The 122,546-nt window shown below is 46.6% G+C and overlaps 2 protein-coding genes and 1 non-coding gene across 4 annotated transcripts; 1 reads left to right on the forward strand and 2 right to left on the reverse strand.

Annotated features, from left to right (window-relative positions):
• Window positions 1–13,223: 13,223 nt before the first annotated feature.
• Trnay-gua (transfer RNA tyrosine (anticodon GUA)) lies at window positions 13,224–13,315 on the reverse strand. Its single transcript is given in 2 exon segments — window positions 13,224–13,259; window positions 13,279–13,315. It is a non-coding gene; the product is annotated as a tRNA-Tyr (tRNA).
• Window positions 13,316–19,760: 6,445 nt separating this feature from the next.
• Window positions 19,761–45,989, reverse strand: LOC119395819 (uncharacterized). The gene is made up of 6 exons (XM_037662822.2): window positions 45,676–45,989; window positions 41,393–41,734; window positions 37,459–37,557; window positions 34,657–34,804; window positions 31,322–31,567; window positions 19,761–21,015 (listed from the first exon to the last, which is right to left on the reverse strand). The coding sequence occupies exons 2-6, from the start codon at window positions 41,719–41,721 to the stop codon at window positions 20,650–20,652; spliced, it is 1,188 nt and encodes a 395-aa protein (XP_037518750.1). The 5' UTR covers window positions 41,722–41,734; window positions 45,676–45,989; the 3' UTR covers window positions 19,761–20,649.
• A 102-nt stretch (window positions 45,990–46,091) lies between these two features.
• LOC119395820 (elongation factor Ts, mitochondrial) lies at window positions 46,092–118,142 on the forward strand. Of its 2 annotated transcripts, XM_049416780.1 has the most exons (11): window positions 46,092–46,294; window positions 48,186–48,339; window positions 59,781–59,909; window positions 62,727–62,849; window positions 63,752–63,962; window positions 69,342–69,634; window positions 80,448–80,741; window positions 85,308–85,601; window positions 98,706–98,999; window positions 108,331–108,624; window positions 117,993–118,142. In XM_049416780.1, the coding sequence occupies exons 2-11, from the start codon at window positions 48,187–48,189 to the stop codon at window positions 118,125–118,127; spliced, it is 2,220 nt and encodes a 739-aa protein (XP_049272737.1). In that variant the 5' UTR covers window positions 46,092–46,294; window position 48,186; the 3' UTR covers window positions 118,128–118,142. The 2 variants fall into 2 exon arrangements, with proteins under 2 accessions (XP_049272737.1, XP_037518752.1); XM_037662824.2 differs by lacking the exons at window positions 80,448–80,741; window positions 85,308–85,601; window positions 98,706–98,999; window positions 108,331–108,624; window positions 117,993–118,142 and adding an exon at window positions 70,849–72,173.
• Window positions 118,143–122,546: the final 4,404 nt, after the last annotated feature.

Genomic DNA, 122,546 nt, shown 5'->3' on the forward strand with positions numbered 1-122,546 from the left:
GCTCTTTTCATAACTGCACTTAACTTTATGGCTTTGGTTTCATCGCTCTCTTCCGAGTGAGAAGTCAACATTGACTTTAGATCATTTTTAAATTTATTATAATTTACAAAGACTCGTACATGAGAATATGGTGGAATTGTCAGGCAAGAAATCTCAAAACTTAACGGAAGGTGGTCACTGTTTGTGGTACATTCCAGCGCTGCCCAGGAAGAGCTAGAAATAGCCGAATTTGCACAGGATCGATTGCAAATAAATGTAGCAGTTCTAGCGTTGACGCACGTTAGATTATAGTCTATTGCCCACTCCCACAAGCGTTTTCTACATTGATCAGTTCTAAAACCCCAACACGTGTGATGTGAGTTAAAATCTCCTACTAAAATTTTTTTCCTTGCAACATGATCCACCAAGAGAACGCCTTTTAGTCATTGGTGGAATGATGATTGTTCAAGCCATATCTAAACGTTGTATGTCTTGTAGCAGGAAAACATAAGTTAACTAAGGAGAAAGGAAGGCAACCTGGTAATGTAATGTCTACTGCAAAGAACTCACATTCAGATGACATATGTTTGTACGAAATTTTGGCTTTCAGACTGATTCTGTTAATAATAAAGAATGCTAAAACACCACCTCTCGATGGACGGTCTAGTCAAAAAGATCGGTAACTGTTTAAATGAAACGAATTATGTACAGATAGCCATGTATCTCGTAACGCAATAATATCTGGGCTAAAAGGCCTACGACTTCTTCATTTTTGGTGGACCAGTGCTGAGTAGTGGGGCTTGCCATACTTCAGGGGCACATGCGGTTTTGCAGGCCTACGACTTCATTTTAGTGGACCAGTGCTGAGCAGTGGGACTGGCCCCATTTCAGTGCAACATGCTGTTTTGCAGCCCTACGACTTCTTCATTTTTAGTGGACCAGTGCTGAGTAGTGGGACTGGCCCCATTTCAGTGAAACATGCTGTTTTGCAGGCCTACGACTTCTTCATTTTTAGTGGACCAGTGGTGAGCAGTGAGGCATGCCCATTTACTGTGATACATACGTCGTAGGGCTGCAAAACCGCATGTACAATTTCTTCAGTTAAGTGTAAGGCTATTTTTGAAAGCGGAGTAATGAGCAGTCATGATCTAATAAGTGAATATCTGCGACATCACAAAAATAAATGTGCGTGCAATATTTTCTGATTATCCGCAGAATTGAAATAGGGGCGATATCGTCAGACCAGCTCTGTGTAAGTATAAGTTTATTGGGGGGGGGGGGGGGGGGGGGGGGGGACACGGCATCGAAATCTGGTGATCGTAACTTCAGATTGTCTCGATTGGCTCCAATGAGACTTCCATGGGACGTTAAGATGTTTTTATTCCCTCCACGTTGTTATTGGTTCCATCCTATCAGTGTGAATTGCCAATTTTCTGTATCTGATTGCGGTGCAATATTCTACCACTGGAAGAACCTGGATTAGTGGGAGATCTAGCGATGCGCGCGCTAAAGCAGCGGCCATTTCATTTAATTTTAAGCCACAGTGACCTGGGACCCACACTAATTTTAGGTGCTTCAGCTGAGACGGAACTAAAGATCGAAACATCTTGAGAGCGCGGGAGTTATGTGAAGCTGTAAGAGCTGTGCACACGGAGAGCGAATCAGTTATTATGACCGCCCTCATCTCGTCTGTCGGGAGTTTTCGCAGTGCCATGTTGACGGCCATTAGCTCAGCTTCGAAAACCGGAGTAAAATCGGGTAACCTCACACCGAATGACCAGCCAAGCGACTGGGAGACAATTCCTACGCCTGCCCGTTCTTCGTTCACGGAAGCATCAGTGGCTATTATGTTTTGTGTTTGTGCATGTATCAAAAAATCCTCTAACCTGTTCTCTAAGAATTTGTGGGATTGAAATTTACATTTTGGAGGAAAAATGTCATCGTAATGTATCATAAGAAACTTATTAGAGCTATTGGTTACAATTATGTCTCTGATGTTGACATTTATAATTTCCAGTTTCTTTTGTACGAAGATTATCTGTTGTGTGTGAAATCGTGGACAATGAGCGAGAAAGAAGAAATCTGGGTCACTGATAAAAACATATTCCGCTCTTCTTATCGGCAAGCTATAATATTTTAGAAATGTCTGTACTGTTAAAACGCGGAATCGACAGAGCAGTGAAGGCAGACGCGCTTCCTGTACATAACAGTATAACTGCTGCAAACCTAGGGAGCCGCATACACAAGCGCAGAGCTTCCCGCTCCAAGATAATCAACGGCTTAGTTTTGTAAGCTGGTCCGCCCGAGAACACACATCCAAATTCTAATATTGGACGCATACACATTTTATATCCCGTTAAAATGTTGTCCCTACGTACACCAAATTTGCGATTGCTCCTTCTGCGCAACGAGCCCAAAGCCATTTGCGCCTTAGCTGCTATATGTGCTCGGTATGTGGACTCCAGTTAAGTTTTTCATTGTATAAAACACCCAAATATTTTAGAGAGTCTACTTGCGGAATAGGTTCCTGTTAATATGCAATAGAAACCTGCTATAGGAAACACCAGGAGAGCACTCTTGTTTACATTTAGTGCCATTGAGATCGACCGAAGCCATATTTCCAGCATACGTACATTTGTAATTTTTGTTGTATAACGTAAATAGCACTGTCGGCTGCAAAAAATGCTATATCGTCTGCATACACATCGACATAGATATCCTGACAGGTTGGTATTGAACTCATTAGTATATTGAATAAAAGTGGAGATAGAGCCGCTCCTTGGGGAACTCCGCGACTCTGTTTGTATTTAGATGAAAAGCACGCATCCTTGACACAATATAATTCCCTTAATTTTAAAAATTCTCATAACCACACCGTCAAATATTGTGGAAAATTTAAGATCTGTAGCCTGTTAAGTGAAATGGAATTCTCTATGCTGTCGTATGCTTTAGCAGTGTCAAGTGTCACAAGTGCAGCGTATTGTCTTCTTTTTCTAGCAAGTTGTATACGGCTCTCTAAGTCTGCATGTGCACACCAGATTGAACAATCGGATCTAAAGCCAATTTGCTGCGGTTTTCATATTGACTTATGTTCCATCCAAATAGTTATTCTGCCATGCAGGACCCTCCCTGTGAGTTTGACCATGCAGGCCTACGACTTCTTCATTTTTAGTGGACCAGCACTGAGTAGTGGGACTGGCCCCATTTCAGTGGAACATGCAGTTTTGCAGGCCTACGACTTCTTCATTTTCAGTGGACCAGTCCTGAGTACTTGGGCAGGGGCGTAGCCAGAAAATTTTTTCGGAGGGGGGGGGGGGTTCAACCATGCTTTATGTATGTTCGTGCGTGCGTCTGTATGTGTGCGTGTACATATACGCAAGCAAAATTGAAAATGCCCCCACCTCCCCGAAGGGAATCGTGAGGAAATGCGAATGCATTTCTTGCGCCGAGAGTACACGGCGCAGTAATTTTAATGGCGTAAATTAATGACGAGACGAGGATTTGTACCGTAACCATTTATTTGCACATTCATCAGCGCCTGTTTGTGTTGTCATTGTACCTGACGGCCATAATCTCAGCCTTGTGGTCGCCGTTGGCGTTTCACAGCGGCGTCTCGAGCACACATTTCAAGAGGCGCCCAGCCAGCGGACGGGAGAGTGGGGCACAGGGAGGAGAGAGAGCGAACGGCGAGAGAAGGAGCGGCGAAGCACTGCACCAAATGCCACCTAGAAGAGCGGTGCGGAGCCGGCGCGCGCCCGCGCAAACCGCGGTGAGGAGGCGGAGCGCGCGCAGTCACGTGGGCTGTGACGTCGCTGCGCCGTTGCTACAGACGCTCCTCTCCTTTCCTCGCGCCGTTGCTATGGGACGGCGGATTCAGGGTCGCTTATAAAGTGCATTCGCACTTAAAATTACGGGGGGAGGGGGCTGAACCCCCCAAACCCTTGGCTACGCCCCTGTAGTTGGGCTTGCCCCATTTCAGTGGCACACACGGTTTTTGCAGGCCTACGACTTCTTCATTTTTAGTGGACCAGTGCCGAGTAGCTGGGCTTGCCCAATTTCGGTGGCACAAATGGTTTTGTCGGCCGATGATTTCATTTTTAGTGGACCAGTGGTGAGCAGTTGGGTTTGCCCAATTTCGGTGGCACTGTCGGCCGATGATTTCATTTTTAGTGGACCAGTGGTGAGCAGTGAGGCGTGCCCAATAACTATGATACATACGCTTTAGAAGTTCTTGCTCGCATAGAACGAACGTATTCTGGTTTTGCCTAGCCATATACTGCTCTGCTGTAAAAATGAAATGGTAAGGTTGGCCAGCGGTATCCATCCGTTGTACTAATCTAATTTTATCACTCGGGATCTCGTTGACGTCTGCTTGAAGATCGACGATACGTAGAGCAGGTGGTCGAAAAAAACGGGGGATGGCGCTCCTGCCAAGAAATTTCATGTTTAAACATTTCTTTCAGCGTTTCGTTTATTGGAATTCGCACGACGTAAGGGATGCTATCACAATCAACGTCACGTAACAAATACACGATCGCCACTCTGCTGCAACTCTGTTCCAAGAGAGCTCGATTAATACATTCATAAGGTGAGTGGATGCACTGTTCGAGTGATGCGCGACATCGCCACTGCTATTTTACCTGGTGCGAATTTATTACTGCAGACACGGCAGTTTACTGTCGGTTCACATGGCGATCCATCGGGGTTGACGCGATGGATCGCCATCGCGTCAACCCCGACGCGTCAATCTTTTTTTTCTTCGTCTCTTTGCCTGAAGCATCGGCGGCAGGTAACCGAAAAGGTTGCCCCTTTGGAGGCCTTCCGTTGACATTACTGCAGCCTTCAGCAGCCCATCACAGTGGCATCGCAAGACAGAAAAAGAAACAACAGAGGCAATGATTCCGCCACCAAATGCACAACGCGGCCAACACAAGGCAATGATCAACGTGGAGGCGGGAGAAGGTCATGTTCGTGCGCTCCCTGTGGCAGACGCAATGAAAAATGTTGCCGGTACTCGCCGCTATTCGCGCTGTGAAAATACTTCAGGTGTGCATGCACAGAAAGCGCCCATAAAGAGGTTAGTTAGTAGGCACAGCACACGTGGTTTAGATGATGTTTGCTGAAAGAGTGGTGTGTTATTTATTTATTTATTTATTTATTTATTTATTTATTTATTTATTTATTTATTTATTTATTTATTTAAAAATACCCTACACGCCTCCGTTGAGGCATTGTGTAAGGGGGCAGTACAAAAAAGTGGACTTCCGTAGTAGTTACATAACACAGCAAAGTTCATGAACAGCGGTCATGTAGCAGATAACATAATAAGAAGAGCAGAACAAAATAATTAAATAGTTCGTCAGCAATTGTAACAAAAAAAATCAACGACACTAGCACAGCTAAAACATATAATAAGGAAATATTAATCTAATCGAGCACAATTGAAATCTTACAGTAGTAGGATTCGAATAGAAATACATGACTGATCCCTCTGTCATAGGAATCGGTATAACACGAAAGTGAAACGTGTCTTCACAGAGGTAGTTGAGCGTTTGTTGTGCATTCTTTCGCCGCAAGCGCGAAGGAATGAATGCTACAGCATCAAATTGTAATGTTACGCGAAGAACGGCAAGCCGCTGAAAACTTGCAATGCGCTGCTCAAGCGGAAAGGACACGCGGAACGAACATACACAGGATGAGTGCGAACTGTCACAGTTGTAACTTATTTCTGTGTGAGCAGCACGCTCCTTTCGCAAAAGCGGCCGCTGCAGTGAGCGAGGTGACCTTCGTGCTCTCAACGGAAACTTGCACGCAGAGCGCAAGGCGTACAAACCAGGAGCGTAGCCAAAAATTTTTTTCGGGGGGGGGGGGGGCGGGGTCAACCATATTTTATGTATGTTCGTGCGTGCGTTTGTATGTGCGTGTGTCACACAATGCAAAACTGAAACATTCGGGGGGGGGGGGGTTTGATCCCCCACCCCCCCTGGCTACACCCCTGGTACAAACCACCGAGATCACGAGATAAGCGCCCGCACGAGCGACCACGCCCTGTCGAGGCGCGCGCTAATCCGCGTGGGGACGACTTTTAAAGCACGCTCTTCTAGAGTTGCTGTATATGCTACCTTTAGGTAGCATATATACAGTAACTCTACGCTCTTCGAGCCCTTCGCGCCATCTCGCTAGTGATAACGAAAACACGCTGTACCGCCGATCTCTGAGTACCGCCACCGGCAAATGGTGTACATAAATAGCTCGCCGTTAGCATAGCAGAGAACATGCCGTCTGTGGCGGAGTCGTTTCGCGCTGCGCGCTGGCAATCGAGAGGTCGTAAGTTCGACTCCCGGTGTCGGAACTTTTCCCTTATAGTTTTTTCTTTGCGATCTGTTAGTCTATATTTTACAACGTCATATCCGTGACGGAAATGCGTCAGTGGAGCCGTGGTGGACCCCGGCATAAAACACTTTCGTGTTAAAAAAAGAAAAAAAAAGACAAGCGACACTACGGTGCTATAGCTAAAAGCCGACTTCTTCTGTCTCTCATTCCCATTAGTAGCCATTGTTTACCTCCAAGGTGAGATTTCTCCTGTGCGTGATTAAACAATAAAAATTTTGTTCAAAACGCCGTTGATTGATGAAATAAACCAACGAAAGACGCCAGATGTTTTCTAAAAGCAAAACGAAAGAACGCCAGATGTTTCTAAAGCAAAACGAAAAGACGCCAGCTGCTTAACGAAAGACGCCAGATGTTTTCTAAAGCAATGGTTTTCTAAACAATGAAAATCCACTGCGTACATGTAAAATTAAAGTGAGCTGCAAGTCGTCATAACTCATCGAACCTTTAGTATAAACGCGCCCGATCTCACGTCGGTGATGATGTACTGGGCAGAATTAACGGCAGGTTCACGGTTTACCGATAAACCTCCGCAGCTTCGCCCACTCACCATCATTCACTCCGTGGATATGCTGTGATTTTTATCAACGGAGCAGTTCTAGAGTTGGGCCTGACGACAGATGAGTGTCCGCGTCGCATGTCACGCTCCGGTTCTCAGATACAGTCATAGATAGCGTAACTGCCTTCATGGACGAAGCAGTAGCCGCACAGTGAAACGGGTAATAGGCTGCTCGAGCGTCAATAGGGTCTAAAGTCTATAGGGCAAAGGCGAATGTGGCAGTTTCCACATCCTCCTCTGCTACAGTAACTTTACAAAGAAGTTAGTTACAAAAAAGTTACAGCCTTTCTGCAGAAATTCTACAGACCATGAGGCACCCAGGCAGGCAGCAGATACGTAAATACAAGTGACAGATTTTCTGTGACCCCTGTCACCTCCCAGTAGGCAATTGGTACGCTCTTTCTGCAGAAACTTTGCAGAGCCTCTGTAGCCACAGGATGCAGCATGCATTCAAAATGTCTGCCGAGTGTCTACACAATATCTGCATCATTTCTGCAGAATGTCTGCAGACATTCGTCGCCGATAATAAAAAATAACGGCTACCTTTAGTACCACGAGTCAAGGAACCTCCAGTTACATCAGCATCGAGGGGTGGAATACTGCACCTACACCTACTAACACACCCACACAAATGTGTACTCGAACAATGCAAAGTAAAATGCCACATGTACACAGCGCTCGCGCTATACAACCAGTCACCGGCCACCCGGTATATATAGGCTTGGAATCTTAACCTTCCGTTTAGTGCCGGTGAGAAATTTCCTATTCTGTGAAATTTAAGAACTACACGTTCACAGAATACGTGTGAATTCATGGTGGGCGTCTAGATAGACATAAAACACACAGATCTGTTAATGTTCCCTCGCCGAATATGGGACGCCTTTTCAATTAGCGAATTCCAAGTACTGGCTCGCAGTCTGTCGTATGGAGCATCGGAAAAACTGCACCTTTTCTGCAGGAATTCTACAGACCATGAGTCACCCGATTGAGGAATACGTGAAGACAAGCGACAGACCTTCTGTCACCATCTGTCACCTCCCAGTAAGCAATTCGTACATCCTCAAGTTCTGGGTAGTCACAGGATGTCTGCAGACAATCTGCGGGCTATGGCGACTGGTGTGGCACGCGTGAGTGACTGAAAGGTCAAACCTATCATTCAAACTGTGATTATAAACTACGTAGTGGTTAAAAAATATATATCTTTTTTTATGTATGGGGCCTCCGAAAAGCAGCAGCATTTCTGCAGAAATTCTACACACCTTGAGTCACTCAGGTTGCCGAGAACATGAATAGACAAGTGACAGACTTCGTCAGCCCCTGTGAGGATGATATATATATATATATATATATATATATATATATATATATATATATATATATATATATATATATATATATATATATATATATATATATGTCTATATATATATATATATATATATATATATATATATATATATATATATATATATATGCGCACGCACACATATATGTAGCATTTACACATTGTACGTAAGTTACAAAGATAATTGTCTGTGTAACTTACGTTCTACCTGCAGTCTAGAGAATGTCTGCAGACAATCTGTAGACAAGGTCTTCAGGAAGGTCGCGTGTACAGGAAGGTGACTGGCGGGTGACTCATAAATGACAGAAAGGTCGAGCCAATTTTTGTAAGCGAGAGGCTGCCACACGTCTTTTCCCGCGCATGTCTACTCTACAAATAACTTTATCACGGGCATGACCACAGAAAACCACAAAACATCACAGATAATCACATAAAATCAAGAGGAAAACACAGGAGAACCGCTGTTTCTGCAGATTTCACACTGTGTACAACTGGGGCATTTTCTGAGTATTGTATGTTTTAAGGCATAATAATATTTTCTAAGAAGAAAAACAATCGTTTCGAAATACTACTGGCCCAGCTTTCAATATTTCTGAGAATGGGCTGTCTAGGCCACACTTTTTGATGCAGCGATTTATTTATTTATTTATTTATTTATTTATTTATTTATTTATTTATTTATTCATTCATTTATTTGTTAGTTTATTTATTTGTTTATTTATTTATTAGTTTATCTGCACACACAAATACACAGGGACACAGAGGAAAGAGGGAGAGAGTAGGCTGACGACTGTCACCTAGAGGGGCACAACGCCTGCCTACTCTTCCTAGAGGAGAGAAGAGAGGGAACGAAGAAAAATTGGACCATCTCCCAGAAGAGAACGCTGATGGGATGCGAAGCAGCAGCGTTGCGCACGGGTGGCGTCACGGGTTGAACGGCGCTAACGCGGGTGCTGCGGTGAGCGCTGGAAGATTCGTTTGAAGCGAAACTCGGTGTAGCGTTTACTGGTGTAAATGTTTGTTTGAAACGCAGACACAGGAGGCGAGCGGGCGTTGGAGCCGGCAGCTGCGGCGCTCCGGCGGGTGAGGGAGAGAGTGACGTACGCGCGCACCTGCGAGGGAAGCGTGCGACGGGTGCGTGACGTCAACGCCCAGATGCGGCGTGACCTACTTGGCATCGCTCCAACACCTGCACCGAGGGAAGCGCGTTGCCTCGCGTTTGTGCGGACGGACGGACAACGTTACACAGGCTAGACAAAGAGCTGCTACGCATCTAATAGGAGGTTAAAGTGAGTTCGCCGAAAGCGCTCGCCGGTGAGTGTGCTCTGCGGCATGTGTCTCTCTCTAACCGTGCCTCTGCGAGTGAGCGCGATTGATACACCAGTGGCGGCATGCTTTCGCTCGAGATGCCCAAAGTTAGTCCGCTTGATAAGAGTATAATGCTGTCGGAGAATACAAACCCGATAGAAATTTAACTAAAGCTTGCCTGTGAGCACTTGAGTCACCGCATCAGTGAGGCTCTAGTGATCAATGTCGTTTTAAGGATGGTAATAATCCATGGTCCTCTCGAAATGTCACTAGAAGTTTGCCATCCCTGTCTGTCGCTTTCGGTGATGCAAAGAAGTGTTCGCTTATTTTGCATATGACTTGAGTCTTAATTCCTTCGTCGCTGCTGCTGATCCAAAGAACACTTTTATTTTCCAGAAAGGTGGCGATAAGAACAGTGCTTAACAGACACGGCTCAGCGTGGCAGCGCTCTGCGGAGCGCCAGTGCATACGGCGTGGCCGCGCATCGAAACGAAGCGGCGCAGGCGCACACGAACGCGCCGCTCTTGCGTACTACACACAACGTACATATTACGTACTACATACAACCAAGCAAGACCGGCGCCTGGCTACTACGGTGCGGCGCGCGCGAGTGATAAAGAAGGTATCTCCCGTGCGTCCGTGTGCGCATGCGCCGCTACGCTTCAATACACGGCCGCGTCGGCTGCACTGGCGCTCTGCGGAGCGCAGCAAACGCAGCCACGCTGAGCCGCGTTCGCCCTAACAGTGGACGACACTGTACATAGCCTCTTTCCTGTTCAAGGAATAAAGCTGCTCCCGGTCTGTCGTTTTATCTTATCTTTCCAGATAGAAAATAGAACCGCAATAGCAAACGTAAAGCAGAAAGCTACGTTTATTATTAAATACGAAGCATTTCTCAGCGAACCCCATGGGCACTATGAGCTTTTCTATCTACGTATCTATCTAGCCACCTACGTCTGGGTGCTTTCGTGATCGCCTCCTTAGCTTGGTGTAGACCAAAACTGGCATGAGAGGGTAAGAGGGTTTGACGAATATGACTGTCTGGTCACGACATGAATAACGTTAAAATCCTGTCACGTACATCGTCAAACCCTTTCCTCCGGACACGTGTGGCAGATACCCGTATACCACGGGCCACGGTAAGCGGGTATGCACCACAGGTGAGTGACAGTTTATATCTTCCCAGGAAGGGCGAGAAAAGACATTGGTAATTTAAATGCGAGAGCGTAAAGAAAAACCGACATCGGCAGGGCTGAGCCGATGGATGGAGAGAATCCCAGCAGGAATCGAACCCAAGCCTTCTGCGGGGCAGTCAGGTATTCTACCGCAGAGCCACGACACGTCTTGAAACTGCTTTCGAAAAAGACCCAATGCAGGCTCATAGGGACACTAAAGAGCAAGGCGATTTTCCTCGTATTAGTAAACTACTCTTTCACGATACCAAAAACACCACGCTTGCTGCGAGAAGACGCTTAGTAAACGAGAAATCGCGCAAAAAGAAAATGTGGATGGCGACGCCACCTTGAAGTTTCCGCACCATTCACCGTGACGTCACATATTTTGACGGCGCCTACTAAGGCCTACGTAGTTTCTTAACGGTAAAAGTGAAGTACACTGTCCTCTGAGAGGGCCATAGACTTAACATACCAAGTTTCAGGAAATTTTGTTGAGCCAATGGCGCCAAATTCCATAAATACACTTTGAAATCTGTGACGTCACGCGTGGATATTTTGGCGCGAAATCAAGAAATGAAACTGTGAACTTCATTTTCTCCTTTATGATAGTGAAATTAACCTATGATAGTGAAATTAACGACATTATAGTTCTCTGAGCACAATTTATCAATATAAAGCGATTCATTGTTTCTCTTCAGTGTCCCTTTAATGTCGGTGCAACGTCAATCGTGGTTGCAGTGCTGGCTATCTAATTTCATAACAAAGCAACAAACATTGCATACGCTATACTATATAATACAGGTGTCATGCCGGGTTAACGTCAATTCTGGTTCCAATGTTGGCTCCGCTTTTATATAAGTCCAAGGAACATTGCATTTGTATTCCTATGATTCAGCAAGCTATATTCAAGCGTTTCTCCACCCCGGAGAAATACGCTAACGAAAGTTACGTATGCATGTTCGCATCATCCACCATAAAGTGCACTTCGTTGCGATAATATCGACGACTGCGCCCTAAGGTAAGTGCTGACGTCACCTCGGACCATAAGTTACTGCCATTACCTAGTCGACGTGCGTGGTAAAGCCACGATGTGCACACAACTAATACGCTTACAAAAACACGTCGATGCACCTCGCAACGTTTGGCTCAAAGCCGAAAATGCAGCATAGACAACTACTCGCTCATTGCTTCGCATGTAACCGATTCCCACAGGGCGTGCGATCTGCCGAATTTTTAATTTAGGCAGGTGTATTTGCAAGGATACTGTGCGCTAAAAGTATTATGTTTCATTATCTTAAAAGTGTGTGCGTGCTTACGTGCGCTCGTGTATGTGAGTGTGCGCGCACATGCGTGTGTGTGTGCGTGTGTTTGTATATATACGTGGGTGTGCATGTGCTTGTGTGTGTGCAGTCTATACGTGGCCGTGTGTGCGTGTGTATGTGTGCGTGCGTGTTTGTGTGTACATATACGTGTGCGTGCATGTGCGTGTTTGTGCGTATGTGCGTTGTACATGTGTGCGAGCGTGCGTGCGTGAGTGTATACATTGTGTGTGTGTGTGTGTGTGTGTGTGTGTGTGTGTGTGTGTGTGTGTGTGTGTGTGTGTGTGTGTGTGTGTGTGTGTGTGTGCGCGTGCGTGCGTGCGTGCGTGCGCGCGCGCAAAAACATGTTTAGTCGTAACTTGTTTGATAAGTGAGTACACAGGCGAAGTGCGCGTGCGATAGCTGTAGTTTTCACACATCAGCTTATTTCCTCGCTCTGTTTCCCAATATATAACTTTTCGAGCGCGTCCTACGGTTAAAAGTAGCGGGCTTATTATGATTACGAATTTCAGGTTTCCTAGTGAGCACAATTAACAATCACAGCCTTGCGATCCACTGCAACACGGAGAATAAAGCCTATGTATAGCTTTTCGTAACAGAAATCAACCGTCCGTCCGATGTATATGCACAACAATGCACGTAGTAAATGTGGGTGAAAGAACTATTACACTATCAGGGCTGTAACTAAGGGTGTGTGTGGGGGGGGAGGGGGGGGGGGTTCTGACACCCCCCAAATTTTTTTGATGCTTTAACTTTTCGGGTGGCACTAAAATGCTTTTACGCCTTCACAGCGACCACTAGTTGGCAAAGTTAGCCGTTATACACACGAACACCTCCCGAAAGAAATTCCTGGGTTTCAACACAGCGAGGAACAGAACAGCTCAAAATATGCCCGAACTATCCTCGGTATATATATGAGCTCGAAGGCGCGGATTTGATTTCCGTCCACGGCGGTCCCATTTCAGCGGGGTGAAATGCGAAACTAATCCGGAGTCGTCCACATACTAAAGCTAACCCTCAAAGATCGGTTAACTTTAAAATGTTTATTGTAATTGTCATATTGATTATCGATTCAGGCCGTCTGCAAGCTTTGAAGACAAAATTCCGACATGCTAGCACCATAAAAGCAAGAATGAAAAAAAAAATCATCCGTCGAGCCGGATTCGAACCAGCGACCTATGGATGTCCGCATCGGCCCAACCTCTACAGTCCACCGCTCTACCAACTGAGCTATCGACGGAACGGGGACGAGTGCGTGGCCAGAGCGACTGGACGGCGGCCGCGCACCGCGTGACCCACTTAGCTTCCACGTGACATGTGCCTCGTGCCAAACTGGTTCGGCCTTCGAGAGTCTGTTTTTATGAGCAGCCGCTCCCGCCGTTATGATGTGATATAAACGCTGGCATATGAATCGGCTAGAACAACCGCACCAAGGCGGTTTACCACTGCTTTTATTACGAACATCTTCCCTATGGTATTTATGCAGATGAACACTGAGACGTTGGCAATTGATGATGATATCATCAGGACATTGACTATACAGTGCGAGTACCATGGCAATGAGAAATTCTTGAACATGCGCCTGAGAGGTTCATTTTACCACCGGAAGGCCATGGGCCGATAGCGATGGCACTGTGTTGGTCAACTACATGCAGTTCTTCAGTGACGAAAGCCAGCACTGTGCGTTACGGTAGGTAAGGATAGTAAAGTGGGGGCCGGAAAGATGCGGAGGAAATTTTAACAGCGCAGCTGTTTAATTGGCAAAACTACGTTAATGTGGGACAATCGTTGTGCCACATTACCTGGTTGAGCGGGGAGGAGCCACGTTGAGAGAGGGGTAGCCTACCAAAGCTATGCCAAGGCAAGCAAATCCAAGAAAGGAGCAAAGTATATACATAGCTTGCATTGACGTCACCATGGCCGCCATCTTGGGGGACCAGCGGGTTGAGAGACGCTCCGTGAGCTTTTGTTCGAACGCGTCGAGCAAGAAACGGTGACGGCTCGCCATCAGATTAGTGCCGGTGCACCCAAGCATCTTTCACACAAAAACCCCCGCGTTCCTTTGTGTTCCCCCTTGGCGCGGCTGGCGAACAAAAGAAAGCGGGGAGAGCACGAAAGAGCGCGTGTACCGAACACCTGGGTGTCCTCCTCTGCACTGACACACTCTAATGAGATAAAAAAAGTCACGGTGGCCGCCATGTTGGGGGATCAAGCGCAAAGAACCTGTCTCTGACGTCACGTGCAAGGCATGTATACTATAGCAAGGTGGGTAGGAAAGGGAAGTGAGGCTGAGGAGGAGTGATATGAAGGTGAGGAGAAGATAGGGTAAAGCATAGCCATGGATGTATATTGTAAAGTATAGCAAATGGGGACGGAATTAATGGGAAGTGAGGGTGGAGTGTTGTCAGGCTGAGGAGGAAGGAAAGGTGGAGGGGAGCGGATAAAGCACAGCATATATCCTTGCACAGTATAGTGTAGCAAGAGGGTGGGAAAGGGAAGTGAGGCTGAGGAGGAGGGGAAAGGGTAACTCATAGCATAGCCATGTATAGTACAGCGAGGGTCGGGGAATGGATGGGGATGAGGAGTGAAAGGAAGAGGGAGGGTATAACATAGTATAGCGGAGGCAAATTGGAGGTTGGAGACATGCAGATGGTCAAAAGGAGGAGAGGTTCCTTGAGTGTTAAACCATGCCCATGTTCGCCTAGCTTTTTGCATCGCTTTGCGTTTCGTCGCAGAGGATGCTGTACTTAACTTTACGATTTGTTAAGTCAGTTAAAGCCACGCATAAATTGTATAGCTACACGAGATCGGATCCAAAATAGTTAGCTTATACATTGTACAACATTACAACTTGTTGCTATCGCATTCATTGCTGTGCTCTTGCGGCGAAACTGTGATTGTTTTTTTAACATTACATTACTTACCGTGCTTGAGTAATCGTTCTCTTATCCATTTCATCATCAACATTTCGAGGCAAGAATCAGAAAAAGTTCAAAACCATTTCTGACTGCGAGAAAGTTCATTTCCAATAAATTTTACAATCCGCTCTGCACTTGACACTTTCACAGTGTACAACAGTGTACAATCTATTAAGGATAATGTTTATCGCTAAAATCACTAAATTAACAAAAAGAATAAGCGCCTTTCTAACAAAGGGAATGGTTTCTACAGATCACTTAAAACAACTAAGAGTCAAAGATGGGAAGCCTACAAGGGCCCTGCATATTACTATACATAGCATGCGCTTAACCAAGCTAAAGGCATTTTCAAGAACACATTGCCACCCATGCTAACTACTGCTACGAAAAAATGTTGATGTACTATTAACCCACAAGAATACATTTAAACCTTGTAGATCGATAGCACAGATAAAGTCATTCCCCCTGCCGATATAGTGCGTTCACTTTAAACGAGGTTTTCAAGTTCTACTTTTGCAAACGCACTCATGAAACGCGTCTAACTATATATGCAATCTTACGACTGCACCACAATGCACCATTTAATAACCCACCAGCGTAGCAAAGGTAATCATATTTGGTGCCCCTGGCGATCATTTGTAAGTGCAATAAAATCATGTTCTTTCGATTACGCTTTGCACCTCAACCAATGTTCCGCAGCGCGAAACGGGCCTTTAAAAACGGGCAATTTTCAGCCAATATTTGTTGTACACATGAGATATTAGAAAGCGCGCCCATGGCCAGCATTTTTTAAATTCGTAATGTCATCCATTGCTCCGAAATCGGATCAGTTTCGTTTTGGCCGAGAGCCGTCGCTTTGATGGGAGCCGCCATATGTTTTTCCAAGGAAAAGCTTTTGGGGCATGCTTTGGGGCTCCCACTGAATTCGAGAAATAGCGTCCCCAATGCAAAACCCAAACAATGTTTGGGTCTCGCCCATGCACAGTGGCTTCGACACTATTTCTTTGGGGCTCCTATTCCATTCTCCCTAGTAGTGGGTCTAACTGAAGTGCGTGCACACCTATGCCGGTGGACGTTAACGACTACAGGATGTCTTGACCAGGAAAACTATATTAGACCTTTCAACTATCTGTTCGAGACAATCTGTAAATGTGAAACATGTTATTTTGTGTTCCATGGGTGTCCACAATAGTATTCATTCTTCCCATAACAATATTAGAGCGCTTTCGATTCCTTTTATTTTTCTTCTCGCTCCCCCATATCTCTCTGTCTCTCCCATCTTTCCACTCCCCTTCCCTTTCCCCCGGCGTAGGGTAGCCAACTGGACCGCTGTCTGGTTAACCTCCCTTCCTTCTTCCTTTTGTGTTCCTTCCTTCCTTCATTTGTCCGCAGACTTCTAAGCGTTAGCATTTTACCCGATTGCGGTAGCCACAAGGAGGAATTAATGAATGAAATAAATTTCTAATTTTCCGAAACAGTGTTCCTCTAGCGTCCCCAATGCAAATCCCTAGGTGAAAGGGTCCCTAGGTGAAAGGGTCCCTCAAAACCCTAGGTGGGAGGGTCCCTCATTTCAGGAATCCAAAATGTTGGAACGGCCTGAACAGGTGTTGTCATCTTAATTTTTCTGTAGCAACTAATGACACACTTATCACGGCTGCAAGCCTCGTTTGCACGAGTGCGCGAAGGTTAATTATTTGGAGACATTTTATAGCGCCAAGTCACAGTTTCACGTAGCACCGAAATAGGCTGGATGCAGCGGGTTCTGCTGTTAAAACACAGCTGGCCATGTACAGGGTCCAACAAATTTAAGGTGAGCATCGCATTGGTATCCAAGCTGGTAAAACTATAAGCTGATTCTTTTAAAAGTGACCTATTTAACTGAGCTGCACTTTTCTTTCAAATTATCTACTCTTAATGTGGTTAGCGGCAAAAGACCCAGGGAGGATTAAAATTTAGTAGCCCATCCCGTTTCTTTATTTGTTATGCCATAAAAAAAACAATACATTAGAAATAACGAAAACCATCACATTCTGCAAAATTCTATACAAGAGGTACTGCATACAGTAGAAGTCAGAACCGTCCGACATTTCGGGTGGTCATTTCAACACCTGCTGTAGGGCAAGTGTTTTATAACCTTTACAAATCTTTGCTAATAGCGTTTGGTACGCTGCATGGCAATCAGTTTTTAACGTTTTTGTAAGCACAAGCCATCCCTCCTTGCATAGCATTTAATGGTTCTCGTTAGTTCTTATCTATCCTTGTTCTTCGGCGCTGAACATTAAAAAATGGGACGGGACATTAATTTTTCGTCCTTCCTGATTGTTCTGCCACATTCAGGATGCAAAGCTTGCATGCTGCCAGTCAGCATGCACAAACCAGGAAAATGGTGGCACACGATGCAGACATTCTACACATGCAAACAAAAGCAAACGCGCCTACTGACTGACTAGCAAACAATTCAGCAACTGGCAAGTGCTGATACAGTCATGAATAGTTAAAAGGAAAAGGCTGAAAGTCCAGAAGAGAGAAAAAAGTGTACAAAGAATGCTCACATGCAAGCGGATCAAACGAACTATTGACTACTACTCCGGGGCTCTTTTCACCGGGTGAAGTAAAAAAGAAAAAGCATTGCAATTCGCCTGTGGAAACAAAAACAGCACCAAGAATGCATAACAATAATGCAACAGCGCTGGACACAGGTAAATTTCAAGGTACATTCGAAGATCCGCGATTTTCCCGCTTGGCTGACTCTGTCTTGATGATGAGTTCTTCAATCTCGATTTCTGACATATAAGACAATATATCCCTCAATAAAACAGATTACACCTTTCTTCGTGCTAGCTGGGCAATCACACTTGCACTTTATATCACCACAACGGCGACTGATGCAATAAAAAATAATTATTGCACTACACAGCTGTTATTGTTTGCAGGCAAAAAACCCATAATGACAATACAATGGCAGCTTTATTCAATAAATAAGAGTTGTAGTCAAATTTATATTCCAATGGCAGCAGCACTTGATATCCAGGGATGCTGGCAAAAGGAATAGCTGCTAGCTCTCGCCCTAAGTGTCAACCTCTTGCTGCACGTTCTTCCGGTTCCATCAGCGTTTTTGAGATATGCAGAATGGAAAGCCCATCTGGCATACTATCATTTCATTAATTAATTGTATACAAAGCATTAACCTCTTCTGGCTAGTTCCATTACATTTGTTTGTGAAACAGAGGTATTGTCAGTCATGGTTGAGGTACACGCGTCTTGCCGCTGAAATGAGAGGATACATTACTGATCTGATCCTGCAATCATTGTTTTTAACAGCGAAGCCGTTCTTGGTCGAGCCTTTCGTGTCCGGGATCCATGGTAACGATTCTGGGCATCATAAACGGGTGTGTGTCACAGACATTGGGTAAATCCCACTACTCACCGCTGGTCCACAAAAATGAAGGCGACAGTTAGCCCAACAAACAGGCATGTGCCACAGAAATCTGTGTGGCCTATCAGAAAATTATCATAATCATAAACGCGTATGTGCCACAGGAAGTGGGTAAAGCCCACTACACACAACTTCCACTAAACAGGAAGAAGGCAACAGTTAGCCCAACAAATTGGCGTGCACGTTACCACTGTCACACCACTCTCACGTGATACTCTGTGGTTATAAAATGTGGCGGCTATACTACCACCTATACTACCAAAGAGTGTTTCATAAAGAGCAGCGATACAATATATCTGAAAGACTTGCAAAACATAGAAATGTGTTAGCCTGACGAAGGGAATGCCACCAGCTTTGCTGTTTCATCGGTGTCCGCGATGCGGAGCTGGTTGAACTTTTTTTTTTTCAGGTGTCATATGGGCCTACTACTCCCAATTTGTTCCATAACACCAAATTTTGCATTGAACTGCATACACCACAAAATGTTACCTTAGCGCAAAATCTCAGTGCCAGGGATCCAGCACCATAGCCGGCCAAGTGAAGCACGTGTCGCACTTTTATTTGTGCTACCTTCATAACACAACATTCACTAAACTGGAATTTGAGGCAGTTATCAGTGCACAACCTGTACACCGTTTGCCGTAGTCCTTATACAAATGGCGCTGAAAGACCACTAAGGCCACATGTACAATATTGTCGTGACAACATCTGTTCCACTGTATTGGCATGATGGCAAGTGGCGCAAAAAGAAAACTTTCCATCCCATAAATGTAACAACTAACCCAGCAAAGCACCTCGCTCCGTTGGATCACTGTTCTGCAAGACTGACTCATCACGTCTTCAAAAGCTTCTACGCCCATTCTGATTCGGCATTAGGACTAGACATTGATGATAGACGTCAACAAAGAAACACAAGGCAGAATTATTCCCCGGTCTTAAAAAAACTTCTAGATCACCTTACAGGAATCACTGCGCAACTTTTTGCCGTCAACAAACAAACAACATTTCTTAGTTTTCGTGGACAAAATGACAACACCAAAGGCCGAGCTCCTGAGGTACGGCTGCCTCTCCGAGAAATAAAGAAGCGATAAATAAGGCAAAGAAACAAACATGCTAAACTATTTGATCATTCCTAGGATGATTGCTTAACAAATACTACACTCAAACCTCATTATAACAAAGTCACATCTGCCAAGAAAATACCTTCATTATATCCGAAAATTCGTTATAAACATTTATTTGTAACAATGTATCTATAACAAGACTATTCATTTACTTCGTTATAACCAATAATTCGTTATATCCGAGTTCGTTATATCGAGGTTTGAATGTAAATGAGGGACAAATAAATCTAGAGTCCATATTCCATCAATAAGTATGTGAGTGTGGGTGATGATGCTACAAGACAGCACAGTCCATTATTGCAGTGGCAGTACCAACAGGCATAACCTCAGTCAAGCGTGTGTCATTAGTGCCTGGCTTCCATAACACATTACCTTTGCCTGCAAAGTGTGTCATGCACTGCAGCTGTGCAGTGCATGACAAGAGGCCACCTATACATACGTTCACAGGGTACAAATTCCATTGGTGTCTAGTTAAACCTAGATAATCACAAAGCCTGCTCACAAAGCTGGACTGGAATGTTAAATGCACTCACAAAGCTGGCCAGGATTGTAAATGGAACAAGCTGGCACACTTCCTTCTAACGCTGTGTACTTAAGAATACGGGAACAGAGAGACTGCGACAATGAATGGTGCACAAAGTTAAAGCCGGTTTTTTCGTGTTGTGTTATATAAAGGTCACATAGCACTTCTGCATTATGATTACTTGACTTTTCTTGTTTTTTTTTGGCATTTCACTCTCCCTTTCTTTGTCCATGTAGTACTTAGCATTTACATGATATCTCACACAATATGAATAGACTGTCCATAAATTTGCACACCTGTTCCTGTCTTTTTAAGTGCACAGCACAATAACAAATTACTATATGAAATGCCACCAACTAGTGCAATGTATTGCTCTTCTAACACCAGCACGAGCTCACACCACGCACCACACCACATCACACCACAACACGAGCTCACACCACACAAAAGCTATAAAGTTCAGTCGCTTCCTTTGTTTAGGACTTCTGGTGCTAGTCATGTCCAGGAGCACAGCACATGTCACAACGGCAACACATCGTGCTGAAAACACCGGCCTCGTGGAACGCAGCTGGATCAGTTCTTCCAGGCACGGAACGCCTCCAGAGGTCGCAGCTCGGTCTTCTTGCGAGAGGTCGAGGTGTTGCCAGTGGCAGCGGCAGAGGAGGTTGATGGACCTGCCACAGCAGAAGGGACGTTTTTGTCACACCTGCGACGGGAGGCATTCTGGGCTAGGTGCTCCCGGATCATGGCCCACGGACCTTGGATGACGGCCGTGGACATCTGGAGCGGGTTCCACGAGGAGCGCAGGCCGTCCTTGCGCTCTTTCATGCTGGGGAAGTTGAGGTAGCGCCGGGCATTGTCCTCGGACGGTGCAGCTTGGCATTGCTCGTCATCCTGGCCCTGGCCAGCGGGCTTTGAGTAGCCGTCAGCAGGCTGTGCCTGCACAGTGTAACAGCGTTCGCTGCCTTTGATGTAGAGGATAGGTATTGACAATGCAGCGTGCGGTACTACATATGGCAGGACCATAGTTATTGTAGTGTTTCTACATGATGATGATGTTGTATTTCTCTTTTTGTTTCATTTATTCTTGTTGAACGTCACGTGCGCGGTCCGGACGCTTTCCCGGAAAAGCGTCTGGAACTCCTCGTCTGCCGGCATCGAACCGTGAGACCGCGCCCCACCTCCGCCAACAGAGCCTCGGCGGGGCAACCTTTGACCGCGGTGTTGACGGAAGAAGTGCAGTGCGTCGCTCCGCGTGTGTTGTGCTTGTGAGGGGGGGTGTGCGGTTACGTCGGCAGGAGGGGACGGACTGCGTGCCTGCGTGCACGAAGAGACGCTCATAAGATCTTGTAGAGAGCGGACGTGTGTCCAAACGCTAAGATGTTTCTTACTCTTTCTTTGTTTTATCTCTAAGAATATAAGTTTTTTTCAATTCTAACCAAATTTGAGTTTTGTCTTTCTTCAATCGTTCACATGGTGCCGAAACCCGGGATAGAGGGACAGAAACATCGAAGCCGACAGCGGACTTGAACTTTCCGACCGCTTGGACTCAGTGAGTTGGTCACCCACTGGTGCATCAATGGATCGACGCTTGGAAAAGCTGCTGGCAAAACGGCGTGTACGGCGTGGCCACAACTCTCGCATCATCGACGAGGCGGAGCCTGCGCTGCGAGACGGGACATCCAGCCAGGTGTCCACTTTGATACTGCGCCTGGAAACCAGTAACGAGGAGCTGCGCAAGATCAACGACAAGCTGGAGCCGCTGATCCTCGAGGAAGAGTTCGAGGCGGAGTACAACGAGGCTGTAAGTTGCGACGACGCAGCCACAGCCATGATCGGCCGTCTTCAAGCAAGGCTCAGCGCCCTGAATATCAACAACGGAGCACCCGAGACTGCACCGCGATCGAGTAATGATCAACGGGAAGCTGTTCTCAGAGTCGACGGCGTGAAGTTACCCAAGCTACGCTTGGAGACTTTCGACGGTGAGTTGGCCAACTGGATGCCCTTTTGGGAACAATTTCAGCAATCCGTTCATAATAACCCGCGCCTTTCAACTACTGAGAAATTTCAGTACCTTCGCTCGTTGTTGCAGGGATCAGCCTTAGTGGCGATAAAGGGCCTTAACGCCACAGAAGCTTGCTACGAAGACGCCCTTGAAATATTACAACGACGTTTCGGCGACAGAAGGCAAATTGAACAAAATCATCTCGCTAAGCTTCGAGCCTTACCCGCCGTTTCATCATCGAGTGACCTGCGTGGACTTCGGAAGCTATATGACCACGTTCAGGGGCATATACGCGGGCTTCGCAGCCTGGGAGTGAATGCGGCTACGTACTCGACTATGATGAGCGACATCATATTAACATCGCTGCCGCACGATCTTGTTGTTGACTACAACAGACAAGTTTGCCGTTCTAAAGGACCTTCACAGCGAGCCAGCAATGAAGTAGACGGCGAAGTTGAAGTACCCACACGGGCAGACAGCACAAGGGCTGATGACCAGCTGAAAAATGTGCTTGAGTTCCTCCTAACCGAGGTAGAGAGCAGGGAGAGGAGTGTTAATGCCGACCGTGCGCCGAAAAGGGCAGTGCAAGAAAAGCAAGAAAGAAGTCCGAGGAGGCCGACCGCTGCGGTTCTTCACACTAAAACAGCAACCAAGACGAAGTGCTGTTTTTGTGGCTCGTCAGAGCACTGCACGGAACTCTGTCCTGATCCTCTTGATATCAAAGAAAAAAAGAACAGATTAATGGCTGACATGAGATGCTTCCGCTGCACTGTACGAGGTCATCGCGTTCAAGACTGTCGAAAAAGAGTGAACTGCACTATCTGCGGAGGGCGACATGTGTTTTCTATGTGCAACGCCAGATCGGCCGGAGCTCCGAAGCAACAACCTCCATCTATCGCTACGACCAACGTTTACGCCTCTGCCACAGATTCCAAAGATTCCGACGTGCTCTTGCAGACCTTTCGAGCATGGGCCATTGGCGGAAACAAAGGCGGTTATATAAGAGGAGTGATAGACGGAGGCAGCCAGAGAACTTTCATCAGGGAAGATGTCTCCAAAACGCTCCAGCTCCGGGAGTCGGGATTCACCACTCTCAATATCTCAACATTCGGCGAGCACCAGAGCACCGAACAAAGCTGTCGTGTTGTGGAAGTTCGATTGAAAGCGCAGTACAGTGGGCAGGAATTCGTCATCGAAGCAGTCGAGGTCCCCTTCATCTGCAAAGATATTCTGCACACACCAACGGAGCATCATTTCATGAAGGCCATCGAGGCAGAAAGAGGACCTATCGCTGACAAGCTGCTGCTTCCCGGCATGCCAGCCATTCCAGGAGTAAGCCTTTTGATTGGATCAGACCACATGTGGAAATTTATGAAGAATGAGGTTGAGCACTGCAAAGATTCTACAGGTCTAGTGGCAATCAACACTGCATTTGGGTGGACCTTCCAAGGCCCGGTAAGCCCAACCAGTTCATTATTTGTTGCAGTGAACACATGTGTTTTAAGAATAGAGACACGCATGCCAGACCACTTAGACTCTCTCCTGCAAAACTTCTGGGAACTTGATGCTTTAGGCATAAAAGAGGAGCACAACTCGAGCCTGCATGACCAAGCTGTACAAGACCAATTTGAGAGTGCAATTGCATTGTCTGAGGGCCGCTATCAGGTAGCACTGCCGTGGAAAGAATCTGCTGGTGGAGCTCACAGTAATATAGATTTAGCTAAGAAGCGGCTTCAGAGCTTGACTACACGGCTCAGACGCGACGGAGAACTGCTAGAGAAATACGACTCCGTTATGCGAGAGTACCTGAGAGAAGGTCATGCCGAGCGTGTGCAACCTCTCCAGTCAGAAGACACTGGACACGTTTAACATGCCCCATCAAGCAGTAATACGCGAGGAATCCACTACCACGAAACTAAGAGTTGTTTTTGACTGCTCATCGCATTTGCCAGGACAGCTTTCACTCAACGACCAGCTAGAGAAGGGACCACAACTTATTGCAGATTTGGCTCGAATTTTGCTTTGCTTTCGTCTTCATGTTGTGGCACTAACCGCTGACATAGAGAAGGCATTTTTGCAAATTCTTGTGCAGCCAAGAGACAGGGACGCGCTCAGGTTTCTCTGGTACGAAGAAACACCGAATGATGCTCATTCACTTCCCAAGGTAGAAGAGTGGCGAATGACAAGAGTGCCCTTCGGAACATCTGCAAGCCCTTACCTACTCAATGCAACGATACTTTATCACCTCGAGAAACAAAAAGACGAGCGTAAACACATTTCAGAGGTCCTCAAGAAGTCTTTCTACGTTGACGATTTGATAACTGGAGCTGAGTCAGTGTGTCAAGCTGTAGAAATGTACAGAGTTGCAAAGGCAATCATGGCAGATGCAGGTATGAAGTTGCACAAATGGGCAACAAATTCAGCAGAACTACGAAACTCGTTCGATAGCGACGACATCGCAGATGATCCTGACGCGATTCATAACGTTCTCGGTTTGCGTTGGAAACCAGGAAGTGATCTTCTGTCTATTCCTACAGAAAGTGTCCTGAGAGCCGTCAGAGGTAGTCCGAGCAGCAAGAGAGCAGTACTCCAAGCGGCTGCGAGGATTTTTGATCCCCTTGGACTTGTCAGCCCGTTCGTCGTCAGAGCAAAAATACTCTTTCAGCGTTTGTGGGAAAGAGCGTTAGACTGGGATTCCCCACTTCCAGATGACTTAAAGAAAGAATGGAAGAAGTGGTGTGATGAACTTCTGGACTTCCAGCAGCTTACCTTCAAGAGGTGCATTGTGGAGCCTAACGAGATTGCTAGCTTTGAGCTGCACGTTTTCTGCGACGCGAGTCCGGAAGCGTATGGAGCTTGTGCGTACCTGCGAGCGAAGGGCAGCGATGACCGATTTAGCAATGAGCTAATTTGTGCTAAATCAAGGGTAGCACCCTTAAAGCACCTTTCGTTGCCTAGACTCGAGCTGATGGCAGCCGTCGTAGGAGCTCGTCTCGCAAGCTACGTCTGCAAGCAAATAGCATTGAGCATGACAGTTCATTTCTGGACGGATTCCACAATTGCACTTCACTGGATTCAGAGTCACGCTACGAAGTGGAAAGCGTTTGTGCAAAATCGTGTATCCGAAATTCAGAGTTTGAGTGCCCCTCAGCAGTGGAGACATTGCCCTGGTAGCGCAAATCCTGCAGATTGCCTCACACGAGGCATGTCAGCCCAGGCATTATCAGAATCCACACTTTGGTGGCATGGCCCACCTTGGCTTCGCGGCAACTGCGATAAGTGGCCCTGTGCAACACAAAAGAAGGTTGCGCAAGAGACTGAATTAGAAGAAGAAAAAAGGAAAGATAAAACGGTGCTGCAGTTGTCTTCGGCTACTAAGAGAGAGCCAATCATAGACGTAAGGAAGTATAGCCGGTTGAAGAAGCTTCTCCGTGTCACTGCTTGGGCCTTCCGATTCCTTAGAAAGACGAGAAGAGAAGTTCTTGATGGTGATCTCACGGCCGAAGAGCTCGACCAAGCAAGGACTTACTGGGTTAAGGCTGCCCAAGAAGAAACTTACGGCACAGAAAGGCAAGGCCTAATGGAAAAGAGAGCCGTAGGTCAACAGTCGGATATATCCATGTTGAGCCCTTTCTTGGATAACGCCGGACTTCTCCGTGTTGGTGGACGATTACAGCATTCTAAAGAGGAAGAAACTGTCAGGCATCCCATATTACTACCTCCTGCACACGAGTTCACTAAACTCGTTGTGAGAGAATGTCACCTGAATGTGTTGCATGGTGGTGTCCAGGACACTATGACACAGATCCGAGAGAGTTACTGGATACCGCGATCACGTCAGGTTGTAAAGCAAGTCATTCGAACTTGCAATGGCTGCATAAGGGAGAGACTGAGAGCAGCTAAAGCACCGACTGCACCGCTTCCTGCGGATAGAACCTCGCCAGGCAGTTGTTTTGAGGCTGTTGGCATTGATTTTGCCGGCCCACTGTTCACAAGGGGGAAACGCAGTGAAGAAAAGGCATACATAGCGCTGTTCACCTGCGCGGTTACTCGTGCTGTTCATTTGGAGCTTGTATCGGATCTCTCCGCAGAAAAATTCCTGCTGGCCTTTCGACGTTTTACGTCGCGTCGTGGTTTGCCGTCAGTCATCTACACGGATAACGCCCTAACGTTTAAGAAGACATCGAAAGACCTTTTTTACTTGTTCAATTCAATGAAGAAAGGAGACTTCACCAGCTACTGTGCAGATCACCAGATACAGTGGAAGTACATTGTTGAGCGAGCAGCATGGTGGGGGGGCTTTTGGGAGCGTTTAGTTAAGAGCGTCAAAGTATGTCTTCGGCGCGTATTGGGAAACGCACATCTGAGCTTTGAAGAGTTGATGACAATGCTCAACGAAATTGAAGCTGTCATTAATTCACGCCCCCTAACATTCCTGCACGTATCGCCAGACGAAGGCACGCCCTTGACACCGGCGCACTTTCTCACTGGCAAAAGATTGCTCGCGCTTCCTGACGGTCAACCGAGTGCTCCGTCCACTGCTTCAGCCAAGGAAATGATAAGAAGATGGAAGCATTGCCAGAGAACAATTGACCATTTCTGGCGTCGGTGGAGGAACAAATATTTACTTCAACTAAGATCGGCGCATCATTCCGCAGGCAAAGAAAACAACGCACTCAAGAAAGGAGATTTGGTCTTGATTCATGACGAGAAGCTTCCTCGGCTTCTTTGGAAAAAAGCCGTTATTCACGAGGTGCTCCCCAGTCGGGACAGGCAAGTGCGAGCTTGCACTGTGCGTCTGCCAGACGGTAAAATTCTTCGCCGGCCTGTGCAACTGTTGTACCCAGTAGAACTCAGCAACTAAAGAAAAAATGAGCTTGCTCATTTTTGGGGGGCAGTGTGTTGTATTTCTCTTTTTGTTTCATTTATTCTTGTTGAACGTCACGTGCGCGGTCCGGACGCTTTCCCGGAAAAGCGTCTGGAACTCCTCGTCTGCCGGCATCGAACCGTGAGACCGCGCCCCACCTCCGCCAACAGAGCCTCGGCGGGGCAACCTTTGACCGCGGTGTTGACGGAAGAAGTGCAGTGCGTCGCTCCGCGTGTGTTGTGCTTGTGAGGGGGGGTGTGCGGTTACGTCGGCAGGAGGGGACGGACTGCGTGCCTGCGTGCACGAAGAGACGCTCATAAGATCTTGTAGAGAGCGGACGTGTGTCCAAACGCTAAGATGTTTCTTACTCTTTCTTCGTTTTATCTCTAAGAATATAAGTTTTTTCAATTCTAACCAAATTTGAGTTTTGTCTTTCTTCAATCGTTCACAGATGAAATGTCATTATGCTAAAAAAATCTGAATGTAGGGTGCCAATGTATGGTAATACAGTAGAACCTCGTTAATATGTTCCTGTACCATATGATTTCTCGATGTGACCGGGAACTCAAGAAGCGACCTAATACCGCTACGCTTCTTTACCACCTGCTAATATGTTCCTGGAAAACACAATTATTCAGCACCAGTGAGTCATATAATACATTTTAAGGCCACTGCGTCTCATGTGCAGCAGAGAAGTCGTGAAATGTGCGCAGTCGAGAGCAGTGGCCACCCACCATGGCAGCTTTCCTGCAATCCTCGGCCGCCCGTGACAAGAGCAAACACTGGCGTACTCTCTTCCCACACTATAAATCCACTGTGCTGGCATTCACAGCTGTTGCCACCAACCAGATCGTGAGAAGAGCAATTTTGACAGATGTGTGTAGTGATGCAGCTGGAAGCTTACTGCAACGTAAAAATTGGCGACAACTAAAACACACCAGCATTTGCTTCCACCTTTTTCAATGAAAATGATTGTAGGGCGCAGTACATGTACTTTCAGAAATGAAAGCAGTCCATAGACGTTGCTTATTGGTGGGACATGAGCCTTGGGAGTCCAAAAACACGAGGGAAAAATATCAACTTTTCAAAACCGTTGTTTTCAACACGTGCAATGCCAAATACAATTCAGTCGAAGACACACTAGAAGTGTCTGAAAAAAATTTTGGCAGCACTGTATGGTCGCTCATTGATGTCGTCACCAACCATCATGAACTATGCTGGCTGTCGTCATTGAAGGATCCCTCAGGCCGTCTCGCCCGCTGGGCACTTCACCTGCAAGACTACGACATCCACGTGCTGTACCGCAACAGACACCAGCATGCCGACGCCGACGCCCTCTCGCGCTCCCCCTTGCCTGACAACAATGCCTCCTGCTCAGTATCTCACATTGCTGTTTCTTCCATCGACCTTCACACCATCGCTACCGAGCAGCGCAAGCATAAACGGATCGTCTCGCTGATAGACTTGCTCATTGATCCATCGGCAACACCATCCACTCGCGCGCTGCGTCGTCAAGCTCACCATTTCACCATTCGAGACGACCTACTGCACCGACACAATTACAACGCCGCCAGCCGCCAGTGGCTACTTGTGATACCCCGAAGTCTGCGTTCTGAAATATGCGAGTCCTTCCACTCTGATCCACAATGCACGCACTCTGGGGTATCCAAAACTTACCACCGCATTCGGCAACGATATTTCTGGCGAGGGATGTACCGCTACGTGCAGAAGTTCGTCCACTCCTGCCTCGATTGCCAATGCCGAAAACCTTCCACGCACGTGTCGCCAGTCGGTCTACAACCATTACCTCGCCCTAACCGTCCGTTTGGGCGCGTGGGCATCGATTTGTATGGACCACTTCCTCTGACGTCAGCTGATAACCGCTGGGCCATCATCGCTGTTGACCATCTAACGCGATACGCCGAAACCGCCGCCATCCCAGCGGCTACAGCGTGCGATGTTGCCTCCTTCCTGCTACACCGAATCATGCTGCATCATGGTCCACCCAGGAACTTCTCAGCGATCAAGGCCGTGTCTTCTTGTCGGAAGTCATCGAAGCCATTCTCAAAGAGTGCCATGCTGTTCACCGCAAAACTACTGCTTACCACCCCCAGACGAATGGCCCAACCGAATGCTTTGAACGCACGCTCGGCGACATGCTCTCAATATATGTCGCTGCTGATCACACAAATTGAGATGCCATTCTGCCCTTCATCACCTGCGCCTATAATACCGCCCCTCAAAGCCCTACTGGTTTCTCACCCTTCTTCCTATTGTACGGAAGGCACCCGTTGCACACCATTGACACGATACTACCCTACAAGCCGGATCCATCTGACTGTGCGCCTATTTCTGACACAGCCAGGCTTGCTGAAGAGTGTCGCGAGCTTGCAAAGACCTTTACAACGCACGAACAAGAGCGGCACCACCACTTCTGAATCCACGTTCCTCCTTGGAGCGCTCGTATGGCTCTCGGTCCCTACCACTGCAACTGGCCTCTCTTCAAAACTACTGCCGAAATACGAAGGCCCCTACCAGGTCATTGAGTGCACATCCCCGGTCAACTACCTGATCGAACCCATTGAGCCTTCTTCGGACATGCGCCGTCGAGGGCGCGACACAGTCAACGTGGAGCGCCTCAAGGCCTACTATGACCCACTCATAGTGACGAGCTGTTAGGTCAACGCACGGCTCCCTTTTCGTACCCAGGGTAATTGTAGCAAAGCCTTGGTACTGTTTAACGGTTGTGCTCTCCAGCGGCTTCTAGTGGGTCGCCCTCTTCTGAACGCCGCTCGCACTCAGTCCATGCTTTTGCCTTGACTGTCGCCACTGCGCATTGTCGCTCAGTGCCGTCCAACAAACAGCGCAGATGGTGAGGCAGAAGCGTATAACTGCACAAACACAGCTGTGTTCATGGAAGCACTCCTTGTCTTCCCCGCTACCGAGTACAGCCACCTTGATTTCATTCAAGAGAACAATGCTTCACCTTCCCGTTCCCACCCTCGCTGGTCCTATGACCAACAAGAAAACTGGCAAAGATACTACAAGTAAGAAAGTCCAGCACGACAACTAGTGTACTGCCACTGCCATTGTAATTCTTGCCAGCCTGCTCCTAAAATACTGTTGATCTTGCCGTTTGTGATCTTAGAACTCAGAAAGATTGAAATGCTGATGCACAACCGGAGGGCAGAGCACAAGCATCCTCTGGTTTTTATGGCGAGACAAGAGGATACGGTTATTGCAAGGTTCAGATGAGCCAGTGATTAGATTGTGCAAGTGATTACGTCAGGTCTGACTGAAGAAGTCATCAACGCATCGCATAATGTAACCTCATACCGCATGGGCGCGCGACCGTGCGCTAGCGAATGTACGTGTGGTTTGGCCCGGTAATTGCTGTCCAGTCGACATGCAGGTCCCGTCAAGTGGCCATCCTCGGAATCGTGGATGGGCACTTGACGCATCGGCAGCGGACCCCCCAGCCAAGCTCATCGCACAGCAACCACTCGGAGCAGTATGTCGGCGCCCCAAAACGCAAGACCAAGCACGCTGCACACTGATTTATTTATTTGCATTTGTTGTATTTGTATTCCGTTGTATTTATTTTCCGTTATTATAAACCGTTGTACTTATTTTCCATTTATCATAAGCCATTATATTTATTTTCCGGAGGTTCGAATAGAATTAGATTGAATAGTAAAGTTCCGGTGCGAATCGAATCGAATAGCAAACACAATTCGAAAAATATTCGAAAGTTCGAATATTCGCAAACCCCTAGTATTTTCTCTACAATGTAATGAAATGCACATGGCCCTAAAGTGAATACTACTGAAAATTTTGCATAATTGATCCTAGTTGACTAATTAAGCACAATATAAAATGTACCCTCACGAGTACCACGTGATGGCAAACTGTATGTCATTAGTTTCATTCAGCTGCAGTTAACCACTTTTTCTAAAAGTCCTTGGTCCTTGTTGCGTGAAACAACCTGTGTAGGTTTTCTTGTGCGTGACCTGCTTTGAGACATGGTGTACTTTAAATTCTGAAGCAGGGGACAGCACGCACGGTTTCCACTTCCGGCGCTGCCAGCTTTGTGACGGCTTGTGCTCACAGTCATCGAGTGGACCAAGAGCCAAGAGTGATTTTTTCACCAAAAGTCGCTACTTTTTCTCCATCCGTGGTCCCTGAATTTCATGCCTGGCCTCTAAGTATGCTGCCGTATCATCGATTTCCTGCCAGTGACCAAGCACAGTACGCAGAGGTGTGACTGAACGAGTCAACCTCGTGATAGGCTGTTGGTCCGACTGGTTTTGGTACCTCTGCATGTTCTACATCAGCACACAAAGAAACTGAAAGATGGGTGACACAGGACTCACGGCAGCCCAGAGGAGAGCCTGGTGTAAGGCCTCCTTTGCAGCGGCTAAGTCGAGTGTATTGATCATGTTGCCTAGGGTCCACAGCAGACGACGCAGCAGCCAGAGCTCGCAGTCTCCCAGGGCGGCTGGCACGTGGTTCTCCATCAACTCGCGGATCACCTGGTAGAGGTCCTCAAACTGGGGCAGCTCCCCAGTGGAGTCCTCCGCGGGCTCCGGAAACGGCTGCCGCTCACATGCGGCTACCACCTGTGTGTGCAACAGTCAGCAGAGAGGAAAAGCGACATGAGCCCAATCAAGTCTTTCTCACGGTGCCACGGAGCATGCGCCCTTCCCCTGGGGGGAAAGTCGCGAAATGCTGTGGGTTGGTCTCCGATCTTGAACGCTCTTGTTCTGGCAAGCCCGGTTGTGCCAGATCACCCCACGAAGCTCCGCCCCCTAACAAAATGGCAGAGGGCAGCACGGGAAAACGAACAAGGTTATTGAACCCCATTGTAAGAGGCACCAATCTAAGAGACAATGTGGTATAAGAGACACCAGTGTGCCTCCGTCGAAATAGGGGTTGATTGGAAAATGTGAATAAGGTACCCTGCTTATAAGGGACCCCTAATATAAGGGACAAGAACTGCTCCCCGGTGCATGTCTCTTATAAAGGGGTTCGATTGTAATGCACTACCATTGCAATGTAGTTGATGATACACACCACGCCAGTGCATAGTGCAGTCACTGGAAAGTGTCTTTCACCTCCCAACACCGAGAGACAGCTTAGGGACAGAATAACTTCTCAGGTTGGTTTTCCACACAAACTGGTTTGCAACAAATTTGAAAAGCTCATTTTCAAGCGAAGCTTGTATTAATTGAACTGTGAAGTTGGTGATGGTGGTTTTCCAAACAACTCTCCTAACCCACAGCTGGGGCACGCCAAAGAAATAATAAACAAAACTAAATAAATTTTCATTCCAGGGCTGGGGTTTGAACCCGGGTCCCCCTGGTCCGTAAGCGAGTGCCTCAACCACTAGGCCACTCGCCCATGCTTGCCCAATGTGAACTGAACTGAAGCATATGAAAGCATTCTACAGACGCAGAAAACGATCGGGGAGCAGTACACTTGCTGTGGGCGCTTCCTTGAAATATTTTGTGTTGGTGGACTAAAAGCGATCTGTTGGACAACGCGTAATTTTGACATCAGGTATTGCACATTTCAGAAAAACTTCGACTTCGAGAAAATTGAATTCCTAACCCGTGTTTCCATGATTGCACAATGGTTCTTTCGTTGGGCCGTTCTACAGGCTGACAAACGCTGGAAAGAACATGAAAAATGCAATGCCGATTCAGCCCGAAAACAGCATACCGGGGATGGCCGCTACCTATAATAAAGCTGAACGCTTACATTAGGAGCGAGTATTCTGCAATTAGAAATAAAGAGAGAGGAAAAGAAACAAACAAAAGCAGTAGGCCTGGCACTCCCACGCTAAACTTCGCTTGCCCCAATTTCCCCAACAGAGGAAGGAATCCTGAATTTTTTGTTTTCAAGTGCGCAGTTAGAGATAGTGAAAGCATTGTCTCGACATGTTGGGACAAAGTATTCGTCTCACCAGATTTGTTATGGGAAAAACCACTTTGTTATATATAAACACAATGATTTTCAAAGGATTTCATTCTGGTGTTTCACGTGCCGAAATCTTAATGTAATTATATATAGTATAGGTAGTGTAGCAGGAAAATCTGGAGTAATTTTGACCACTTCGTCTTCTATGACACAGCAATAGTCATAATAATACACATTAATACTGAACACACAGTGATACCTCATTAACTGAAAGTTGTAGAAACAGGAAAATTTTTCGAGATAAGCCGATTTTCAAGACAGGCAACGTTGCAGGAACTGCAGTGGAAAGTCAAGTTTTTTTTTCTAAAAAATGTACTACTGACTACCTTTTCACTAAGAGCTTCTAGACCAGCTCTTCATAAAGGTTTTAAAGACAAAAACATACCAAAGATAACCAGCAAATGTGTTTTGTGGCATTGCTGTTTTATTTCAGTGCAGAAAAACTGCATAAAGCTGGTCTGCTTCACAGCAGGAAATGGATAAAAAAAAACGCCAGGCCTGCACGGAAAGCGCAGCACAGTCACAGCGAAAGCTGGAAGAGCAGCATTTCTAGAGCCCGTTGTAAACTCTCTTCGGGCTACTAATACAAGTACACTAGCAAGGCACCCACTACGCTATAAATCACAATATTTGTGAAGTTGGGAGGTACCTACAACACCATTATTCATCATTGTGCGCAGAAGCGAGGTTCCAGCTACACACATGTAAGGCATTATGTGCACTTTGTTTACGTGACGACTGATGACGATGAAGAATTGGGGCTCAGCCCTTGTAATGGGTTGGAAGTTTTAAACGGCTCACCAGTTGCGTAATTCGCATTATGTGATGCCCAGTCGCTATTTCACTCTGCCACTATGCAATACTATAACATACGTTGACGTGAGAAAGAGAGACAGAGAGAGGAGGGAAGAACTTTATTGAGACCCTGAGGAAATGGATGATGGGCTTATGGGCTTCCTTGGCAACCAATGCAAGTGCAGTTGCGAGGAACCCACTACGCTATAACTCATCATAATTTCTGTGAAGTAGGGAAACAGCCACTATGCCATTTTTCGTCATTCAACGTAGAGCTGTGGTACCCGCTAAAAACATGTAAGCCATTATGCGCGCTTTGTTGGTGTTGTGCCTGATGACGATGAAGAATTATTGCAGAGCCCCTTGTAATGGGTTGGAAGCATCTAACAGCCCACTCGTTGCGCAATTCGCATTGTGTGACGCCTGGTTACAGAATTCGCGTTGTGTGGTGCGTGGTTGTCATTTCACTCTTCTACCACACTAAATTACACATGTTAATGTGGTTCCTTCTGGACATGAAGCCTGAAGCCTGTATAGCGTCTTCTTGCAAGGCAATTCCAAGCAACGGCATGGCTCTGAGGTACAACACTGGGCTCTCACGCAGAGGGCCCAGGTTCGAACCCCGTTGCATCCTGGAATTTTTTTTCTTATTTCGAGCGATAGTGGTTACGGACAGCGGCGGCGCACAACTACGGCGCCAAAAACGGCCGTTGAAATGATCTCATAACAGCTTTCGCTGTAAAAGCACATGCCCGGGCTGCTTCACACATCGCATAAGCCAATCATCCCCACAGCTGCACTCAATCTTATTTCACAGCAAGCAAGAGGTATGTGTCGCTGACAAGGACTTGTGAGCCTCTCTACTACACATGCGTAGAGCCAAATCTCTCAAATAATGACAACAATATAGGACAGGCACAGCTCATAATCTCACCTGTGGGAGCAATTTTGAGCGGTCGTAGCGACGCCGTATCACATTCAGAGCTCTCCGCAAGACACGTGTTGAGTATGCTGCCCTGCTGCCAGCTGGGCCCTGAATCACGACACGATCCTTCAAGCGCCGCCGTTCCAGCAGGAAGTGGCTGCAAGAGCATCACAAGGGCTTCAACAATGCTTCCTCTCTACCTGGAGCACTCACAGATGCAGAAGATAATGGCTCATTCAGAAATATCCACAATGTGTAACACTCCAAGTGATCACCCACACTATTTCGCCCCCACATTGTGGTTTCAGCTCACAGCTACAATGGCTGCATCCCTATGCGAGCTGAGTGCAAGAACATTTGAAGGGCCCCTAAACCACCCAGAGGTCAAATTTTAGTTGTGTGACATTTATGCGCGAGTCTACAACGAACACGTAGCCATGAGAATTTTTCGAAACGGTGCCATAATAGCGGAATTACACGCGTTTGATGATCAAAACGCTGCCATCGCTCGTTTCACTCTTTCCTTCGCTACCCTCCACTCGTCTGCTGTTCTCCTCTCTCAAAGCCACTTTGCCCTCCTCACCGAGTGCTCCTCCCAATCTCACGTGACACACCGTCATCGGTGACGTGCTCTTCGAAACAGCGGACACTTCTGGTTGCCATGACTCCGTGAACTCCGTGCTTCTTGGCTAACCGATGTTGTTGCCGTGCTGGCCCGTGCTCATACGAATTGTGCCGGTATAGACCCTGTGTTGCGCGCACGCCTTCAAATGATCGCCAACATGATGGACCCGTACAGTGACACGTGTCGCGTCTTTTTGTTGTTCCAGTTGGCGCTTTTGCAGCCAAGCACCGATGCGTGAAAGCCATCGTAAAACACCGTCAGATTCAGTCCGCACAGCTTATCACACCGCGATGCGTGACTGTGCTGGTACGCTAGCGATTTGGCAGTTGCGTTACGGGCCGCAGTTGCCAATTCGCACGAGTGCACACACGGGCAGCACGACTAACATGACGAAGAACGGCAAGGAGTTCGGGCAGCTGCTTGCAGACTAACCGGAAGTCGTAAGTTCTTGTTCGACCAGTCGCAGCATCGCCTGCATACCGCATCACAGATTCAACACGCTGACGTCACACACATCACTAGGCAGACCAGAAGGGCCCGGAGAGAAGAAATTGTCAACAAATTGTCAACATCAACCCAATGATCTTCTTGAAAGGACCCCACTTCTGCCACCCTCTGCCAGTGGTGCTTACGTTTTAATCACTTAGGTACACTGCTCTGCCCTTGAGCTGAGAATTCGCTCACAAAGTTGGTCAGCAACTCCAGTAGTGGCAGCTTAAGTTTTAGTTTATCATAACTCATCCTTTCTTGCTGAGCTGTATTTGAAGTTTTAAAGATTATTCTTTTTTTTTTGAGTAACGCTATTAAAAAGCAAAAACCCTTCACGGGACGAGATGAACACAGGAACCATGCTAAGTCCCAAATTAATTTTAATGGAGGTAATGCACCTCACATAAAAGCTGTACATTGCACCATCTTGAAATCATGTCATGAAAACAATCACATACAGCAGTTTTTCAAGGAACCAACTAGCCCAGGAACACATTTTGTTAGCCCTTTCCCCCCTGTTGACGAGTATAGTTGACGAGATTTTGTACCAAAATGACCAATCACGGCAATACTCGTCATCAACAAAAATTGGCCCAACATAAAACCATTACCAATGACGACTATACTCATCATACTTGTATTTTTTTACTCTAGATGACCACACTTGTCTACGTTGTGCCATTTGTGTCTCTCGGCTCTCATTTTAATGGCATCTTTCATTGTATTGCCACGCAGTGAAGCCATCTTAGAGCTATCCTTTTACGCAAGTTACTGAAATAAAGGAACCCCATTGAATTGAAATAACAGTACCGTTTAATTCAGAAAAAAAAAAAAGCTCTACAAACTGAGCGAAAAATATTTCTGCTAAATTTAGTACAATTTTCTTCGTTTTTCACGATAACGAAAGGGTTAAGCTGCTTTTTATTCCTCCATTTCCAAAACAGGGATATGATGAAAGCGCAACAAACAGAACTGCTCGTTTCATATCGTCGATTTCCACTGACACATTTCCCTAAAAAACGAGCAATTACACTAAACACTTCAAAATTTCCCTAACGAAACCAGCTTTTCCCCGTTTCCCCAGGTTACTACAGGCATTTTGATTTTCCTGCTTGGTGCAATACTCTTGGATAACTGAGCTTCTACATGCCTGTGTGGGTGTGAGTGGTCTACGGAGTTTTAGGCCTAATAGACCTGAAAAACCACAAGCCTTTGTGCTGAAAGAAAAGAGCCTCACCATCTACGGTAATCTATCTTTACATTGTCGGAAGTGTAAATTCATGCCGAATTTCAATGAATGCGCAGTTTTGTACAGGCACAGAAATGAAGAAACACGTCTAATGGTTGAGACCTGGCATATCGATAATAGTGGTAGCGCATGCATGAACCAACCATCGATTAACTTGCATAAAAAATAAATCAAGCGCCTGAACAGTTATCTCTGATGTAGACCCCCCCTGTGTGTTGGATTGATAGGTTTCACCTCTTGCCTGGTCATGTGCAGATAAGTTTTTGTGCCTTCTCTCTTTTCCGCCACTGTGCGCCTCTTGTTTTTAGTAGGAATTTGTGGTGTCTTGGCTTCTTTCTCGAGTCCGTGTTTGCACGCTCTTTCTTTTAACATGAGCACATACCAACTAGCTGGGCTCTCTGTCATTCTAAACACTATTTTCTTGGATATACGTGGCCATGGAGCTCACCTGACAGCAGCAACACTTCGCGTGCGGACAGCCTGGGCCAGTTTGCTGACGTCGCTGCTTCCGTGTTCCTTCAGTGCAGCCAGCAGGCGTTTACGTTCACTGCGAAGTAAGCCAGGCACAAGTGAAACCGGTTTGCAAGTCATGAGCATAAGGAGGTGTACAGAATGCATTCAAGAACTCATAACTGCCACCAGGGGAGCTTTTCCGTAAAATTTCCCTAAACTGCCCATTTCAGTGCGTGATCCCTTGATGATTTGACAAAATTTAAGATCCGGCGGTGACAACTGGTGTTGGTACTCCGGCTGTCAAGCTAAACCCAGTCAGTTCATGCAAAAATAGACTCCCCTTTTAAAAGGGTAGTGACATGAAAATTTTCCATTGCGATTTTCTTGCATCGAATGAAAGGCCAAGCCCTCAATAACGATATATTAAATGTTGGGGTTTTACGTCCCAAAACCACAATATAATTATGAGGGACACCGTAGTGGAGGGCTTCGGAAATTTCGACCTCCCGGGGTTCTTTGCCGTGCACCTAAATCTAAGCATACGGGCCTCTAGCATTTTGCTTCTATCGAAATGCAGCCGTAACCTTCGACCCACAACCTTTGACTTTCGACCCACAACCTTCAGGTCAGCAGTCAAGCACTATAACCACTAGACCATAACCACTTGAGGGCTTAGGCGGGTGCCCAAGCCCTTAAAAGCTAAAAAATGTGCTGGTATGTGTGACTGTCCCCTGAAAAATTGATTACAACATGTCTTTAAAGGCTGGTTTGGTTTCCTACTGTACCCTGAAGTCACAACACGGTATGAGCTTTTTGTCACGTGCTTGCGCATGATATCCTGACGTTATTACAGCCGCTCTGCGTTGGTGACACACAAGTGGTTGTTTTGTATTTTTTGGTAGCTGACATCATCGCAACCAGCCATGCTGGTGTGTGAAGTCACCACACAATTGATACTGTAGCCTGAGAAGATGCAAGTGTCAATGTCAGGAGGCGTGCCAAGGGAAACTTGACTTTAAGATCAAGATAAAATATCAGCTTTTACTGAGCTTCACGTTTGCTCAGAGCAGTCTCTGTGGAAGGAAGGTTTGTAGGGCGGAGTAAACTCAGCTTCGAAAATTGGTGTCAGTACCCTTTAAAGGAACACTGAACAAAACTTCTGCCACAGAGACTTTCAGCCCATTTGAAAGTTGGGGCACTGAAATTCGACAGTACAACCGTGTTTTCAGGCAGAAACTAGCGGAAAACACTGAATTTAATGAGTTTTTCACAAACTGCCGCGTCTAGTGCCCGGATCGTGAACTAGAAAAGTTGATGTTTAAAGGGACTGACAACCGATTTTTATGGTACCTGTTTTCCTTAAGGGGGGACGTGGCACTTAGGGAATGAAAATCAATCAAAAAATCTAGTTTTCGCTGGCCATCTCTTCACGCTCCTGACATCATTGTGAACCTGGTTACCAATCCACCTTTTGCATGTCTGTGTGGCGCCCTCTCTCGGGGCACTACGAGAAACAAACCGTACGGCGTCGCGGCGCGCGTCTGCTACCACCGCCATACCCTAGCCATAGAGTGACCACCGCCACCGCTGCTGCATAGCACAAATCGTCACTGCGGCACATGAGCGGAGAGCTTCGCCTCGAGTGTTGTGCAAAGGCATGGAGCCCCCTGGGAGTGTTTACATACCCGGCGGCTACTTTTCGGTGGCCAACGGATGGACGACAAGGCCAGCATCAATGAAAATGCCGAGCAAGAAACAGTTGGATGCCTTTATGGCGGCAAGTGGTTCCCGTTGCTCCCGGCAGACCACTAAAGGACAAAAATTCCGCGACGAGGGGTACGTGCGCAACCTCATGTTTAATGAGTTGTCTACCATGTCCACGTACGGACTCCTCCTAAACTCATCGGTGTATACGAACAGTGATGGCACGAAATCAGGGTGCCTGGGAGAGTTGGACAGCGAACCTGCAAAATCCGGGAACATCGCACTACGGTGACTGGAAAAAAAACGGCCGCACGTTGTAACTTCGCTAAGATAAGCAAAATGCCGCAAGATTTATAAATCGGTGCGCGGCAGTCATGTCAACATACGCGAATCATTTTTACTGAACAGCGAATGTGCTTTGACAACAGAAATGAAGCGCTGACCGCCCGTGAACGACAGGCCACGACACTACACCCTTCGGCATTCATTATGTTCTAGAAGCAGTATTTACGGCGACTCCTTTACGCCAAAGTAAACAACAGCGTAGTTACGCTGAGACCGAAGCGATTAAGGCGCACTTAGTCATACTTCGCTGTTGTCGACGTTCTAAACCAAATGCTGAAAACATATCGTACAAAAAAAAAAAGCCGTAGCGCGACTTTCGTCGCTACTGAACTGCTGTGTGACGACACGGACACAACGCGGACACATGTTCTTGTCGTACGCCATCTAAGTAACAACATTTCTTGAACGAAGTGATTTTCGCACAGTCTTGCCGAGTCCGAAGGCTGCCACGGACTGCTGTCTTCATTTTGGCGCTTCACAGCCCTGATCCACGCTTCACGGCGCTGACGATCGCGTTTCACCGATGGGAAGCGGAAAAAATTAATGTTGCTGCCGGGCACGCCTCGGGAAGTGCATCCATAAGCGGCACATGTTGACGGCATCGTGCTAATAGAACCAGATATATCGGTAAATATATTTCAACCACCTGCACAAGTCAACACTTCTGTCACCGCTAAAGCCGCGGCGGAAAGGGAGGCGGCGGCGTCTGCGACGGCGCCGTACAGACCATTTCCCAGAGTCGCCGCCAGGAAGCGGCGCATGCGCTGTAGAGGCATGCAAAAGGCGGATTTTAATAGCTGCATACCGTCGTCTTCTATCCACATCTTACTTTAAGAAACCAAAACCATGCATCCTGCCTTTTAAATTGAGGGCAAACGGCAAACAATTTTTCATGCTCCTCCTGTAATGGAGGAGCAATATCTTTTGTTTTGTCTGGGTTATCATTGCGATTTCTGTTTCGCTTCTAAGATAAATAGATGCGATGTGTCGTAAGGCAAATTTTGTTATAGTACTTTCCTAAGAAAATGTTCTAAATCAAGGTTTTGTTTTGAGTATTAATTGGGGCGTTTTTTAAATTGGGTGCAACAGCCCACAGCTCTGCTTGGAAATGGCCTAAAGCAATGATTTATACTTTACGACACACTACAAACATTCTCAATGTATTCTGTGGATTGTGCATTGGTGTGCAGGTTGTGGTTAATTAGCTAATTAGGCCTTAAACAAAGAAGTGGGTGTTTGTGATATCCTGGAAACTACTTGTCATAGGAAAAAATCAATTGCAAATTTGAAATCAGCACACAAACATTCTTAAACTCTGCAAGTTCCATCAAAATCGATCAAGAATTTTTAAAAAATGTGTTAAAGTGCCACGTCTCCCCTTAATGCAACAGAAAGCTTACCGGTGAGAGTGTCTAACTACGGAATGGTAACGTGGAAAATGCTTCAAGGCTCTTCCGCTAGCCTGTGCTACATACCAGTTTTTTGTGACTTTTAAATGCAATTTCAAAAGATAAGTCCTACTCAGATCGCCAAAAGGATGCTCGAATCTGTCCCCATAATTCACGGCTTTTTCATTTCCACCAGGACGTAATCACACGTTCTTGCCAGCTGTCGTTCCCTTTAACTTGCCAGAAACAGGCACACCAACCACACCAGCGCCATTGCCCATGTCTTTCAACACACTCCGCTCCCACAGCGGTCCCTAGAACCAGTACGAACGGCACTGGCCGGACAGGGGACAATAAGAGAATATAAAGATTCAGTGCTACATCACGATATTTTCTCGTCACTCATTGTGCAAGTGCATTTAAGTGTGTTTAGGCTGTTCCAACTAGCCCAAATCAGCACTTCCTTATCAAGCCTCACGGCTGTCCACTCACGGCACTGTCCATGACTTCTCGTCGGCCTTGTATCCCGCGCTGTTGTACCGGACGGTGGCCTTCAGGTCCCGGCCACGGCTCGAACGCAGCACAGGCATGGCGGGTCGGTTCTTGCTTTTCTTCTTGCGCGGCTTGGGCTGGGGTGGTGGTGGTGGCTCACTACCAGATGGACCGGCAGCATCATCAGGAGCCGTCGACTTGGGCTCCTCCGGCAGCACAAAAGACATGTCGAGCAGGTCGGCCGGAAGATCAAAGACCAGGTCATCCACGTTGTCTGCTTGCACCGTGGCCGACGACGTGCTGGGCATGTTGCTATCTTGCTCCGCCATTACTTCGCCTGATCTGCAAAAGTGCGCAAGCCACACAGCATCGCCACACTGCTCCATTTTTATCTTTTTAAAAGGTGGTAGCTCGTAAAAATATCACGTGTGACGTGACACCAGCAGGCAAAAAAAAAAAAAAAGAAGTGTTCCACACTCACCGTCATGGCTATGAGCGGTGCTAAATACCACTCCCAGATTTAAATGCACAGATGTGCTCAACAAAGTGTATCGAAGGACAACTGCCGCCACAGCTCAATTGGTAGTGTATCGGACGCGTTATTTGAAGGTTGCAGGTTCGGTCCCTGCCAGCGGCAAGTTTTTTTTTTTTGTCCACTGTAATTTCTCCACATTTATGTCATAACTACTGCAAATAACGCCTTCAATATTTTCCTTGGGTTGATTGCCTGTCAGTTCTCGTCAAGGTTGTGTCTAAAAGAGAAAAATGAGCCCTTAAATTGCCCTTGTTTCATTCATTCTGCCCTCTAAGTGACAGTGCCAACCACTAGCACAGAGAAATGAGAGATATTGAACAATGGCTAGGCTGAAATTTCACCGCTCGCTTTATTCTCGTAAATTTAACACTAGTCCAGAAATTTACTTAAGGCACCAAATTTCTAAACAAACTAGACAGGCACGTGCCTACACCCTTGAACATAACTTTGCATGTACTAATCTTTACATGTAATCTTTTTTTCTTTCCCTCAGACCACCAATGAATGGAACGTGTTACCATAGAAAGCATTTTGTGATGAAGACAGTCATGATCTTGGAAACTACGTATTGCTTTACTAAAGACCATACAAAACATGCTATTGTGATTGTCTAACATTCCACATAAATGTATTTGCCAAGTTATTCATTACAGTAGCATATTTCCACGCTCTAGTGGCGGTGAAAGGGGAGAATGAAGACACATTAATTTTCCTCTCGCAACACAAGGCCTATATGACTATATTTATTCTTTATGTGCTCATTGCTTCCATTTTTTTTATTTCAATTAATTTTACCCATTTAAGCTTTGTTACGTCCCTCAGCTTGGTCTTTCAACCGCAGTATGTTGTAAATAAATAAAATAAATAAATCTAGCTCGAGTTGAGACCAGTGAGTCGAACCAACACATGATCTCTTCTAGTGTACACTCGGCGTGCACGTTTCCGTAAAGACAATGGGTGCAACAGTAAGGTGCAGCAGCCACACTCACATATTTAAATGACAGTGATTGCACCTGTTGCAACGTAATTGGCTGAAGCTGCGTGGACGTATTGAGAGAAAATGTGCGCAGAGTGGTTGGCAAGGCACCTGAACAAACTTAAGTGTGATTGAAATGTACCACAAACGAAGGACGACTGGAGTCCATTGAGCGTGGCCACGTGACGTGTTGGGCCCTACTATTTAAGGAAGAAGGAAGTGAAGCGCACAGATTCACTGGATACTGGTTTGTAAAGTCTGGCTGCTTGCATGATGTGATGCCCCCTTTACCTACTGATAAACTGCCTTGTGTCAGCAGACACCCTAACCTACCTCGGCTCATCACACCACCGAATCCTCTGCGATCCTCAACAGCTTCGAGGTGAGGGGCCTGTTCGTGCCAAGGAGCTTCGCCAGGGGTGAAATTATGGTGGGGAAATTACGAATGAACCGTCTGAAGTATAAGCACAGTCCAATGTGATGCGTTACAGTCGACGTCCAGCCCAAAGAAGGTTGCCCCATGCCGAGAAAAGAGCGAAATTCTTCCAAGAAAACTGAGAACACTGTTCCGCTCTAAGGGCTCCAACAATGGAGGAACCAAATACATTGCTGGGCAGCGGGGCTGATGTAGAAATAGCACTGAGATTAGGGCAGCTGGCATGGTAATACTTTGAACGTCGTCGATGGGTCCCAAGCACTGAGATTAGGGCAGCTTGCATGGTAATACTTTGAACGTCGTCGATTGGTCTCACGGTGCCAATACATTCCCCTGTTAGCAGCATGACAGGAAATGAAAAAGGGTTGCAAATGGAAATTGCACTAGTGTCCTTTGCAATGCCCACATTTGCGAAAGGTAGCAACAGGCCCTTCCACATGAGAAAAAGGCCAGACGGCAAAAGTATTGCAACGGTATCCAAGAAGCCACTGCAGTACATGGGCACGACCGTGAATGTGTTGGGAGGAACGTGGGTGTCAGCTTTGACAATCAGTTTCCTGGAATGCGATGGAGTGTCGATGGATGTCAAATCGAAGAGCGGCGAGAGTTCTATTGTGGCCCGTACGCAAATCGATAACGGCATTGTGGTGCGAAAGAAAGTTCCAGCTGAGGATGACATCGTGAGAACGGGAATAAATGATGACAAATTTGATGGTGTCCACAACGTCCACAATGTCAACACGAGCAGAACAAGATGCTAAGAGGTGCATATGCTGAGCACTGGCTGTGCGGAGAGACAGTCTGGAAAGGGCATCGTGACTTTCTGAAGTGAGCAGCGAAAATTTGGTGTCCATAACACATATGACGGCTCCTGTGTCCATGAGTGCAGATGCGCGGACACCATCGACAAACACTTCAACAAAATTGGACGGTCTGCGATGAGGACTTTTACATTTCGACAATAACTGTGACTGTTTGTTTTCCTCTTTCCGAGTGACAGGGCAAGGCCGCATCAGCGATAATGATCGACGGCGCTGGAGATGAGGAACGGTAGGTGGTATGTCGGTGAGATAGCAGAAGCTGGGTCGTAATGCAGACGGGTCGGACGGCTTGTCACGAATGATGTGGGCTAGGCGGTTGCACGCGATTACAGTAACGTGCGACATGACCAGCACAGCCGCAGGCAAAGCATATAGGCTGGTTGTCCGAAGTGCGCCACCGGTTTGCTGTAGCGGGTCTTATCCACGTCGGAGGATGGGCCTCATGGAACGCCTGGTGGCAGGGCTGCATAGCGGGCTGCACACGGGACCTAGCCACAACCTCTGCATAACTGAGAGGTGCACTAGGAGAAAGTGGGCGAGGCCTGGTGATGACTTCGGTGAAGCTGAGTGGTGCTGCCGCTTGGACTTGTTGGTATGCTGGAACAGCTTGAGTGTAAATCAATGGCACTGGCGTAGGAAGGAAGGTGTAGGCTTCAATATATCTAGTGAATGATTCCCTCGGGTGCTGCTCGCGTTCCTGCAAGCGCAATTCATTGTGTGAGCACCTTGCGTACAGCACGGCGACCAAACACAGCAACTATTGAGGCCTTAAACATGGTCCATGTCGGTATTTCCATCTCGTGATTGTTGTACCAGAGGCTGGCCACACCAGTGAGGCAAAAGAGCATGTGGCTCAGTTTTGTGACATCGTCCCATTTGTTGAGAACGCTTACTCACTCGTATGTCGACAGCCAGTCCTCCACGTCAAACTGCACAAACACCCAACTTACTTGCATTCGCTAATCCTGGGCAATCACCGGTTGATTGAGGTATTTAAATTACAAGTTTAATCCTGACAGCCCATAGTAACGAAGATAACGTGTGCCAGCGGGTTTTCCTAACTTGCTCGAAAAAAGATGACGCCGCTAGACAACGTAACTGCGCGTCTCTTATAGATACTATGAGCAAGCCCCGCACGTACTCTACTACTGGAAGATTGTTACGATGCATCATCAATACTAATTGATCTACTCACCAGTATTTTTTACCGATTTCTTTTTCACGCTACAATAAAATGAACTGCTGATAGAACGCCATGGCGCGTCTGTATCCGGCTATTCCGAAATTCTAGTTTTATTTGTAATACAGCAGCTGAGCACGGTGACAATGTCGTGCGCGCGCAGCGTTGCTGCACATTCGTTTTTTCGTGCAATGAATACGCGCGAGTGCACAGTGCGCACTCGTACTTCGCGCGCTGCGCAAGCAGCCAGCCGCATCCCGGTTTCACACCGAAACGCTGGTTAAACGTTTCCACAGAAAGCATTGCATTGATTAAACAGGAACACTTTCACTTACCTCAGTCCGCAGTTATCGGTTGCCACGACCAATGCCTCCCAGTACGGCGTTACCAACTAAGTTTTCAAGGAGTTTCCGTCGGCTTCAAACGCTGTGAGCCCACCTTGTGCACTTCGTGAGTGATCCTATCACTGGAGGCTGGAGGGATGCGTTGCGTACCACTACTAGATTTTTTAAATAAACGAGACACGTGTTGCTCAGACACCGCGGCACAGAGCTTAATCGCGGAATCACACGAGCAACAAATGCGAAGAAAAGCGGCACTTGCTCCCTCCACAAGAGCTCGCGTTCATGCGTTCATGCTCTTGTTGATGCTGTATGCTGTCTGTTGTAACGTGCTCTATGCTTTTCGTGCCACGCCACGCCACCGCCATCGTGATCACTTCGATGCGCATGGCGATGCGTAGCCTGAATAACGTTAGAGGGAGTGGTTCTCCCCTACTTTCTGGCCTTGCCGCGCCTGTGACCACATGCGTTTTCGATACATCATCGTTTCGCTTCGTGGTGCACCTTACCGTTCCCGTGCCAAGTGCGACTGCGCTGCGTGCTCCATCGCGTAACGAAACCGAGGGCGTCGGCGCTGTAGATCCGAACGTCTTGGCACGGCATAAAAACGCAGGTGAGGACGCATGTGTGAAGCACGTTTCGCTCTCTGGGCTTTCGGCGAAGGCTTTGCGGCGTATCGAAGTTTTCTAGCGTGAACGGATTCAAAGTACTCGCTCACGTCAGTGGGTGTCAAGCGTGCGCTGTCCGACTCGGTTTTTGCGTACCGCGAAATTCCGCTTTCGTGACTACGGAGATCCGGCCGCATACATAATCAGGGAACGGGGCAGCTCCGTACATCGAACGAGCTTTCAGAAAATTTCTCTTCGAGACACCTAAAGTTTGTGGACGGGCATTGGAAGCTAAGCGAACTGCTAGTAAACGCTGCCCACTTTCGCTTTTTATTTGTGTAGGGAGAGCCGTGATCAGCAGCCGGCTGAAAAGAAAGTTTTAACCTTAGTTAGCTAAACTGAATTTTGATCGCCTTATGACATGCACTGCTTCACTTTGAAGCTTTAAATCTCGACCGAATCGTGCGGACCGCCTGGGCTGTCGCCCTTGTCTAATCACAGAGGACATATGCCCTTACATATGCTTTTATTTTCTTAACTGCCCTTTTATGGTGACCGGGCATACCTTTTTCTCGCGTTGCCCGTGCGCACAGCGGTGTGTTCATAGCATTGAAGTACTTCCTGACTACTAGTTCAAAAGAAGCCGGTAACGTTGCATAGGTGCTCAGCTTAGAGAGTACGTTTGTGTTCTGCATTTGAAATACTGGTGTGGAGATGGAGGTGATTATTGTATCTGAAACTAGGTGCTGCAGCTTTAATGGTGGCAACCTATTGCACAACAAGTCAAGTTTGTGTGTGTAGATTGGGATAAAGAACTGCGAAAGACACTGTATGAAGGCAGGGAACAGCCAGAGCGGTTGTATTGTTCTGTTGGCCTGTCGCTGACAGTTCTATATTCCAGTCGTGAATCACCATCCGGTCTACAACCATACTCTCCTGAGTGTGCAAGGAGAAGCAAGTCTTTCTGCGGGTCTGACAGGTTTACACATTTACTGTGTACACCTGCTCAGTGAGCACAACGCACACTAGAGCTAGTGGCCATGCAGAGAAGCCTCCATTGCAATAATGCAGTAGTACCAACCCGGGAATGTACCGTACTTTAGCAGCCTACTTATAATGCTCAGTGATAGCATGATCGAAGTTGCCATGTTGGCTGTATGCATCCCAATCACACGGGGTGCTATGCTGTGTTCCAGTGGTCTACAGACAACCTTGTTAAAACAGCATAGCATTACAAGACCATTGTGAGGTGCAAAAGCATGTCACAAGGCTGTCATAGATGAAAGTTGCATGAAGACCAGCTCGGTGAACAAGAGTGGTCAATTGTGAGCTCGTTGGTTTCCCTTGACAAGTTTAAAACAATGAAGTACTATGTCACTCTTGCATTTCATTTCATTCTGCTGTTTGAAATGGTATGCATCAAACAGCTGGGCATTTCTGGGGTGCAGACATCTGCACCTTTGTCCAGAACACTTGTGCACTGCATTGCAAAAAGGTGAACTGATATTACAGGGGCCATGAGGTTCGATATACAGGCATGAATGAATGTCATGCGGCTGCCCCTGTTCGCAGAAATTGCCTCTCATCTTGAACAGCATAAAAAGGGCTGCTGCGGCGCAAAAAGTATGTCCCCTTCCTAAGCATTTAGCATGTATCGTTTTTTCTCATCATCAATTTGTGAACATCATTGCTCGATGCATTATGACAAAATCCACATTTCGTATATGGAAGGTGCAAAAGAACCTTACTATATTCTTTATTCTGTAGTCGCATAAACGTTGTCTCCAATGCTGGCACGCTAAGTTTGGTTGTTGGAAACTGAATAAAATTAACATTGCCATCGCTAGCGATCCCGTAATGCTTGATTCTTACATGCGTGTGGTGTGCTGGTCTCAGCATGTTTGCCCAGGTGCTGACGCGATGCCTAATGACATGTGCCTCGCTCCGAGCTGTGGAGAAGGCGGCCCTGATGGAACTGCGCAAGAAGACGGGCTACACCTTCTCCAACTGCAAGAAGGCACTCGAGGCCACTGACAATGACATGAAAAAGGTGATCAGAAGAGAGCTTAAGTTCCAAAAAAAAATAAAAGTAGATGGTTTGGCCCCTTGCACTTAGCTGGTCACCCCAATGGGGAAGAATGAACTCGCTTGAATAAAGCCAGCAAAAGTACGGGACACGAGGAAGAAGGCAGACACACACAATGCTGGAACTAACAACTGTGACTTTATTGAAGGGAAGCATTCAACCAGGAATCCTCATAACGCATGTTCAGTATCACCTACCACGTCGCCCGGTGAAAGAAAGAATACACAATCGTCTTTCTTGCCATCTTCACAAAATACTAAATTCCTTCTGAAGGAGGCAAATCGATGGTGTGCTTATACAGTTACTCTGACGTCCTTAAATTTACCCATGAACTTCCATGCAATCATTGTGTCAGGTTTTTAGGGCTTCAGTTAACCTTCCGTGTTGATGGCCATCTGCATTGGTGTTTTATGCTTAGAAGTAAGAAAGCACTTTTGCCTTTTGGGTCTGCTTATTCAAAGATCATTGAAAAATATTGTACTTTCAGCTCACTGCAAACCTGCTAGCCTATGCTCACGTGCGACTCATGGAAGGACTAACAATCTAGTATGCACCATAAAACACGAGCATTAGCATTGTTTCACTAAATGTGCCACATGTGCGATGTACAACATTCCGTTGACCTGTGATAAGGTATATATCGGCCAAACCAACCGATGCATCAATGCTAGGCTGCGTGAGCATTACGCTTCTTTGAACTGCAATGATTGTGCTAATGAGGCCCGTCACTGCCGTGTATGTGGTTGCCACCTACTTTTCAGTAATGTCAGTTATCTGGGAAAAGGGAAGGGCAAAGAGGAACGTGAAATTGTTGAGGCAGACTACATTAGGAAAAGAGGAAATAACTGTATAAGCACACCATCGACTGGCCCCCTTGAAAAGGAATTTAGTATTCTGCGACAATTGCAAGTGAGATGATTGTGTATACTTTCTTTCACCGGGTGACGTGGTAGGCGATACTGATGTACTGCACATGCATTGTGAGGTTTCCTGGTTGAATAATAGAACGCGTTGCTGGGCGAGTTGGTGCATTGTCTACAAATAAAAGCAGAGCGCGAAAAAGACGGGACACAAGAGACAAGAAGACGGGACGGGCGCTCACTACCAACTGATTTTATTACGAAAGAATTGGGGGAAAATATAGAGAGCGTACGTCACAAGCGCGCCTGCGCACACATCACAAAGCTAATCATCAGAACATCTACTGCATACTGCGGCAAAGCAATTGAAATTCCCGCTCCCGCAAGCACACTGACGTCTGGCTGACGCAATCTGCGCCCTTCTTTTTCATATAAAACGCCTCCAACAGTTCGCGTGCAACCGTTTCTCTGCTTCGTCCCAGTACCTTCAAACGAGCAAACAAAGGCACACAGCCACACACTGCACAGTGCGCAGGAAGGTGCGCGCCCTTATCATTTGTGAGTGTCAACTCATGCTCACGGGCCCGTTGATTGACACACCTGCCCGTTTGGCCGATGTAGGATTTGCCACAGCTCAGAGGCAATTCATATACCTTCGCGCACCTTCCTGCGCACTGTGCAGTGTGTGGCTGTGTGCCTTTGTTTGCTCGTTTGAAGGTACTGGGACGAAGCAGAGAAACGGTTGCACGCGAACTGTTGGAGGCGTTCTATATGAAAAAGAAGGGCGCAGATTGCGTCAGCCAGACGTCAGTGTGCTTGCGGGAGCGGGAATTTCAATTGCTTTGCCGCAGTATGCAGTAGATGTTCTGATGATTAGCTTTGTGATGTGTGCGCAGGCGCGCTTGTGACGTACGCTCTCTATATTTTCCCCCAATTCTTTCGTAATAAAATCAGGTGGTAGTGAGCGCCCGTTCCGTCTTCTTGTCTCTTGTGTCCCGTCTTTTTCGCGCTCTGCTTTTATTTGTTCCTGGTTGAATGTTTCCCTTCAATAAAGTCACAGTTGTTAGTTCCAGCATTGTGTGCGTCTGCCTTCTTTCCCGGGTCCTGTGCATTTGCTGGCTTTTCTTCAAGTAACGTGAACCAACTGGCTCAGATACGAACTCTGCAAAAATGAAGTCGGTGGTTGAGCAATGACTCGTCAGATTGGGAGAAGCCATGACAAAGGGGAAAAACACAGAAATAACCTATAAAGGCACACAAAAAAAAAGGAAAAACTTGAAAAGGAAGCCTTTTCCTTTTTTGGTTGATGCTTTTCTGCGTTCCTCCTCTTCATGGAGGAAAAAAAAGGAAAATAAGACTAATAACTTCAGCATGGTCACTGAGCACATTTACTCACTTATTATTCTGATGCTACGCTTGCCATGTAACATGTATCTTGTGCAAGAAATATAAGCAAGGCGGAGTGTCTGTCATGATGGATTAGGCATACGCCTGTCAAGAAAAAACAATTCCTCATATGTCCAATTCGAATGACATTTCAGGGCTCACCATAGCGTCAAGACAAAAAAAGACGCACATTGTGGTTCACACGTTGATCATGTAAGGTGCAGAAAGCTCACAAGCAAACTGTGCTCCAAGATCTCTGTGCGATCTCTATAAGTGTGCAAGTTTTACGAAGAACTAAGCGCACACACATTAGGGCTGTTGATAACAAGCCTGTTGCACTAGTACACAGCTAGTGTGCACTAGTGTTCACAGATGCAAGCAGCGTGTTCTTTCTTCTATCATGTCTGAGGTAGGCAGTTGTTTGCTAACCTAGTAGGTGGTACAGCTCAGACAGCATTGTAGAGAGCTCGCACAGTTGATTATGCAGAAAGAGCCTCATCCTATTGTTTACGGTAGTCCTCACACCTGTACACAAAGTGTGACTGCTCTATTAGTTTTATGCAGACTGCCATGCCACTGCACTTTGGCAGAGATTCTCAGGAACTTTGCCAGGTGATTTTGTTTTTTACAAGCAGCACTGGGAATACCTCAGGTGGGGCACTTCAGTGAAAGAAAGCTGACTTTTCTTTTTACTCCCATAAAGTGCTTGGTCTGGAGGCCAATAATTGCTTGTCCTACTGGGAACAGAGTTCTAATATAGATATGCTAAAGTATTGAAGTATAACTGCTTCCTGTCTTCTGCTGGTGTAACAGAACTGTTGCAGAACACAGCTCCATTTTTGCTCTTCTTTGGCCAGTGGAAATTGCAGTACCAGCTGTATGAGTGCAAGAGGACAGAACGCGAGAGGAATGTAGTCACTTCCAACTCGAAGTGCCAGTTTTACCACTGTCGCGCACAGCACCTTCCAGTGAGATCGAGGCTGAATGAGTTTCAGTTTAATCTTCGCCACAATAGATACTTTTGTGCAAGCTAAAGAAGGAGAGCTAATCACAATCGAGGAAGCCAATCCTGATCAAGTGTTTTTTTTTTTTTTCCCCCACCATCTGAAGCCCCCCATGTCACTGCGGGTATTGGAAAGGCTGAGTTATGAAAGCAGTTGACAGGGAAACAAAATGTGTGTGAGTGCTTGCTCAGAATAATGCTTTGTGGGAGGCAATGATACATCGTGTATCAGTGCACAACTCTTTGAAACTGTAAACAAACAGTGTGTCAAGCCTACTAACGTCTATGTATACAGGGTGTCCCAGCTATCACGCAGCACGATTAAAAAAAAGAGGAACGGCGTTACACGAAGCAAACCTACTGCATATTGCTCCTAGTACACTGGAGTAGCCACTGCTATTTTTTTCGTTAATGAGGTTTATTTAATTAGTCATAATTATATTTTTAACTCGAGAACTACTCACCTAATTGTCAAAATGTCTATGAGGCGTATGTAGGCATGTTCGAATGGCATCTAACTGCGCTACTTTCAACAACCTGCTAATTGCGCATTCATTTTTTCCGCTTGATCAAGAATGCCCGCGAAATATGAAAAGTGCACGTGACTAGACTGTTGCGCGCGTCGGGAACCAGCGCCCTCAAACAGGCTTCCTATGAGGTAGACAGTATCAAGGAAAAAATGCAGAAAGAAAAAAAAACGCATCGCCCTATCTGCCACTCCCCGGCCTAACAAATGCACCGCTTGGTTTTACAGAGTAAGGCCGTAATCAGAACACCTGCCGCGCTATCAATGACAACAGTCGGCTGTGAGATATGGATGATTGCGACGCACTATCGAACAGAATGAATCCCAGCGAAATTGCACCCATATCGTTGGCACCCGATCTGTACCCTTGCCCAACTGCGGAACGCTGCCTCTCGCAACGGACAACAGGCAAAGCGGTTATTTGAGGGCGCTGGTTTCCTTTGCGGGTGGGAGCGTAGTCACGTGCTATTTTTCATATTTCGCAGGCTTTCTTTATCAGCCAGAAAAAATTAGCACGTAATTAGTACGTTGTTAAAAATTGCGCAGTTAGATGTCCTTTGAACATGCCTACATACGCCTCACTGACATTCTGATAATTAGGTGAGTACTTGCCGAGTTACAAATATAGTTATGACTAATTAATTAAACCTCATTAACGAAAAAAATAGCAATGGCTACTCCAGTGTACTAGGAGCAATATGCAGTACGTTTGCTTCGCGTAACGCCGTTCCTCTTTTTTAAAATCGTGCTGCGTGATAGCTGGGACACCCTGTATATATCAAACATTGCCGTCCGAAACCTGTACCAGTAAAAAATTTATTTGTAGATTCTAGAATGACGTGATGGCACCAAATAAAGCGGCTTACAGTAGTTGAAGCTCCTAACAATACTGAAAACGACTGTGCCAGTGGAGTTGTGTTAAATGTTACAAAATGTCTGCATTGGGCTTATACTGTGTGAAAATGAATGTATAACCACACGGAAAAGCGGTGTGAGCTTTGCAGTAGCTTCTCTTTAAACCAAGCATGAAGTGACTTTAAATATCTACTTGCCTTGGTAGATGAGAAGTGCACTGGATGAATCTGAACGTGATGATCTGATGACGTTCGAACTATTCAGCTTACCAGAAAATTTATCTTAAGAAAGGCTATTTAAAGGCAACCTACTCTGTTATCTAGCTGAGTAAACCTTTTCCATATGTGCACATTCTGACTGTAGTGCCTGTCATTTTCTTATTATCGTAATTTCATCAGTTGTCTGAACAGGGCAGGAATGTTTTGAGGTGCGTACTACCACCAGGTGTGCCATTTCTCACTGTATGAAACATGAATGCTTTGGGCGAGATAACGCAGGCAATAGTGTAGTGTATGTGCATAGTTGTCATTGCTTCTAAAAGCAGTGTTACTTTTCCCACACTGCTGATAACAAGGTTCAATACCAAGCAAGGGTCACTGCACGCAGCATCCTTTTATATTTGTAAAAATTGTCGATGGGCTCTTGAGTTCGCACGCATAGGTAGTTCACCGTAATGGATCACTTGAATCTCCCATGGTCCAGTGTGCTACGCAGACACCTTGTTAGGATGGGGTTTCATACCTGGGCTTGCGAAAGGAGCAGGCAGATGATACGTGGTACTTTTTAAAGAGACAATGGAAATTTACAGCAGTTCCTAAGGCAGAAAGCGGACAGTCATTGCATTCTCCCAGTACTAACATACAGGACAGAAGATTGGACATAAGCGTCAATAAGAGACAGGAATACAGCAGTTGGATCTAGACTGCGGTAGGCCATGTAATGTGTGGGACAGATAACCGATGGTGGTTTAGAGCAGAAAGGGATTGGGAAATGCAACCAAGGATGGCAATTGGTTACATGAATTGGTGAAACTAAGAAACTTGCAGTCGTAATATTAAACCAGCTCCCACAGGACTGTGCGAATAGGAGGTCATTCGGACAGGCCTTTGCCCTACAGTGGGAATAAAATAGCATGAGGATGATAATGTATCAACCTATAGTGCTGAGAAACAAAAATATATCATGTCGGAGTTTCCCTGTGAAACATTTGTTAGCCACGTTTAAGAACATAAAAGATGTGCACATTTGCCACTGCCTTCATTTTCTCAAGTGTGTGAGTGTTTCATGTGTTTCTGCATTGTTCTTCTTTTCTTACTTTCTTTCATCTCCCGTCGTCTATTACAACTGTAGTGGCACACCATGAGGCAGTCCTCACCAGTAAAAATTGCCCTCATGTGACTTCCTTTATGAGAAGTAGAGTGCAAAGAGGTTGTGTGACTTTAGTGCTTCACTTATACCCTTCTTTTTTGCTTATGCTTTGATTGATGCATTTAGTCATACTCTGTTATTGAGGGTGGCTGTATAGTGTTACCCTGAATTAACACGTTCACTGCGTCGTGGGTCACCGGTGGGTCACTGCCTGTGCTCCACCTATGCGGCTGCGAAGTTACATGCATTTCTCTGCTTGCGGATATGATAACTTTATGACACTTGAATCCAGAGGTATGATTTTTGTTGCATGAAGGTACACACGCCCCGAAGAATACTTCTGTGATGTTAAAGGCTGTGACCCACCGGTGATACACAACGCTCTTAATAAAAATCTTTTTCTGCTGTGTGCTGCATGACCCACGCACAGCAGCTCTCAATCTTGTGCTGCGATCTGAAGTTCGAAATTGCAACTAATATATATTGCATATTGCATTGGACGTGAGGTAGCGCGATTGCTTCCAAGGAGCCAATAAATCTACCCAATAAATATTTCTATCACGAAAACTGGCTTCATGTGTTTTCTTGTGGTAAGCACTTTGTATTTAAACGTATATTCACGTGAAGAAGGCAGAAAACAGCTTTGCATCTTTCAAATAAACGCGCCAAACACGCACTGCAAAGGTGGCAGCGCCATCCTGCTGGAGCAAAAGAAACAGCCATAGCCGCGTGTCTCACCAGTGGGTCACGACGCACCTGGGGGATATACCCGATGGCCCAGTGGTGGGTCACTCCTCACCTAAAACCAGACCGAAAAAAAGCGTGCCGCAGTGAATGTGTTAAGTGAACTCGTCACGCTTTTAGCTTTGGATGCTGTGATGTAGAGATATCACTGTTAGCGACAGCAAAGTGTGTCTTGACAATGCGCCAAGTTATGCGCTAAAAAAAATCTCACATGCCTGCTTTTCAGCTGACATGCATGAAATGCTGGCATGTTTCAATCACACGGCACACTTACTAAGCTTTGACAGAATACACTGAAAGCTTGTTAATTAGGAAAATCGGATAATTAGGATGTGTTCCCTAGTCCTGGCCAGCATATACGTTATTCGGACGATCTCCTGAGTGCGCCGAGCGCGAAGCGCCCTAAATGTGTGACGCAAAAAAATGAAAACAGCGTTCGTGGAGCCAATACGGCCGCCTGCCTTCAGAAAAGCATGGTCACCATCCGCAATCGCGTTGTTGTTATGTAGTAAGGTATGGGTTCAGAGCATGTTTCGATTGAAACACGAGAGTCTTCAGCCGTATTCACATTATGAACAAATTCGCATATTACGAAAATTGCGGTTTTTGCGCTGCTCTTATGCAAAATAATGACTGGATTTACGTATTCCTCAAGAAAGTGAAAGTGCGTTGATGTAATAGACATTTATTTATTGTTTTCTTGATACTTTCGATAATTCGGATAATTCGTACAGTTGTCCTGGTCCCATGACATTCGAATTAACGAGCTTTCGCTGTACACAGTCCTGCTTTCACTGCTGAACTTTTGTACTGTGGCTGTTTGGCATCTTTGATCCTTTCTACTACAGAATATGCAATGGCTGCTTGAGTTGACAAACTTCTGTTTGACTGGCCGCTCACCATCTCTTTGCACTAGTGATGCAGAACTATCGGTAAATTGACTATCGATAGTATCGATAGTTTATTTGAAACTATCGATAGTGTAAACAAACTATCGACAGTACTACTATCGATAAACTATCGATAGTAGAATAGGTAGTACCATCGGTAATATTACTAGAGATACTACTGCCACGCGTGTTTATTGCTTTGTTTTGATGTATTCGGGTTTCACCCACAGACTGTTAGCTGTTTTTGACGCAGACCGCGCCGCAATGTTTTAGAAGCTTCGCGATTGTTTGACATTTTAAAATTACGCGCCGGACGCGAATATTCAAGTTTATTCGAGAGCTTACGCGAGCACCAACGATAACGCTGGAAGATTTGATGACTGATGTATAAAAGACGAAGCGTTCCACCGGTTATCAGATTACTCGACGGCCGGCGACTGTTCTCGCCGCAGTCAGTGCGCAGCGTGTATCGCTGCTTTTCTGAGTATTGATTTTCTGGGCACAAGTTCGACCAAAAAAAGAGCTTCGTATTTCTCAGTCTTGCTGCAGAATTCTTCACTGTCACAACCACGTGACAAACTATCCATAGTGGTGCGAATAACGATGGTGTTGCTGGCTGGCCAAATTGCCAAAATATTCGCGATAGCCTACTATCAGCTTCGCCTAATTTATGAGGAAATTTTTATAGAGAGAAATTATTTGCGCAGTGAAAATGGCGGCATATGTCCATCAATAAATAATATTTAAAAGCAACCAGTTACATCTTACAGTTAACAAACTTAGTTCTTGATAATTTTTTTTTTTATTTTGAAATACTCAAATGCAATATAAAACTCAAGCCGCACAGTTCTACCCCATGTAACGGCTTCCTTTCCGCTACAGCCTACTCCTCCGGCTCCACTACGTACAAAGCGGGCGGGGAACCAAATTTACTAGATGCGAAGCAGCTTTTGCTCGGGGCTGTGTCCGTAGGTCCGTAGTTCCATTGGCGACCGTCCGCTTTCTACCACCTAGCATAGCCATCTGAGCGCGCGCTTGCCCCAAGGAGAAGTCTTCCTCCTCTTGTTCTTCGACCGTCTTGACAATGATACGTGCAGAGCACTTTAGGGGCCTGGGTTGCCGTATGCTGTCCTAGCTTGGCGTAACGCAGACAAAACCACGTGTGCTGGCACGCGCTAGCGCGTTCAGGCCTGTGTAAGGGGCTATGTAAGACGCTGTGGCCTCTCCTCCTTACACTCTCTCAGCAATCATGTGATAGTGTCGGGGAATGAGATTCTGCGATGAACCCGCGTGGCGTACTTCAACAAGAGTTCGGGACGAGTAACAGCAACTACAGTGATTTCATGGTGTGCTGCACTTGCAAGGACGCGTTAACATCGGGCAAGGTGTCCGTGATGAACGGAACTTTAAGTCGACCCATGCGCTGCTACGCATCCCCACATGGTTCCCTTTAGTGGGAGATGATGTAATTTTTTTCTGCAATGAGTTCGCGCTGTTGATTTTAAACTATCAATAGTACTTACTATCGATAGCACTATCGATAGTATCTTTAACTATCGATAGTTCGATAGTGGCTCAACTATCGATACTATCGATAGTACCATTGATAGTTCTGCATCACTACTTTGCACACTCTGTAATGAAATGGAAATACTAGCAGAGCACATGCTGCACCATGAGCTGTACCTCAAAAATTGGAGTGCTAATTCTACGCAGGAAGTATTTGAGACATTCTTTTTTTTTTCTTTACATTTCATTTTGGGCAAGGGTGATAACATGGTCTTGCTCAAGGTTATGCAGAAATTGTATGAGCATGGTATGGGCAAGAACCTGATTGATTAAGTTTTATGTCATGTGTGTTGCTGATATACAGGTTACACTTCATAAAACTCAGTACAACTTGCCAGCTTTTTTCATTAAGACAGAACACTTGTAATTCATAAATCATAATCTAGGAACAGCTTTTCAGTAAAATCTGCTATCATTTTATTTACGGTTGTTTTTTTAGCCAGGGGGACCAACAGCATCATATCCTAGCTGAAACAAGTAGCAGTTGTAACTTGACACACCAGAACTGTGTTACAAAACGTGAAGGTCGGGTGCTTATTGCTGAATCTGAAGCGGAACTGATAGCATTTGTTTGAAGAAGACAGGCAGCTGAAGTCGGATAGATAAATGATAGGGAGACAAAAAGGCCCAAAGTACTAAGTGTTGATATTTTGACACCTGTGCTTTTGTTTTTTGATAACTGCTGAGTAAAGGGGAAGTTGGTTGCTCAATATGCATCTGTGCAATGTTTTAGTAAACTGTTTTAGAAGTGAGTGGCACCACAGATATTACCCAGACTGCTACCTCATTGCTTGTTGCTCATCATCATCAAAATCTCCTCCAAAGTCATTCTGAAGTTGGTACCAATGTCTGTGCCATTTGGGAAATTATTTTGTGAGGGATACCCTTTGTTTTTGTGTGTATAGTTGGGAGAAGAGGGGGGGGGGTCACACGTAAATACAATATTATTTCTTCTAATTCCTTGCGTATCATATACCGTATTTACTCGAATCTAAGCCGATGTTTTTTTCGAAAAAACGATGTGCTAAAGTGGGGGAGTCGGCTTAGATTCGAGTACAATGAATAGGTATTTTTACTTTTTTGGCCTTGCGAATTTCGGGGGTCGGCTTAGAATCGGGGCCGGCCTAGATTCGAGTAAATACGGTATGTGAACTGTTGTATAGTATGTGGGAGTAGGCACAAATGTTCCATGTGTGTGGAGTAGTAAGGAGTAGGTCTCTTTAGGTTGTATATGTGAGTACCTTGTTAGCATTTATTGATGTTCACATGTCTTTTTGTGTTGCGAAGTTTCAAGCCTTAGCTCATGTTTATGTTACACCCAACTGATGTGGCACTGCCAAATAGACTGTCAGTATGACCCAAAGAGTGCCTGAATGACTCCATTAGTAGCAGACCCGGCTCCGTCATACTTGGCACAACACTATTTGTCACAACACTTCTCTCCGCTCTTGCTCGCTTACCTACCCCTCTTAAATCCTGCACATCCATTCCTCTCAGTGATGAAGAAAAATTTGCAGTGGCTTAGCTCGGCTATGCCAGGATATACGTAGCGTTAGCAAAGGTCCAGCTGATTATTCTTAGCTTTCCAGATTGTCTAGGATTATTAGCCTTCTTCTGTTCATTCTTCGTACGCTGAACCGCTAATTGCCGGGCAACTACTTCGGGATCCGATGAGATAAGCTTCTCGGCTCCTCTGCGCCGTTGAGCAGCATTTGTGCTCTCCTCCTCCATGGCATTACCCACCTGCAAACGCCAGTCAGAGGCGCTATCAAGCGGCTCCAGCACAGTGTCAGACGGCAACTGCATAGCGAAGGCGCATAGCTGCGCGCGCGCCGGAGCCAGTGTGCCTGCCATGGCTACGACATCACTTCTCTCGAATGCGCAGACCAGCAGCGGTGAGTCGCGCGCGGCAGTGGCGGAGAGCGCGTGAGATGCCAGCTACGGTGAGCCAGCTGTGTGACATCACTGATCCTCGCGCATGCGCAGCACGGCTCATGAGGATTTACGCGAAATCGGCTCCGGCTAGGCCAGTGTAGCTAACGCTACGAAATCGCCTACACATTTTCTCAGAATCTTGCTCGTGAAACAGTGCATAATATAGCCATTGCTGCAAAAACATGCATGTGTTTGATGGCTATTTTGTGCCTTTGTATTCTTTGTGGTCATAGCAAACACAGTGAAATGACTGTTGGGGGGTGACGCAGGCAGAGAAGTGGCTCGCCGATGAAGCCAAGAAGCACGGATGGGCCAAGTCGGCACAGATGCAAGGTCGCCAGACCAAGCAGGGTCTCATAGCCATCAATGTGGACGGGCCCTTTGCAGCCTTGGCCGAGGTAAGCTCCAACTCCACTAGAATTGACCATCATATCAACATAATCATACTGGCAGATTTTTAAACCGAGAAGTTTATGATACAGTTTTCTAATTGCTATGCCTCAGTGTTAACAAGAAATGCTCCAGAAAACAAAATCATGACAGCAAATACAGAAAACACCTTGCTTACTCCATACCTGCCAAGTCTCCCGGATTACCCGGGAGACTCCCGGATTTTGAACATTTCTCCCGGTTGTACGGGTCATAGGAAAATCTCCCGGAAACGGCTGTTGTTTGATGTCGTGACGTGAGGTGGGACGTTTCGCATACAGATGCGCTACACGCAATTTAAAAATTGATCCTAAATGTGTTATAGGTTATATCAGCCGTTAATATTTCGTAGATGATGCGTTTGTGTACACACAAATCTATCCCACAAGTTATCTCGCCTTCAAAATTTTGTGTCAGTACTGCTTTAAGTGGAGAGGCGATAGCACTTAAAAGGGTAGCCATTACCGATGTCTGTCGAGATAGCGCGTTCGCCAGCGGTCGCGACCGTCCCCGTCTCAACGGTGCCCCTTATGGTCCCTTGCCCGACGAAATAACTGGTAAGCAAGCGACGACAGGCCTCGCACGCGGAGCGATGTTATCGCATGTGCCTACAGTGTTCTACTGTACATATGCCCTTCGCGCGACGGTGACGGCCGGGTCGTTTCATCTCTGCTTCAACCGCGTTCGTCCCTAGTGCTAGCGCGCTTTTACTCGCACGTGAAACACACGATGCGTAAGCGATGTTAATGGTTTGGACTCTGTACACATCAGCGATGACCGCAAAATCCCGCTGACAGTGTCCATATAATTTCTATCGCAGTACTCCCCCCCCCCCCCCCCCCCCACCACGGTCGGCATACTTTATACCCCCCCCCCCCCCCCCCGGAGATCTCCCGGATTCCGTTTCTCCAAACTTGGCAGGTATGTTACTCTGCCTAAGCCATTGCCTGTTTTGATCCCGGTCATGGCGGCAGCAGTTCGATGAAGGCGAAATGCTAGAGGCAGATGTACTGTGCTATGTGCACGCTAAAGAACCCCAGTTGGTCTAAATTATTTGGAGCCTTCCACTACGGCATCTCTGTTAGCCTGAGTCACTTTGGGACGTTACAATTAACCAGCCATTATCTGTAAGATTCTGTTGAAGTTCGTACAATACTACATTGGCCGAACTGGCTAATGTTTGAATGAACAGCTGAGAGGACATACATACTCACTAGAAGGTGCTGTTGCCAGTCATCTAACCCTACGATGCAAAAAAGTATGGTTGTCAGCGTATCATTGACAAGTGTAGTCTTAGAAAGATGTAAAGAGCCAAGAGCACATATTTTGTTCATTCACATGGAAACTGCTGCATTGGTACACCTCTTGTTTGCCTACATAGCTGTGAGATCAGCCATATTTGTTAAAAACATGACAGCCTATGCTATGACAACGCATGTGACGTGATGATTTCAGTGGTGGTTCTATCTGTGCGCAGATAACTCGTCTTTTGTTCGTCTTCTACGCTGAACCGATGTTTCGTGTATATTGCATTCCCCACAATAAACTAGTGATTGCTAGTTCGGCGCCTGAAGTGCTGTTTGTTTTCATCCGAATGATGGAACAACCAACCCAGTTTGGCACACACGCGTCATTTATTTTAGCATTTAGGTGTCATGCCTAGCATCATTGTGCTTGAGTGGTAATAAAATTCAGTGCAGTTTCTTGTGCTGAAAGAACGCATGAAAATGCCACCCCCTTTTAACCCTTTAAGGTTCGAACTTCTTTGAAAAACGTTTTCCCAGTTGGTCAGATTACTTTATTGCAAACTTTGCTGTGCATCTCAACTCAAAGGTAACTCGGCAAACAAGGAGAGTGAGAATACCTCGTGAGCGTCGGCAATAAGCAAACTAAGAGCAGCGCCAATAAAGATGGAAATCAACTTCTGCCGGCCCTGCAAGGGAATACTGATAAAGATAAAAATCAAGTTTCACACCCCCCTGTTGCGATCCTGCAGTGGAACTGAAACCACAAGAGGACGTTGCCCAGACCGCGCGACATGCTGAAGCTTCAAATAAGTTCCGTTTGTCTCCACAAGAAAGTAGCATAGTCAAATTTCAAATGCTTCTTGTAAGTTCTCGGAGGGGGCAGCACCTCCCACTGAGCATGCACTGTCATTATGGTGTGAAATTTCAAACGGAAGGTCAGAACTGTATCAGTGTGGCAAAGACCTTGTGGGGCGGAAAACTGCCGCCTTACATGTCCGGCGAAAACCCTCGAAAGCGTTAAAGGGACAGTAAAGTGAAACAATGAATCGGTTTAGATTGATTAATTGTACTCTGACAGTTTTAATGTCGTTAATTTCACCATCATTTATTTATTAATAGAGGAGAAAATCAATGTTAAAGTCTCATGTTTAAATTTAGTGCGTAATGTGATAGACTTTGAAGTGTATTTTTTGTATTTTCGCGACATTGGCTCAGTGAAATTTCCTGAAATTTCATACGTTAAGTCTACGGCTCCCTCAGAGGACAATGTACTTCATTTTTACCCATTAAGACCTACGTATGACCTAGTAGACGACGTCAAAATTTATGACATCACGGCATTTGGTGCGAAAATTTCAATGTGGCGCCGCGACCCGTATTTCCTTTTCGTGTGTTTTCTCGCTTACTGAGCGTCTTCTCGCTAAAACAATCGTGTTCTCGGTATTATGAAATTGCAATCTACTAATATGCGAAAAATCATTTTTCTCTTTAGCACCGCTCCAAAGTAACATTTGAATGGCCGCTGCTTGCTCTGTGCAGGTGAACTGCGAGACGGACTTTGTGGCTCGGACTCCGGAGTTCCAGAAGTTTGTGGAAGAGCTGGTGCGGTCATGTACCAGTCACGCCAAAAAGTTGCCTTCCCTGGAGACCGCTATCATGAAAGTGAGTGGTAATTACTGGCTTGGTTAACTCTGGTGCCCTACTACTAGGCAGGAGTAACTAATCCCAGCCATTAGTAGCATGTGCGAAATGCAATGCACATGCTAAGATATTGCTGTACTGTAATGTCTAGCATAAAATTGGTTACCGGGTCAGTATTTGAGGAACGATCAGTGGAGACATGCAAGTTCGAACTTCGCCTGCTGACACTCATGAAGTTGTTTTCCTCAAGAGAAGCATGCTCTGTACAGAGATTCTTAATTTAGTGCATAAATATGTATGCCTGCAAATCCTGTACAGAGCAGCTCAGATCCGTCAATATGTGGTTTTTAACACACATGTAACACACTTGCGTAGTAGTCTTGTGTACTGTGTGTTGGTTGCACATTAACTTAAAGCCAGTGGGTCAAAATTGATCCAGAGTTCCCTGCTGTACTGTCCCTCCTAACCTGCTGCTCCAACTCTCTCTCTCTCTCAGACACACACACTCACACAGATTTCTCAGTCCCTCCTCTCCTGTCCTCCCGAACTGTTGTGTCGTGTACTACATGATTTCTTCTTGTTAGTCTCCCTGCCTTTCACCTCTCCGCTGTTTCTCTTTATTTTTTGGGATGTTGTAGCCCACAACTGAATTAATTTTTGATATGTGAACAGCAGCACGAGCAAACATCCAACAGTACTATCCAACCCATTTGCAGATGGTCATGTGTCGTGTGCCATGTGGTGTGTGTGTGTCTTCTTTTGCCTTGTTTTGAGTATGTTCTCTTTAGAGTCCCTTTTAGAGTTGCATGGCTGGAAACCATCTGTGGGCTTGCTGTAGTCCCTTGCATGCCATGTACACTCGTATAGTGAAACCTGTAATGCGTACAGATCATTTCATGACAAGGCGTGTTGTGTGTGACCAGGTACGACTGGGCACCAAGGAGCTGGAGAAGCTGCGGATCAAAGATGGCCACACGGTGGAGGAGGCTCGGGCACTGGCCGTTGGCAAGCTGGGCGAGCAGCTGGCCGTTCGGCGAGCCCTCTGTCTGCGGGGCGAGAAGGGAACCACGCTGCTCGCAGGCTACTGCCACCCGCAGAGCAACAATGGTGAATCCAAGAAGTACCCTTGCTTCGGTAAGCCACACATGCACAGCAGAATCTCGGAACCTAAAGTGGACTGGGACAATAGATTCCATTTCCATTTCATTCCCGTCATGACTACAGCATACGTAACAGGCAAATACAGTAAAACCTCGTTAATTCAAAGTCACTGGGACTGTGAAAAATCTTCGAATTAAGCGGGTTTTCGAATGAACCAAACATACAAAAACATACATACAATTACTGAAAGTAATCAGAGGTGGTCGTTTGCTGTCCCTGCTGGTTTGCGGCTCCAAGGGTTATGTTTTCCAGCATTCTCTGGTCTCAGTTATGCCGCTAAACCGGCAAAACAATAAGCCTCTCGGCTGCCAGCGCAAAAAAAAAAGAAAAAAAAGTATCGTAATCAATTAAATACGCGCCTGCGGAAAAGAAGACATGCTTCACTGGAACACAGTGGTGGCACCGGGCAGCATGTCACCTGCTAATTGCCGGAGCAACCGCCAATCGGAGGTTCGCGTACATCGCGAATTCCGTCAGACCATCCTTTAATAATTCCTTTATTTTCCCAGAAAGAATGGGTAAATCATGCAACAGAAACATGCGACATGCTGCCCGCGTGTCACCGCTGTCTTGCAGTGAAGCACGTCTCAATTTCCACAGGCGCCCATTTCAATTAACCACGAGACCGGGTTTTTTTTTTTTTTTTTTGTGCTAGCAGCTGCGAGGCTGGGGTGCTTCACCGGTCACTCGTTAGTATCGCTACAGTGCATTGCCTTGTGGCTCGCAAGGGCCGTCGTTTCCGCGGATTAGCGGCAAAATTGGGATAGAGAATTGGCAGATGGCACCCAAAGTTTTCGAATTAACCGAGCTGGTACTGACCGCTGCTTCAAATTAGCTACTCAGATTTACATTTCAAAATACGGGACCGCAGAAATCTTTCGAACTAAGCGGGATTTCGAAATAACCGAGTTCGAATTAATGAGGTTTTACTGTACCAGTACCACATATTGCACAAAATACGGTAGAGGCAAACTTGAATACAGTCGAGCCCGACTATATCGAACCCGTTTATATCAAATTATCCCGTATATCGAACAATTTCTAAACACGGTAAGTTTACATTGAGAATATATAGCAAAGGTTACTGTTAGATCGAATGAAAATAGCAACGACAACCGATATATTGTCACGTGGTCGTGACGTCGACGAAGACAGCAGTCAGCACGTCAGAGATGAAACTCTTTATTTGGCCGAACTTGTGGCTGGGAAACTGAAAGTCAAACTACAGCAATACACTGATAGCGGCGAACGGAGCGTCGACCATCGATGAACTGACAAGCGGTCAAGCGCGTCGGCTTTTATACAGGCGCTATCGAACTTTCCAGCGATATCGCTGGTGGCGGCATTATTTCTCAACAAAGCTGGAACATTCACGTGCAACGCGCAATCTTAACAAAACGATCTACTACAATCGCGAAGCTTCTCGAACACTGCTTCGCGGACAGCATCGAGCGTTGATAACCGTCCTTGCTGGTCAAACCCGAATACATCAAAATAATACAAGTGGGCGTGGCAATATCAAACTCCATGTGCCTCAAAAGTGCCCCAGCAAGTTGGCTTTCCCTCGCGGTGGCGGGGAAAACTGCCGGCGCCACCCTAGAAAAAGTGGTTTGGACCCGGCTGTGCACGGGCGAACATCGCCCTGCAAGAAATGATCCTGGCCTGCTCGCAGTGCTTACAGCCGATCAGAGGCCGTCATGCTTTCTCCGAGGCGCGGAGGCGGTACAAGTGAGCGCCATTTTTTCTTTCTTTATGCTTGCGTGACTGCTGCTGCCTCTTTTCCTCAAGTCCTCATTCAGCGTGGTCCGTGCTGGTGGTGTTGCCTGTTGGCGCTCTGTGAACTTTCTTGGCGCGCTGTCGTCGTGGCCTGTGCAAAGCGGCAGAATTCGCCGTTCGCAGCGAAACTCGAAATCATAAATCGAGTCAAGTGCAGTGAGAAGAAATCCGACGTCGCCGCCGCGTACAAGATTCCAAGGAGCACCTTGAGTACTATCCTGAAGAACAGGGCCAAGTTGGACAACAGGCCAGATGCCTACGGCGCCCGACATGTGCGCATTGCTGTGTACGAAAATGTCGAAGCGGCCGTTTACAAATGGTTTGTGGACGTTCGGTCGCCCGGGTGCTATCAACGGATCGATATTCGACGAGTTCGTCAGTGCGGACAATGATGTCGTCATCATGGGCCAGCTACAAGATGAGGACTACATTGCAGACGTTGTGCCGACCACGAGCCAAAGTGACAGCAATAAGGAAATTGACGATGGCCCGTTGCCTACGTCCTCCGAAGTGATTAGTGCACTTGCATTGGTCTAGTGCTATTGCGTGAATATGGAAGGTTGCAGCCTCAGCTGCTCCGACTCGTTGGACAACGTGGAGGCGTGCGTGCTTTGGCAGGCAGCGAAGTCATTGAAGCAGAAGAAAATCCAGGACTATTTTGTTCCAAAGTAGGGCACGCAAGTAAGCCACCATATTAATGAAGTACTTTTCTTATTGGTATGTGCCTTTGTGTCATCAAATCCTATAGCGGGCCTTTATCGAATTATGCTATATATCGAACTAATAAACGTTTTTTGGCGAGTTCGATATACCCGTGTTTGACTGTATTGCATACCAGCACTTTACAACTCCTTAAAAACCCATATTAATTTTAGTGCCCCATTCCGTATGTTCAAATCAGATGTGCATGATTATTTGATGAAGCCATAAATACTTTTCTTTGCTCAAAACTAAATAATATTTCATGTTCTGTGCATCATACAGAAACAGTGTTCTGATGTTCATTGTATATATAGTCATCTTTATATTTTCTTTGTATTATACTGTTTTTTTTTTTCACTTACAAGTGTACATCTGTGTGAAATCCACTGCATGTGCTGCCCACTGTAGGCCCCAGGTCCCGTCAAGCTGTTTTGCACAGCTTTTTGCCTGGGGGACCACCAACAAGTGTGTTGGAAATAAAGTGGATTCTGGATTCTGAATTTGACAGGGGTTTTGATTACCGAGAAAGATGTACATTTGTCAGCAGGCTTAGCGCGAACACAGGTGCGTCTGCCTCACGTTACTGTCAGCAAACCCCACCTGTACTAACCCGAAGCTCTGCACATGCACAGTTCATTTGTGGCGTGGTTATTAAAGCGAAAGCTGTTATGACATCCCAACATCAGCCGATTTTGGTGGCGTAGTTGTCCGGGAAGGATTTTGAACCGAGGCAATCTTTGTGTCAGTAAGAGTATTCTACCACAGAGTCACGTTGGTGCTCGAATCTTCTTTGAAAAAAGACCTTATGCAGGCATCATGTCGGGCAAGGAATCACGTTCACAGATGTAATATAGCGTGGCACAACAGTAAAATAACGCCAGGCATCGCACAATGCAAATTGCATAACGAGTCGGTGGTTGAAAGTTTCCCACCCATTACAAAGGGCTCAGCCATAATTCTTCGTCATAATCCACAGCATCACCCTAGTGCACATGATGCCTTACAGACGCGTAGTGGGTACATTCTTTTCCACAGAATGATGAATAAATAATTAATAATGCCATAGTGGGTACTTCCCTTTTTGCAAAATTATGACTATTTGTGACGTAGTAGGTACCTTGCACTTGTAATTGTAGTACTTAGTTGCCCCCAGAGAGTTTACAACGGGCTCTAAAAAGGCCACTTCTCCAGCTTTCACTGTGACTGTGCTGCGCGTTTCGTGCAGGCCTGGCATTTTCGTTACTATCGTGTGCATCGTGTCATCGATGCGTGCCTTTGACAAAGATGCTCATTGGTTTGATACAATGCATGTGATAGACATGCATCGCATCAAAGGGAGACACTGGTCTGAAAACTACTTGTTTTAATTTTTAGTATTTCTAGCTGAAATTTACGCACAATATGTAATTTTGACTGCTGAAAACAAATATGCAATTACTTTTTGTCTATCATGCATAGATTTTAAAATACTGACTGTTCTATAAACTTGCATTCTGCCCAGCCTTTTGACAGCTTTCTCACAAAAGACCTTTATAAATTTGATACCACTGTGTCCTATGAAGACAAGAGAGTGCAAAATATCTATTACCTTATTTTTAGTTGTATTTGTAATTCAAAAGTTATGGCCTTAACAAGTACACTCATTAGAAATCAGAAACTGTTGCTTGATTTTACTGCTAATTAAATCACAGTTCTCAATAAAAATGTTGCAATTACTTGATTTTCTTGCACTAATCAATGCATAAGCTTTCAAATACCGCAAGAAAATCTGACCGCTACATCAAAAGATATTGTGGGCATTAACAACCTATGATGTGACGAAAAATGTGGTTTTGAGAAAATGAGAAAAGAAGTTTGGAAACATGGTGAGCACTTATTTGGAACTGGAAGAGGCATGAATTAGAGTTCTTATGATTGTAGAAGCCACCAGGATCATAGTCATCATTATTCTCCTTAGTATGCTTTCTTTTCACTATGGTCTCACTGGTGATACACTGCGTTCTTGCAGCCACCAGTATCACTTCCTCCCGGATGCATGAGCAATTCTGAACTTCCAATGACTGCCTGCCATTGCACTGTCATCAGTTAGGCATGTCTGCAAAATGGCAGACAACACGACGATGCACCCCTGTCTGTCAGACGAATCCTTAAGCATCCAAAAGGGAAGGAAGAATTTACCCCGTGTGATAGAAATGCACGAATGCTGCGCGAAAACTTTATTAAAACTTTTTTTTTAAAGCACGATGGCTTCACCTCTGCCGGATGAAAAGCTTTCTTATGCTAGGAACAGCTAATGGAAAAGTGTGCCTTTCAATTAAGACCGAAATGGCTGTGCTGCTTAACATGGTTCCTGCACGGTGCACTGTTGAATAGGACTTTTTCAGGTGCTTTGGTGAGCAAAAATGGTCATGAAACTGACTTCAAGGCCAAATAACTCCACAAGTATGCCTTACATGTCTGTAATATTTTAGAAATAGCTTTTTTGGACCTTCTAGACTAAGAAAAAATAATATTTCAGAAAATTGTTTTTTTTTTTTCAAAATTTTTCCGCCTCCCAGACCAGTGTCTTCCCTTAAAACAGGGCTGTGGCAACTCTTTTCTTTCGCTGATCAGTTTGGTGGGATCTTACTAGGGGGGTAAGGGTTATGAAGTGTAAAATTGACAACCACCTTTTTGAGGCAGTCACTTTGCCAGTTGAGCTAACTTGGAGGCTAGAAATTTACACTGCAAGAGCAAATCAGTCAACAATTAGAAGCACGTGGACACTGAATATGGCGGGAGTGAAGTTCTTCAGGACTGTATAGTCCCGCAGAACTGATTGCTGTTGATGGCGTCCTTAATAATATAGTTCCATCACTGCTGTGGTATTCGCAGGTCGGTACGGTGCCCTGGTGGCGTACCGGGACCTCGGTGACAGTCCACTGAGTGAAGAGGAGATAGAGAAACTGGGGCGCCACCTGTGCCAGCAAGTGGTAGCGCTGAACCCAAAGTCCATTGGCTTGCTGGACGACTACCTGTTGTTCGAGAAGGAGGAGGAGAAGAGAATGAAGGAGAAGGAGGCGAAGCAGGCAGAGGCTGACAAGAAGAAGGAGTCAGAGGAGAAGCCGGAAGTCAGCCAAGCAGCCGAAAACAGCACAGCAGCACCCGAGGAGGAGCAGGAAGAACAGGTGATTTGGCAACATTGATTTGTGCCTTTCAGTGTGATAGCTATTATGTTGTAGATTCACATAACAGAGGAAATTTGTAGCAGGGTGTTCTTTCTGCTGGCGCTGCCTTGGCTTTTCCAGAATCTGCAAGGCTATAGTCCATTGGCTCGAGGACCAAGTGGGCACTGCGCCATGGAGGGATCTAAACACTCTTTCAGTTGTTAGAACTGTGCATAACACTGTCAAACTCTCTGTCTACAAGTAGTTTAGAAGTGCACCTAAGTTCACAGCCTGTTTGCACGAACACACTTGAAGCACGACGTTCTAAGAACAACCAAGAGAAATTAATTTGCCTTTCAAGATCTTATGTAATCTTGTGCATCAGCAAACATTGCTCACCCTGCAGTGAAGAAAGTACTCAAAGGATTTAGGTTATTGTTGGTTAAGTAAAAAACAAAAATTTTCAAGGATGCTTAAGTTCCGCCTGAGTGGAATGCGATAGTGCCTCAACCATGGCATGTGTAGGAACGTCTGTGCTTGTTGTGACATTGGCCATCGTAAACTATCCTAGGGCACCTACTGCAAGTAGTACAGTTGGGAAGTGCCCACTGCACTACAAGTCATTATAGTATGGCAAACTACCCGCTATGCATCTGTAAGGCAATTCACGCACCTACAGGTCATAGTGGGTAGTTCGCATAGGAGAACTGATTTGTAATATGCACGTACGGGTCATTTCTCGGCTTGTTATGCGTTCTTATGTATGTACCTAAAAGTGACCTGAATATTTTGTCAGCGTATTGCACAAGTGAAAAGACAGTATAATTTGTACGCATAGAAGCAAGCACAGTGCTAGCAGTTCAGTTTACCTGTAGTGACATGTGATCATAAGTTGCTTGGTTTCACTGATACTATTGCTTCTGTAACTGCTCATGAGCGTCTTTACTCTATTTACTGATGCAAAGTCCTACATTATCAAGCGAGGTTCGCACAGTCCTCTTAGGAACATAGCACTTTCCAGCTCCAGATATTGTGGTGGTTACTTCTAAAACATTTTTTGACAAATGTAGTGTTCCGAGTTTCGTGTGTAGTTATACAGTACATATAGACCAAGCAAGATGGAGTCTTCTTTGAATTGCACGATTTGTAGGTTACCCATGCCTCGATTCATTTTGGTTCATCCGTAGTGCGCTTGCAGCTTGTGATGACTGTCAAGGTGTCTTAATTTCACGCAGCCACCTGCGGAAGAAGAGGAGGACGAAAGTCGGCTACTGTTCCAGGACTACGTGGTCGACCCCAACATCAAGGTTGGCCGATTGGTCGCCGAGAGCCGCATCGATATTATGGACTTTGAACGCTTTGCCTGTGGCGAGAGCACCGAAAAGAATGAGTAACTCGTGCCATCCAGCACCAGCACATTGTGGCTATCTCTTCTGTCCAGGCCATCTTTGAGCACCAGCCCACCTCTGTGCAGGCCCTCTCTCGATGGCTGCGTCGAATGACGTCCAGAGTGAAGAGCTTTCAGTAGACATCACTCACTTAGTGCCTTCTCCCTTCAACACTTGTGCCATCAACTGCAACAACACATGGCTGGAATGCAGGGTACTACGTCAATGGTTACCACCAGGGCACGTCTCGCGGAGCGCTCAACATGGGTCGCTACTCATCACCTTTTGCTGCTGCAACGAGATGCAGCATCTGCAGCAGCTTTAACACGACTGCATTTGTGTGCTCTAGACATCGCCACTGCAGCAGTACTTAATGTAATAAGGTGTCAGAGACATCATCTGGAGCCACGTGGTGACCAGTGACTGGACTGATGGAATGGGAGCCACCTTATTCTAGTACTGTGGATTTTGCATGCAGCAGTAGCGTTTCGTTGCAAATGTTACTCGCTCTGATTGGAAGCAGTGTTTAAAAAGCACCGCATGAAGTTATTGTGGTGCAGCAGAATATAAATGTGACGCCGTCTTGTGGCCGGTGGAAAAAACTGGACTGTGTGAGCAATGGTAGCATTGGCGTGTTGCGCAAGTTTTTCTGCTCTGTTCCCATGAGCTTGTAATGTTGCGACTTCTTTCGCCAGCTTCTCAATGTATTCAGGGCCGTACTTTACACGTGCATAACATATGTCAGCAGCAGTCAGTGTGTAGCAGCTAGCGTAGAACTTTCGCTGACCTCAGTTGCTCGAGCTTGTATAATTCATCTGTTATGCAGTGTGCGATTGCTCGAAACAGTACTTTGCGCACGTCTGTCATCGCACATTTAGCATAATTGTTTTTGCATGTAAAGCTTCGTTATGCATGTGTTCAACGCCTGCGACCATTGCAGTAGTGTTTGTGGCCTTCGTTTCATCTTTCGTGCTTTGAATGGCATCTGTATTTTTCTTATATATTTGCGATTACCTTGACGTAGTTCTCGTCTAATGTATAAATTATATGCTCTCTTATTTGAGCATAAGCAGTGCACATTATGTGCGAAATGGTATAGCTTGACAACATTGCGGGCCCATATTATGTGCATGTTGTATCATGTTGAGTAATAAATGATGTTGCAGTCTGTTCTTTTTTTCATTGTGTCTGAACAGCATGTGTGAAAAATCGAGTGCACGCATTGGTGCCTTTGTTGGAAGCTCGTTTGAACGGAGGCAAGATGTACACGTTCACATCTTGAAAGCGGAAAGAAGACTGAAGTTAAATTGCAAGTAAAAACTGCTCTCACCAACTGTGGCGAGAGAGGCACTTCAGTGTTGGAATAGTTGTCTCGCTACAAAGGGAGAGCAACTAGAGTTGATGGTTCAGTCTGCGACCCCGTGAGCAGGAGAACTGGGTCACGAAAAAGCAGGGACAATTTCGTTGTGAATTGGTAAAAGCGAGCGGGTCTGTTGCACTAATAGCTATGACCACTTCACTCTTAGGGAAAAGTGCGAGACATATGGTGACTATGCCCGCACAGGTATGTGTTGAGATTTTCACTTTATCAGAGCTTTAGCCGAGTTCCTATTACTAGTCTATTACACTCAGAGATGTGCATCTTAACAAACTTCGTAAAGCTGCTCAGTGGAAACGCTAGTGCATGTACAGTACTCGTGAATTCAAATGCGACATAAAATTTTGTAGTATAATGACTGGTACCCGCAATTGCTCTAGATAACCACGTCATGTCGCGACTAATCTGGTCTCTAAAGATAATGTTGGCTCAGATACACTCGAGTCGAAATCACACCGACATGACCCAAACTGAAGACGGTGGAAACGAAAGTGTGTGCGTCAGCCATGGGCACGTTACCAGCAAAAAGTAAGTGTTACAGTTACCTAAGCCAAAAAAGTAACCTGTTACAGTTAGCTGTGAAAAGTAACGTCGTTACTGTATAAAATAAGTAGTAGATCACAAAACAAATGATAGAACTTGTTTAATAAAAACATACGAAGGCATGCGGGCAGTCAAAATTGCGCGTGGTAAAAAGCAAGACAAAGGAAGGGGCCAGCACAAGCAATCGTTGTGTACGCCTTATTTTGTCGCATCAATAAACGTCCTAAGATACTGCAACTGGAAAACGAGGTTGATGCACTGGAACGACAGCAGTATCCTAGGACGCTTATTAACAATACCCAGAAATGCATGCAAAGAAAAACGGAGTGCGTCACGAGTGAAGGCAACATCCATTGTGTGTACTCCCTATGCTCAAGGTGTATCGAACTCTGTTAGGAGAGCTCTGCGTCCGTTGAGCATACAAACCGTTTTTAAGCCCCGTTATACCTTGGGACATGTGTTCGTGAAACCCAGACCACACACCTGCAAAAGACCAGAGCGGGATTACAATGCGGGGATTGCGACGCAACTTGCATCGGCGAAACAAGCAGGAAAAACGGAATGTGGCTAAACCAGCCCATTCAACGCGTTCTAAGACGAGGCTTGTTGAACACTGCTGGACAACAGCGCACAGCTTTGACCTAAACAATGGGACGCGCTGGCTCATGAACGAAGGCAGGGGAAGAAAACTCGTCAAATCGTGGTTCATTCGCCGCAACACGCCGGTTTGCAACAACTTAAGGATGCCGCCTGCATAGTAGGCGAAACGTCTATGTCATTTTGTTAATAATTGTATCAAGTTGTAGTAGACCTTTCACATTCAGTTCCAAAGAGGTTGTAAAAAATTTCTTCTCTAGTTCATGGTATTGCTGGCTCTCAGCCGTTTTGCACACTGCTACTTTCTAGCCGCCTGTCAAACACTATTAGGTCGGAGCCACGGACGAAGGAGACTATGCTCCACCGGTACACCAAGAACAGAGCCGGAAGCTCAAGTGACAAAAATAATATATATACGCCGAAAAAAAAAAAACGGACGTCAACTTAGCAAGCTGTTCAGCTGCAACATGATTGATTTACGATATGTAGCTTACAAGTAAACTTGAACTTGCGTTAAAGACTGTGGGAGAGCACGCGCGCCCATTCCCTTTCCTTAACGCTGGCGCGATCGCGGACTGAAGGCGGGAGCCAAAAGGCCACTTGGAGAGCGAGCACAGTCGCCCATTTCCCAGAAACCCGGGCTTCTTTCCCGCCGCACCGCTCGCTAACCCTCGCTTCCCTGCTCGCGGGAAAGGGTACTCGCCCCCTGCGAGGGAAACAACCCTCGCGGTGGGGAGGGAGACGGGAGGTGAATAAAACAGTCGACCAGACGGGGGGACGGCCTCTCTTGCTCTGCTGACCTGCCAGGTACCACCTCACCGCCCCAAGACCCGCGAGCCGACCATCGACCGAAGGTGTAAGCGTTACCTTTTGTTTTCTACTAGAGTGGATTATCCCTCTACGCGACATTTACGCGTTATTGCTAGAGTAGCAATAAAGTGTTGTTTGTTGTTCTAGCCTGTCGCCTTATTCGCCCGAACCCGTCGTAGCTGCGATGACTCGCGCTACGGGAAGGGGACGTTGACACGTGCACGGTACGACCATTTGCGGCTGGGACCGGAGCACGGATGGACCGGAGCTAGGCTTTTGCACCGCAGCACCAGAGAGCGGACCCTACAAAATCCTATTGTGTTCGACGGCTAAATCCCTAGAGATTCTCTCCTAGGGAGAGAATCTCTAGGGATTTTCGATGGTGGCGCCGTCACTTCTTAGCGGAGCTTTTTCGAACGCCGCTTCGATGCTTCGAGGAGGCTATGCGGCTAATGCGGCTATGCCTGGCAATGCGCCCAAATGCGCCGACTAGAGCCGACCGGTGTCGGCTGTTCCACGTGTCCGCGCGTTCGTCCAAGCGTTCGTCTCTTGTCTCTGTACCGACGACGATGACCGCGAGTCGTGCAGCTTTCGTTTCTAAAGCGTAGTCCGTGAACCGGTGTCCCGTAGCGACTTCGTCGTGACTGCCTCAGAGAACATCTAGTACTGCCTTTGCTTGATTGACGGACGTCGAGGGCTTAACAGAGCGAAGGTGCTGCAATGCGCGCGCGCTGCCTTGCCACAACAAGTAAGTAGCGATCTCTGTTATTTTGAGTTTTGCTTCTGTCGCGCGTAATGCGAATGTTGCATTAGAAACGGGGGTTTCGCTTACCCTATCGGCTCAAGGCTTACGAAAGCTACGCTACAGATTTAAAGGGGTATTTTGCCGTAACATTGATTGATAAGGAAGATTAATAAAAAAAACAATTATTGTGCAGAAACATCCATTGCCTGACCACATTTAGGAATATTCTCGTTATCAGACGCCTTTCTCGGCCCACGCGTTTCACTCGAGTCAAGGGAGCGTTGGCAAAGCGTCCCTTGGCGAAGGAAAGGCGGAGGAGAGTTCAAGAAACGCAGCGACGCAGCGGCGCCTTGAGTGAAGGTACTAAACCACCCAGAGGTCGAAATTTAGTTGTGGCGTAGCAGTTGTGCACGACTACAGGAACGCTGGCGGAGTTGCACGCGCTTTCTCGTTTCGCTCTTTCCTTCGTTAGGCTGCGTTCGTCGGCTCGTCTATCCACCTCTCCGAGTGCCCTTCCTCAGCGTCCGAGATGGAAACGCAAGAAGCGCGCGCATCTGCTAGCAGAAAACAGGCTCTTGTTTGCCGACTGACAGCGTCTCTTGCGACATCACCTAATCGTACAGGTGACGTCACGGCGGCTGTTATCGACAGACGGAGAGGAACAGGCGAGCGTCTGTTGGTGGTTTAGTGGCTTCTCGGGCGAATACTTTTCACATAGCGGTATCGATGCAAGAAAGCGGATGCAATGTTTGTTGGCTTGCATCAGCGAAGACTGCAGCAGAAAGGTAGGCGGTCATTTGACTTCGCACAAGCTATCCTATTTTTGACCTCTGTCGGGCAAACGCGGTGTGACACGCTAGCTCCTTGTGACAAAGGCTAGGGAAGTGTAAGGACTGAAACGAGCGCGTGCTTTCTTGAAAATTTCAGCGGGCAGAAAGCATAACGCGGCCTTAGCCTGTGGCTTTTTAATTTATAGACAAACAATCTGTTCGAAAGCACTCGGGCTGTTTGCTCGCGAAGGTTGCCACTGCGCTCGACAAGGTGGCAGTGCCGAGGCTATAACCCCATGCCTGGCGACGGCATGCACTTCTCAAATGGCATTTGAACTTTTATTTGCCCGTCTGGAAGGCGCCGTCGATACCGTGTCGATGCACAAGTGTAGGTACGGAGTTCACGAGGATGGCTTGGTGGGTTAGTTGGTATTGCATCACAGAAGGTTGCTACAGCGCACACAGACGGGGACGAAGGAAGAGCACACAAGACGTCTTGTGTGTTCTCCCTTCGTCCCCCTCTGTGTGTGATGTAACCTATAAATGTATCTACGGGAGCGGGATACTTGGTATTTCATGTTTAAAAAGTTCAGCGCAAAGAAAAACGTACACATTAGTGCAATGGGCAACCTTGTGGCCTCTTCGTACGTTTCTTGCACTGAAAATTTTAAGCACAAGGCTAGTTTTGACCTCTTGCTCTTCACCCACAGGCTTTCGTAACATACCCCTGACCTTCAAGCGCTATTTTGTACACGAATCGTAAAGTGTGCAAGGAATCTGCAGGTACTTCGCGACTTTGGCATGCAGCTTCGATATCGGCTTTGAATACCAAATGTGAAGTTATCATTTTCAGACTGCGTGCCTTAGTTCACAATGAATTTTGTTTTCGCGACGTCCACGGGACCCTGTGGCTTTGGAGTTCCCGTCGCCTGCCCATCACTCAAGCTCTTTTGTGCGAGACTACAATCATCTCATATGCATGCTGCCTTGCTGCAGGAGTGCCGCGCCAGCTGCATGTACTGCGCGTATTCACCAACAGTTGTTCGTGTGGAATTACCTAAATGTTTTCGATTAGCAAACGCGTAGCTGTACACCAATGTATTGTACACCTACATGTACGGTGCAGCTTCGATCAGTTTTCACAAGCGTGCAAAACACACGCGGCAGTGCGCGATCCCGAAACCACGATGACGTGTGAGTCGGCAGACTCACACGTCATCGGGATCATTTTGAAACTGTGCCCCTCGTGGCGCTCATCGTGTGATACATTTAGCTTAATTTCTCGGTAAGTAGGGCACTGCTGTTGATAATACTGCCGTTTTAGACGTTGTCATACATTGAGCTTTCACTCTGACATATATTATTTGCCTTTTAGTGTCCTTTTGAGGATCTCCCGCCCCCCCCCCCCTCTCCCTCTTCTTTTTTCTTGTTACTGTGAGGCAAACAATGCCACGGAATATTTCTAGCAACTACAGGCCAATGTAACGTTGCTACAGGCTTGCTGCTCCTCTGCGAGATCCGGAACACAGACATATAATGACATGGTTCTCTGTAGCAGCACGATGTCATGTTAAGGGTCAGAGTGATCGTATATAGGTGGCGTCGCCAGTTTTTTTTTTTTTTTTTTTTTGCGCAATATTTAAAACAAGCCTCTCCTTCGCTCCTTTCAGATAACAGATTTGGAAAATTCCCTGGCCGCAGGCATAGAAGAGAGGCAGCGTATTCTCCGGACAGAATGCTCGCGGATTGCCCACATATCCGCGCAAAGGAAAGTCCTGGCTTTACAGAGGTGCACGTTTGAAACTAACGCCCTTAAGCGAGAAGCCCGAATGACGGCCCTAAAGATGAAATACAAACTCGTGAAGGAAGTCCTTCTAGAAGCAAGATCAAGGCTCAGCCGCATTACCAACTCCGAGGGCAAGTACAAGGCCCTCCTGGAGCGCCTGAATTTGCAGGTAAGGATTCGCGGCCACAGTATTACGGGTGTGTTCCAATACTCGCCTTAGACGAATTAATTGACAGCTAAGTGGACCGCGGCCATGTTAAGTCCCATTCTAGTTCTCGCGTAGCTGGTAAAATAGACAGCTTCCAGAAGGCGGTGTCGGAGACAAAAACAACGCAGGCTACTTTGCTGTCAAAACAATATGGCGGCTGAGAGAAATGCTCGGATCTCGCCGGTATGGTTGTCTGCACGCAATCAGACGCAAGCGCACCCCCCCCCCCCCGTCCCAACGTAAGATACCTTCAATTTCTCATATATTTGAACACCGATGAATGGATGTAAATCAAAGGACTGTGGGACGCCTCGCGTTGGGGGGGGGGGGACGCCGGGGCGCACAAGGCAATAGGGAACCCAAGCTCAACTTTACGGCGCTGCGGCTCTGGAGAGAAGCTCTGGCGCTATTGGGTGCAAGCGCAGCCGACTCAACCTGTTCGTCGGCAGCGGGCACACGCGCGCGCGCCCGCTGCTTAATCGGTGCAGAAGGGTATATATGGCTCTGAATCGGTGCGGGGAACTGGGGCGCCGTGCCGACAGCTTGGCACGCTGAACCGAGAGGCTTGCTGTGCGAAGCTGCATTTCCACGTTGGCAGAAGCGACCCCGCGGAAGCGCAAGCGAGGTCCGAAGTATTGTGGTGTCGTGGCCTGCCACAACAGTGCAGACATCAAGGCATGCGATTCACGTGTGAAACTGCATCGGTTCCCGGGCGTGTCGCATGAGAAATAAAGGCGGCAAGCGTGGATAGCTGACAGCGCTGTCCCGCTTTCTATCTTGGCTGTCTGAGTTCATCGCTTTCGTTCATTTCGACTACCTGAATCGGTACGTAACGCGGCGCATGCACGCAGCGACTACAGTAATGATTACTCGCTGTCTTCTCGCATTGTGAAAGTCAAGCTACGGTTGTAGGTGAAACAACTTTGTGTTTTGATTCCCCATATTCGTGAGACCTACCCGTCGTTGTTGAACGTTCACACTCGCGTTATACCATTAGCGTTGCGCGGTTGGTTGAATTCAACTGAACTCGGCACATTGTCAGAAGTTCGGCGCCTGCAATTCACGCGTCTGGAAGGCTGCTTTATTACGCCGGAACGGACGTCTGTGCATTTTAAATGCGAAGCATTTCTTAGCGAGCTTCTGCGACATTGAACGTATCTATCTATCTATCTGTCTGTCTGTCTGTGTGTCTGTCTGTGTTCGATTGCTAATTCTGCCTAGAGATTATCACCCCAAACACCGGCGATTAGATGTTATAACACCAACGATCGAATAATCGACTTGTCTGCCGTTATTAAGACAAAAGTCCTAAATGACGCCACATGATCGTGTGAGAACGTGACGCCACATGATGACGTCATCGCGTGACATCAGAGATTGGGCCATAGAGTTTCTTACAATAACTAGAGAGGAAACTGGCACTGCGATCGTTCAACCACCATGGGAATGATGGGAAGTACAGGCTTTTGATTGGATAACGTTAGCTAGAGAACTGTCTGCGGATGTTTTTCTACAGTTTCAGTTTCGTTCTTCGCGAGGCGTGGGTAGTGTGGTGCGTTACAAAGCACTCAAGCAGTGCCTTTGTTGTTGAAAGAGGCTGAAGACCGCTAGATCTCTTGATTTGCTGTTTCTTTGCAGCTTTACAGGTTGTATATGACAGTTTTAGTTAAGCGTCGTGCACTCACCGCTGCGCACAGATGTAGCGTCCCATGCCAGTGCAGGAAATTGCATAGAGTTCACGTCTTTTGACAAGCGCGTCTTGCCAAAACTCGATCACATCGGCTGCAAAACGACGGCGAAGCGAAGTAGACGCACCTTGACGCTCCTCTGACTCGACTTCACAACAAAACGAGAGATGCGTTGGAGGCAGACCACTTGGAGAGACGCACCCGGCATCGCAGAAGACGATACGTTAAGTGTTTCTCACTCAATACGGTACTGTTATTTTCATAAATAGATAATGCGTACTTTCGAGGGAAAAACAAGCGTGTTTGTTTTCAAGTGTTGTAAAAAAATAATTCATTATTTGATGATGCCAAATCTGGAACAGAATTGCAGAGCAATGCATACCCTGGTGGTTAAATTTGTGCAGGTTTCACTTCCCTCTCACGGTCACGCAAACTTTTTGCAATAAGTTTTACGTACAAAAGAATGAAGCAAGTTTTAATTGGAAATAACTTCATATCGCTTTGTTTTACACTCGGCAAACAAGCGTCGCGAATCTCAAGAACCTAATCCATCCGAAGCAAATCCGAAGCCTGTACTTCCCATCATTCCCATGGTGGTTGAAGCGCCGCTCAAGGAGCCCGCGTAGACACTAGCGCCAGATTCCCCTCTAGGTATTATTGTAAGAAACTCTATGGATTGGGCAAACGTGGGCCGATCACTGAGGCAGTGCAATACTGTTTGAGGTACAGAGAACTTGCAATGTCTCTGGTTCTGGAGGCAGATAGAGGAAAATGACGTTAGGTGCAGACAGCTCCCACAGGGGGGCGGGGGAGGATCAATACATCGACTAAGAAGAAAGAGATGGCTTTCGCCTTCGAGTCGACCTAGGCGAAGGCATAAGAGTTTCTTTCTCTGCTTTTCATATCTCTTGCTTCATGCAGGGCTTATACCAGCTGCTGGAGGGAGATGTCCTTGTACGATGCCGACAGACGGATGTCCAGTTCGTGAAGGAAGCGCTCGTGACCGCCTCAAAAGTTTTCACACAAACAACTGGCATCAGTGGCAGCGCTGTCGTGGACCTGTCCAACTTTTTGGGCGACAGCTGCTGCGGCGGAGTGATCATCACATCACGGAACGGACAGAAGAGTGTCAGCAACACCCTTGAGGACAGGCTCGAGCGCATTTCATATTATGAAATGCCATACATTCAAGCAACCCTCTTCAGAAAGAACCAGGTGAAGAACTAAGTAGGGCATACGCTCATAAAACCCCACTGCAGCATCATTACCTTACAAAAGTTTGTACAATCTGTCAATAAACAGTTATTGGGAAAAGTCGATACAACCTACTGACGGAATATTGAAAGTTGTTAGACCGTCCTATATAAAACAGGCTAAATTTTTCTAAAGTGTGTGCAAGGTGGGTCCTAAATGAATTATCAGCACAGCATAAGGCACAAAGTTCGGACATCTCTCTCGTAAACATTTGACCCATTATCGTCGTGACAGAGATGCATAAGGTCGGCAAACTCACTCATGAGTCGAATCACTCAGACTCATATCGAGACGTGAATCTGAGTCCGAGTCCGAGTGAGTCCGGTTGAGAAAAATTTTACTGCGTCTGAGACAGAGTGAGTCTGGTTGAAGAAAATTTTTGTGAGCCTGAGTCCGAGTGAGCCTAAGGGCAAGATAGATTTCATAAGTGAGTCTGAGTGAGCTCCATATCTTTTGCCGACCTATGGTCCTATCACCTCAACTTCATCATTACTATCAGCCTTATGTCGGCTCACGTTTATACTCGCGTCTACTAACGCATACTTCCACGCGCTACCGTTCATACGTCAGATCGATATTTATTGACCAGAGGCGTGAGTTGCGCAGGGACAGGGAGAGGAAATGCCTTGACCTCCTCCCGCAGATTCTTTCACGGGAAGTTATTGATAAAAATATCTCGTGTTAGTCACCTCTTTTAATAGAGATGTCCTTACTGAATTGCAAACTCCGATAACTCGTATTTGAAGGTACGAGATCACAATGTGCAAAGTAGAGCACCGATTATGCGAGATATTGGTGTTAAAGAGCATTGACACCACGGTAGAAAAAGCTAATTATAGGTGAACGGAATCATGGGTCGACTCACTCAGACTCGGATCGAGCCGTGAGTCTGAGTGAGTCCGAGTAAATTATATTTTGGTGAGTCTGAGTCCGAGTGAGTCCGGTTGACAAAAAGTATAGTGAGTCTGAGTCTGAGTGAGTTCAGTTGAGAAAAAGTTTGGCGAGTCTGAGTGAGCCCTAAGGGCAGTATACATTTTATGAGTGAGTCTGAGTGAGCTCCACATTTTTTGCCGACCTATGCAGAGATGGGATTTTTTTAAAGCAAATTGTTGCTGTGTATGAAACTTGGGTACATCATCACAAACCGGAAGGTAAAGCTGCGAACATGGTTTAGAAACACTCATCACCAGAATTTAAGGAATTTGAACGTCAACCATGAGCTCATAAGATTATGCTAACACTATTCTGGAACAAGGAAGGTGTCGTAGCCGTTAATTTCACCCCAAGAGGCGAAACTGTGAACAGTGTGAACTATTGTGATGTGTTGCGAACGAAACGGAAAGCTCCAATCTGATCCAAATGTCATGGAAAACTGCAAAAAGGTGTCATCCTGCAGCAAGATAATGCTCGGCCACATTCTGCCTAACAGACTGCCAAAACAATAAAAAAGTTAGGTTTTGAATTGCTGGAACACCCACTACACAGTCTAAACCAGGCTCCAAGTGATTTTTATACGTTTAAACCATTGAAAGAAGCACTTGGGGGAAGAACATTCGCTCTTGACGCAGAAGTCATGATGCTGTGACTTCTGCGTCAATTGGCTACAGGTGCAACCAAAAATCTTTTTTTCTTCCAACGGAATCAAGAAACTTGTGAAACGTTGCACAAAGTGCGTTGAAGTGCAGGCAGGTAATCTAGAATAAATAATGTATGCTTCAGTTTTCTATCATTAGAATAAGTGTACCTTTTCTCAAATGTCCCTTTTTGACTTCACCTCATAGATAGTAGTTAACAAGTAAACTATTTGGAACCATTAAAATTTACATTAGAGGCATCAGAAGCTAGAAAAGCATATTGACGCTGTTGACAGTGCACATAGACAACTGAAAAAAAAGGAATGAGAAATACTATTTGTAGAACGCATGTGCTGTAAACACCGCCAAATTGCATGATCACAAACTTGCCTAAGGCTTATTTACAGCTCACTCTATGTAACGCCAAAATTCAATGAATGCGCAGTTTTGTACCGGCATAGGAATGAAGAAACATTCCTGATGATTGAGGCATGGCATATCGAGAATAGTGGTAGCGCATGCATGAGCCAACCTTCGATTAACTTGCATGAAGATAAAATCAAATGCCTTAACAGTTATCTTTCACGTAGACCCCCACGCGTGCCGGATTGATAGGTTCGCCCATCGCATGGGCAGCGCAGATAAGTTTTTGCGCCTTCTTTCTTTTGCGCCGTTGTGCGTCTCTTCAGTTGTTAGTCGGCTAAAGCCCCTTGATCTAGGAAAGTAACGACACTTTCCTCCGCGCGCGAGTTTCCTCCTCGATTCTCCTCGCACGCTGCCGGCGCGCGCTGCGCACGGCACCATTTTTCGCCGGCACTCCCGCGGGCGCGCCATAGAAATCAACGGAGGATGTCGGGCCACTTTTGCGCCCCGGTGCTGTAGAAAACTTTGAAAAATGGTGATAACAAGGTCAAGAACACTGAAATGAACGTTCAATAAAATATTAGTTTCTTTCGAAAGCCGTGTAAATGGGGCATGCTAATTTAAGAAGAGCTTTATGCAGCGTTCCATCATGCAGACGTTTTTTTCTGCCACATGATAACATGTTTTACACTTACATCTGAAATAATTTAGCTTGCGTCATGTCCGCCTGTGTCTGGATTTTTTGTCTCTTTCCTGTGCGCGCATGTGCAACTCAGGTACTTACAGCGTCGCATCTTGAAATGACATCGTGGATAATACATTGTCCATCTATGTCTGACGTGAAAGTAGACTTGCGCGGTGGTCTCCAAACTGCACAAGACGCTTGCGCACTGTCAGTACGATCAAGCGGCGCCAACAGCAACTCATCTACCACAATAACAGAAGCGCCGGAGAAATATTTTTCAGAATAGTATTTTGGCATTCGTGTCAAAGAAACTAGCACTCGGCTTACCTGTGAGCGGAGACATTCCGCACGAATGTCAAAACACATCGATGCGATGATTTTAGCTCGTGTTACATGAACAGAAAGAAGCTCTCTGAAAAACAGCAGAAGAGTGATTTTAAAGCATTTGCTATCAGAGCGAGAATTTTCGGCCTCTGCCTCGAAGCCGATATCGACAGCAAGCGAGCGCGATCAGTAGAACACCCCCTGCACGTCGTCTCCGCGAGAAAACCAAATCATGAGCGTCTCCCAGTTATGCGTGCGTGGCATCCAAATTCAAAAGCAAACTGACGAACTGAAAAAAAAAAAAAGCAATGTTAGCTAGCTGGCGCTGCTCATGTACAATACCGTGGGCCTACATTCTCTCATTTCATTCATTTCATTCTTTCAGGGCCTGCATTCGTTGCATTTGTGTGGCTGAAGCGCATATCAAAGTAAGCTGGAAGAATAACGCCTTTACAAGCCGCTGTTCCAATTTTCAGTAAAACAGACAACGTACCCTGCAAGTACGTTACAGCGTGGAAAAAGAAACGAACGGGCGAGTAGAGGCCACACGGATAAGTGCTGAGCTGTACCTGAGGTTTATTTGGGAAAACACGCATATTAGTAGTAGTCACAAGTGCAAATCTGAGCAAGGAAAATAGGAAAGCAGAAACACGGCACGGAAAAAAAACTGATCACTAAAGTTAGTCGTCATGTAGAAGACAACAAAGCAATACCGGTGTTACAGGGGCCCTTTTGATCGTGATCTGTTCATCGATATCTGGCTTCCAGATTGCAATTTGACTGACGTTTGCGCCAAACTCGATCCGGATTAGTTTGGACCGAATAGCAGCGATGATTGTTGATCGCGATCAAAACTACCCATGTGACACCGGTATAAGAAATAATCTAGTTTTTTATTATTGAACGGAAGACATGATAATGCAGGCGTGACCAAGACGAGCCATTTCGGTCGCGGCCTGCTAGATAATGGCTTACTTTCGCTGTCAGAATGTTATGTGTTGTGCATTGTGCTTGTGTGTTTCTTTTGTTCTTGCGACTGATCGCATTTGTATCACAATTTTTGTGCGTGAATTCTCTCCCCCCCCCCCCCCCCCAAAAAAAAAAACCCTCATTTGGGAACCAGCGCCAGTAAGCGTCATCTCTATTCGTCCATTCGTTTGTTTTTTACACCAAACATTCACAATAAACGGAATCTAACAATCACGACAAGCGAGATCGAGAAGCTGTATCATCGCGCGTAATCGTTCGCAGCGGAAAGCAGATCCTATAGCTGTGCACTTTAGACTGAATAACAGTTGCCGACGTGCGAGGTGATGGACTCTGAGCTGAATATTCAGCATATTGAGGACAACCCCATTTTTAAGCAACGCGCAAATAGCGTACGAAAAAAAGACGTTGATGAGCAGGCCAGAACGATATTTAAAATGCAGCATTCGGCGATGCTTTGATACGAGCAATAGGACAGGCACCTTACCTCAATACAGCGACTAAGAAGAAAGAGATGGCTTTCGCCTTCGAGTCGACCTAGGCGAAGGCATAAGAGTTTCTTTCTCTGCTTTTCATATCTCTTGCTTCATGCAGGGCTTATACCAGCTGCTGGAGGGAGATGTCCTTGTACGATGCCGACAGACGGATGTCCGGTTAGTGAAGGAAGCGCTCGTGACCGCCTCAAAAGTTTTCACACAAACAACTGGCATCAGTGGCAGCGCTGTCATGGACCTGTCCAACTTTTTGGGCGACAGCTGCTGCGGCGGAGTGATCATCACATCACGGAACGGACAGAAGAGTGTCAGCAACACCCTTGAGGACAGGCTCGAGCGCATTTCATATTATGAAATGCCATACATTCAAGCAACCCTCTTCAGAAAGAACCAGGTGAAGAACTAAGTAGGGCATACGCTCATAAAACCCCACTGCAGCATCATTACCTTACAAAAGTTTGTACCACCTGTCAATAAACAGTTTATTGGGAAAAGTTGATAGAACCTACCGACGGTATATTGAAAGTCGTTAGACCGTCCTATATAAAACAGGCTAAATTTTTCTAAAGTGTGTGCAAGGTGGGTCCTAAATGAATTATCAGCACCTCATAAGGCACAAAGTTTGGACATCTCTCTCGTAAAAATTTGACCCGTTATCGTCGTGACAGAGATGCATAGGTCAGCAAACTCACTCATGAGTCGAATCACGCAGACTCAGACCAAGACGTGAATCTGAGTCTGAGTGAGTACAAGTGAGTAATATTTTTGTGAATCTGAGTCCGAGTGAGTCCGGTTGAGAAAAATTTTTGTGAGCCTGAGTCCGAGTGAGCCTAAGGGCAAGATAGATTTCATGAGTGAGTCCGAGTCAGCTCCACATCTTTTGCCGACCTATGGTCCTATCACCTCAACTTCAGCATTACTATCAGCCTTATGTAGGCTCACGTTTATACTCACGTCTACTGATACATACTTCCACGCGCTACCGTTCATACGTCAGATCGATATTTATTGACCAGAGGCGTGAGTTGCGCAGGGACAGGGAGAGGAAATGCCTTGACCTCCCCCTGCAGTTTCTTTCACGGGAAGTTGTTGATAAAAATATCTCGTGTGAGTCACCTCTTTTAATAGAGATGTCCTTACTGAATTGCAAACTCTGATAACTCGTATTTGAAGGTACGAGATCAAAATGTGCAAGGTAGAGCACCGATTATGCGAGATATTGGTGTTAAAGAGCATTGACACTACGGTAGAAAAAGCTAATTATAGGCGAACGGAATCATGAGTCTACTCACTCAGACTCAGATCGAGCTGTGAGTCCGAGTGAATTATATTTTGGTGAGTCTGAGTCCGAGTGAGTCCGGTTGAGAAAAGTATAGTGAGTCCGAGTCCGAGTGAGTCCAGTTGAGAAAAAGTTTGGTTGAGTCTGAGTGAGCCCTAAGGGCAGTATACATTTTATGAGTGAGTCTGAGTGAACTCCACATTTTTTGCCGACCTATGCAGAGATGGGATCTTTTTAAAGCAAATTGTTGCTGTATATGAAACTTGGGTACATCATCACAAACCGGAAGGTAAAGCTGCGAGCATGGTTTAGAAACACTCATCACCAGAATTTAAGGAATTTGAACGTCAACCATGAGCTCATAAGATTATGCTAACACTATTCTGGAACAAGGAAGGTGTCGTAGCCGTTCATTTCACCCCGAGAGGCGAAACTGTGAACGGTGTGAACTATTGTGATGTGTTGCGAACGAAACTGAAAGCTCCAATCTGATCGAAATGTCATGGAAAACTGCGAAAATGGTGTCATCCTGCAGCAAGATAATGCTCGGCCACATTCTGCCTAACAGATTGCCAAAACAATAAAGATGTTGGGTTTTGAATAGCTGGAACACCCACTACACAGTCCAAACCAGGCTCCAAGCGATTTTTATAGGTTTGGACCATTGAAAGAAGCACTTAGGGGAAGAAGATTCGCTATTGACGCAGAAGTCATGATGCTGTGACTTCTGCATCAGCTACAGGTGCAACCAAAAATCTTTTTTTCTTCCAACGGAATCAAGAAACTTGTGAAACGTTGCACAAAGTGCGTTGAAGTGCAGGCAGGTAATGTAGAATAAATAATGTGCGCTTCAGTTTTCTGTCATTAGAATAAGCGTACCTTTTCTCAAATGTCCCTTTACTTTTTGACTTCACCTCATACATAGTAGTTAACAAGTAAACTATTTGGAACCATTAAAATTTATATTAGAGGCATCAGAAGTTAGAAAAGCCTATTGACGCTGTTGACAGTGCACATAGACAATCGAAAAAAAAAGGAATGAGAAATACTATTTGTAGAACGGCGTGTGCTTGTAAACACTTCCAAACTGCATGATCACAAACTTGCCTAAGGCTTATTTACAGCTCACTCTATGTAACGCAGTGATTCCACTCCTGCACCAACTGCTCCAAAGCGCGCCATATTGTATTTACTGCGGCATCCTGATAATATCGACGAAATTTGCGCCAAACTGCGCCAAAGTCTCGGGTTTGGGGGCGTCTGTCACCGGCAATCGCACCGCCGGCGCGTCAGAACATGTGCAGCTCGATCTTGGGGCTCATGGACCAAGAATTATTCCGCTGAATAAATAGCGCTCGCGCGTGCGTTCCGAGTAAGCCACGATGTCATGCACGGTGCCGACGCAGCTTCTGTTCTGCAAGTCGGCTCGACAGCAAAACGCGCTCTCCGCAGAGGCTCATGACGTCTAGGCCTATCGGTAGCGAGAAAGTGCGACGGGGATTAGAGCACTGCACGGGCCGTGATTTTCGGCCCGGGCCCGGGCCGGGCCCGGAACTCGTTCAAGTTTACCCGCCCGAGCCCGGCCCGGTGATTGAATGCGCGACCCGGGCCCGGCCCAAACCCGAGAAAAAATTTCGCCTACCCGGCCCGGCCCGGCCCGACGGCAGATCAGGCCCGACAGAGGCCCGATCCAATAACATAGGTGGTGTTGCCAGAACATAGAATCTATAGCAAAATGTAAAGTAGCTAACATCTACGCTTTGATGGCGAATGTTTGGCTAACAATTTTACTTTAACCTACGGACATACTGGGTACTATGAATGTTTGCTCGGCAATGGTAAACTATAACTGTTTTTTTTTTGTTTCGTTTTTTTTTTGCAAATGCAATGGGGATCATCAAGAGCGTTTTGTAGCAGATATTGCATCAAGGAAAGTGATTTGTAGCATGAGTTCAGTTTCGATAGAAAGTGCAATAAAAACAGAAGACAGAACAGAACGCTCTCTTCAATTTGTTTTTATTGCGCTCTTTATTGAAAATTAAAACAGGCTCCAACGACAAATGCAATCGTGCACCCGGCTTCTGGATATGTAACACCTGTCTTCAGCATTGTAGCACCTTGCCACAGCAGGATAGAGGAAGAAAGCAAAGTTTATTACCTTGTTGTAAATGCACTAACCTAAATAAAAATTATAACGAACCGTGTGCACCCCATGTTCTTTTATAAATACGTATAGGCAGCCGAAATGACGAAAAAGGTTTTTGTGGTAGAATTCTTTTCATATATCACACCGCTGCTGCTATATACATTCCATAAGTCTTTTGTGGCACATTTTATAGTTTATTTCTTCACGTTTTATTGTGCAAAAAAAATCAAATTATCTAGAGATTCCGGCTTTAAGCACGCCATGCACCATTGCATCACATATCCTGCCACGCTAAAGTTTCTCGCACTGTATGTGCTTGCAACAGGGTTGCACATCTGTCTTGCGAATTGTGAAGGTGTCGGCAGTCGCTGTTCTTAACTTCCACCACAGGAGCAAATTTAGGATGTCTTTGTGGACCTCTGCAGAATGAACGTAGCTGTGCAGCTTATCCCTTCATTTCTATCGTTCCCGAACGTCGTGGCAATATTCAGTATGACCTATAAAGCTCCTCTTTGAGGGCTTCACCTGGCAGTTTTCAGCAGTGTATGTTATGCGCGGCTTGCACTGCGCACTTTCTTTTATGTAGTAGGGTACGAATTTGGCTGGTTGGTGCATGACTTCAAGTAGAAAACAGCGCTACGAGACGGGACAGCGCCGTGTTTGTCCCGTCTCGTAGCGTTGTTTTCTAGTTGAATTCTTTTATGTGTCATATTTCTCTATAGATATATGCCTTCCTAAGGATGTTGTACTGGTAGAAGGTGATCACTGGAATACGCGGGTAGGATTGGCAGGAGGTGGACGAAGCGATTTCGATCTATTTTTGGTGTTCGTTACAGTTCGGTAATAAAGGCTTGAATAAGCTTCTCGGCGCTTATTCATTTAATGCATATGCTTCGAGGTAAAAGGACAACACCCGGCACGAAATTCGTAATTGCCTTTTTTTCAAGCGTGATATTTAGTCAAGCAAATATATTTTGCCTGATGCCCAAAGGCGTGCGCAGGGTTCATCAAGGGGGGGGGGTCAAAGGTTCATTGCAGCACCCCCTCACCCTACTAAGTCAATGTATGGGGCAGATTTTGCACCCCCCCCCTTCTTAAGTAACTTGAAGGGTCAATGTACGGGGCAGATTTTGCGCCCCCCTCTTAGGCGATTAGGGGGGGGGGCTGCCTCCCTGCCCCCCTGTGCGCACGCCTATGCTGACGCCTTATGCGGTTTGAACCTATGCTATTCCTGCACATTCCAACGGTGTTGCGGCAGTATCATGTAGCTCTCACACTATACCTGTATAGCGCAGGCAACCCAAACACGCGGCCCGTGGGCCTCTCCCTAGAGGCCCGTGGCCCGCACATGACTGTCTTCGGCCCATTTTTTCATGCATGACAGGTCTAAAGCTTTGCTGTCGTGAGGCATCCCCTGCGGCTACCATGTGTTGATACCTAACCGCAAAACAAAAATTGGGGGACGCTTAAGCTTCGCCTTTAAGAGTTGAACGCGATAGCAATGTCCTGCCCCTAGTGCACACTTCGAACACTACGAGTGTTGAACAGAATGCGCGCAATAAAGTGTGTGCCTTATGTAATGGGTAGCATGCTTTAAACCAGGAGCAGTTATGCACGAGAAACTTTTTCGAAGATGCGATGCACCCAACCCACTACGTGGTCTTAAGGGAATACTCGCAGTAATGTGTGTGCCTTTTGTAATGGGTGGCTGTCTTTAAACCACCAAGTCGTTATGATATTTACGTGGTGTGACGCCCGATGGCAATGTACGCTCGTACCACGCAATATTACCTCGATATTACATCTCGTACTGTGACACCTGTATACAGGACGCGTATTTTTGGGAAGCATCAAAGGTACTTTCAACGCAGCTTCAAGCAGAGGTGTGGCTGTGTGGTAGAACACCTGCTTGCCACGCAGACGGCCTGGGTTCGATTCTCGCTCGGACCCAACATTTTTATTATTTATTTTATTTGCAGCTTTTTCGATTTTTCGGTCACGCACAAGATGATGATTTTTCGCTCACAACCAGCGGCGCCGACGCCGACGGCGCAATTTCTGCGATACGAGCTCTTAAACGCTATCGCGTTAAAACTCTATATTTCAAAATCGGCGTCCAGGTTTTAGTCATGTTCAAGATAGGTATCGATATGTTGTTGGAATCCTGCCTCCAAATACCCTTCAGAAACGCCCCATATGTCATATATAGGAAAGCTCTTCTTTTAAATGGCAACGTTAGCTGACATTTGATACGACCTAGCCACTCCCCCCATTAGCATTTTGAATATAAAATGATAACGAATGCAAATAAAACACAGAATAACGACATTTTAGCTCTATATAAGCGCCTGGTATATCTACTTTTGGCTCGCGCCGATTTAGATAAATCAAGTAGCCCCATATGCAAGGAGCAAAACAAGTTCAGTACTTGTCCCTAATAAAATTTCTCCAAATAGCTTGCCCCACATATAAAAAAAACCACATATAAACAAACTTCAAGGGGCACTAGAAAGAAAAACAATTTTTCCATTATCAGTAAATTACTATTTTGTAATTTCTAAATCACCACGCTCGCAGGGACAAGACTCTTGGTAAATGGGAAAACGCGCAAAAAGATAAATGCGGGTGCCGACGCCCCCTTGAAATTCACTCAGCAGACGCGTGACATCTTAGATTCTGACGGCGTCTAATGAGGCCTACGTAGTTCTACATTGACCTCTGAGGGGGCCATATACTTAACATACCGAGTGTCAGGAAATTTTGTAGAGCCAATATCCCCCAAATACGACAAATACAGCTTGAAATCCGTGACGTCATGCTCAAAGTTTCGGTGCGAAATTTTAAAAAATTGAATTTCGACCTTCATTTTCTCGTCGGATAATAAAGTTATCGTGGCGAAGTGAATGACATTCGAGTTCTTAGATTACACTTTATCAGTCTAAAACGATTCAGTGCTTCACTACAGTGTCCATTTAAGAACCGAACAAAGTCCAAGCCCAGCCCGACCCGAGCCCGCCACCTCAAACCCGGGCCCGGCCCTAAGCCCGGAGCTTCAGGCCTGGGCCCGGCCCGGGCCCGACGTGAAAGCTACTTTACCCGGCCCGGCCCGGCCCACGGGCCGGGCCGGGCCCAGGTTTCCAGGTAGGCCCGAGCCCGTGCAGTGCTCTAACGGGGATTCATCGGCGGACGTCGTCTGTTCCAGAAACGCTGCTGATAGCTCGTTTCAAGCGTCGCACGGCACGTAAGGAAAGCAATGTTCAGTAATAACTACATGAGTGCTGCTAAAATGTCTGTCACTTCTGTTTCCGGACATCGCGGAATGAAATCTCGGATCGCTCGCAGTAGATTTATGGGACAATATCGATTTTTCCTTGTTTCGCGTTTATGGAAAGAGCACACGAACGGTGGAAACGCGTTGACACCTTTCCTCAGATATACTTTATCCATGGATCTTCATCCAGAACCGCTTTTTCGTAATTCCTTCCGCCAGCACGTCCGAGTTTGTAATCACTCTGCGGTAAATACCCCCTAAAAGGCCCTGCCCTTTCGAGCTCACGTGCTAGGGTTCCAATTCGAATTTCTTGCTTGCTTTTTTAAAAATGTCATCTCATTAGTGAAATCATATCTCCTGGTCGGAGCAGCCGCAAATGCGCAGCTGTCAGTAGTGGGCCTGTCGCTGACGGCCCACAGTGAAGCGGCTACGCCATGTTACACGTCCGCCCCTCGCTTTCGGGGGTCAATAGCTAACGGTTAAAAAAACTCAGTTTCGCTTAAGAGCGAAGCAATGAATGCGATACCAAAAAAATTGTATTGTGAAACGAAGTAAGACTAGCAGCTAACTCTTTTGGATCCGATCTCGCGTAACTCAACAAAACGCTGGTTTAAGGGAATATGGCCCCTCCAGGAACCGAAGCGTTTTCTTGCTCTGAGTTCTCTAAACGCGAAGTAAGCATTGAGAGCACAGCAAGTTTACGAGCCGTCTCCTGATGCCTCGAGGTAGCGCGCGCGCAAGCGACTGCGCCCTTCGAACGATGCCCCCCCCCCCTTTCCGCTCCCCTTGCGTCCCTTCATGCTCCTTACGAAAGACGGGCGGGGCGTTTCCTCTCTGTTTGATGAGCAATCGACGGCAGGCCCGCACGCGGGAAGATGTTATCTCATGCGCTGTCCGTGCGGCGGAGACAGACAGCCGGCTAGTTTAATCTCCGCTTCAGCCGCGTTCGTCGCCAGCGCTCGCGAGCTTTTACCCGCGGCTAGAATGCGCGTGGTGATGTTATTAATTTGGACTTTATACGGAAAATTACGGCAACGGCGACGGCAAAAATCCGCCGAGAGTGTCCATATAATTGCTATCGCAAGGGTCAATGTACGGAGCAGATTTCGCACCCCCCTCTTAGGTAATTAAGAGGGGTGGGGGCGCCCCCCCCCCCCCTGCCCCACCCTGTGCGCACGTCTATGCTCCTGAGATGATTTTTTCCATGAGATTTGCAATGAATCGAAATATTTCTAGCCTTCATAAGAGCCCCATAATAATACTCAGGTGCTTGAATGGTAATGCAATATGCTGCTGTATTGCACTCCAGGATGTAAAATTATCTGCTCCAAAGTGCTCCAAAATGGAAATTTTGCTGCTCCAAAAATTGCTCCAAATCAGAAGTCCTCCCCATGTAACACAAAGGAAGCTATTTCCCGTCTAAAAGACGTCTTGAACGGCTATCAAAAAAGGCTAATAGACGTCTTGGTCAAGACATTCCCGTAGCCGTAGACGTCTATCCGACGTCTGATAGCTGTGCTAATGTCCCGCTAGTTGACGTCTTTAGAAGACGTTTTGAAAAGACCAAGATAAGACGTTTTATAGACGTTCTTGTTTTTTCGCCGTTTTCAAAATTTTGGACTTTCGAAATATAAAATAAACTAATATAACTGTCTTTGCAGATGTTTGGTCGGCAGCCTGACGGCTACCATAGGAAAATAGAGATTGAGGGGACCGAAAGAGCTCCCGCGAGAGCACTTTCGTGTTTTTCTCACACTTCCTATGTCAGTCGTCGAGCAGGTGACCAAACAATCAAGCAAGATCACTAACATACATACATACCTGTTCACCCACGCATGTCCCCACTGTTGCATATATAAGTTTTCGACGCTGAGTTTACTCGCGTTTATTGCCGACCGAATCAAGTTGTTGCGGTCGCTCATATGTGCCGCGTGAATTATTGGCTACTTCAGCACACCATACATATCCAATTTTCATATAAAAGACATCGGTTTATAATAAATTTGAACACGTACGCAGGGGATCAACACGTATACTGTACTACATAAATGACGTTTAGCGGATGGCGCGCAAATAAATAATCGCGCTTCTCAGCAACAATAAATTATCCCATGATGTTGTCAAATCGGCTTTATTAATGAATAAAGCACAACCAAATGTGGCACAAAACACGTTGGAAGGTGACCGCACAAGGTGAAGCTGAGTGGCACGGCAGCGACGTAAATAAAATTCTGCATGAATGCACTCCAAGTCTCGTCAAAGAAACTGCACTGGCTTCCGCATTAGCTGGCATGGTCTCAGGCCCAATATCTTGCACAAACAGCAGTGAAGAAAAGCTGCATACAGAGAAAGCAAGTAAGCTACGCAGGATTTACAACAAATAACAGATCATCAAGTCACTCTAAAGACACATTTCCAATTACAGATATGATAAAATGCAGTCACGTATTAAGAAACGACAATCAATCATAACCGCACCTACAGGCCAGGCGCCTACGGTAGAAGCTTTGCACTTTGTCAGCGACAGGCCGGCGTAGTTGTAAGCATGCTTGCCTAAACTATGTCGGCCTGTCACTAGCGTGCGTGCGTGGAGCCACGAGCTGTAACGCACAAAACATAATTACTCAAAATAGGGCGAGTCAGTCTGGCTTACGATTCGCACCGGCGCGTATAGACGTCAGACTCTGCCCAGGCGGCACTGCGAAAAACACCGCCACCAGCGCCCTCATCGTAGCCCTGGCACTAACTGGGTAGTGCAAAGAGAGCCGCCCGCAAGCGAATGTGCATAGGCCGCAATATAACCCTCCTCTTTCGTTGGTGTCGAGGCGCAGTTTCCTGAAAATCAAGGACCTGGAAAGCTTCTTCCGCCAATCCACGCTTCAGAAACAAAGGAAGCTGATCAAAGCGAACCGCGAGTACAATGCAAAATAAGTTTTAGTTATTCCCGCGCGCTGCAACTCGCAAGTACAAGCGAGCATCACACGACACCGAGTTTGAGGCAAGCCCTCCGACATCCGTTCTCTAGAGCCTAAATGCGTTAACATTGGGTATATACGTATGCCACAGCGATAAAGTACCTACATACACGATCAATTTACTAAGCTATGCATCTTACGATCAGTGGTAGAAAACTCGGTTCATCAGGGGCGAATGGCTCCGGCGATTTTCGCCTTTTCAGTTGTATTCTCCCTTAATTCATCTCTCGCTTCCTGTGCATTGGAGTGTTTTATTACGCATCCTCAAATGGTCTCTTGATGGTCGTCTTCCGTTTGTATGTACTGAAAATGGGGATACGTGCGTGTCCACTTTCGCGGGGTACAACCAAAGGCAAAACCGTGGCCTCCGAGGTAGCTACGGCAACCGCGGAGGACACGGGCGAAACAAACCTGAATGGGGTAACGACCAACATTCTGCGATTTACTTGTATGACGCACGTGGTGTTAGCTAGTTAGAACCAGAACTCTGAGCCTTCAAAACGTACATACGTCCGCGATGCTGTGTTGTGACGACCAACTCGTCGCGGTGTGCGTATCACGCGTCTCCACTCTGCCTCTAGCTGCTCACTTCGTGTTACACGACAAGCACCGCAGTCAGAGCCTCTGCTGAGCTTCATAGTCAAGGTTACCACGGTTTTGCATCAGGGCTACGTAAAACAACAGCAGAGCCACACATTCATGCCACCGGCTGTGGAGAACGCGGGTACTTCGCTTACCCAACACGCTCGCAACGGCCCGTATCCAGCGCTCTCGCCTTTCTTCTTCGTACGACAACTATGGAAATCGGTAAAACTGAACGTTGTTATTCAGTCTTTTACGTCCGTGGCAATTCACAACGCAACAGTGCGTCTTTTGCGGAGTTTCTTCGTAGCGTGCGGAGGGCTCTCGTCTGCTGCTGTTTTCGCCGTCGTTCAGGCGAGTGATCCAGCAAGCACTTCACGACGGTTTGGTGGCGCGTCCGACTAGCGGAGAGCAATTCACAGCTCTCGTTCTGAGTGCTAAATTAGCAAACACAGGCGATATTAAGCTCAATCGTTGTTTCGCACTCGCTAGTTGCACCTGGTCCCATAGCAAACTGTGCGAGAGAGTCGGTCTATGCACTACTCAATACTTCTCAGACAGGTGGCGCCACACATCTTGGAAACTCCAGAGTCTGACGTCTATACTATAGTTTCGCGTTCGACCACGCGGTTCAACTTAGCAAAGAACTGTTCACAGTTTAATCACAATGCTAAAACCTTTCAGTAAAAACGACGAAAGGTCAGGTGCACTTACCGAAAAAAGCACTCTATCCGAACGTGCACACGTTCTTAGCTGTTTGTCTGGCTGCAACGAAGGTGGTGAGCAGAACAATCGCTTCTTGAAACGAACGTACCGACGAACGTACCGTCGCAAAAAGCACAGTAAAGCTTGTTTCACCAAACACTGATGGAAAATATGCGACAGACAGTATGATCACCGTTACTTGATGCCAAACAGCCCGTAATCCGTTCATCCGTTCACAAACAAAAGCTGACAACGCTACACAAAACGCAAATCACCGCCGGCCGTCACTAGCTCTGCTGCCGATCGAGCCGCCGCTGCCGCCACGAACTGGCGGCTGGCGCGAACTAGTGGAGGAAGAGGGGAAAGGGGGAGGAACATAGAGTTTCTTACAGTAAACTCTATGGGGAGGAAGGAACAAGTATTCTGAAACAAGCCTCACCCTTCACTTGACCAAGCTGAGCACAGCGTCACCATTCAACAGAAAAGACACAACGGTTCTCACAAAATAATCCCGCCTATTGCTCAATATTTAGTGAACATTCCTGCCAATAGGCGTATCTGCCATCGACATTGAGTCAAGGTGGAGCGCCGAGTAAAAAGATGTTCTTGAATGCAGGGGTAAACATGCGCGCTTCGACAACATCCGCTTCGAGCCTCCGACTGCGTAGCATCAGTAGCATGCTTGCCTGGCTTGCCTGCGTTTGCTTCTGTTGTCGTTCGCTGTTGCGCGAGCGTTGCGCGGTCTTAGCCGCCTTGGCTTGAAAAGAATATACTTACCAAACTGCTGATAGAAACGCGCCTTGCGGAGCGAAACCAATTATTTTGAGGGCTTTGTTTTCTGCGTCTCTTCTTTCACTAAAGCGACAGTCACCGCTCTTTAGACATGCGCGTTTTGGCGTCTTTGCGCTCGTGGACAAAACATTTGAAGAATCATTTATATAGTCGTTGCGCGCGCACTTTCCCCCAGAATGTCTAAAAATGTCTCAAAGTAGACGTTGTGTACTTCTTTGGCAGAATACACTCTGGCTATGTCGTAGCTGTTGAAAACGGTAATAAACAATACGCCGGCATATTTGAGAGGCAAGTGCCTTATTTTGCAAAAATGTCTATTCTTGATCTTCTCGTAAACCAAGACGTCTATAGCCGTCCGTAGCCGTTTCGAGACGTCTTTTAGAGGTTTTGTGTTACATGGGTCGGTAGCATCACAGATGTGACGCCAAAATTCAATGAATGCGCTGCTTTGTACCGGCATAGGAATGAAGAAACACGCCTGATGATTGAGGCATGGCATATCGAGAATAGTGGTAGCGCATGCATGAGCCAACCTTCGATTAACTTGCATAAATATAAAATCAAATGCCTTAACAGTTATCTTTCACGTAGGCCCCCACGCATGCCGGATTGATAGGTTCGCCCATCGCATAGGCAAGCGCAGATAAGTTTTCGTGCCTCCTTTCTTTTCCGCCGTTGTGCATCTCTTCAGTTGTTAGTCGGCGTTTGTGGTGTCCTGACTTCTTTCTTGTGTCCGTGTTTGCACGCCCTATCTTTTCAGAATGAATACTTACCAACTAGCTCAGCTCTCTGTCATTCTAAGATGCATTATTTATCACATTATTATATATGACCTCGGTAAACCAGCGTTAGCCAACGCTACAGTTGACAGCATGGGTCGGCGTACCCTCTCTGCCGCGATTAATCAGTGGTTACGGTGCTCGGCTGCTGACCCGGAGGTCGCGGGTTCGATCCCTGCTGCGGCAGCCACATTTCGGTGGATGCGAAGTAGTAGATCGAGGCCCGTGTACCGCGCGATGTCAGTGCATGTTAAAGAACACCGGATGGTCGAAATTTCCGGAGCCCTCCACTACGGCGTGTCTCATGATAATATCGTGGTTTTGGGACGTTAAACCCCAGATATTATTATTATATTACACTGAAAGTACGCCACGCGGCCAAAGAAAAAGAAATGAAAGAAAGTGCTCAAGGTCATGACTTGCACTGATGAAAGGACGTAGCTTCTTGCCCCCTTTTGCCTGGACCAAAGTTTTCGTGCTTCAGTCCGTGAGTACTGTACCTATGGTGTTGCCTAAGTTATGTCTAATGTCGCCCGGTGTTCCTTGAAGGATTGCTAATTCTGGCTAGAGATTATCACCCCAAATGCCAGCGATTAGATGTTACAACACCAACGATCGAATAATCGACTTGTCTGCCATTATTGAGACAAAAGTCTTAAAAGACGTCACATGATCGTGAGAGAACGTGACGCCACATGATGACGTCATCGCGTGACATCGGAGATTGGGCAAACGTGGGCCGATCACGGAGGCAGTGCAATACTGTTTGAGGTACAGAGAACTTGCAATGTCTCTGGTTCTGGAGGCAGATAGAGGAAAACGACGTTAGGTGCAGACAGCTCCCACAGGGGGGCGGGGGAGGATCAATACATCGACTAAGAAGAAAGAGATGGCTTTCGTCTTCGAGTCGACCTAGGCGAAGGCATAAGAGTTTCTTTCTCTGCTTTTCATATCTCTTGCTTCATGCAGGGCTTATACCAGCTGCTGGAGGGAGATGTCCTTGTACAATGCCGACAGACGGATGTCCAGTTCGTGAAGGAAGCGCTCGTGACCGCCTCAAAAGTTTTCTCACAGGCAACTGGCATCAGTGGCAGCGCTGTCGTGGACCTGTCCAACTTTTTGGGCGACAGCTGCTGCGGCGGAGTGATCATCACATCACGGAACGGACAGAAGAGTGTCAGCAACACCCTTGAGGACAGGCTCGAGCGCATTTCATATTATGAAATGCCATACATTCAAGCAACCCTCTTCAGAAAGAACCAGGTGAAGAACTAAGTAGGGCATACGCTCATAAAACCCCACTGCAGCATCATTACCTTACAAAAGTTTGTACCACCTGTCAATAAACAGTTTATTGGGGAAAGTCGATAGAACCTACCGACGGTACATTGAAAGTCGTTAGACCGTCCTATATAAAGCAGGCTACATTTTTCTAAAGTGCGTGCAAGGTGGGTCCTAAATGAATTATCAGCACAGCATAAGGCACAAAGTTTGGACATCTCTCTCGTAAACATTTGACCCGTTATCGTTGTGACAGAGATGCATAGGTCGGCAAACTCACTCAGGAGTCGAATCACTCAGACTCAGATCAAGACGTGAATCTGAGTCTGAGTGAGTACAAGTGAGTAATATTTTTGTGAGTCTGAGCCCGAGTGAGTCCGGTTGAGAAAAATTTTTGTGAGCCTGAGTCCGAGTGAGCCTAAGGGCAAGATAGATTTCATGAGTGAGTCTGAGTGAGCTCAATATCTTTTGCCGGCCTATGGTCCTATCACCTCAACTTCAGCATTACTATCAGCCTTATGTCGGCTCACGTTTATACTCACGTCTACCGATACATACTTCCACGCGCTACCGTTCATACGTCAGATCGATATTTATTGACCAGAGGCGTGAGTTGCGCAGGGACAGGGAGAGGAAATGCCTTGACCTCCCCCCGCAGTTTCTTTCACGGGAAGTTATTGATAAAAATATCTCGTGTGAGTCGCCTCTTTTAATAGAGATGTCCTTACTGAATTGCAAACTCTGATAACTCGTATCTGAAGGTACGAGATCAAAATGTGCAAGGTAGAGCACCGATTATGCGAGATATTGGTGTTAAAGAGCATTGACACTACGGTAGAAAAAGCTAATTATAGGCGAACGGAATCATGAGTCGACTCACTCACTCATATCGAGCCGTGAGTCTGAGTGAGTCCGAGTGAATTATATTTTGGTGAGTCTGAGTCCGAGTGAGTCCGGTTGACAAAAAGTATAGGTGAGTCTGTCTGAGTGAGTTCAGTTGAGAAAAAGTTTGGTGAGTCTGAGTGAGCCCTAAGGGCAGTATACATTTTATGAGTGAGTCTGAGTGAACTCCACATTTTTTGCCGACCTATGCAGAGATGGGATCTTTTTAAAGCAAATTGTTGCTGTATATGAAACTTGGGTACATCATCACAAACCGGAAGGTAAAGCTGCGAACATGGTTTAGAAACACTCATCACCAGAATTTAAGGAATTTGAACGTCAACCATGAGCTCATAAGATTATGCTAACACTATTCTGGAACAAGGAAGGTGTCGTAGCCGTTCATTTCACCCCGAGAGGCGAAACTGTGAACAGTGTGAACTATTGTGATGTGTTGCGAACGAAACTGAAAGCTCCAATCAGATCCAAATGTCATGGAAAACTGCGAAAAGGTGTCATCCTGCAGCAAGATAATGCTCGGCCACATTCTGCCTAACAGACTGCCAAAACAATAAAAAAGTTAGGTTTTGAATTGCTGGAACACCCACTACACAGTCCAAACCAGGCTCCAAGCGATTTTTATACGTTTGGACCATTGAAAGAAGCACTTAGGGGAAGAAGATTCGCTATTGACGCAGAAGTCATGATGCTGTGACTTCTGCGTCAATTGGCTACAGGTGCAACCAAAAATCTTTTTTTTCTTCCAACGGAATCAAGAAACTTGTGAAATGTTGCACAAAGTGCGTTGAAGTGCAGGCAGGTAATGTAGAATAATGTATGCTTCAGTTTTCTATCATTATTGCCACGGGCGTTTCTTATTATCATTTTGCTGTATTCAGTTTTTGCCCACAAAGACTGTCAGCAACACTTAGCGCAAACCGCGCCTCATTGTTCGAGAAGCTTCACGAGTATTGTAGATCATTTTGTTAAGATTGCGCGCGAGACGCGAACACTCGAGCTTATTCTAGAGATTACGCAACAACCAGCGATATCGCTGGAAAGTTCGATAGCGCCTGTATAAAAGCCGACGTGCTTCACCGCTTGTCAGTTGATCGACGGTCGACGCTCTATTCGCCACTATCAGTGTATTGCTTTTCAGTTTCCCGGCCACAAGTTCGGCCAAATAAAGAGTTTCATCTCTGACGTGCTGAGTGCTGCCTTCGTCAACGTCACGACCACGTGACATCTGGTGGAGGTGCTGCTTCATGATCCGGACGCCACCGCGGAGCGCTGACCCAAGCCCAAGCCGCGACGAGGACGACGGCAAGGAAATCCCGGATCGTCGAACAAGCCGCAGGCAGAAGGGACTGCAGCCAGAGCACGGGCTCCTTCCCGAAAAACCCAGGCAGCCGCAGATCTCAACATCGACCACAGCGACGATGACCGACCACGTGCAGCCTGCGCCAATCCTTCTTCGCCAGCCCAAGGAGCTGCCAACCTTCCGCGGATCGTCGTTCGAAGACCCGGAAAGCTGGCTCGAAGCCTACGACCGAGTCACCCTTTTCAATGCCTGGACCAGTGAAGACAAGCTACAGCATGTCTACTTCGCCTTGGAGGACGCAGCTAGAACCTGGTTCGAAAACCAAGAGCGAACCCTGACAACATGGGACGTTTTTCGCACCAGGTTCCTGGCAACATTCACCAGCGTCGTCCGCAAGGAGAGGGCGTCGTCCGCAAGGAGAGGGCCGAGGCTCTGCTCGAAACCCGCGTGCAGCTGCCTAACGAAAACGTGGCACTCTTTACAGAAGAAATGACGAGACTGTTCCGCCACGCAGACCCCGAGATGCCCGAGGAGAAGAAAGTTCGGTTCCTCATGCGAGGAATCAAGCAGGAGCTGTTCGCGGGACTGATCAGAAACCCACCCAAGACCATCCAAGAATTCCTCGCGGAGGCAACAACAATCGAGAAGACGCTCGAGATGCGCACGAGGCAATACAACCGCCGCATGCCGACGACGAACTACGGGGAAGCACATGCGCTGTGCTCCGACGACTTGCGTGAGACGATAAGGGCGGTCGTGCGCGAAGAGCTCCGAAAGATGTTTCCTGCATTGCAACCCCAGGTGCATTCCATAGCCGACGTCGTTCGTGAGGAACTTCAGCATTCGCTGGGAGTTACTGCACCGCCACAACCTGAGCCGGAAGCCATGAGCTATACTGCCGTTGCACGCTATGCTGTCGCAACTCCGCGCTATCACCAACGCCCCTCACCGTCGCATTTCCGTCGCCAGACACCGCCGCCCTCTCCGACGCCATCCCGCGCGCCTGCAAGCCAAAGCTACACCCCCCGAAAGACCGACGTTTGGCGCGCCCCTGACAACCGCCCGCTCTGCTACCACTGCGGGGAGGCTGGCCACACGTACCGCCGCTGCCAGTACCGACAGATGGGGCTACGCGGATTCGCCGTCAACGCGCCGCGTCCGCAGCCAGGCGAACGGCCTCGCGACATCGACGACTATCTCACTGGAGCACAGCGGCAAGAACGCCGACCTTCCCGCTCGCCGTCGCCCGGCCGGTACATGTCACCGCACCGCCGGCAGTACACTGGCCCAAACCGGGGCCGGTCGCCTAGCCCGTATCCGGGAAACTGAGGGCAGCAACCGATGGAGGTGCGGTTGCTGTACGACGAAATGCCGAAGATCCTCCGTGGCCGCCGACGACGACTATGCGACGAGACCTGCAGAACACGACGCGAAGCAGACGAAGACGTCCCGATGAAACCACGCGGACCAAAGAAGACCCGATGACGCAACATGGAAGTAGCGGAACAAACCGACGCAGCCGTGACCCGACGCCGCGACCCAACCGCAACGCAAGACGACGTACTAGCGACATCGACGTTCTCATCGACGGCCACAACGTCACCGGTCTCGTCGACACTGGGGCCGACTATTCCGTCCTCAGTGGGCCATTCGCCACCAAGCTGAAGAAAGAAAAGACCGCTTGGAGTGGACCCGAAATCCGGACAGCTGGAGGCCACCTGATAACGCCGATTGGTGTCTGCACGGCGAGAGTCACCATCAATAACCGGACTTATCCTACGAGCTTTGTAATCCTACAAAACTGCTCCAGGGATGTGATACTTGGAATGGACTTCCTAAGTGACCATGGTGCCGTCATCGACCTGAGGTCTGAGTCGATAACACTAACCTCAGACAAAGCGCTCCCGCCCCACGCGACGCCAGGGAACTATGCACTTAATGTGATAGAAGAGCAGGTGACCGTTCCGCCGCGCTCCAGTGTCATTATTTCCGTCGGCACCGAAAAAGCTGCGAACCATGAAGGCGTCATCGAGGGCGATCAGCACCTACTCCTGAACCGTCAAATTTGTGTCGCGAGAGGTATAGCCCAGCTGCGTGACGGTAAAACAAAGGTATTGCTGACAAACTTCAGCCACGAATATAGGCACCTCAACATTGGTACGACGGTCGCCTACATCGACGAATGTGAGGCCGCCAGCAATGCTTTCGCCCTCTTCGATGCTGCCGAACCTGCTTCGACGAATCGAGGTCCCGAACCAGATTTCGACGTCAACCCGATCCTTCCGAAGGTCAAGCAAGACCAGCTCAAAGCCCTGCTCCTGCAATACAAGGACTGCTTTTCATCGTCGTCCAGACTTCGGCAGACACCGGTCGCAAGACATCGCATCATAACAGAAGAAAGTACCAGGCCACTTCGTCAGAGCCCATACAGAGTTTCGACGCGAGAACGTGAGGCCATAAAAAAACAAGTCGACGAAATGCTACGCGACGACATCATCCTGCCTTCAAAGAGTCCGTGGGCGTCACCCGTGGTGTTAGTGAAGAAGAAGGATGGGACCCTACGTTTCTGCGTCGATTATCGTCGCCTGAACAAAATCACGAAAAAGGACGTGTACCCTCTCCCACGTATAGACGACGCCCTAGACCGACTTCACAACGCGAAGTACTTTTCTTCAATGGACCTCAAGACCGGCTACTGGCAAATCGAAGTCGACGAGAGAGACCGAGAAAAGACTGCCTTCATAACACCGGACGGCCTGTTCGAGTTCAAGGTCATGCCCTTCGGTCTTTGCTCGGCACCTGCGACTTTCCAACGAGTCATGGATACTGTATTAGCTGGCTTGAAGTGGCAGACTTGCCTTGTTTACTTGGACGACGTCGTTGTGTTTTCCTCGAACTTCGACGAACACCTCCAGCGACTTCAATCCGTACTTCAAGCAATCAAGAACTCCGGGCTTACCCTGAAGCCAGAAAAGTGCAGCTTCGCGTACGAGGAGCTCTTGTTTTTGGGTCACGTGATCAGCAAGACTGGAGTGCTCCCAGACCCGCAGAAAACAGCTGCCATCGCTGCGTTCCCGCCACCCACCGACAAGAAGGCCGTGCGCCGATTTCTCGGCTTGTGCGCCTATTACAGACGCTTTGTCAAAGACTTTTCACGGATCGCCGAGCCACTAACGCAGCTCACGAAGACCGACGTCGAATTCAGGTGGCAAACAGCGCAAGTCGAAGCATTTCATGAACTGAAACGACGCCTGCAGACGCCTCCGATACTTGCGCATTTCGACGAATACGCCGATACGGAGATTCACACCGATGTAAGCAGCGTAGGACTCGGCGCCGTCCTTGTGCAGCGGACGGAAGGACTGGAAAGAGTTATCAGTTATGCTAGCCGGTCACTGTCTAAGGCAGAGGCCAACTATTCCACAACAGAAAAGGAGTGCCTCACCATCATCTGGGCTACGTCAAAGTTTCGCCCCTACCTCTACGGCAGGCCCTTCAAAGTTGTGAGCGACCATCACGCCTTGCGTTGGCTAGCTAACTTGAAGGACCCTTCAGGTCGCCTTGCACGGTGGAGCCTAAGACTTCAAGAATTTGACATTACCGTCGTGTACAAGTCCGGAAAGAAACACTCCAACGCCGACTGCTTGTCTCGTGCCCCCGTCGACCCACCACCGCCCGACGACCAGGATGATGACAGCGTCTTGGGAGCCATAAGTACCGACGACTTCGCCGAACGACAGCGAGCCGACCCGGAACTAAAGAGTTTAGTGGAATACCTTGAGGGCAGGACCATCGTTGTCCCAAAAGTATTCAGGCGAGGGTTGACATCATTTTCTTTGAAAAATAACGTCCTCGTAAAGAAGAACTTCTCTCCAGCCCGAGCCAGCTACCTTATCGTTGTACCTTCAGGACTGCGACCAGAAATTCTGCATGCCCTGCACGACGACCCGACGGCTGGACACCTCGGACTTTCCCGCACGCTCGCACAAGTACAGGAAAAGTACTACTGGCCGCGCCTTGCCGCCGACGTTACTCGCTACGTAAGGACGTGCTGAGACTGTCAGCGACGGAAGACACCGCCGACTAGGCCAGCGGGACTTCTGCAGCCAATCGAACCACCTCACCGGCCGTTCCAGCAAATCGGGATGGACCTACTGGGGCCGTTCCCGACGTCGACTTCCGGCAACAAGTGGATCGTCGTAGCAACTGACTACCTCAACCGCTACGCCGAGACAAAGGCCTTGCCCAAAGGCAGTGCCGCTGAGGTAGCCAAGTTCTTCGTTGAGAGCATCGTCCTTCGACACGGCGCCCCAGAGGTGCTCATCACCGACAGAGGTACGGTGTTTACGGCTGACCTAACTCAGGCGATCTTGGAATACAGCCACACAAGCCACCGCCGCACCACCGCGTACCACCCACAGACCAACGGCCTGACCGAGCGTCTCAATAAGACCATCGCCGACATGCTGGCCATGCACGTCGACGTCGAACACAAGACGTGGGACGCTATCTAGAATTCCGTACGTGACCTTCGCGTACAACACGGCCGTACAAGAAACGACGCAGATGACGCCATACAAGTTGGTCTACGGACGGAGCCCGGCAACGACGCTCGACGCCATGTTACCAAACGTTACCGACGAGGAAAACACCGACGTGACCACCTACCTACAGCGCGCCGAAGAAGCACGACCGCTCGCCCGTCTACGGATCAAGAACCAGCAGACGACTGACAGCCGCCGCTACAGACTTCGACGACGCCACATGGAATACCAACCCGGTGACCGTGTATGGGTATGGACGCCAATACGCCGACGGGGACGTAGTGAGAAGCTTCTTCGACGATACTTCGGACCGTACAGAGTACTTCGACGCCTCGGCGCACTCGACTACGAGGTTGTGCCTGACGGCATTACGAACTCTCAGCGGCGCCGTGCACGACCTGAAGTCGTCCATGTCGTGCGCCTCAAACCATATTACGCCCGTTAGCGAATCTAAGGACTGTGATTCTCCTTTATTATTGTACTTTCTTGCTTGTGCTTATTGTTTATTGTACTTTGTTCTTGTTATTTATTGTTGCATGCATTGGCCTGTTCTGTTTTAAGCATCGGGACGATGCTTTTTCAGAGGGGGGCATTGCCACGGGCGTTTCTTATTATCATTTTGCTGTATTCACTTTTTGCCCACAAAGACTGTCAGCAACGCTTAGCGCAAACCGCGCCACATTGTTCGAGAAGCTTCACGAGTATTGTAGATCATTTTGTTAAGATTGCGCGCGAGACGCGAACACTCGAGCTTATTCTAGAGATTGCAACAACCAGCGATATCGCTGGAAAGTTCGATAGCGCCTGTATAAAAGCCGACGCGCTTCACCGCTTGTCAGTTGATCGACGGTCGACGCTCTATTCGCCGCTATCAGTGTATTGCTTTTCAGTTTCCCGGCCACAAGTTCGGCCAAATAAAGAGTTTCATCTCTGACGTGCTGAGTGCTGCCTTCTGTCAACGTCACGACCACGTGACATTATAAGTGTACATTTTCTCAAATGTCCCTTTACTTTTTTACTTCACCTCATACATAGTAGTTAACAAGTAAACTATTTGGAACCATTAAAATTTACATTAGAGTCATCAGAAGCTAGAAGAGCATATTGACGCTGTTCACAGTGCACGTAAACAACTAAAAAAAAGGAATGAGAAATACTATTTGTAGAACGCATGTGCTGTAAACACCGCCAAATTGCATGATCACAAACTTGCCTAAGGCTTATTTACAGCTCACTCTATGTAACGCCAAAATTCAATGAATGCGCAGTTTTGTACCGGCATAGGAATGAAGAAACACGCCTGATGATTGAGGCATGGCATATCGAGAATAGTGGTAGCGCATGCATGAGCCAACCTTCGATTAACTTGCATAAAGGTAAAATCAAATGCCTTAACAGTTATCTTTCACGTAGACCCCCACGCATGCCGGATTGATAGGTTCGCCCATTGCATGGGCATGCGCAGATAAGTTTTCGTGCCTTCTTTCTTTTCCGCCGTTGTGCGTCTGTTCAGTTGTTAGTCGGCGTTTGTGGTGTCCTGACTTCTTTCTTGTGTCTGTGTTTGCACGCCCTATCTTTTTAGAATGAATACTTACCAACTAGCTCAGCTCTCTGTTATTCTAAGATGCATTATTTATTACATTATTATGACCTCGGTAAACCAGCGTTAGCCAACGCTACAGCTGACAGCATGGGTCGGCGTACCCTCTCTGCCGCGATTAATCAGTGGTTACGGTGCTCGGCTGCTGACCCGGAGGTCACGGGTTCGACCCCTGCCGCGGCAGCCGCATTTCGGTGGAGGCGAAGTAGTAGATCGAGGCCCGTGTACCGCGCGATGTCAGTGCATGTTAAAGAACACCGGATGGTCGAAATTTCCGGAGCCCTCCACAGCGGCGTGTCTCATAATAATATCGTGGTTTTGGGACGTTAAACCGCAGATATTATTATTATATTACACTGAAAGTACGCCACGCAGCCGAAGAAAAAGAAATGAAAGAAAGCGCTCAAGGTCATGACTTGCGCTGATGAAAGGACGTAGCTTCTTGCCCCCTTTTGCCTGGACCAAAGTTTTTGTGCTTCAGTCCATAAGTACTGTACCTACGGTGTTGCCTAAATTATGTGTAATGTCGCCCGGTGTTCCTTGAAGGATTGCTAATTCTGGCTAGAGATTATCACCCCAAATGCCAGCGATTAGATGTTATAACACCAACGATCGAATAATCGACTTGTCTGCCGTTATTAAGACAAAAGTCTTAAAAGACGTCACATGATCGTGAGAGAACGTGACGCCACATGATGACGTCATCGCATGACATCGGAGATTGGGCAAACGTGGGCCGATCACTGAGGCAGTAAAATACTGTTTGAGGTACAGAGAACTTGCAATGTCTCTGGTTCTGGAGGCAGATAGAGGAAAATGACGTTAGGTGCAGACAGCTCCCACAGGGGGGCGGGGGAGGATCAATACATCGACTAAGAAGAAAGAGATGGCTTTCGCCTTCGAGTCGACCTAGGCGAAGGCATAAGAGTTTCTTTCTCTGCTTTTCATATCTCTTGCTTCATGCAGGGCTTATACCAGCTGCTGGAGGGAGATGTCCTTGTACGATGCCGACAGACGGATGTCCAGTTCGTGAAGGAAGCGCTCGTGACCGCCTCAAAAGTTTTCACACAAACAACTGGCATCAGTGGCAGCGCTGTCGTGGACCTGTCCAACTTTTTGGGCGACAGCTGCTGCGGCGGAGTGATCATCACATCACGGAACGGACAGAAGAGTGTCAGCAACACCCTTGAGGACAGGCTCGAGCGCATTTCATATTATGAAATGCCATACATTCAAGCAACCCTCTTCAGAAAGAACCAGGTGAAGAACTAAGTAGGGCATACGCTCACAAAACCCCACTGCAGCATCATTACCTTACAAAAGTTTGTACAATCTGTCAATAAACAGTTTATTGGGAAAAGTCGATACAACCTACCGACGGTATATTGAAAGTTGTTAGACCGTCCTATATAAAACAGGCTAAATTTTTCTAAAGTGTGTGCAAGGTGGGTCCTAAATGAATTATCAGCACAGCATAAGGCACAAAGTTTGGACATCTCTCTCGTAAACATTTGACCCGTTATCGTCGTGACAGAGATGCATAGGTCGGCAAACTCACTCATGAGTCGAATCACTCAGATCGAGACGTGAATCTGAGTCTGAGTCCGAGTGAGTCCGGTTGAGAAAAATTTTACTGAGTCTGAGACAGAGTGAGTCTGGTTGAGGAAAATTTTTGTGAGCCTGAGTCCGAGTGAGCCCTAAAGGCAAGATAGATTTCATGAGTGAGTCTGAGTGAGCTCCACATCTTTTGCCGACCTATGGTCCTATCACCTCAACTTCAGCATTACTATCAGCCTTATGTCGGCTCACGTTTATACTCACGTCTACTAACGCATACTTCCACGCGCTACCGTTCATACGTCAGATCGATATTTATTGACCAGAGGCGTGAGTTGCGCAGGGACAGGGAGAGGAAATGCCTTGACCTCCTCCCGCAGTTTCTTTCACGGGAAGTTATTGATAAAAATAGTCACCTCTTTTAATAGAGATGTCCTTACTGAATTGCAAACTCTGATAACTCGTATTTGAAGGTACGAGATCAAAATGTGCAAAGTAGAGCACCGATTATGCGAGATATTGGTGTTAAAGAGCATTGACACTACGGTAGAAAAAGCTAATTATAGGTGAACGGAATCATGAGTCGACTCACTCAGACTTGGATCGAGCCGTGAGTCTGAGTGAGTCCGGTTGACAAAAAGTATAGTGAGTCTGAGTCTGAGTGAGTCCAGTTGAGAAAAAGTTTGGCGAGTCTGAGTGAGCCCTAAAGGCAGTATACATTTTATGAGTGAGTCTGAGTGAGCTCCAAATTTTTTGCCGACCTTTGCAGAGATGGGATTTTTTTAAAGCAAATTGTTGCTGTGTATGAAACTTGGGTACATCATCACAAACCGGAAGGTAAAGCTGCGAACATGGTTTAGAAACACTCATCACCAGAATTTAAGGAATTTGAACGTCAACCATGAGCTCATAAGATTATGCTAACACTATTCTGGAACAAGGAAGGTGTCCTAGCCGTTCATTTCACCCAGAAAGGCGAAACTGTGAACAGTGTGGACTATTGTGACGTGTTGCGAACCAAACTGAAACCTCCAATCTGATCCAAATGTCATGGAAAACTGCGAAAAGGTGTCATCCTGCAGCAAGATAATGCTCGGCCACATTCTGCCAAGCGGACTGCCAAAACAATAAAGAACTTGGGTTTTGAATTGCTGGAACACCCACTACACAGTCCAAACCTGGCTCCAAGCTATTTTTATACGTTTGGACCATTGAAAGAAGCACTCGGGGGAACAAGATTCGCTATTGACGCAGAAGTCATGATGCTGTGCAAAATTGGTTACAGGTGCAACCAAAAAAAACTTTTTTTTTCTGACGGAATCAAGAAACTTGTGAAACGTTGCACAAAGTGCGTTGAAGTGCAGGCAGGTAATGTAGCAAAAATAATGTATGCTTCAGTTTTCTATAATTAGAATAAGTGTACCGTTTCTCAAATGTGCCTTTACTTCTTGACTTCCCCTCATACATAGTAGTTAACAAGTAAACTATCTGGAACCATGAAACCTTACTGTAGAGGCATCAGAAATTTAAAAAGCATATTGACGCTGTTGACAGTGCAATATTAATGAGAACTAACAGACAATAACGCCAAGGAAAATACAGGGGGTGTTATCTGTAGTATTTAGAATATAAATGTGAAGAAAGTAAAGTGGACGAAAAGATGACTTGCCGCCGGCAGGGACCGAACCTGCGACCTTCGAATAACGCGTCCGATGCTCTACCACTGAGCTACGGCGGCGGTCATCCTCCCGTCCACTTTCTGGGGTATACATGTTGATTTAAACCTAGGAGTGTTAGTCAGCGCCAATCGCAGCCATGGCGGCGAGTGTGGAACACTCTTTTTTTGCCTGTTGGCGTCACGTAGCACGTGATCTTTTTACGAGTTGGCAGCTGACCAATAATCCCTCGCATACTACCTGAAGGCATTAAGTCTGCCAGGACGAGACCCTCGCTATGAATGAAGGAAAGCAGATGATTTTTCAAGGGCTCGTTTATCTTTGTTAGACACAATATTAATGAGAACTAACAGACAATAACGCCAAGGAAAATACAGGGGGTGTTATCTGTAGTATTTAGAATATAAATGTGAAGAAAGTAAAGTGGACGAAAAGATGACTTGCCGCCGGCAGGGACCGAACCTGCGACCTTCGAATAACGCGTCCGATGCTCTACCACTGAGCTACGGCGGCGGTCATCCTCCCGTCCACTTTCTGGGGTATACATGTTGATTTAAACCTAGGAGTGTTAGTCAGCGCCAATCGCAGCCATGGCGGCGAGTGTGGAACACTCTTTTTTTGCCTGTTGGCGTCACGTAGCACGTGATCTTTTTACGAGTTGGCAGCTGACCAATAATCCCTCGCATACTACCTGAAGGCATTAAGTCTGCCAGGACGAGACCCTCGCTATGAATGAAGGAAAGCAGATGATTTTTCAAGGGCTCGTTTATCTTTGTTAGACACAATATTAATGAGAACTAACAGACAATAACGCCAAGGAAAATACAGGGGGTGTTATCTGTAGTATTTAGAATATAAATGTGAAGAAAGTAAAGTGGACGAAAAGATGACTTGCCGCCGGCAGGGACCGAACCTGCGACCTTCGAATAACGCGTCCGATGCTCTACCACTGAGCTACGGCGGCGGTCATCCTCCCGTCCACTTTCTGGGGTATACATGTTGATTTAAACCTAGGAGTGTTAGTCAGCGCCAATCGCAGCCATGGCGGCGAGTGTGGAACACTCTTTTTTTGCCTGTTGGCGTCACGTAGCACGTGATCTTTTTACGAGTTGGCAGCTGACCAATAATCCCTCGCATACTACCTGAAGGCATTAAGTCTGCCAGGACGAGACCCTCGCTATGAATGAAGGAAAGCAGATGATTTTTCAAGGGCTCGTTTATCTTTGTTAGACACAATATTAATGAGAACTAACAGACAATAACGCCAAGGAAAATACAGGGGGTGTTATCTGTAGTATTTAGAATATAAATGTGAAGAAAGTAAAGTGGACGAAAAGATGACTTGCCGCCGGCAGGGACCGAACCTGCGACCTTCGAATAACGCGTCCGATGCTCTACCACTGAGCTACGGCGGCGGTCATCCTCCCGTCCACTTTCTGGGGTATACATGTTGATTTAAACCTAGGAGTGTTAGTCAGCGCCAATCGCAGCCATGGCGGCGAGTGTGGAACACTCTTTTTTTGCCTGTTGGCGTCACGTAGCACGTGATCTTTTTACGAGTTGGCAGCTGACCAATAATCCCTCGCATACTACCTGAAGGCATTAAGTCTGCCAGGACGAGACCCTCGCTATGAATGAAGGAAAGCAGATGATTTTTCAAGGGCTCGTTTATCTTTGTTAGACACAATATTAATGAGAACTAACAGACAATAACGCCAAGGAAAATACAGGGGGTGTTATCTGTAGTATTTAGAATATAAATGTGAAGAAAGTAAAGTGGACGAAAAGATGACTTGCCGCCGGCAGGGACCGAACCTGCGACCTTCGAATAACGCGTCCGATGCTCTACCACTGAGCTACGGCGGCGGTCATCCTCCCGTCCACTTTCTGGGGTATACATGTTGATTTAAACCTAGGAGTGTTAGTCAGCGCCAATCGCAGCCATGGCGGCGAGTGTGGAACACTCTTTTTTTGCCTGTTGGCGTCACGTAGCACGTGATCTTTTTACGAGTTGGCAGCTGACCAATAATCCCTCGCATACTACCTGAAGGCATTAAGTCTGCCAGGACGAGACCCTCGCTATGAATGAAGGAAAGCAGATGATTTTTCAAGGGCTCGTTTATCTTTGTTAGACACAATATTAATGAGAACTAACAGACAATAACGCCAAGGAAAATACAGGGGGTGTTATCTGTAGTATTTAGAATATAAATGTGAAGAAAGTAAAGTGGACGAAAAGATGACTTGCCGCCGGCAGGGACCGAACCTGCGACCTTCGAATAACGCGTCCGATGCTCTACCACTGAGCTACGGCGGCGGTCATCCTCCCGTCCACTTTCTGGGGTATACATGTTGATTTAAACCTAGGAGTGTTAGTCAGCGCCAATCGCAGCCATGGCGGCGAGTGTGGAACACTCTTTTTTTGCCTGTTGGCGTCACGTAGCACGTGATCTTTTTACGAGTTGGCAGCTGACCAATAATCCCTCGCATACTACCTGAAGGCATTAAGTCTGCCAGGACGAGACCCTCGCTATGAATGAAGGATGATTTTTCAAGGGCTCGTTTATCTTTGTTAGACACAATATTAATGAGAACTAACAGACAATAACGCCAAGGAAAATACAGGGGGTGTTATCTGTAGTATTTAGAATATAAATGTGAAGAAAGTAAAGTGGACGAAAAGATGACTTGCCGCCGGCAGGGACCGAACCTGCGACCTTCGAATAACGCGTCCGATGCTCTACCACTGAGCTACGGCGGCGGTCATCCTCCCGTCCACTTTCTGGGGTATACATGTTGATTTAAACCTAGGAGTGTTAGTCAGCGCCAATCGCAGCCATGGCGGCGAGTGTGGAACACTCTTTTTTTGCCTGTTGGCGTCACGTAGCACGTGATCTTTTTACGAGTTGGCAGCTGACCAATAATCCCTCGCATACTACCTGAAGGCATTAAGTCTGCCAGGACGAGACCCTCGCTATGAATGAAGGACTTTCTTCACATTTATATTCTAAATACTACAGATAACACCCCCTGTATTTTCCTTGGCGTTATTGTCTGTTAGTTCTCATTAATATTGTGTCTAACAAAGATAAACGAGCCCTTGAAAAATCATCTGCTTTCCTTCATTCATAGCGAGGGTCTCGTCCTGGCAGACTTAATGCCTTCAGGTAGTATGCGAGGGATTATTGGTCAGCTGCCAACTCGTAAAAAGATCACGTGCTACGTGACGCCAACAGGCAAAAAAAGAGTGTTCCACACTCGCCGCCATGGCTGCGATTGGCGCTGACTAACACTCCTAGGTTTAAATCAACATGTATACCCCAGAAAGTGGACGGGAGGATGACCGCCGCCGTAGCTCAGTGGTAGAGCATCGGACGCGTTATTCGAAGGTCGCAGGTTCGGTCCCTGCCGGCGGCAAGTCATCTTTTCGTCCACTTTACTTTCTTCACATTTATATTCTAAATACTACAGATAACACCCCCTGTATTTTCCTTGGCGTTATTGTCTGTTAGTTCTCATTAATATTGTGTCTAACAAAGATAAACGAGCCCTTGAAAAATCATCTGCTTTCCTTCATTCATAGCGAGGGTCTCGTCCTGGCAGACTTAATGCCTTCAGGTAGTATGCGAGGGATTATTGGTCAGCTGCCAACTCGTAAAAAGATCACGTGCTACGTGACGCCAACAGGCAAAAAAAGAGTGTTCCACACTCGCCGCCATGGCTGCGATTGGCGCTGACTAACACTCCTAGGTTTAAATCAACATGTATACCCCAGAAAGTGGACGGGAGGATGACCGCCGCCGTAGCTCAGTGGTAGAGCATCGGACGCGTTATTCGAAGGTCGCAGGTTCGGTCCCTGCCGGCGGCAAGTCATCTTTTCGTCCACTTTACTTTCTTCACATTTATATTCTAAATACTACAGATAACACCCCCTGTATTTTCCTTGGCGTTATTGTCTGTTAGTTCTCATTAATATTGTGTCTAACAAAGATAAACGAGCCCTTGAAAAATCATCTGCTTTCCTTCATTCATAGCGAGGGTCTCGTCCTGGCAGACTTAATGCCTTCAGGTAGTATGCGAGGGATTATTGGTCAGCTGCCAACTCGTAAAAAGATCACGTGCTACGTGACGCCAACAGGCAAAAAAAGAGTGTTCCACACTCGCCGCCATGGCTGCGATTGGCGCTGACTAACACTCCTAGGTTTAAATCAACATGTATACCCCAGAAAGTGGACGGGAGGATGACCGCCGCCGTAGCTCAGTGGTAGAGCATCGGACGCGTTATTCGAAGGTCGCAGGTTCGGTCCCTGCCGGCGGCAAGTCATCTTTTCGTCCACTTTACTTTCTTCACATTTATATTCTAAATACTACAGATAACACCCCCTGTATTTTCCTTGGCGTTATTGTCTGTTAGTTCTCATTAATATTGTGTCTAACAAAGATAAACGAGCCCTTGAAAAATCATCTGCTTTCCTTCATTCATAGCGAGGGTCTCGTCCTGGCAGACTTAATGCCTTCAGGTAGTATGCGAGGGATTATTGGTCAGCTGCCAACTCGTAAAAAGATCACGTGCTACGTGACGCCAACAGGCAAAAAAAGAGTGTTCCACACTCGCCGCCATGGCTGCGATTGGCGCTGACTAACACTCCTAGGTTTAAATCAACATGTATACCCCAGAAAGTGGACGGGAGGATGACCGCCGCCGTAGCTCAGTGGTAGAGCATCGGACGCGTTATTCGAAGGTCGCAGGTTCGGTCCCTGCCGGCGGCAAGTCATCTTTTCGTCCACTTTACTTTCTTCACATTTATATTCTAAATACTACAGATAACACCCCCTGTATTTTCCTTGGCGTTATTGTCTGTTAGTTCTCATTAATATTGTGTCTAACAAAGATAAACGAGCCCTTGAAAAATCATCTGCTTTCCTTCGTTGACAGTGCAGATACACAACTGAAAAAAAGGGCAGAAAAGTAAGAGTGTGACAATATTTCTAAAACTTATGTGCTGTAAAAACCGCCAAACTGCATGATCACAATCTTGCCCAGGGGTTATTTACAGCTCACTCTATGTAACTGCGTATAAACTTACGCATTACAAAATCACAAAATTTGACAAGGTAATGTAATTGGTGTTAGATTAACTTAAGATGACTGTTCATACACTTGCACATTACAAGATCACAGCTCTTCACTGCTGGTTGCACAATCCATCTTCAGCTGCCCAGGCGACTCTGGTTCCTTCGACAGAAGTGGGGCCACGGTGTTCCTTCCCTACAGTAGACTCATACCCGGAAGCCTAAAACAAAAACAGGAGTAATGACCAAAAGTTTCAGAAGAAAGAGTGGGACATACAGTATGCTCCCGTCATGCTGGAATTTTCTTAGTTCTGTGTGGTTATAAATGCAGTGCACAGCCAACATATTCAGTAAAATCTGACTCCACACAGTGATAAATGCAAAAAGGGCATGCTGAAGAATAAATGCAGCAAAGAGCGTGTTGTGGCAGAACTTTTTATACATTTGATATCAAAGATCTGAACTTTACCCTTTTAGCACACTCATGCACCAACGCAAAGGTACAGCTCTTAGGCAAAGATGCCCCCTGTGAGCTGTATGTGTTGACTACGTGTAATGAAAAGTTAAATTCTGTGTGTAAGTAATGTCGTTGGCTGCTATCAGTGAATTCTGTTCCTGCAGCTGGCCAAACGGGTGCATGAGTGCATCCACACAGGTACATTTGTATTTCTGTAGATATACTATGATACTCATATGATGTGTTTCTTAAAGGGAATGCAATGCAATATGCACCATATGAAATTTTATTTATTGCACAAAAGCACAATGCCACTGCACATACATGACGGTATGCGCATTCATTATGCATCCATTGCAGGTAACATCTAAAATTAAATTACGGGTTAACTTGTGAATACATCTAATGTAGCTTTGTTCAGGCTGCTCACATTGGGGCGATTATATAATGTCAGAAATCCGGTTCGCTAAATGGCTATTGTGTACTGCCAAGCTGTGGTCGTTAGTTTCAATGATTCTGGTTGGCTAAAAAAGGCAGAAATGCTAAGACTTACACAAGGCATCAATCTTGAACCACGTGCCATCACAATAAAGCATGCAAGCTTCAGCAACCCCCGGGACCCAGAATCCTGGAAGCTACTGACCACAATTTAGCAATACACAATAAGCATTCGGTGAAACTGATGTTTGAAGTTGTATAATTGTTCCAATGCCAACAGCTTGAAAAAAGACAGTCTAGATCTGTTGTGTGCTCACATAAATACATTGGCTAATTTTACATTTGAGCAGCAACACATGCATGACTTAAGCATGTGTACCATGAAGTATGCATAACTTTATTGAGAGTTTTCAGCAATAAATTATTCATGTGCTGCACATACCACAGACCTCTTTAACATCTGTAGCGCATGCCTGGAGAATTTACTATATCGGACAGACCGTTAGCCTTGTCACCTATCAGAAAATGTCATTGGAGGTGGTGCTACAAACAACTGTTTCATAATGTTCGTACACATAAAGGTATTTAGCGAAGTTTTAACGCCAATGCGGGCGACACGCATACAATTCTTAATAACCAGAACAAATCATTAAAGCCATATATGGTGGAAACAAGCAGAATAAAATAAATTGTGCTCGAACGCATGCACTAATGCTCAACCTAGTGCTTGCACAGTTAAGATACGGCTATTCGGCCACACATAGACAAGGATCGATTCCATTCGACTACAGTTCAAGTTTGACGAACGGCTCAACAGGGACGGGTGCCGGCCCCACCAGGCAACCTATCGGTACCTATGTTGCGGGTGAATTGAAATGTCTGTCCCAATTTAACGAAACTGGCTGTATTAACACCTAAGCGTAAGTGCAAGCACACGCATTAACCCGAATATCACGGTAAATACGTGCCTTTGCGGATGCATACACACGCACACGTTTGGTCACACACAAGGAAAACGTGTCTCTGATAGTAGTCGCATAACGATCCTGTAGCTGTTGAAAAGAGGACGTGCAGCATATGGAACTTTCTTAGACACGTTCACTTTTTTAGCACTCAAAGCGAACAATTACCAACACGCCCAAGCCTACGCGCTTTAGACACGGTCGACGCTTACACACAGGCGCCGTCCTCGCCCTACAATTATTAAACCAAAATAGTGATCCATCGTGAGCAGCCCCCCCCCCCCCCCTTCCAACCACACTGCCGACAGAGGAGAGCGCCGCCACAACTATATTCAAATCCGCCGCCAACACAGCCGCGCATGCACACACTTGCTTTACACTCCAAACTACAAAAAAAAAGTTCGCCCAGACTGCGGTGACGTTAGCTCATTGAAACACATGCTCTGGCGATGCCCTGCGTTGCAGGACTACAGTCAAGAAGCCTGGCGGACCGCTGCTATCAACGACCCCAGCTACAACGTCCAGCTCCTGGCTGTCCGGAAGGCCCGTGAGAAGGCGGAGGGGCTCGGCCTCCCCGTCCCGACATGGGACCAGCCATGAGTTGGATGTGTAAACATCTCATCTTCCCTCTGGACCAAATAAATGTCTTTTCTCTCTCTCTCGCCCGCACTTAACATCACACAACTTTGCCTTGATCCTGATGAAACGATACACATCAACAGGCTCGCTACGTTAACAAATGGTCACTTATCGTCTACTAGTCAAGAAAAACTTATCGCACTCACAGTGTTAACAAAGCGCTGACAGCAGCAATGTTCACGTATGTACCTGTTTTCGTTCAGCGACGGCTCAACGATATGAAGAAGCAGGTCTTCGCTTGTGTCTTCGTAATAAGCAGCTCTGGCAGAACACACAAGACGAGTACAGAAATTCACCGCCAAATTGGACTCCGAGGTAGCCCAAACATAGCCCAACGCGAAAATTTGAAGTAGCCCAAAAATAGCCAAAATCAGCAAATGTATGCGTTTGGCAGGTACCACGGCTCTCCGTAGAATGACGAAAAATGGCATAGTGCCTGCTTGCCTACTTCTCAAAAATTACAATGATTTATAGCATAGTGGTTTCCTCGCAAGTGCACTTGTATTGGTTGCCAAGGAAGCCCATAAGTGCATGATCCATTTCTTCGGGGTCTCAGTAAAGTTCTTCGCCAACCCCCGTCTCTCTCCCACGTCAACGTATGTTATACAGCATTGCGGGAGAGGGAAATAGCGACCGGGCGTCACCCACTGCAAATTGCATAACTGGTGGGCCGTTTAAAGCTTCCAACCCATTACAAAGGGCTGAGCCAAAATTCTTCATCGTCATCAGTCATTGCGTCAACAAAGTGCACGTAATGCCTTACAGACGTGTAGCTGGTGCCTCGCTTCTCCGCAGAATCAAGAATAATGCCTTACTAGGTGCTTCCCAACTTCACAAAAATTGTGATTTATGGCATAGTGGGTACCTTGCTAGTGTACTTGTATTAGTAGCCCCAAGAGAGCTTACAACGTGCTCTAGAAACACCGCTCTTCCAGCTTTCGCTGTGACTGTGCTGCGGTTTCAGCGCAGGCCTGGCGTTTTTTATTTCAAGAACAGTAGAAAATGTCAATATGAAGGTGATTAACTAGAGCTGCACTACCTCCTGTGAAATCGGAACGATGAGCGTAATGAACAGTTTGCGAGGAAGACTGTTGCCGTCACCATTGCTTCACAACAGTGCTGGAGGAGACTAACTACTTTAGTGGCTTCTCAGTACGAAAAATTCTGCTTGCAAAATATCCACATGTTTTTGGAATCGACCACTACAGGTTTAACCACTACCGAGGAGGAGCTTTCCATTTTGCCACAAAAAAACAGGTTCAAGAAAAATTGGTTGTCAGTCCCTTTAATATAGCTAGCACGTCTAAAAAAAAACGTGCAAAACCAGTAGAAAATATGTGACCAAGTACAAAGTACATACATCTCAAGCTCAAGAGGATGTGGTGTGTCAGGTGGCAAGCTGTCTCCTTCACTATAAAATGGAGACCTGCAAGCAGGAAAACATATTTTCCTGAGCTTCAATCACCAACCCAGCATTAAGTGCATGTGATAGTTGGTCAGCAGGGACAAACTACTTCAGAAAGACAGTAAACACATGAAAGCACGGGATGTGCAATCTAGCCAAGCACATTCACAATGATTCAAGACACAAATATTATTTGTACACGTTACTTCTAACTGACCCCGAAACAAATTTTCCCTTGAAGCCTCACCCGTGCATGCACTCTCACATATGTTCCGGAAAATGTGTAACCTGTCAGAACTAATAATGTTATCAATAGTAGGCTGTTGGCTTCAAACAGAAATAATCAAGCACACTTAAAATTAAAACTGCCAGAATGTTTTCAAAGTCTTCACATGCCAAAACCACAATGACAGAGGTATGTCATATGAGTGACTCCAAATTCATTTGCCTACCTTGGGTTCTTTACCATGCACCTAAATTAACATCGCTGCTGGGTTGATGGCATAGCTTTACGAAAACAGCACTTTAAATGAGAGACAGGCATGAATTCAAACAATTATTTGAATACTATAATTGTTGGGGTTTTACATCCCAAAACCATGATACAGTTACTAGACAAACCGTAGTGGAGCACTTGGAAGTGACCACTCTTGAAAATACGGTCACTTTTCTCCATGTCTGCATGCCCAACTTTTTTTTTTTTTTGCTAATACTTGCGCCACACTTGGGCGCTACTGCCGGACCTCACTACAGTAAACTCGGAAACTACACTGGTGCTCTGGCACATTACTGAACGCACTATGTGTTAGTCAGAGAAACCCATAGCAGCTTCTGCTGCAACAGGGAAATACTCTTATCAGCAATTGTTCAAATTGTTCAACTTGTTTTCTAACCGTTGCTTTATAACGTCCTCTAGGGCTAGCACTCCCGAGGATTAATTACATGCACAGAAATACCAGATGAAATGGACGGGGAAGTGCCTTCCGTCATAGCTCATTTAATTGGTAGTGCATCGGACACGTAATTGAAAGGTTGTGGGTTCAGATCCCATCGATGGAAAGGGTGATTTTCTGCCCAATTCAATATGTTTCAGTTTGCGTTACAATTAATTAATAGTACACTGCAGTTAAAGTACACTACAACAATTGACATCCTCTATGCTTTCCCTGTCCTGACTGTCTGTTCGATTCATTTGGTTCTGTCTAACATACAAACAAGCCCCTCAGAAAAATTCCCCTTCTTTCGTTCAAGTCACTTTAGTTATGCACGGTTGGACATTATAACGAAGTTGCCATATCTTATTGCACTCATTGCATGTAAATATTGGAAAGACGCATAATACATTTGCTTTGTTGTATATCCAAGTTCATTACATTAAGGTTCTACTTTAGAATATAGGCTGCCCTGCAGGTAATGGTGCCGCCTTTTTATGTTTGAACAAGTGCAACCCACCGAAGCAATGTTGCACAGGTTGGTGCACGTGAATGTCACCACATAAATTTAGTCACTTCAATCCTCACCATCACCTACTGCCGGTACAGCATCACCTACTGCCAGTACAGTTCTGAATGCATTCCCAGCATGCAGAAATTGACAAACACTGACACCTATGCGATTAGTCGACCTAGTCTACACAAGATACTTATGATCCAAGTTAGAGGAGGAACAAGCAGAAAGGTCAATGTTTTCTCTGGTCTTGAGAAGTGTTCCGGAAGCACACTTTGAGCACATTTATTTTCCCACAATGACAAAAAAAAAAAAAAAGCTGACATCTCGCCCAAGGTTATGAAGGCTGGAGGCAAGGCCCCATTCATGACATGCATGAAAGCAGTAACTCTGGAACACTACTGAAAAAAAAAAAAAACAATTTCATCGCAAGGTTATCAAACATACTAGTTCACACATAGCAGCAGTCAAAGTAGCGTAAAATTACGGTAGCGTGTAAATACCATAGTGAAGCTTTTGGTGCCTAACTTATGGGTATGACGTGCAGATAGTCAGATTGTCATCAAAGAAGATAGGCTTATCCAGGATACTGGGCTATGAAATGCCGTGGCTTGGTGCGTCGATTATTACTTATTCACACCTGTAGTAGCTAAGTAGTAAACATGCCGCGCTGCTAAGCTCGGGGATGACAGCGGCCCGCATTTCGATGGAGGCGTAATGCAAGAACACCGATGTACGTTGATTTCAATGCATGTTGAAGAACCCCAGGTAGGTAGTCACAATCTGAGCTCTCCGCTATGGCGTGCCTTGTACTCGTTTTGTCTTTTCAACATGTAAAACACCGTAATTACACTATTAGGTCTTTTACTGCCAGGGCTACATGTGTGTTCGTGCAAGGGTCTAACTGATTTGTAATGCAAGCTCATTCTCGAAAAAATGCAGTCCTGATAACGCTATCACAACATGGCGGCCAAGGTGCAGCATGCGAGCTTAACGTGAATCTGCGTGTTTCACATAGCATGGTCAAGTAGAATAAGTGGGGGTGCGTGAACAGTTCATTACCTTTGATCAATTACACCTTGATCACTAATTACAATTTGACCTTAGCTGATTGGCAATACACTTTGATCTACCTAATAAAGCATGCCTGTACACATCACGAAGTCTCTTTGTGTAGCGAAACCAATTCAAGAAAACTTCACTAACTAGTGCATTGTATGTGTTGTAATTTCTTTCCTTAGGACATGTAGTCAAAGTTATTCAGCAGCCCTCTAACAGCGTTCATAATGTATTCTAGGCATGAAACTCCCATCAGTGTACAGCATTGTAATTGCTACACACAAAATACAGCTGTTTTTGCAACCCGCTATGAGCTAGTGGGTAATTCGCAGCCAATGTGTAGAGCACTAAGGTAAAGACATGCAAGAAAAAGCGTGCGTTTCTTGATTCTTCCATCTTCGTTGCAGTATTCTTCAATCATATACTGAGTGTAGCTGGAATGCTGTACTGCACATCGACCACATTACTGT

Source organism: Rhipicephalus sanguineus, chromosome 6, assembly GCF_013339695.2.
Source record: "Rhipicephalus sanguineus isolate Rsan-2018 chromosome 6, BIME_Rsan_1.4, whole genome shotgun sequence".
In the NCBI taxonomy this organism is placed as follows: domain Eukaryota; kingdom Metazoa; phylum Arthropoda; class Arachnida; order Ixodida; family Ixodidae; genus Rhipicephalus; species Rhipicephalus sanguineus.

Excerpts from the sequence above, each read along its gene's own strand:
- LOC119395819 (XM_037662822.2), bottom strand. The coding sequence starts at position 41,721 with ATGGCGGAGCAAGATAGCAACATGCCCAGCACGTCGTCGGCCACGGTG. Across the intron at positions 34,805-37,458 it reads CGAAGTGTTGCTGCTGTCAG|CCACTTCCTGCTGGAACGGC; the intron begins GTGAGCTCCATG and ends ATGCTCTTGCAG. Across the intron at positions 31,568-34,656 it reads GCTCAAAATTGCTCCCACAG|GTGGTAGCCGCATGTGAGCG; the intron begins GTGAGATTATGA and ends TTGCACACACAG.
- LOC119395820 (XM_049416780.1), top strand. The coding sequence starts at position 48,187 with ATGTTTGCCCAGGTGCTGACGCGATGCCTAATGACATGTGCCTCGCTC. Across the intron at positions 62,850-63,751 it reads TGGAGACCGCTATCATGAAA|GTACGACTGGGCACCAAGGA; the intron begins GTGAGTGGTAAT and ends GTGTGTGACCAG. Across the intron at positions 85,602-98,705 it reads CCCTCTTCAGAAAGAACCAG|GGCTTATACCAGCTGCTGGA; the intron begins GTGAAGAACTAA and ends TGCTTCATGCAG.